General features: G+C 38.9%; 1 protein-coding gene across 9 annotated transcripts; it reads left to right on the top strand.

Annotated features, from left to right (window-relative positions):
• Window positions 1–7,220: 7,220 nt before the first annotated feature.
• Window positions 7,221–112,997, top strand: LOC128017684 (NACHT, LRR and PYD domains-containing protein 1a). 9 transcript variants are annotated; one of them, XM_052603118.1, is made up of 15 exons: window positions 7,221–7,444; window positions 7,934–8,019; window positions 8,327–8,443; window positions 8,640–8,699; window positions 8,776–10,569; window positions 13,197–13,370; window positions 25,143–25,316; window positions 59,144–59,317; window positions 83,224–83,397; window positions 84,171–84,344; window positions 90,484–90,657; window positions 94,886–95,059; window positions 99,928–101,721; window positions 101,897–102,067; window positions 111,715–112,997. In XM_052603118.1, exons 2-15 carry the CDS (start codon window positions 7,970–7,972, stop codon window positions 112,889–112,891), a joined length of 6,381 nt encoding a protein of 2,126 aa, XP_052459078.1. In that variant the 5' UTR covers window positions 7,221–7,444; window positions 7,934–7,969; the 3' UTR covers window positions 112,892–112,997. The 9 variants fall into 9 exon arrangements, with proteins under 9 accessions (XP_052459078.1, XP_052459082.1, XP_052459079.1 ...); XM_052603122.1 differs by having other exon boundaries at window positions 83,224–83,252; window positions 84,200–84,344; XM_052603119.1 differs by having other exon boundaries at window positions 7,948–8,019.
• Window positions 112,998–144,179: the final 31,182 nt, after the last annotated feature.

The raw sequence follows: 144,179 nt of genomic DNA on the forward strand, positions 1-144,179 counted from the left end.
TCCGGTTTTGGGACTGTCAGATTGACAAGCCGAAGGTCCAATCAGAGTCTTTCTGGGTCACAGCTCGAGTACACGGAAGCAAACACACAGAGATGGCACTGGGAGAGGCTATTTATCATCAGATCGCATAAATCAGTGGAAAATGAATAGAAATGATGATTCTGTCTGAAGAAATATGAAGTAAACATCAGTAAATATATCCATATATCTCCGCGGATATGCATCTTTGGTCTATAAATCCTTATTGACGCTGTTCAGTGAGTCTATGTAAACACAAATAAACCGCTGCTGGCGTGACTGAATATGAATGAGTGGTGAATTTCTATTCAAAATGTGGCATAATACGGATTTATTATTTTGCACTCCTGACATAAATCACTAAATATCTGTCACTGCAACAATGTTTTATAAAAATATTGGTCAAATATCGAAGCTTGAGTCTTTAAACTTCCAATTGATGCACAGTTTGTCCAGATCAAGTAAGAGAGTGATGTTTAACGTGCTGTGAAAGTGAAACAATAATAAACTGGGGCCGTCTGCAATGTTTGCCCGTAAAGGGGTTAAATTAGCAAATTTAGCCAATCTTGCATACTCACGCATTGCTAATTTTGCAATGCATCCAGCAGGCCGATCTACGATGTTACCCTTGTGATGGCAGACTCGCCTATTTCTTCTTCCTCAGAATCTCTCCAAAGGAACCTGTTAATGTGCACTTCTTGCTCTTCCAGTCACATGGATTTATACATTTTTTTAATGTCTCCAAGAGCAGCAAAAACTCCCTTCCTGAGTCAAAGCAAGACAGCCCTTATAGGGTTGAGCACATCTGGTCCCTTTAACAGAAGATCATTCATGCTCACTCCCTTGAATTTTTGGCTGCTATTCCAGACCAGTCACACTGAAGTGGTAGTTGAGTGGGGATTTGGTGCCACCAAGTAGCTGACATACCAAATTGGACCATTCCAACTATCAATCACTTTTCCCTCCTTCAATCATCTTGGCAATACTCAGGGCTTCAGCCTTCTCAAAGACTTCCTAGTACTTGACTGCTGCTGCCCTCATGGACAGAGCAAAATGCATCCTAGGCTCATATGCTGACATATCCACCATCTCAAACAGATCAGGGTGCACTCCAGCAACAGATTTCCCCAATGGGCTGTCCAACAGGACGAGATCTCCCACAATTTTCAATCTTTGAGGTGCGAGTCTACCCTCTCGATGACTGATAACAAGTTCAATCTTGTCTGGTCTTTTCAGTTCATCAAGGTCTGCTTCTGGAAATAATTTATTAAGTTGCTCTGGAGTTATATTTCTGTGCACTTTGACAATTTCGTCCAAACCATTGCAAATCAACTGGTGAGCTTTCTCTGTCCCCTTTGGAGTTTTGAATCTAATCCCGAGGAGGTATCTCTTTGTGCTCACTCTAATGGCCATCTTGCCAACTCCGTGAACCACCAGAGTAATTTTCTCTCCTCTCAGCTTGAGTCGATCAGCAGCTTTATGCGTGATATAATTTGTGTCTGAAGCCAGATCTATCAGGGTGCCAATTTTCTGCCCTGCATTTGTGGTTACCTCCATCAACATCATGATAACAGGGAATTAATTTAATCCACTTTCAACCAACAATCCACTCTTGTCTTTCTCTGAGCAGTTTACCATTTTAACTTTGTTGGTGAAAGCCTTTTTACATCTCTCTGCTAGTTCTGGTGAGAGTTCAGACACAAATTCCTCATGCTCATCTGCCAGCCAGTTTCCTCTCTTGAAGTCTTTGCTGATGGCTTTACCTTCACCTATGTCTTTGAGTTCCACAATTTACGTTGAGTTCTTTTACAGTCTTTGTTCCTGCAAAAATATTTTTTGCTGAATCTGTCACCATCGTCATGACACCCTAAGCACTTTCTACATGCACCCAGTTTTTACACAATGGACCTCTTCTCTGCCAGTCTTAGTTCTTTGAACTTTTTGCAAAAGAAAATCGCCTCTATGTTTTTCTGCTCCACACACAATGCATCCATTTTCTGTTTAAACTTTCTTTGGCGTCCTGGTGAAAGCATACCTCTCAGACTTCCTTTCAGGGACTTTCTTCTTTCTCTGAGATTTTTAGCTGGTCAAGCTTTTCAAGAGTATCTTCTTCTTTCTTTAAAGAACTTTAATCGTGTATCGAAGTGGTTCTCTGGTGTGATGCTATTGGCAGGATCTGTCATGTAGACTAACCATTCTCTTTTCACAAACTCTGGTAACTTGCTCTTAATGGACTTCGTTACAAATGGGTTCTTGAGTGCACTGATATTTCCAAGATCTGTGAGGTCCACCAGGGCTTTTTCCACTGTTTGGATTAATTCTATAACTCTCCTTGGCTGATTTCCTCTCACAGCAGGAATCTTCTCTAACTCCTCAGTAATTTCCATGGCAATTGTGATTTTATTACCATACGGATTCTCTAACACCCTGAAGATGTCAGCAGCAGTGTTGTAGGAAGATAGCCTGAGCTCTTTAGCAATCTTGTCATCAATGTTGTCCACCAGCTGAATATTTTTAACCTTAACTGACTCAGTGGGTTCCCCTTGTTTCTGGATATTTTCCCAGTCCCTTTTCTAGCAGTAAAAATCCCTCTTATTACTACTAAACTTGGGCAAGCTTGTAGGTTTGATTCTGTCTACTGGCATGATCTGTGCTGCAGATGCTGTCACATCCATTTTTTCTCCCATATTATTTCCTGATGCTTGTGCTTGCTCAGCAGCTCATCGAGCCCATGCAAATACAACTTTCCTTGCTTCAAGCTCAGTGCTAAACTCTTTCATCTTCCGTACATGACCCTCAAGCTCTGCTCTTTCAGTTGTTGGTGTCCATAAGCCGATGGCATCGACAGGTACGGTGGCTGTGTGTTCACAGGCTTTTTCTGCTGCGGAGACAGCAGCTATCACCTCTGTTTGTCCATATTTTTTCCAGAGATTAGCTTGCACTAGCTCATTAACTTCCTCAAACCCTGTGTCACATTCCTCCACAGCTTTCCTAAGATCAGCTTCTTGCTGTACTGAAAGCAATGCTTCTGCACCGTCTTTTCCAATTTCTTCCAATAACCCAGCCTTGTAATCATCATTTGTTTCAAAAACTTTCCTTGCTTCAGAGGAGAGATTTTGAATTCTTCTGTGAGCTCGGATTCTAACAATCTATGTGCTTCTCTACAAAGAAAGTTAGTTTGCTTGGTGAAGCTGCTTTTTGCATAAGTTCTCTCCTTTTTCAACTTATTAACTGTTTTGCCTAAAGTTTCCTCTGCCATTTTGCTTGGATGTTATTCTCTTAACTTGTGTCAGCAGCACTTTTATGGACTTTTCAGCTCTTGTATTTGGTAGTTTGGCAGGTTAGACAATAGTTTAAATTTGGCTCAAGTAGATTCAATTAGGTTGATAACCTTAAATGAAGAAAAACAACAACAAAAAAGAAAAGAATACACCATTACTTCTGATAAAATGTTAACAACTGTGAAAAAAATACAATTTAAATAAACTTTACAATTTACAATTGTCTCTGTTTGCTCATTTATACATTAAGCTAATCCTCTCTACTTATGCAAGCATAACAATTATAAAATTTACATTAACAGTTTAAGAAAACGTGAGATCTATGGCATTTTACTGCATTTGTGCACTTATGAATACACAAACGTTGTGCGTCATACCCTTATTAATAATTGCAGCATAATACAAATTACGGTTTTCCTTCATATTATACAATCGTTCATATTATGGCATTCTCAGCCATTCTTCTTCACATTCTGCCATTCTCCGTCACTCTTTGCTGTTCGGCATTCTCTGGCAGTCTCCTTTGTTTCATTTGTTTTCATTGACAGTGCAGAGATCACACATACATATCTGCTTTTTAGCTTCACAATAAGCCATTCTAAGTGCTTAGTAAAGCAACAATTTTGGATCCACTTATAATTAATTAATAATAATTATAATTCCTTACATTTATATAGCGCTTTTCTAGCACTCAAAGCGCTTTACATAGACAGGGGGTATCTCCTCATCCACCACCAGTGTGCAGCATCCACCTGGATGATGCGACGGCAGCCATAGTGCGCCAGAACGCCCACCACACACCAGCCTACTTGTGGAGAGGAGACGGAATGATGAAGCCAATCAGCAGATATGGGGACTGTTAGGAGGCCATGATGGTCAGAGGCTAATGGGCGAATTTAGCCAGGATGCCGAGGTCACACCTCTACTCTTTTCGAAAGACATCCTGGGATTTTTAATGACCACAGAGAGTCAGGACCTCGGTTTAATGCTTATGGCTTGGGACATTCACGATTTTGTTTTGGCCTGCTCGGTTTATGCCAGTGGTAAGACATCTAACTGCCCTCCAGATGGGTTACTTCAACCGCTGTCTGTCCCTTCGAGACCCTGCTCCCACATCACACTAAATTTTGTTACCGCCCTCCCACCCTCTAATGGCATGACAGTTGTTTTGACCGTAGTGGACCGATTCTCGAAGGTGGCACATTTCATTCCTTTGCCCAAATTACCTTCAGCCAAGGAGACAGTGGTTACTGTAATTGATTATGGCTTTTGGTTACATGGCCTCCTGATGGATGTAGTCTCTGACAGGGGTTCCCAATTTGTGTCCAAATTTTGGCAAGAAATTTGCAAATTATTGGGAGCTACGGTTAAACTGTCTTTGGGTAATCACCCCCAGAGCAACGGTCAGTCCAAGCGTGCCAACCAAGATTTGGAGAGAACGTTCCGATGCTTGGTCTCCAAGAATCCTTCATCCTGGAGCCAACAACTCTCTGTGGTTGAGTACGCACACAACTCATTACCAGTGACATCCACGGGCCTCTGCCTGTTTGAGTGCAGTATAGGTTACTAGTAGGGGTGGCATGGTTCAACTTTCTCATGGTTCGGTTTGTTTTACGGTTTTAGAGTCACGGTTTTTGTTATGGTTTGGCGTGTGCTATGTTTATGGAGAAACTATTCTTATTAAAAAAATCTATCTTACTATGAGCAACAGCACAAACAACACAACAGAGTAAAGATACAAATAAAATAAACATTGTTTTTCTGTTGTTTTTAGGGAGGTCTAGCATAAATTTTTAGGTACAGAAATTGAATAAAATAATAAAATGTAAAACAGCACCACATATTTGACTGTATAAATTAAAGATTACCACGACTCAATACCACGACTTAGGTGCCCTTGAGCAAGGCATCGAACCCCCAACTGCTCCCCGGGCGCCGCAGCATAAATGGCTGCCCACTGCTCCGGGTGTGTGCTCACAGTGTGTGTGTGTGTGTGTGTGTGTTCACTGCTCTGTGTGTGTGCATTTCGGATGGGTTAAATGCAGAGCACAAATTCTGAGTATGGGTCACCATACTTGGCTGAATGTCACTTCACTCACTTCACACTTCACTTGTTGCTGTTCGATTAATATAACGACTGTCACTTTAAGAGAATGAACTGATCTAGTTGGTCTACGTTCAGCCGGCAATGTCTGCAGTAGGATACTTACCAAGACGGGCATTTTAACATAATTTTTGTCAGAATTTGTCCATTTAAACACAATACTTCAGAGAGAGCTTATATTTGCATGCGTTCTGAGGCACAGGTTTGCGCACAACGCACAAATCTTCACAGTGCACGTGCAAACTCATGTCCTCTGGCTCTCAAATGTTTAAACTGACTTAAATGAGTTCAGGTCTCATTTGTGTGCGCATGCGCTATCGGCATTTGGGTGATGACGGAATAAATGACTGCTCATATTCCAGCATAAAAGGCATTCGCATTGAACAAGAGTGCATGGTTTTGTCTGGGAATTCAGAAAGCGCATCCGTCAACAAAAACATATATTAGCTGAACCCTATTTGTTTTATGTGCTATTTATAGCAAATCATATTACAGATGCTTTGTCAGATTTAAGTTGAACCACGGTCCCAGCGCGTGCCGAGTCATGTGTGGTGAACTGAATGGTTCAGGTTTTTTTTTTAAGCAAACCGTGCCATCCCTAGTTACCAGCCACCAGTTTTTCCTAGTCTGGAATCTGAAGTCGCGTTCCCCATCCGCTCACGCCTTTGTCCAGAGGTGCCACCGCACATGGACCAGAGCCCGTGAGATTCTGCAGGTGAGGGCGCGCACTAAGGCTAAGGGCGATTGCCACGGGTCAAAGCCTCCCGTACACGTTGTGGGTCAAAAAGTGTGGCTTTCTACCACCAACATTCCGCTTCGCTCCGTTTACAACAAGTTAGCTCCTAAATTTATTGACCCGTTCCCTGTCACCAAGATTATTAGTCCGTTGACAGTCTGCCTCAAACTTCCTCCGGCGTACAGGAGGATTCATCCCGACTTCCATGTTGCCAAAATTAAACCCGTGTTTTACTCCCATATTATTCCGCCTACCCCGGTTCCTCCCCCACCGCGACTCTTCTACAATTCTATTAATTGCATTCTGGACTCAAGATGGAGGGGACAAGGATTCCAGTACTTGGTTGACTGGGAAGGTTACGATTCGGAGGAGAGGAGTTGGGTACCTGCTAGGGACATACTGGATCACTCCCTTATTGATGATTACAATCGACAAGTAGGGTCATCAGGGAATGCCAGGAGACATTCCTAGAGGGGAGGGTACTGTCACGGTTGGTAAAACCGTCGTCTCTGCTATGTGGGTGGAGTTTTGTGTGTCTCTCATCAGCACTGATTGTTTCATGTGGTTCATCAGCCACAGCTGCCTCTCATTACCTGCTCCCTACAACATCGGATCGCTCATCTCGGTTCCAGCGTCACGCTCTCCTGCTGCCTCACCTCATCGCCACTTCGTGGACACCTGTGACATCATCTCTCTACATTTCGTTTGTCCCTGCTGTTCACTTGTGTGCCTCTTAATAAATCTACTATCATTTCTTGCAATTGCTTCCTCACCCTCATTGCCATTACAATTACCTTAGTGGTAGGCCTACTTGAGGAGATTCTTTTTTTCTTCATGATTTTTTTTTTTATGTCTACCAACACCAAGGATCTCTGGCCTTTGTGCATTTTACATTTTACAAAAAAACTTTTTACAAACCCACTTCAATTGTTTTATTGTTAATATTATTAATAATAAATTGTTTAATACATTAAATGCAACAAAAATAATAAAATAGTCAACTTTATTGCCATACTGTTTTGTCAATGAATGTTTCAGTTAAGATGTCATGTGACTGCAGTAAACCGAGAGTGAAAGTAAACATGCATTGTGCTTTATCTTCCTGTGCCATTTTACACCCGTGTTTAAGTTTCAACTTTAACTCATTAGAAATAGTCAGTATCCAAAACCAAGTGATTTATGTATGTGTATGTTATGTGGGAATTTACGTGATGTTGTTGAGAAAACTCAAGCTGTTTAGTAACCTTACATTTTGATCGAGTGTTAAAGTGAAGCGAGAAGAAAAGTTATTGACTTCCTCAATAAGTAAGTAACCATGAAATGTAACTTAAACATGAAGTATGTTATATGCATTTTTGATCTTATAAATGATGTCTTTATTATTAATTACCTTTGGACATAGGCCTATGTAGAACCTATGTTAAAATATTAATATTATATATATATATATATATATATATATATATATATATATATATATAGTCATGTAGGCCTGATCATAAAAGCCTGAGTTATAAATCACATCCTTGCAACTATCTTCGCTTTAACATCTTTATTTATTTTTTATTTAGCTGCGTGTCTCCAAATTTTAACTAAATTCAATATCTAATTAAAAAAGAATATCTTAAGATTCAGATGATTCCAGTTCTTAACATATACAATAATATTATGGAAAATATTCAAGCCAGAAGTGAAATCTTGATTACTGATTAGAAATCAGAAATCAGATCTTTTGTTTTCTATAAACACATACTTCATGTATTTTGTTGTATCTGAGTGTTTCTGTCTCATCAGATGTATCTGTGCAGCTTCGTGAAGACTGAATGAATCATGGAGGACACACAAGCATTGAGAGATGGAGATGTTTCTCCAGGAGGCGGGTATTTCAAAGTCTTCATATGATCTTAATGTTCAATAGAAGATACACTGTACACCACATAACCGGGGTCTTTAGGTCTTTAAATACCAACCCCAAAAAACTAAAGACAGCACAGACAGATAGACAGGTGGATGGATAGATGACATTATCCTTGGACAGTGTCATCACTTCAGCTTCATTTATTTATGGATATTTACTTTTTGGATAGACAACATCCTTGTGTTGTATTTATTTTCATGTAAAATCAACCAGTTGGATTCTTGTCTCTACTATATTATCTATTTTCCAATATCGCTATTCTGTTAAAGTAAATTTCAGGGGGACAGATCAAACTCATCAGAGCCCAGCTGTGTGTCCATGAAGAGTAATCGGTCTATGGATAAACCAGTAAAATTTGAGGGAAGACACACATCACCTGATCTGAGGTACAACATCTCTTTTTAAATAGATTAATGTGAGAATGTGAGAACAGATTATATAGACTGCTTTTGATTCTTCTGTATGAGAGGTTTGGGTTAGGTTAGGGCTATTTATAAGGTAATTCTGTGCCTTTTGAACAAAAACTGCTTTTCACTCCTCAATTGTATTGTCTCTTATATGTCCATATTTGTCCACAATTAGTGAGCAGTTAGCCGACACTCAAGGAATATTAAGGAGAAAACACATGCCATCTAATCTGAGGTAAAATATTTCTGTCTATGCTGTCAAGAGATTTTATTACTATCAGTTTTACTCATCTAATGTTTTATACTTTCAGTCATGACACTCAACTGTCATTCAGCAGATTCAAATCAAATCTGCTGAAGAAGTTTGAGCATCTGTATGAAGTAACAGTGACGCAGGGAAACCCAACTCTCCTGAAAAAGCTCTACACAGAGCTCTACATCACAGAGAGTGAGAGTGGAGAGATCAGTAGTGAGCATGAGGTGAGACAGATTGAGACACAGTCCAGGAGAGCAGCAACAGAGGACACAGCCATCAAATGCAATGACATCTTTAGACCTTTACCTGGACAAGACAAAGCCATCAGAACTGTGCTGACAAAAGGAGTCGCTGGCATTGGAAAAACAGTCTCTGTGCAGAAGTTGATCCTGGACTGGGCTGAAGGGAAAGAGAATCAGGACGTCCAGCTCATATTTCCACTTCCTTTCAGAGAAATCAATCTGATGAAGCACAAAACACTCAGTCTTTCAGATCTGCTTCATGTCTTTTTCCCTGAAACAAAAGAAATAGAAATATCTTGTGATGAATATAAAGTGCTGTTCATCTTTGATGGTCTTGATCAGTGTCGTCTGTCTTTGGACTTTAAGAGTAAAGTGAAACTGTATAATATATCTGAATCAGTCTCAGTGGACGTGCTGCTGGTGAACCTCATTGTGGGGAATCTGCTTCCTTCTGCTCTCATCTGGATCACCTCCAGACCAGCTGCAGCTGATCTTATCCCCTCTGAGTGTGTCCATCGAGTGACAGAAGTACGAGGCTTCAATGATCCAGAGAAGGAGAAATACTTCAGAAAGAGAATCCGTGATCAGAGTCTGGCCAATACAATCATCTCACACCTGAAGTCATCAAGGAGCCTCTACATCATGTGCCACATCCCAATGTTCTGCTGGATCTCAGCCGCTGTTCTGGAGAAGATTTTGAGTCAAGCAGAGAGTGGAGAGATTCCCAAAACTCTCACTCAAATGTACACACACTTCCTGATCCTTCAGACCAACATCAAACATCAGAAGGACTATGACAAGACAGTCAAAGATGAAGATATAATTGTCAAACTGGGGAAACTGGCTTTTAAACAGCTTGTGAAAGGTAACATAATCTTCTATGAGGAGGACCTGAGAGAGTGTGGCATTGATGAGACAGAAGCAGCAGTGTACTCAGGATTGTGCACTCAGATCTTCAGAGAAGAGTCAGGCTTGTATCAGGGGGAAGTCTTCTGCTTTGTTCATCTTAGCATCCAGGAACATCTAGCAGCCCTATATGCACATGTCTCCTTTACAAAGAACTGTATAAATGTGTTTGACCAAACTGATCATAGTCTCTTCACCAAAGTTTTAAACCAGAAGAAATATGTTTCATTATCTGAGCTGCATAAGAGAGCTGTAGATGAAGCTTTACAAAGTAAAAATGGACATCTGGATCTTTTCCTGCGTTTTCTTCTGGGTTTTTCATTGGAGTTCAATCAGACTCTCCTACGAGTACTACTGACACAGACAGGAAGCTGCTCCTACAACAAAGAGGAGACAGTCGAGTTAATCAAACAGAAGATCAGGGCGAATTACTCTTCAGAGAGATCCATCAATCTGTTCCACTGTCTGAATGAACTTGGAGATGATTCACTGATGCAAGAGATCCAGGGTTATCTGAGATCTGGACAAATAGCAGAAACCAAACTCTTCTCTTCACAGTGGTCAGCTCTGGTTTATGTGCTGCTGACATCAGAGCAGAAGATTGATGAATTTAATCTGGAACAGTTTACTGGAGCTCAAAATACAGCAGATGAAGTTCTTCAGAAGCTGCTGCCTGTGATTAAAGAATCCAGATCAGTTCAGTAAGTTACTCTGACAACAATCACTACACTGATAAAACATGATCACATTTAGCACTTTAGCATGTACTTTCTTATCAAAGCAGTAAAATGAGGATTTCCAGTGGCCGAGAGAGCTCAACGCGCTGCAATTTAAGAAAACACATGCAAATTGAAAAAACACCAGCAAATAATAAAAAAACATCTTCATCTTCAAACATCTTCTTTTGACAAAACAAGTGCTTCAAATCCTCACGAAACATGCATATAGGTAAACGCGCTGCAAAATCTCACAACACATGCATGTAACGAAACGCACTGCAAATCCTTTTAAACACATGCATATAACGAAAAGCGCTGCAAATCCTTCACAACACATGCACATTAAGAAATACTGCAAATCCTCACAGCACTTATGCAACAAAAAGCACTTATGCAATTAACAAAAGCGCTGCAAACTGACCACAATGGAAATGTTTCAAAGAGATCTCAAAAAGTGTCGGACCCGGGTTGAATTTGCTTATTGTGTAGTGGCTAGTTAGTGGAGTTGTTGGTGAACTGAAAGGTGAGGTTTTTTTTTTGTCATGGTATTTTTTTTTTTATGATATCACCATGATTCCTTTATCTTTTGGATATTATTAGCCTAAATAAGCTGAATAATTACATGATTAAATGTAAAACGTTACTTAAGATGGGTAACTTTAATATTCTCAGCTAAATATTTCAAGGTTAATGTTAATGAAAATAAATTTGCAATGCTTCATTAATTGTTTCTTAATGTTTATGTGCTGTGAGGATTTGCAGCGTTTCTTCATTTGCATGTGTTGTGAAGTATTAGCAGCGCGCTTCATTATATGCATGTGCTGTGAGGATTTGCAGCACGTTTCGTTATATGCATATGTCGTGATGATTTGCAGCACGTTTCGCTGTATGCATGTGTTGTGATAATTTGCAGCGCGTTTTGCTATATGCATGTGTTGTGATTATTTGCAGCGCATTTCATTATATACATGTGTTGTGATGATTTGCAACACTTGTGTTGTCAAACTGATGAAGATGTTTTCTTCACTTGCTGATGTTTTTTCAATTTGCATTTGTTTTCTTAAGTTGCAGCATGTAGAGCTCTCTCGGGCACCATATAATTAATATATATATATATTATATATATACAGTATCATATTCAGGGCTGGGGAGTGACAAAATACATGTTATGGTGTTACAGTAGGTATTTAAAATACAAAATATGAGTAACTGTATTTCATTATAATTACATTTTAAATAGGTGGTAATCAAATAGGCAACTGATTCTCCATTGAAACAACTGGTAGAGTATGTAGAGTATGCTCATCATCATCATGACAAAAAAAATGGAAGACACAACAGAAATCAAATCGCATGATGCATTTCTCTCATGGATATACAGACTATATTACTTATAAATCTGAAAAAGAAGGTAACATCTCAGTACAATGAAATGTCTACCCGCAACAGAACTTCTATCAGCATCAAAGGATTCAACGTCTAATCTGAAAAGTTAAAAGGTAGTTGTTATTGATCTTTTTTCTATTTTCTCATATTTTGAGTGCTGAATGGTAATCATTACATTTAATATTTGTAAGAATTTAATTGAAAAATGACAACAAATTCTCCTAGAATTCACATTTTGCATTAATTTAACAGAACCTTACGAATAGTGCATGAAATAAAAGTTTATAAAGTCAAACGATAGCTTTGTGTGCTTTACAGATGAAGTCTTTATTCATTCGAAATGTTCAAGAATAGATTATCTTTGGCGCAGTAATGCAGTAATGCAACTGATTCGTGAACAGTTGATTCTTTGATTCAATCTTTTAAATGAATAATTTATTTTGTTTAACAAAACCAGTGTGAATGGTGAACGGTCTGGGGTGTTTCCCAAAAGCTTTGTTACCGAACTGTGTTTGTTAAATTAGATTTAACTATAACAACATTAAGTTACTTTCGACCAAAGTTGCTTTGGGAAACAAATCCTGACAATTTTGACTCGGTGCTTCTTTTGTGCCGATTCTCAATCAGGAGGATTATCAGTGAAGTAATCAGTTTGGTCCATTAATTAAACAAATCTAATGTATAACTTGGAGAACTGTGCCAGTTTTTTTGATACTTTTATGATATGTTTGCTTTATTTGGATTGGTTTTGAAGCTTGGAATGCAGCATGAAAAAGCACGTAATCCCATTCATTGTATTCAAATTGAATTTATATTGATTGGTAGATTTAAATGACATAACATTTTTTGTTGTTCATATAAACGCTGTGGAAAACTGATGTTGTTGAAAATTAAATGCAAGGAAAATCCAGATCTTATGACTGGTAGATGTCACTTTTATTTAGAGTTGGAAAACATAAAAACATGACATTAATATGTTCTTTTTGGTGAATATCTTAAATATTTCAGAGTATTCTAAAGTTTATTAAAGTTTATCTAAAGTATTTAGATTAAGTCTCTATACTGGAGTAATCTAACAAAATACACTACAGATTACTTTTTAAAGCAGGTATTTTGTAATCAGTAGTAAAATACATTTTAAGAGTAACCTTCCCAGCCCTGTATATTATTTATACCAGTGTTTGTTGAACTGAGAGACTGAAGACTGTCTTTGTTCGCTACAGGTTGAGTGATTGTGGAGTCACAGATGAAGGTTGTGCTGCTCTGGCTTCAGCTCTGAGATCAAACCCTTCACACCTGAGAGAACTGCATCTGTCTGGAAATAAACTAGGAGTGTCAGGAGTGAATCTGCTCTCTGATCTACTGAAGGATCCTCGCTGTAAACTGGAAACACTGTGGTAAGGTTATATAAATGTGTCAACATCCTATCCCCTTTATGGTCAATAATGAACAAAATAAACACAAAAACTGAACTGTTGAAGATGATTTTGGTTAGTCTTCATTAGATTCATTCCAAAGTTTTTTACAGTTTTTTTAAATAAGTATTGTTCTCAATTTATGCAAAATAGATGATGTGCTCATGTGTGAATTGGATTTGTGTGTGTATTTTGAATCTTTCCTGGTCCTTCATAATCTTTAGCAAATGAGATTTGAGATCATCATTCAGCCAATCCTGAGAGGACTCAAGGAGCACAGCTTTGTGCACCTAATATACACTATGACTAAACACCTTCTCTTGCAGACTCTATTTTGGCCGAGAGGTACATAAATGACTTACTCAATCTGCTCCATTCCTTATTGGACATAAGGCCCATAAATAAATGACATACCCAAAATAAAAAGATTGTTGCTCATAAGTCATTCTGACTAGACACATAGCCAGCATAGTTGCTTTAGTTTTCCCCAGATTTATATTGCACATGACAAACACATAACAATGTTCCTCAGGCTATACAGTATGTTCTAATCATGCAAAGTTTAAATTACCACATGATCATATGGATAACTAAGCCAACAGCACTGAATATCTACATCAACTTTCCAAACTTTTAAATTTGAGTCTTACATAATGTACCTTCTCAATACCAAATGAGTTAATAAATGTGATCACACTGAAGAGCATGGAACCCTGGGAAAATAGGGCCCCTTTTTATGTGTTATTTACCTGCATATAAATCTGCTGAAAACACAGGAAGCCACTAATGTTCATCAGATCACATAATTCGGGGTAAAATAATAGTGATGATTCTGTCTACAGAAATATATGAAGTTGATGGTTAAATTAGGGCTGTCAGTCGATTACATTTTTTAAAAATATCATTAATTACATGATGTTTAGATTAATTAATCGCAGTTCATTTCAAAATAAATTTGACTGTGAAAATACCCACAAAAGGTTATCTAAATATATTTTTGTTAAATGAGAAGGTAGCAAGTAGACATTACAAATGGTAGCTTGAAAAATATTTTATTTGATTCAACAACAACAAAAAAAGGTATTACACAAACATTTAGGCTACAACAGCCTAACATAAACTATGAAATATTATAATAATTTAATAATTTGAGGAACATCTCAGTATTTTTTGTTCATACAGTGAAAGTCATTGGTAACCAAAACAGCTTTGTACCATCAGTCTTCAAAATACCGTCCTTTAAGTTCCGTGTTGTGGTTTTCCCTTGTTTGTTGTGTGTGTGGTAAGGAAGGAGACCAGGGTCGGCTCTCTAAGGCTCCTGAGGGTTTTAATTACAAAAAATAAACAAAACATTCGCGCCACCTGCGCCACTTTCATTTGCTATCCTGCAACATCGCTCTGACTTCCGGCTTCCACTCTTTCCATCTCTCACGAATCCTCAGCTCTCTCGCTCCTTGCCGGCATCCGACTGGCTTATAAAACATCTCCCCATGCTCATTACTGCAACGAGACCCAGGTGTTAGTACTTTGGCACTTGACTCACTTACCGCCGCTCGTCTCCCTACTTGTCTCTCCCGTCGCAGACCTCACTGAACCACGCCTCCCCCACCACATACCCCCACCACATACCCCCACCGCCCGACGCCCAAAGTCAGTCACGGCCACCTGCGGCCCCGGCCTGTGAATCACCTTGAACTTGAAGGGTAACTAAACCCCTGGTCAGAGCCTGACCCACTGACAATATTTGAAAAATGCTGAAAAGTAAGCAGAGCACAGCGGAGATAGAGGGGACAAGCCGAGTGCGGGGCTGAATGTGTGGGGCGTGAACCTGAGACCCGCAGTGACGGATTAATTGACAGCTGCTGTCAGAGTCGCTTAAATGGAGAGTGACTGAAGTGACACAAGTAGCTTTGCAACAGAGCATTCATTTGAAGTAGAGGACTTTTCTCCCCCGCCCTCATCTGAAGTGGAGGATGTCAAGGTGTCTGTGGCCTGAGCCATATCAATTCGAGCCGCTGGCTCAAACTGCGGTCTTAACTCCCCCACCGCGTCGCTTTTCAGCGCGAGCTATGTGGAGAAGCCCATTTCCACCTCCATTGCATTGGAGAAGCAATTCCGCATTAAATGCAGTTTGCACACTCCAGCTCTAGGCAGGAACTCGTGGTCTTCCAGGCCAAGTGCATGCAACCACTGGCACCTAATTTTAAAGTCTGCTGGAAAACTATGCAGTCCAGCAGCGCTGTCGCAACCAGCAACACCTAAACCTACTTACCATCCTGACCACTGTACTAAATACAGCTAAATCTACACCAACTTGAAGCTATCCTAACTGATGCAATACTATGCTACTAACTAACTAAGCTTCTAACAATACTAATGTTACATTAACAACTATGCCAATTAAGATGAGACACTGCAGTCAAAAACACTGTTTTTTCAAGCACCTGTCAATTTTGAGATTTTGGGTTTTTTGGTTTTTCATAAAGTGCTTTTTTAAACTAGTGGAAGGAAAACATCCAAAAGACACTGTTAAGTGTTTCTTTTATAGCACTTTATCTGTTTGTGTCAATAGATTTCAATTACAATACATATTTTTAAAGCCCGTTTTCTCAAAATGAGTTTTTTCTTCAACACTGACCCATAAATCTCCACTTCAGTAGCACTTACACACACCAAATTTGACATTTTTATTCCTGTCTATATTCTGAAGGTTTTTAAAGAGGGATTTGTTCATACATATTTTCCTTGATTATATACAACATTTTATTCCCCCCAAAATTGTGAAAATATATTGTTTTCTGGCTGTTCAAAGTATTTTCTGAATTATGTTAGTGACAAAAAAAGATAACCAGAATTAGAGCTGTAATCGGGCCTTAAAAGTTAGGCCCGACAGGACCCGAGCCCGACAGGTTTCAGCCCGAGCCCGACAAGTACATTTTGATTGACAGCTTTTTAAAAGCCCGAACCCGTTTACAGCCCGACATTATTCAAATGTGCGCATGCACACAGCTCTTTTGCCTTTTGTCAACAATGAGTCATTTATTCATATTTTAACATAATTTACTCATAAATAACATAGACTAGACCACTTAGAAAGTTGGAATAAAGAAATAAAATAAGTCCTTTGTGACATCGTAACATCTCAGCATTCTAGACATAGGCTCATTTAACCTATACATAGACCAACACACCAATAAAAACGATTCATTTAAACAAATTTTAATTAAGATAAATTTTAAATTAAGATGGGTATTTGGCGAAATTAAGATAAAGGCTCCGTCGGATTTGCTTCGCACTAGCAGATGATATTTAATTAAAGAATAATGCCAACATTAGTGTAAATACTCTGTCAACATTATGCATTTAAGACTCAATGAATATTTATCATTTGAAAAAACATTACTCACAGAGATTAGGTCTACATGTGTTTGTGGAGGAAAATGACTGAATCCACTGTAGATGTCTTCTGCGCGTTCCTGCGCTCACTGATGGTGCGTCATTATTCACTCGTTATTCTCATTATAAGCATGGTCAAAACTTTTCCACACCTCAGAGTTTGCTTTAGTTACTGGTGCAACCAAAACGTAGCCTAATCACCAGAGGCAAGCCTCCGTTAAACCTGCTCAGCATTCATTTTCGCATCTTTCTCGCGCTAATCGAAACACATCACATGACCGCTCGTTTACCTCGCAAACCTGAGCGCAAGCCCGAGCCCGGCCCGAGACCGCGTAAGATGATAGAAATTAAGCCCGAACCCGACCGAACCCGTCGGCTCCCGACGGGTCCCGTCGGGTTCGGGCAAAGATCTTCAGCTCTAACCAGAATTCCCTCTGTAAAAACATTTGACTCTAATATGTCAAAAAAAATTAAACAAACATTTTGAAACTGAGTTCATCTAGTGTTCAGATTTTTGTACTAGACATTTAAGCAAATTAGCACATATTTCATTAAATAATGCCTCATTTGCATATTTAAACATAACATTTTTGAAAACTTGTAATACAAAAAATGTTTGCAATAATCAATGTAATCAATCAACTGGGTAAGTAAGGTGATAACTATTAGTTATTTTTTTTTGCCCTATTCACCTGCAGTGTCTCGCCTTAACTACATAGGCTACACAAAATAATCTAAATAACAATATAAATGCTATGCTAAATAGATGCTATAATAGTCTATCCTGGTCGTTTTCAATACTTGCAATTCCAACTCCTGACTCACTACAGTAATTTTGACGGAACAAGATGGTTTTATACTGCCAAGGGCGTGGTAGCTCATACCAAGGGGCATGGTGACCTGGAAACTGCTTACGTCACCTGCCACCGCAAACATCTAACAGGAAAAATCAACTGCAGTAGCCACCATTCAACCGGAAGAGGGCAGCACTTATATGTTTTTATATCATATATTGTATTAGCTTAATTGGTAGAGCATTGCACTATCAAACGCAAGGTTGGGGGTTCAATTCCCCGGGAACACGCTATAGGTAAAAATTGACAGTCTGAATGTACTCTTAGTCATTTTGGATAAAAGTGTCTGCTAAAAGCAAAAAATTTATTTGATTTAATTTACAATTAAAACACTTTATACTCAAATGTCAAAAAAGTTCGAAGTACTCGAATCAATGAATAACACTAATAAAGCCCCATTCTTACAGATCATTAACTAAAAACAGTTGGCTTAATGGGTTTAACGTAGTCTCTCTCTTTGAGAGCTTATGGCTAATATACAGCACCGGGTGGTCCTCCCCCTCCACCTCCTGGGACAGGACAGCACCCAGCCCCCTGTCCAACGCATCAGTCTGCAACAGAAAAGCACTGTTGGCATGGCTCCGTCCACTGGACCATATCTGGCACGTCCTTTTTAGTGAGGTCAGTCAACAGGATAGTGAGGTCCAAATAACCAGGAATAAACATTCTTGTCAATTTGGGAACCTGCCCATGACCTGCCCCCAAATGGAAGCCAAGATTCCTTACCTCCACCCGCGCAACCACGCAATTCTTTGGAATGGCCATTAGCGCCACCTGTCTCAGAGCTCCCAGGACGGCCCTCGAATGCTCCATATTCATAGCGGCATAGGCAGCATGAGGCCGGAGAACTCTATCCATGAGGCGCTGAAACGTGGCTGGGGCCCCGAACAGCCCAAAAGGAAGCGTCACAAATTGGTGTAAACCAAACAACGTGTTGAAGGCTGTCTTTTCTTTGGACATGGGAGATAAGGGGATCTGCCAATATCCTTTCTTCTAAGTCCAATGTCGAATAAAAACAAGCCGTAACTAACCGATCAAGCAGCTCATCAATCCATGGCATTGGTTAAGCATCAAACTTTGACACTGCATTCACCCTGCGATAGTCTACTCAAAACCGCACCGAGCCGTCTGTCTTGGGAACCAAAACTATTGGGCTCGCCCAGTTACTGTGTGACTCCTCGATTACTCCCATCTCCAGCATTGCCTCTAATTCTGTCTGAACCACTTTTTTTGTGTTCAGGCAATCTATACGGCCGTCCGTGCACCACCACGCCCGGCTTAATATGGTGCTGAATCAGATTAGTATGACCAGGCAGGGGCGAAAACACATCTGGAAACTCAAATTGTAAGCATGTGAAGTCAGTAAGCTGTGAGGGTGAGAGGTGATCCCCACCAGGGGCCAGGGCGAGAATTTTTTTCTTTGATCACCTCCGGCCCAAGATCCTCCTCTTCACTCACTGCCGTCACCAGCAACACTGACTCCTCCTCTCTCCATTTTTAAGGAGGTTGAGGTGATAGATTTGCAGTGAATCACCTCTGTCCGTTCGTACTACTTCATAATTGAGGTCACACAGCGAATAGGAGATCTCAAAGGGTCTTTGCCACTTCGCTAACAATTTAGAGCTGGAGGTTGGTGGTAAAATGAGCACTTTATCTCCCAGTGCAAATTCTCGCAGGTTAGTTCCCCTGTTATACAGCCAGCTTTGCCTGCCCAGAGCCTGAAGCAAATTCTCCATAGAGAGCCGCCCCAGTGTATGGACTTTTGCTCTCAGGTCCATGACATACTGAATTTCGTTCTTACTATCGGAGTGTCTGTCCTACCAAGTCTCTTTCAGGATGTCTAACACCCTGTGGGGCTGGTGCCCATAAAGAAGCTCAAAGGGGGAAAACCCTGTGGAGGCTTGCAAGACCTCACGCACAGCGAATTAGAGAGGTTCCAACCACTAGTTCCATTTTTTTGCGTTGTCTTGTACGAACTTACGAATGTTTAAAACTTGCGATTGAACCGTCTGACCAGGCCATCCATTTGTAGGTGATAGACGGTGGTATGTACCGGTTTAATGCCCAATTATTCATACAATTCCTTTAACGTGCATGCCATAAACGCAGTGCCCTGATCCATGAGAATCTCTTTTGGGATTCCCACGAAACAGGGCATCCGCCACACTCTTAGCTGGTATGTTGCGGAGGGCGCAATGGAGCTTTTGGGGTGGCCGGTGAGTTTACCAACTGACATTCACGACATGACACACACCATCAGTGCAAGTTCTCATGGATACTCAGCCAAAAGAACCGGGTCATTAGACGGTTTAATGTCGTTGCAATCTCTAGATGACCTGCCATCAGATTTCCTGACGGCTCTGTGGTACTAATAATTGGGTTGTATCTTCCTTTGTCTGAGCATCTTGGGTCACTCAATACAACCTGTCTTTGATAATGGCAAAATAAGGATAGGAGAGTGTGCGGTCAGGTTGGAGGTTCTGCCTGTCGATGGAACAGACCTGTTCAAACACATTTTTCAGCATCTTGTCTTGGGACTGAGGCTTCTTACTAACAACCACAGTCTCCTTACATTCTTCACTTCCTGGAAGACATCAGATAGTTGCACCTCCATCTGCACCTCCATAATGAGGATATCCACACTAATCTACATTTCTCATCCAGGCTGCATCCAACTGTATACAAATTCAAAACGCTAAATAGACTTCAGCAGTAAATATGGTGGCTGCCGGGTCTATTTTGAACCGCTTCCGGAATTCAGTTCCTACAATCCACAGTCAAGAGCAGTCGCCACAGCATTATGAAATGTATCCCATAGTCATAACAGCCATCCTCGGGGGATTGAATAGTCCGAATCTGCTCATGCGCTCAGACCATGCAGTAGAAATTGAAACCATAAGCAAGGGATGATTATGTTTGGCAGTTATGCAATTCATGCATAGGCCCACTTAATCTACTCAACAATTCCTCCTCCGAGCAACTCCTATACCACAACTCCTTAATCTCGTAAACCGACTCTTCGTCTCGTTTCCCATTTCGGAAGTTAGACTTGGCTCCGGAATAAACATGCATCTCTCGCCAGTCACACCTGTCTCAAAGATTTCTTTCCCATCAACCGACCAGCCGTCCATCTACAACTTAACATCTTATGCTCATTCCATCCTCAGATCCCCATGTGCATTTAAACCTACTTGTGAGGGATCAACTATTCCGAAGAATAACCACTCGCTACAAATGACCAGCTTCTCTCATTTTCACACATTCGTACTTCTAAAGGCTTACGAAAACAAGAACCTGTGTTAACCATCTAACGCCTGAACTAATCAGTCTTTGCACACTCTCTGTATGATCAGGCATTCTGAGCTCACCCTTAACTCAACTCTTCCCAACTTTGGGAGTCCTCATTGTCTGGCCTAAATATATGCCATGAGTCTCTCTGAGTCATCAATTCAAGATGCCCGTATCAACCTGACCATCATCCCATTCCCTCGACCCCTTCATCCTCTTTCTATTCTTCCCCAGATTCTTAGCTTGTTTGTGGCATGGTCCTAGCTTGTGAAATGGAGTTAATTGGTATTAACTAAAGTTCGGGGCAGGGGCACACCCCAAAACAATCACCTGACTTCTAAAACCCTCCATATATAACGGGTCACGTCACACTGCATTGCTAGTCTCGTTCTCTCAAACCCATCCTTACCTTCATTTCTCATCCATTCAGCCAACCTTCTCCCACATTATATTTCTATCAGGTTGTATCGGGGGGTCCTCATTGTCTGGCCTAAATATATGCTAGAGACGGTACCACCACCCCGAGTCTCTCTGAGCCATCAATTCAAGATGCCCTGATCAACCTGACCATCATTCCATTCCCTCGACCCCTTCATCCCATTCCCTCAGCCCCATTCATCCTCTTTCTACTCTTCCTCAGTTTTTTAGCTTGTTTGTTGCGTGGTCCTAGCTTGTGAAAAAAGTATTAAGGTTTGACATGTTCAACATGACAGGTTTGACAAAATCAGCCATGTCTTGACATCATTATGACCAAGTTTGAAGAGTGTTGGATGAACAAAAGAGGATGATTTCAAAGCATTTTGTAAGTGACACTTAAAGGGATATTTTATACAAAAGAATTAATTCTGTCATCATTAGGGCTTGCATAGACTAGTCGAGTAGTCGAGTGACTGACTACTTCAACCACTAGTCGGCGCTGTAGGAAACAAAAGACTACTCGAGCATGCATTAACCATAATGCGTACAAAGAGTTTGCAAGTATGATGTTCATTTTAGGATTACAATATTGCGTGTAGCTGTTACTTTCTATGACCTTATCTATGTTGCATATAAAATTAAAATGTGTAAATAGTGGTGTGCATTAAGCCGAATACCTTATTCTGAATGGCACGGATAAAGGCTTCAAAAATGAATAACAGACAAGGAATAATTCTGCCTGAATACCTGGCTGAAGCTGGCACAGTCCGGAGTTTGCTAGATAATATGTGAGTCAGGGGATCAACGCAATATTATACAGAGGCCTCTAAAGTCACGAGTGTGAAGTGAATCAATGTAAACTTTATGAGTAAAAAAGAGCGCAAATCAAACACAGTGTTGCTGTTGCCTCTCAGTGCATCTCTCAGAAATCAGAGCTTGGCAAGAACAATATCACCTATAGTAATAAATCATACACGTTATATTATTTGTATACATTTAAAAGGCAATGCTTTAAATCTTAGGCTACGATATGATACAAATTAATGGATTAAGCATTAAGTTCGAGAGCAGGCTAATAATCAACTTAGATATGGATACATTTTCTACTTGTATCTTTAGCTGGTTTGCGTGGCACACGCACATTTGTTTAGTGAAGTTCACTAAATATTAAGACTTGCTTAAAGAGTTGATGTAATGAAAATGTGCGCATTGAATTGATTCAGTCGTGTTCAAATGATCACTAAGCGTTTATGACATTTCTCTGCTTGTATAATAAATATTATTTTAGAAATGAATAATTATTTTAGTTTAACACGGCATACTTGTTCAGTGAAAAAAAAAGATACACCATAACAGTCTTATCAAGTAACTGCACAACGTTGTGTCCGAATTTATATGTGACCAATCACGGAAAGTAGGGACACAAGTCGGTTCTGGGGCAGTTATTCACAAATTCTGAAAGCGTAGTCTCCAAGCTTTCCAACGATGTTTAACACATGGAAATCGGATAATATTTGGAGAAGTTGTGGCCATTTGCAGGTAGGCACTCAAAAAACCTCAAAAAGCAGAAAATAGCCTTTAAAGATTGTGCAGTTCTCACTGCTGTGAGTGACAATGGGGCTCATTTACATCTCATTTAGATAAGCCATACCCCTTCCATAGCAACGAGAGACACAATGGGAAAAATCGGACCGCATACTATTAATAATAAAGGAGAATGTGCATTGTAAATGTCAGTAATTTATCTTTTTTGACTTTTATAAAAATGATTTAGAGGCTGAAATATGTGAGTTTTATCTTTTTATAAAAAAAATCTTTAATCTTTAAAATGTGGCCATCATTTTTAATGTTATTATTTTAATGTTTATGTAAACAAAAAGTACATACTGATGCTAATTTTATTTGTTATTTTCTGGTTTTCTACATAAAAGTTGGTGAATTGATTTCATTGTGTAGCATTAGGACTTTTTTAACAGGATTTTGTGAGAACCGATGAGCTAGCTAATAACAATAGGTTGATATGGGAAGGTCTAAACATGCACTAAACATGAGATAATGTGTACGTGTTCTTAGAATGAACACAAAATGACAAACTTTGAGGTTTATGAAAACTCACCCCATAAGAAACAGAAAAGTATTCTTGCAGATCCGAAGTTTGTACTGTGCGTCTGTTTGCCTCTAAATGTTACGGATTTTCCCCATTTCTCTGTCTTTATCCCCATCAAATGTTACTATCGATATAGCCTCTGATAGCTTACAGTCCAATTCTTCTGACGCCAGTCCAATACATTCTTCCTCGTCGTCATCTTCGCTCAGTTGTAGATTAGGGATATTATACAGTCTTATTATGCCGCTTTCATCGTCACTCAGATCGTCTTCAGAATCAGTGAGCGCTTGTTTATAAGCATCCGGCTTGTTGAAGAAGTATTCAAAGCATATTCTGTGTAACGGCCACAGTTCAGCTCGTCTGCGTTCATCTATGCGGCGTACATCTTCACTGAATCTTATCCAGTATGGAAATACAGACAGACAATGAAACGCCCCAACTGCATGCTAGAATCTCCGACAAACTAGCAGATTTCAACCTAAAAATGTATGCTTTTAAATATACCAATACTGCTATCTCTAACACGGAGAGGCTTCTTTGTGATATCAACTAACAGATTCTGCAAAAAAAACCGAAAATCACCAATTTTGAAAAAAAAAACCCGCTTCTTTCTCATATTGCTCGAAAGTTGTGCTGCCGACTTGTGTCACTGGTTTCCGTGACGGGTCACATATTCTAAAAATGTTGTGATTGTTACAGACACAAATACAAATACTGGCTGTTAAATGAAAATTTAAATATATGATGTCGTAATAGTTTTGACAATTTATATATGTAATTGTTGCATAAGGCTATGAATTAATAAGCATTTATTGATTAAAAAAATATTAAAATTAATGTCTTTTAATTTACAGCAGCATGAACCATGAGTAGTCAAGTAACTAGAGTATTTTTTTTTTATATAAAAAAAATCGACTTAGAGGTAAGTAGCCATGCAACCCCTAGTCATCATTTACTCACTGTGTGTTTTATCAAATTTGTATGAGTTTCTTTTTTCTGTTGAACACAATGAAGATGGTAATGGTAACCAAATTGCTGGTAGCCATTGATTTCAATAGTATGGACAAAAATACTATACATGTCAATGACTACCAGAAATTGTTTGGTTACTAGCATTATTCAGACTATCTTCTTTTGTGTTCAACAGAAGAAACAACCTCATGTAGATTTGGAACAACCTGAGGTTACATAATTGCTGACAGAATTGTCATTTTTGGGTGAATTATCCCTTTAAACAGATCAAAAACACTGATGCAAAGTGGAGTCTGACTGCTAAATAAATGATAAAGGAGATGAAACATTGATTTAAATGGTAATCATCTTAAGTAAGCTCATAAAGTATATGAAATAAAACTAGCACAGCTGTATAAGAAATCTCTAGCCAGGGACAACAGTAATACAAGTGATACAAATAATAATCATTATCCATAATAGTTACTGATTCATATCTTAGAGCATTTTTCAGTGTGTTTTTATTTCTTATACAGATGCGTTGTTGACTTTGTGGTACTCACATAAAGATTACATTCTGACATTGATATTGAAATAAATCTCCTCAAGCACCTTTCACAAGTGTTTGTGAAAATGAGACTGGATCTGTTAATCAGTTTATCTTTCTGATTATGAAGTTGCTACTGATCTGAGCTGTAGATCCTGAACTGAGAGACTTAAGAGTGTCATTGCTCTCTACAGGTTGAGTGATTGTGAAGTCACAGAGGAAGGTTGTGGTGCTCTGGCTTCAGCTCTGAGATCAAACCCCTCACATCTGAGAGATCTGGATCTGTCTGTAAATAAATTAGGAGCGTCACGAGTGAATCTGCTCTCTGATCTACTGAAGGATCCTCGCTGTAAACTGGAAACACTGGGGTAAGATTATATAAATCTATCAAAATTTTTGTTGCTCCTTTGTTTATTATTAATGAAATGAAAACCAAAACTGTGTCATAAAGAAGGTTTCCTGTCAGTTCATTGAAAAGGATGCAGTTTTAATCTTCAAAAATAAACTTCAAAAATCTAAAATTACATTTTTGACACAAATTTAAAATAGTTATGATATTATATAGATTGAGTGGTTGATCTAAAAGCATCGGTTTTATATCATACAGATGTGTGTTGATGATTTGAGGTATTTACAAAATATTTAAACAGTTCTAACAATTTCTATGATATTGAAATGAAGCCCCTTAAAACACATGTAGAAGCAGGTCTGAACTGAGAGATTTTGCTGTGTTTGTCTGAGCAGTCATTGAGTACAGTAGGCGGCCATCTAAAACGGTGGTTCTACGTATGTACCGCCACCACCGCGTCTGCAAAGTGCTTTTGCAGCTCTTGGCCGCTGAATGGAGCTTTAATCACAAGTTTTTAAACAAGTGCATTATAGCACATTTTCGCAAATAGACGTCAGCTTTTGTGTTATATTTGACTGCAGTCAGGGAAAATGAAAGAAAAACACTGTAGGCTAGCTAAAATATTTAATATTCACAAATTAAAATTTTGCCCTTATGATGCTGTGTGTTTCTTAGAATGAATTCAAGCAGGATAAATGTCAAGGCTATGACCCTGTGCTTACATTTTCTCGAAACCATATTTTAGATTTGACATTTAAATAGTGTGCAGTATTATTTATATAATATAAATTATGTGTTATATTATTCAAAAGAAATTGTGGTTTACTTTGCATCGGAGCATTAAAAGTGGTAGTCTATTGTGAGCTTGGATTGCGTGCTTTATAAATTATTTTCTTTATTTTAGTATGAGGCAGTGTATAATTTCGCTCCCATTATTTATCCATAGAGGAAACAAATAAATTAAATCTGCACAATTTAGCTAAATCATTGAAACTCTAAAGAATGGACTGATTAATAAAAAGTTCTCTCATTATAATCAACAAAATGCACACGATGTAAAAGAGCTTCATTAATTGACAACTTCATTGATTTTAAATGGAGTCTTTACTTGCTTTCATATAATTTAAGTTAAAAAATAAAATAAATTGCAGCCGCATTTAAATGCAGGTTTGTATAATATTCCTTAAAATATCAGTGCAAGATTTGCTCAGCGTGCATGATGCTGAGTGCTCACTTAGCATTTATTCTTATTTATTCTTAATATTACAAACCTTGTTTGGTTTTACTTTGGATAATTGCATGTAAAAATACTTTGTAATGCATATGCAAAATGTGAATTATTACTATTCATATTCAAGTGCGAAAATTATTAATGTGCAAGGAGGCGTCCTACTGATCACGTGATTTTTTTCCTGATAAAGAAGTTACTGAAAATTGGGGTGTCTCACATACATGAGAAATATATCTACAGAAAGCTTGAAATTTCTGTTAAACGAATCAATTAAAAAAAAAGCATTATATAATCTGTGAAGGTTGCATTTCTATTTAAAGGCGCGTCCATGTGGAGAGAGTTAGCACTGTGAATTTCATCTTGCAGCCGACAAGAAAAGTTGTTTATTAAAAAATAATTAAAATGTCTCTTTTTTCACAATTATTAAATAAATTATTAAATGAATAATGCAATGAATAATGACAAATGAACGACTAGTAACTAGAAAAATCTTATGTGGGAGGCAGACCTATTAAGTACCCTCTAGACATTTTTAAAGCAAATTCTGCTTTCAGAACCTTTGAAACACAAAAACAAACATTTAAATAAAATTTATATTTTATGTTTTGAGAATGGCCTACCCTTCTCTGCAGATATTGTTGCTTCTGGTTTGTGCATTATAAATCCATCGAAGGAGGCAGGTTCTGTGCAGAGCGCGTGAAGTGAATGTGATGCAGATGCAAAAAAAAAAAAAAAAAAAAAAACCTAGAAAAAAACATACTAGATTAGGCCCAGACTCTGTTCCTGAGTAATGTAAATTTGTTAACCCACAGTAACATCTCTGCTAAGTATGGTAACCTTCATTCCCTGAAGGAGGTTCACGAGTTCACCCTTACATTTAGTCTGAAAGCGAATAGTAGGCATATTTTGATGTGCTGTCCTGGGGGAGGGGTCCGGTCCCGGAGCAAAGCCCAAACCAAAATAACTCCCCGTATCCCTAATTTGGGATAAATAGATCAGAAGTGAGGAGTTTGGGTGGATGAGGGATGCTGGTAGGAAGACTGGATATATATACACTTGTGTGCTAGTTACAATGATTAGCTAAATGAGATGCACCTGTGCCAAATTGGATGATTATCTGATCGTGCTCCTCCCGAACCTTGTTAATAAAACCCCATTTCACGAGTTCACCCTTACTAATAACCCTCTAATCTGAAAGCGAATAGTAGGCATATTTTGGCGTGCAGTCCTGGGGGAGGGGTCTGGGCCCGGAGCATAGCCCAAACCCAAATAACTCCCCAAAAGAAGCTTAAAGGCATAGGACAGCAGCCAGAGAGCTAAATTTAGTTGCCCCCCAGAATATGCGTATTGAGGAGAAAAGCGCAGAGCGACCGGGAGAGCCCTTGCAGTGTTCGATGAGAGCTGTGGCTCGCAACGTCTTACCGGCGAGCCCTCCGTGCCACTTATGAAAGTAGCACGATGCCGGATATCAAAAAATGAGGGACTCTTGCTGCCTTCAAAGGGCAAACTCTTGCACCGGAAGGGAGAGTCCCTCTTGCGGCTGAGTATGAGGCGCGGTTTGGTGCATCTGATGGAGGGCTCTCAATGCAACCGAAGGAAGCCAGCGGCTGTACCCAATCGGGAGGGAGATCCCTGGCCACCATCGAGTATGCAACATAACTCAGACAGGGGGTTCACATTGCAACCGAAGGGAGACCTGGATCTGCTGCACCGGAAGGGAGAGCCCTGTCAGATGCTGAATAAGCAATGAGATTCGAGCCGTGGTTTGGTGCATCGGATGAAGGGCTCCTAATGCAACCGAAGGGAGTCAACGGCTGTGCCCCATCGGAAGGGAGATCCTTAGCCACCATTGAGCATGCAACATAACTCAGACGGGGGGATTCACATTGTGACCGAAGGGAAGCGTGGGTCTGCTGCACTGGAAGAGGAGCCCTAGTCTGATGCTGAGAAGTCAAAGAGATGTGAAGGGAGCTGCGGCTCTGCTGCACTGAAAGGGGGAGTCCCCCATTGCGGGTTGATGTGAGGCATGGTTTTACGTCTCGGAGGGCTCTCCCAGCCTCCGTAGGGGGTCCGCGACTCTGCTGCATCCGGAGTGCTGCCTCAGAGGGGAGAGCCAGGGTTGACGCTAAATTGAATACGATTGTTGAATGAGTGGCTGGAAATTTTTTCTGCGGGAAAGCCTGATTGCGCAAGTATCAGCTTTAAGTGTTTTTGGAGCCAAAAACGTGTAACAGGATGGTTAGAGTCGTCGACAAAGTCCAGTGCAGATTTAGATTGGGCTTTCCTGAACTGGATATAAGAAATGAGAAACTGATAAGGTTGAATTGGAGATGGGAGATTGAAAATGTATATGTAGTGGCCTTTCCTTTCTTGGTCTGTCTTACTATGTTTAATAGAGTAAGCGATGGTTTTGTTATCCAGTATGCACAAATCAGAGATTGTCGGGTGGAGTTTGGGGTTGAATTTAGGGGTTAGAGAGCATCTCAGAAAACCGAAAAAAGCCAATAGGAACATGGCATCTAGGTTACGAGCAGTATGGATCGAATGATACCCTGTGCAGAGATTTTGGATTCAGTTTGTGAGGATGTCCAGAGTTATGGGTTGTCTGGAATCCAGGTTTGATGGGCGAGCTCTCTGAATTCCTTTGATTAGAAGAGAAGTTTGAGAATTATTTATCTTGGAGGAGGGGAAGCAGTGGATTAGTTTGTGTAAAAATTGAACACCACTTAAGTAACCTTTTATAGACACTGCTTGGAGGTTCTTCGCGGAACTGAGGAAGGAAATAAATGAAGTAATTGAGAGGAGAGAAAAATTGGGGAATGGCAGGAGATATCTGAGGTGAAAAGTTTTGAAGCATCTCCATGCTGTAAGATACGACTGGATAGTTCTGGGAAAAACTGCTTGTAGGATAGAGTCGATGGATGAAATCCAGATGAGATGTCTTAGAAGTGGCATGAGAGCGATGGAATGGGAACGGCCTTTATTTATACAATGCAGCTATGCGGTAGCTTTTTTATCACAGTATACTAAAATGCTGCTTGACATCCAATTTTTTCCCCATAGAAAGGCCGTGACTAAGGGGCAGAGTTCGAACAGCGTGGAGGATTGGGGAGACTCGAGCATCTGGGGGGGCCACGGAGATGCGAACCAACGGCCTTTATAAAATCACCCGAAACCGACGGATGGGGCTGCAACGGTAAACAATTGGATATCGTCGGGGAGAGACATCAGATTGCTGTAGAAAAATGTTAAGCCATTCCATTGTCCAAGGAAGGTGATCCATACTGAGTTCATTTCGACATGCATGGTGTATGATAATTTGATAATCTAAGGCATGCACAGAAGATGTGAGTGCGAGAAGATGAGAGATGAAGGGGCGGCCTTGCGGGATTATGCCCATTGTGAAGTTAAGATGCCCGAGCAAAGAAAGAGATTGCGCTTTGAACAACTTTGGCACTCTGCCAACGAAGGAGCCACTGAATTTGTTCTATCAATTTTTTCCTTTGGCAGAGAAGCCTGGAATTTGATTGAATCCAGGTCAGTGCCTAAGAATTCGATGAAATGGGTTGGTCCCAAAGATTTCTCGTGAGCAATGGGGATCCCTAGCTCTGAGAAAATCCTGTGGACAGTTGTGATATTTTCGGCCGGGATTGCATCGGGAGGTGACACGATAAAAAAAAGTTGTCGAGCAGATGGATTAGGTGAGGAATTGAATAGATATTGGAAAGAATCCAGATTGCCTCTGATATCATATTGAAAATTTTTGGGCTGCTTTTGCATCCGAAAGTAAGGCGTACTGAGAAATAAAATATCTCGCGGCAGAATATCCCGAAAAGATGCCTTGAATCTGGGTGGATAGACATCACTTTGAAAGCAGAAGTGATGTCTACTTTACCCAGCCATGCACCGCAAACTACATTTTTTTTATCATGTATCATGGTGATCGCTTGATCTGTCATGGTAATGCAGAGAATATTCTTCAAAGGGTATGAGGCATCGAAGGGCCTGATCATGAAGCCTGACTCGACTTGATCAATTTATCTACTGTATCTGGTTCTGCGAGTGCGGATTGAAGATTTTTGCAAATAATGTTCTGTGAGATTGGGCATGTAGTGCCGGGATTAAATCTCTGTTTGAGGCCAGACAAAAGAAAATAGGTACAATTTTTGTCTGGGTGATGTGAAAGTTCAGAGGAAAGATGAGAAACATTAATCAGAGTCAATAAGTAGTTTCTAGATTTTTTATTGGTAGCTTTCATGACTGGGCATACTGTACGAGCATGGGCTCCAACACAGTAATTCCAGACATGGAGAAACTTTAATTGCTGTCTCATGCAATTTCCTCTGTTGAAATTACAGAAGACCTGTTGGTTACCGGTGACTGAGAAGGATTCTCTCCTGAGATTTGATGATGGATAGGTGTTAGCTGAACGTGAAAGAAAGGGGGCGGGAAGAATTGGGAGTCAATTTTTTTTAAAGACACTGAGAAATCTTCACTATATATTTGTCGGAAGAATCGGTTGGAGGGAGCAGAGATAGTAGAGGAGAGAGATCAACATCTGCACCTGTGTGAATCTGCGATTTGATGGAACTGGGCATGCGGGTGGTTCCATAGCGGCAGCATTCGGTGGAGTATGTAGAGGGGTCGCTGTAAATAGAGTATACTATGGTTTAGCTTTGTAAGAAGAGTTGGAAGAAAGATGAGGAGGGGCCATAACCATTTGCGGAGGCATCCTCACACACAGATTATCCCCTGGAGCTAGGGTCGGCCCGTAGGGATAAGGATAGAGGGAGAAAGGCAGAAATGAGGGAGGGGTTGAACCTGTTTGCGGAGGCATCCTCATGCATTGATTGAACCCTGGTGCTTAGGAAGTCCGTAAGAAGAGGAAGATGGAAGTGAGGAAGGTGGCCAGCCTGCTTGGGTTGCTGGCTGAGTAGGGGCCGCCATCTGCAGTCGTGACCGAAACGTGTCAGGACTTCTTAGCCAAGGGCCTCCCAGCCTGAAGTACGGCCCTCAGATCTGCCTTAGGCTGTGAAAACCCTGGTTCAGAGCGTTGCTTCAGCCTCCAGTCCCGAAGTGGGGGAGCGTGGGCGGCAATGCTCTGACGATAGACTGAGAGGGCTGCTCCCGGCCAGCAGCCCCTCCAGTATATATATTTTCTCAGAGTCACCTTTATTTTATATAGTGCTTTAAACAAAATACATTGCATCAAAGCACTGAACAACATTCATTTGGAAAACAGTGTCTCAATAATGCAAAATGATAGTTAAAGGCAGTTCATTATTGAATTCAGTTATGTCATCTCTGTTCAGTTGAAATAGTGTCTGTTTTTATTTGCAATCAAGTCAATGATATCGCTGTAGATGAAGTGACCCCAACTTAGCAAGCCAGAGGCGACAGCGGCAAGGAACCGAAACTCCATCGGTGACAGAATGGAGAAAAAAACCTTGGGAGAAACCAGGCTCAGTTGGGGGGCCAGTTCTCCTCTGACCAGACGAATACAGTAGTTCAATTCCAGACTGCAGCAAAGTCAGATTGTGCAGAAGAATCATCTGTTTCCTGTGGTCTTGTCCTGGTGGTCCTCTGAGACAAGGTCTTTACAGGGGATCTGTATCTGGGGCTCTAGTTGTCCTGGTCTCCGCTGTCTTTCAGGGCAGTAGAGGTCCTTTCTAGGTGCTGATCCACCATCTGGTCTGGATACGTACTGGATCCAGTTGACTGCAGTGACCCTCTGATCTGGATACAGACTGGATCTGGTGGCCACGGTGACCTCGGAACAAGAGAGAAACAGACAAATATTAGCGTAGATGCCATTCTTCTAATGATGTAGAACGTACGGTGTTATGTGAAGTGTTTCCGGTTCCGGTTTACCTAATTAATGCAGCCTAAAAATCCTTTAACGGATTTGGATATTAAAAGCATATTAGAATGTTATGTGTATGCCAGGTTAAAGAGATGGGTCTTTAATCTAGATTTAAACTGCAAGAGTGTGTCTGCCTCCCGAACAATGTTAGGTAGGTTATTCCAGAGTTTAGGCGCCAAATAGGAAAAGGATCTGCCGCCCGCAGTTGATTTTGATATTCTAGGTATTATCAAATTGCCTGAGTTTTGAGAACGTAGCGGACGTAGAGGAGTATAATGTAAAAGGTGCTCATTCAAATACTGAGGTGCTAAACCATTCAGGGCTTTATAAGTAATAAGCAATATTTTAAAATCTATACGATGTTTGATAGGGAGCCAGTGCAGTGTGGACAGGACCTGGCTAATATGGTCATACTTCCTGGTTCTAGTAAGAACTCTTGCTGCTGCATTTTGGACTAGCTGTAGTTTGTTTACCAAGCGTGCAGAACAACCACCCAATAAAGCATTACAATAGTCTAACCTTGAAGTCATAAATGCATGGATTAACATTTCTGCATTTGACATTGAGAGCATAGGCCGTAATTTAGATATATTTTTGAGATGGAAAAATGCAGTTTTACAAAAGCTAGAAACGTGGCTTTCTAAGGAAAGATTGCGATCAAGTAGCACACCTAGGTTCCTAACTGATGACGAAGAATTGACAGAGCAACCATCAAGTCTTAGACAGTGTTCTAGGTTATTACAAGCAGAGTTTTTAGGCCATATGATTAACACCTCTGTTTTTTCAGAATTTAGCAGTAAGAAATTACTTGTCATCCAATTTTTTATATCGACTATGCATTCCATTAGTTTTTCAAATTGGTGTGTTTCACCGGGCTGCGAGGAAATATAGAGCTGCGTATCATCAGCATAACAGTGAAAGCTAACACCATGTTTCCTGATGATATCTCCCAAGGGTAACATATAAAGCGTGAAGAGTAGCGGCCCTAGTACTGAGCCTTGAGGTACTCCATACTGCACTTGTGATCGATATGATACATCTTCATTCACTGCTACGAACTGATGGCGGTCATATAAGTATGATTTAAACCATGCTAATGCACTTCCACTGATGCCAACAAAGTGTTCAAGTCTATGCAAAAGAATGTTGTGGACAATTGTGTCAAACGCAGCACTAAGATCCAATAAAACTAATAGAGAGATACACCCACGATCAGATGATAAGAGCAGATCATTTGTAACTCTAAGGAGAGCAGTTTCAGTACTATGATACGGTCTAAATCCTGACTGGAAATCCTCACATATACCATTTTTCTCTAAGAAGGAATATAATTGTGAGGATACCACCTTTTCTAGTATCTTGGACAGAAAGGGAGATTCGAGATTGGTCTATAATTAACAAGTTCTCTGGGGTCAAGTTGTGGCTTTTTTATGAGAGGCTTAATAACAGCCAGTTTGAAGGTTTTGGGGACATATCCTAATGACAATGAGGAATTAATAATAGTCAGAAGAGGACCTATGACTTCTGGAAGCACCTCTTTTAAGAGCTTAGATGGTATAGGGTCTAACATACATGTTGTTGGTTTAGATGATTTAACAAGTTTATACAATTCTTCCTCTCCTATAGTAGAGAATGAGTGGAACTGTTCCTCAGGGGGTCTATAGTCCACTGTCTGATGTGATACTGTAGCTTACGGCTGAATGGTTGCAATTTTATCTCTAATAGTATCGATTTTAGAAGTAAAGTAGTTCATAAAGTCATTACTGTTGTGGTGTTGGGAAATGTCAACATTTGTTGAGGCTTTATTTTTCGTTAATTTAGCCACTGTATTGAATAAATACCTGGGGTTATGTTTGTTTTCTTCTAAAAGAGAGGAAAAGTAATCATATCTAGCAGTTTTTAATGCTTTTCTATAGGATATGCTACTTTCCCGCCAAGCAATACGAAATACCTCTAGTTTTGTTTTCCTCCAGCTGCGCTCCATTTTTCGGGCTGCTCTCTTTAGGGTGCGAGTATGCTCATTATACCATGGTGTCAAACTGTTTTCCTTAACCTTCCTTAAGCGTAAAGGAGCAACTGTATTTAAAGTGCTAGAAAAAAAGAGAGTCCATAGTTTCTGTTACATCATCAAGTTGTTCTGAGGTTTTGGATATGCTAAGGAATTCGGATACATCAGGAAGATAACTTAAAAAGCAGTCTTTTGTGGTAGAAGTGATGGTTCTTCGATACTTGTAACAAGAAGTAGAATTTACAATTTTGGCTATATGAAGTTTACACAGAACTAAATAATGATCTGAGATATCATCACTTGGCTGAATAATTTCAACACTATCAACATCAATTCCATGTGACAGTATTAAATCTAGAGTATGATTTCGACAATGAGTAGGTCCTGAAACATGTTGTCTAACACCAATAGAGTTCAGAATGTCTATAAATGCTGATCCCAATGCATCTTTTTCATTATCGACATGGATATTAAAATCACCAACTATTAAGACTTTATCTGCAGCCAGAACTAACTCGGATGTAAAATCACCAAACTCTTTAATAAAGTCTGTATGGTGCCCTGGTGGCCTGTACACAGTAGCCAGTACAAACATAACAGGGGATTTATCATTAACATTGGTTTCTCTGGATAATGTTATATGAAGCACCATTACTTCAAACGAGTTATACTTGAAGCCTGCCCTATGAGAAATCCTGAAAACGTTGTTATAAATTGAAGCAACTCCTCCCCCTTTGCCTTTTAGACGCGGCTCGTGTTTAGAAATAATGTAATCATCAGGTTTTAGCCAAGTTTCTGTCAAACAGAGCACATCTATATTATGATCAGTTATCATATTATTTACAAAAAGTGTTTTCGTAGAAATGGATCTGATATTCAATAAGCCAATCTTTATCATTTGTTTATCCATATTGCATTTGTTTTTTATTTGTTGAACCTCAATTAAATTGTTAACCTTAACTTGGTTTGGACGTTTTTTGTATTTTCTAGTTCGGGGAACAGACACAGTCTCTATAGTGTGATATCTAGGTGAAAGAGTCTCTATGTGCTGAGAATTAACTGACCTCTGTAACGGGAGGCAGCTAGCAGACGGTCGGTTTAGCCAGTCTGTCTGCTTCCTGACCTGGGCCCCAGTTAGTCAAGTATAAACACTAAGACTATGTGCCATATTTCTAGAGAGAAGAGCAGCTCCACCCCAGGAGGGATGAAGACCATCTCTTTTAAACAGGTCAGGTCTGCCCCAAAAGCTCGTCCAATTGTCTATGAAGCCCATGTTATTCTGTGGGCACCACTTAGACATCCAGCCATTGAGTGATGACAATCTGCTATGCATCTCATCACCACGGTAAGCAGGGAGGGGACCAGAGCATATTACAGTGTCTGACATCGTGCTTGCAAGTTCACACACCTCTTCAAAGTTATTTTTAGTGATCTCCGACTGGCGAAGTCGAACATCATTAGCGCTGGCATGAATAACAATCTTACTGTATTTACGTTTAGCATTAGCCAGCACTTTTAAATTTGCCAAGATGTCAGGCGCTCTGGCTCCCGGTAAACATTTGACTATGGTGGCTGGTGTCTCTATATTCACGTTCCGTACAATAGAATCGCCAATAACTAGAGCACTTTCATCAGGTTTCTCAGTGGGTGCATCACTGAGTGGGAAGAACCTGTTTAATGTTTTGATCGGAACAGAAGAGCGGTGTTTTGACCCACGACTACGCTGCCTCACCGTCACCCAGTTGCCCTGCTGCAGGGGCTCTGCTGGAACCGGACAATGTACAGGAGTCCCTGAGCTAGACGCATCCAAAGCCGTATCTAGAGCCCTAACATTCTTACTGTCCTCAATTAAAGTTTGGATGCGTGTCTCTAATTCTGAAATCTTCTCTGTCAGCCTAACTATTTCCCTGCATTTATCACATGTGAATCCCTCATCAGCAACAGAGATAGATAAACTGTACATGTGGCAAGAGGTGCAAATAACAATTGCAGGAGAAGCCATTACTCACCGTGCTTGATGAAATATTCTTACTGCGGTTGTTTGATGAACTTGTGAAAAACTGCAGCGTGAGAGAGGAGAGGAGAAAAGAAAACGCTAATGACAAGCTAACGAGTGCTAACGCTTTGCAGGTGTACTGCAGTCACGGAAGAGTGAAGATCAAAGTTAATCTGATAAGATTGATCGGTAATATAAGAAATATGGTGTGAATTAAGTTATATTTTACAATTTAAAAAACAAACAAACAGACAGTGATAGTAAGAAAGATTATAGAGAAAAAATATAAAATAAAAACAGCTACACGGAGCTATGATTAGCTACAGAAGGCCAACAGGAAGTAGAGAAAACACTGTCCAACAGAGTGAGATAAATGTCTTTATGTTCCTCAGAATTTAATGCAAACAAACAATCAGACCAGTAAACACGGTCTGCCTTGTTGATATAATTCATATCTAACTTCTCATAGTCAGATAGATACTGAATTTAATTCCTCAGAATTAATGCAGTTAACTAAAGAGACGAGTAAAGACGGTCTAGTTTTGGTAAGATTCACATCTAAACTGAAAATGATGTAATACAAGCGTTGCCTCAGCAGCACGTGAATTGCTTAGTCAAACAAACAATATTAATCTCCTCGGAGATAAGTATCTGCAGCTGCGAGTTCACAGGGGGGAAGGAACCGATGCACGTGCTTCCGAACCTCGAGAATGAACTCTAGATCTAGGGAACACGGGTGGAGATAGGTAGAGCCGTCTTCAACCCGTCCCCAGAAATGTGAGAAGCAAAGTCAGCCCCCTTATTTTTCCCGAGAACTGACTGTGTTGGCTGCGCTCCTTATTAATGCTGCTCGTTATAAAGTTAGGCATAATATGCTTGTGAAACTGATGCTTGTGCAACTGTTGTCTGTGCAACTGATGTTTATGCAGTTTATGTTTGTACAGCTGTGAGCTCATCAACACCCTCCATTTCAATCTCCTCGGAGAAAGAAAGGCGGTGCATCACGGCCGTCACTCAGGGGGAAGGACCGCAACACTTGGGCTTCCGAATAGAGGTCGACCGATATATCGGTCGGCCGATATATCGGGCCGATATTTGTCATTTTTTGCCGATATCCGTGTTTAGTAGCGCCGATTTAAAGTCAGGCACGTCGGCGGGCAGCCCCGTGTTATTGGCGCGGTGGAAAGTGCTGCTGCTGCCACTGCATGTGAAGCACCCCAAGCCAAATCTTTTGGAAGATTCAACAACAGACCTGGGAGATAAAGGTAGTCAGAGAATTTCACTCTGTAAATGGAGTGGAGAAGTTGGCAGCTCTCACAAACACTGCAGCGTGATTGAGTGCTCCGTTACTCCGCCCCGCTCACAGACAGCACCGCGCTCGGAGAGACAGCTGTCCTGGAGCTGCCCAGAACGGTGAATAACATTTGTTCGGAAGCATGGTTTGATGCAGACAATAACCAGTTTTCCATCCAACTCATTTGTATTTAGGGATGTCAACATTTGATCATTTCCATGATCGATCGTCGTTTAAATTAACGATCAAGTGATAACCTTAATGCTGCAAAATGCGTCTGCAGCGGTATTATTATTATTATTATGTGCAAAAGCCACTTGGAAAAAAAGCTTTCTCACACGAATTAAAGGGGTTTTAGTCTGAATAAAATGCTAGTAGTAGGACTGTAAAATGAATAAATGTGATTATGATCATTTGATAAAATGAAGAGAGCGCGCCATACGTTTAAGATTATTTTACTTGACCGTTTCCCGTCAAGGAGACCGCTGAATGCGCCTATTTAAATGGTTTTGTGGTGCTCATTTTTCATGTATTTTAAAACGCAATGTTTTCAAATGACACTATAGTAGTGGTGCAACGGATCAAGATTGATCCGTGATCCGTTCACATCAATATCTTCGGTTCGGCACAAACGTGACCCGCGGATTGAATTATGAAAAAAAAAAGTTCCACTCAGTGATAATGCGGAGTGGAGGAGCTTGAACGCCCCGCGCATTTTGGCTTCCCTGTCAGATATAATGATGAAGGAAAGAGGTCAGAGTGAAAAGATTGTGCCAGATCTTTATAAACAGGAGAAGAAAAAAAGTTGTGGATGAACTATCCCGAGCATCCCCTGTTGCGCTCAGGGGATTGAGAGCTATGTGACGATAACTGCTCACTTCATCATAGCAGACTGAGAGATGAGGAGTCGGGGTATTATGTTATAAAGAAGATATTATGCCATGTGCACTAAGTTGATTTCATATATTTGAATTTAATAATTTAATGTTAATAAAGAAAAGACAAAACGTATGTTTATTTTTCTTGGCCTTTTTTGTTTTTGCTGATCCGAAAAATGATCCGAACCATACGAGGACGAGCGAGCACGGGTTTGACGAGATGTATTTGGAGGTTATTACTCACGTCTCGTTTTGCACATATCCAAAGGTTTCCATATTCGCAGTGTATCTGAATGTTAAACTATAATATATATATTATATATAAACTAGACGGAACAAATCATCCTCTTCACATGAGCAAAAACGTCCTTGGCATAACACCAGAGAGGACCGGTATACGGTGTAATTAAACTGACCAGTGTAACTTTTTAAATGTTTGGTTGACTGTACTGTTATTTTAATAATGAACAGACTGCGATGTAAGTTCGAAATTATAATGCACTTTAGATGTTCTGTGTCATTTATACCTAACACAAATGTTGCTAGTTGCTAGTGTGTTTGCAGCACTACTGTTATTTATTTTTTATATATTTATTTTTTTATATTTTTCAGTTTAATTGATTTTTATTTCTAAAATTGCATTTATTTAAATGTATATTTAAGTTTACATTTATGTTCCAACAAACTTTAAAATTTCTACTTGATAAATGTAAATGCTCTAAAACTTTTATGTAAATGATTGACCTATATACATATATGTATGTGTATGTGTGTATATATATATATATATATATATATATATATATATGTATGTGTGTGTGTGTGTGTGTGTGTATATATGTATATATGTGTGTGTGTGTGTGTGTATATATGTATATATGTGTGTGTGTGTGTGTGTGTGTGTGTGTGTGTGTATGTGTATATATATATATATATATATATATATATATTAGGGGTGTAACGGTTCACAAAATTCACGGTTCGGTTCGATACGATACACTGATGTCACGGTTCGGTTCGGTTCGGTTCGATACGTTTTAGATACAGCAAAATGTAAAAACATCTCAACTTTTCAGAATGCCGCAAGCGCACCGCGGGTCATGTGACAAGAACTAACAAATCAGCTTCATCCTTTCCCGTAACAACGTTGAGAGCTCAGCCAAGATGAAGGATCAGCTGATCATAGTTGTATATGGATTGCAATTTTGAAATAAATTTAGTAGCAGCGCTACTGCAAGCGATTTTTAGAGCTGCAAATCCATTTATCCTTCGCTGAAATTTCCGCGTCTCATGGAGAGAGCACGTCATTGTTGCTTAGCAAAGACAGACGCCTCATGAGCGCTTCTGCCCAAGCGCTTTGGAAAGGAGGAGAAAGACGCGCTTAGCGTTTTCCATGCGTTTTTAGGCACGATATGTGAACGGCCCCTAAGGCGCTCGCTCACTCAGCACGCGCTGAAGGCTCGTTGCAAAATGTCGAATGCCTTTAACAGACCAGAAATATAAGATCCTAAAATAACCAACAGGTCTGGTGTTTGGGTTGGATTCCCTGTAAGCTATAGTTTCTAAATGCTGCAGGGATAGTTTGCTGCGTGCATGTTTCTCCTTTTTTTCGTCTTTTCCCAGATAGTACTGACGCATATATCCCAGATATTCCCGCTGGTGTTTTTTTTTTTTTTTTTTTTATTCCCGCTGGTGTACCCTGTCATGTTGCAGATGCGACATACCGTTGTTTTTTTATCCACCACTCTCTTGCCATCACCATTATAGCTTAAAGGGAATCCAAAGTGCACCCAAACACCAGACCTGTTGGTTATTGGAGGATCTTCTCATTTCTAGTCTGTTAAACGCATTGGCTATTTTGCAACGAGCCTTCAGCGCGTACTGAGTGAGCGAGCGCCTGCTGAGTAGCCTAACATAAACATATAAGATGGTGTTTTTTTCTTCTTCGGGAGTGTCAGGGGCGTTGCCTGTTACGTTGTTTGGGTTATTGGGCTACCTTGTTGAACGCATATCATTATATTTCTCTCTCTCTCTCTTTTTTTTTTTTTCAAATATAATTAATTACTCCAACGAACCGTTCGGTATACATAATGCGTACCGCGTACCGAACCGAAAGCGTCGAACCGAACGGTTCAATACGAATACGCGTATCGTTACACCCCTAATATATATATATATATATATATATATATATATATATATATATATATATATATTACCTGTTTTATATATTTAATACTTGGTCAGTTTATTGATTTGTTTGGTTAACTTTGGATACATTTTTTATTTTAATACCGTGCAGTGCACTAAATTAAGATTCGAGAGATGGTTCAAGTCAGTGCTCAATAAATGATAGGTTTAGAAAGGTTGTGCCTCCACTTATTATTAGTGTGACATTTTAGCATGCAAATCAAGGGGAAAAATCCAAGATATCGGCCCTAAAAATCGGCAGCACATATCGGCCATCGGCTGACCATGACCTCTAAACATCGGCATCGGCATCGGCTATAGAAAAACCCATATCGGTCAACCTCTACTTCCGAACCCGGAGATCGGGCAGATCTGGCGGGTGAGGTAGGAGATAGGTATGCGCCCGTCTCCATACCCTCCAGCAAATCTTATCTGCAAACCCAGCGAATGCAGGCGCCCGTCTGCCTCGCCGAAAGCGGGACCAACACCACGAGGAATGCTGGCGAAGACTCCCTCTCAAGAAGAGTCCTCCAGGATCGAAGCGTCCACACTGGCTTGTACCAGTGCAGGCAGTTGGCTCCCTCAAGAGCCGAAACAGCGTGCCTCGATCCCAGGCAGACCGTGCACAGACCGTGTATCCCCACTCGTGATTTAGCAAGGAAAACACAATCTGAAACACGATCTGGATTCGCCTTTCAGATATATCGTCTTAGCTTTGCTCTTTGACTATTGTTTACTCTTTGAGGAGCTAATAGTGACAAATAACAATAAATAAGACTGACAAGACAGAATGACATCCACACACAGAGCGCTTGCTGAAATACCCGAAGCTGATGCCAGCTGCCCAGCTCATGCCTTTATAGCTTCCTGGTCATCTACGTTACCTCGCCTGTGACGTCATGCTCTTCTATAAGACAGATTAGATGTGATATTCAGAGTCGCTCACGCTAAACACATTCCCCAAAACGTTTAAACACAGCTCGAGTTCCTGAAGAGGAACCTAACTTCTGAATTTGACAGCACTTGTCTCAATCCTGTGACGGTGCATTTTCCAATGGGTGGGATGGATAGTGAAGCCGATGCATATTATGATGATGGTGATTGAATTGGCTGTCTCGATGGTGGAGGTGAACGGAGACTTCGGGGCTATGTGCGTAGTGGGCCTTTTTTGTCTTCGCCTGGGCGCTGAGGCCTGGGGCTTGGCACTGCATCCGGGCTGAGAAGGAGGTGCCTTCGGGCCAGCTGAGGAAGGTGCTTTAAAGCCGGTGGCTTGATGGGGAGCTTCTAGCTTGTTGTCCAAAAAAAGTTTAAGTTCCGACATCTGGCAGACAAGTGGATGCCGAAAAACTGTAGTGGGACAGGAGGCAGGAAGACTGGATATATATACGCTTGTGTGCTAGTTAAGATGATTCGCTAAATGAGATGCAACTGTGCCAAATTGGATGATTATCTGATCATGCTCCTCCTGGACTTTGTTAATAAAACCCCATGAATGGAGACACCACGTTGGTGACCAACGAGAATGGGATATAGCTTCAATAGATCAATCTACTTTGAGTGTAAACTAAATGAGCCAATGAACATTAGCATGCAATTATTGCATCCAACTGCCGCTGATCACAGCATCAGTATAAGAAGGCAGCAGGTGCAATGCATTCCAGGTTTTCGGTACATCAACCATGGTGACGAGACGGGATGTCCTTTAGGAAACGAGGGTTACCATACGTAACCAAGATGTTCCCTTTCAGTCGATCACTCTCGATGCCACGTTGGTGACCGAGGAGAATGAAATCCCTACCAAAGCGCCAGCGGTGCTGCCCCTTCCAGTACCCTGTACACCCCTATTAGGTGTAGGCTGGGGCTCGAAACAAGTAGTTCCACTCACCATTGTCAAAGCACTACCTCACTGGGTGAGATTGGATAACACTGAGAAAATGTACCCGTTCTGCTTGGAACAGGGACGCTGCGGAAGCCCCATCCTTCCCGAAGGCGGTCTCGGGAGCAAATACACATATAGCATCTGCTTAGGTGTATATGGAGATTTTATAGGTGATTTTAACCTTCTTAGGAAGGCAGAAGTTTGTCAGGGAAACACAGGCTCTAACGCTATACCGTGGACTATACACATACGAGTACCACTTAGGTATCAATATAGAACCCATCCTTCCATGGTTCTCATGGATTCATCATGAAGGCCTGGCCCCGGACGTTCCGCCACGTCCAGCTGCCTTGGGTGATGGAGGATCTCAACAGGGTCTACAGAATAGATACTCTGGAACAGTTTAACCTGTTAACCTGACCCACCATTATGGGACTCACAGCTAAAAGTGCTAAGTAATTTAGTCTACCTAAATTATAATTGTAACAGTTACTTACTTCAGTGTGTTCTTAAGATAAGAATGCTCAAAAATATTAAAAGTTATAGGTACTGAAGTGCCTTGAATTTTTTTTTACCACACTTAAATATTTTTTATTTGATATAAAAATACATGAAATCAGTCCTGGAGCAATCTAGAAAAGTAATGGGTTGAAAGTCACATGTCTCATGAGTTTCTATTTCAAATCTGAATAAAATATTATGAAAAATGAGACTCCTGCAAATATTTTTATGAGACTGTGTCTACACCCCCACCCCCCAAATAAAATAAAAAAATATTTACCAACTGTATTGAAGGCTTCTACAAAAGTAAGAGTAAGAAAAATAAAAATAAGAAGAAAAAAAAAGATTTAACTTTGTATGCCAATTATAGAAAATCCTGAGATTGCTAGAAATGCAGCATTTACAATGAGTTATGATGCAAATAAGTGCTGATGTCCACTTATACAGATGTTGATAACACAAATGTGCAATAAAGTAAATAATCCACTCTCTCTATTCATATAGACTATCACTTTGATAGCAGTGATCATACAGTAATAGCAAGCTGATTTGAGCTGATTTGCACTCAAACAGATGGTAATCATGCAGATACATTCACATTCAACATAAAACACACTCTCACATATATAAAAACTGTTGAAAAATAAAACGAACAAAGAAAAAGGCGATTGCCGTCTCCATCAGCTGACAGGTGCGTCAGAGCGCGTCACAAGCCGTCACGAGAGAGTGCCAGAATTCAAATATACAATCTTTTGCCTATCTTTCATTCATTCTTTTTTCCGGTGGATCATCTCATTCTGTTTTTGACACTGAACGCTGTAAAACCATGACATTTTTTTTACTACCAAGACGCAGTTTCTTAGTGTGAGTTATTCCATAATGGACACAGACAGTTCTGTCGCTGAAGAACTGAAACATAAACAAAGGAATTATGATCCATATTACAGTATTATTGATTCGTTGGACCAAACGTGCTCCATGAGATGTTGTTCAGTGGACCCTTACCTTCCTAGCTAAACTGGGATTTACAGCTGTGGATGTGTTTATGATTCATTATTACGACAGATCTGGTATACACAAATGTAGCAAATACAGTCTTTATAAGCTTTCCATTGAAAAACAGTGATCTGACGTCAATGCTTGAGGCTTATCTTTATAATGATATATAGTTTGTCAAGATTAAAGTTGTCACGTTTCATTTAATCTATTCGTAAACACTGACACGTGCGAGGTGAGGGGCGTTGAGGACGCCTGCATCAGGGTGCTGGCTAACAGGTTAAGCAAGCCAACACTAACCGGGGCCTCTCAGTGCCACTACCCGTTTGAGGTGAGAACACAGGAGGATACCAGCTCTACACGAAGGCTATAGAACCTAGCGAACGTGTTAGGGGTCGCCCAACTCGCAGCTCTACAAATATCTGTCAGCGAGGCACCACGAGCCAGCGCCCAGGAAGATGCAACATTTCTTGTTGGGTGAGCTTGTAACCTGAACGGGCAGGGCACACCCTGTGCCTGATAAGCCAGGGTTATGGCATCCACAATCCAGTGGGCCATCTTCTCCTTAGAGATGACATTCCCCTTCTTCCAGCCTCCGTAACAGACAAAGAGATGGTCTGAGGTCCTGAAGCTTTGTGTCCAGTCGACGTAGCATCTCAATGCTTGGACGGGACAGAGAAAAGCCAGGGCTTGTTCTGCCTCACCTTTGTTGGTCTTTGAAGGGTTTAGTGGGAACCTTGTGCATGTAGCCGGGCCGGGGCCTCATGATTACCTGGGAGTCAGCCAGCCCAAACTCTAGGCACAAATCATCGACCGAAAATGCTTGCATGTCCCCCACCCTCATGATGGAGGCCAGTGCAAGCAGGAGCAGAGTTTTCAGTGAAAGAAACTTTAGCTCAACTGAATGCAAAGGCTCAAATGCGCCCTTCTGTAGTGATTTAAGCACTAGAGTCAGGTCCCAAGAAGGTATAGATGGGGGCCGGGAAGGATTTAACCTCCTGGCCCCTCTAAGGAACCCGATGATGAGGTCATGCTTACCTAAAGACTTTCCATTCACGGGGTCATGATACTCAGTAATAGCGGCAACCTGGACTTTGAAGGTGGAGGGAGACAGCCTTCACTCCAGCCCTTGCTGCAGAAAGGAAAGCACGACAACAATTGGGCATCTACTGTGAGAAGAACACCACTCAACAAACAGGTTCCACTTCAATGCTTCCAAAAATTTGTGCCCGAACCTGAAAGAGACCCATGATGTACTACACCGAACCGACCCGGACCCGTCTATTATTTCAAAAGCTGGATCCTGACCTGTGTAGATCTGAGAAATGCCTACCCGGACCCGACCTGGACCTGTCTATTATTTGAAAGCTGGACCCGAACCCTCCGGGAAGACACAGACCCGACTGGACCCAATTGTCACATATTCCACCTTAAATTGCTTTTACAAGTCAATAAACCTGTTGCGAAAAATAAAACTTTTTGTTTTACCTTATTTAAAGAGCCATAGTCTCTCTTCCTTGTACCTACTTGACTGCCTGTGATGCATTACAGTTCTCCAGCAAGAAAGTTATCCATGTTATTCCTCTCATTATTCCAATTCCACGCTTAATCCACTCATTACTCCAGCTTCAAAAGTCCACTTGATGTCACGGTGATGGATGATAAATGCAACTAAGCACATGTAAATTCTGACTTAAGTTAACTTGCATAATAACTGCAGGTGTCACCGTTGGACAGTGTTTTCTCTACTTTCTCTTGGCCTGCTGGAATCTTTATCTTACTATCACTCTGTTTTTTTTAAAAGTGATAAAATATAACTTAATTCACACCATATTTCTGATATTATCGATCAGTCTTATCAAATAAATTTTGATTGTTCACTTTTATTTTATATCCGTGAGTGCAGTACACCTGCAAAGCGTTAGCACTCGTTAGCTTGTCATTAGCGTTTTCATTCGAACCTATCGCTGTTTTCTTTTCTTTTCTCCTCTCCTCTCTCTCGCTCCAGTTTTTCATAAGTTCATCAAACAGTTCATCTTCTGTTCCGATCAAAACATTAAACAGGTTCTCGCCACTCAGTGATGCACCCACTGAGAAACCTGATGAAAGTGCTCTAGTTATTGGTGATTCTAGTGTACGGAACGTGAATATAGAAACACCAGCCACCATAGTCAAATGTTTACCGGGAGCTAGAGCACCTGACATCTTGGCAAATTTAAAAGTGCTGGCTAATGCTAAACGTAAATACAGTAAGATTGTTATTCATGCCGGCGCTAATGATGTTCGACTTTGCCAGTCGGAGATCACTAAAAATAACATTAAAGAGGTGTGTGAACTTGCAAGCACGATGTCAGACTGTTATCTGCTCTGGTCCCCTGCCTGCTTACCGTGGTGATGAGATGCATAGCAGATTGTCTTCACTCAATGGCTGGATGTCTAAGTGGTGCCCACAGAATAAAATAGTTTTTATAGACAATTGGACGAGCTTTTTGGGGCAGACCTGACCTGTTGAAAAGAGATGGTCTTCATTCCTCCTGGGGTGGCGCCACTCTTCTCTCTAGAAATATGGCAAATAGTCTTAGTGTTTATACTTGACTAACTGGGGCCCAGGTCAGGAAGCAGACAGACTTGCTAAACCGACCATCTGCTAGCTGCCTCACGTCAAAGAGGTCTGCTAATTCTCAGCACATAGAGACACTTTCACCTAGATATCACACTATAGAGACTGTGTCTGTTCCCCGAACTACAAAATGCAAAAAAAATGTCCAAACCAAGTTAAGATTAACAATTTAATTGAGGTTCAACAAATAAAACACAGATGCAATACGGATAAACAAATGATAAAGCTTGGCTTATTGAAAATCAGATCCCTTTCTACGAAAACAATTTTTGTAAATAATATGATCACTGATCATAATCTATCTGTGCTCTGTTTAACAGCAACCTGGCTAAAACCTGATGATTACATTATTTTATACGAGTCCACCCCCCAAGATTACTGTTATAAACATGAGCCGCGTCTAAAAGGCAAAGGGGGAGGGGTTGCTTCAATTTATAACAACGTTTTCAGGATTTCTCAGAGGGCAGGCTTCAAGTATAACTCGTTTGAAGTAATGATGCTTCATATTACATTATCCAGAGAAACAAATGTTAATGATAAATCCCCTGTTATGTTTGTACTGGCTACTGTATACAGGCCACGAGGGCACCATACAGACTTTATTAAAGAGTTTGGTGATTTTACATCCGAGTTAGTTCTGGCTGCAAATAAAGTTTTAATAGTTGGTGATTTTAATATCCATGTTGATAATGAAAAAGATGCAATGGGATCAGCATGTATAGACATTCTGAACTCTATTGGGGTTAGAAAACACATTTCAGGACCTACTTATTGTTGAAATCATACTCTAGATTTAATACTGTCACGTGGAATTGATGTTGATAGTGTTGAAATTATGCAGCCAAGTGATGATATCTCAGATCAGATATTTAGTTTTTTTGCAAACTTCATATAGCCAAAATTGTAAATTCTACTTCTTGTTACAAGTAGGGAAGAACCATCACTTCAACCACAAAAGACTGCTTTTTAAGTTATGTTTCTGATTTATCCAAATTCCTTAGCATATCCAAAACCTTAGAACAACTTGATGATGTAACAGAAACTATGGACTCTCTCTTTTCTAGCATTTTAAATACAGTTGCTCCTTTACGCTTAAGGAAGGTTAAGGAAACCAGTATGACACCATGGTATAATGAGCATACTCGCACCCTAAAGAGAGCAGCCCGAAAAATGGAGCACAGCTGGAGGAAAACAAAACTAGAGGTATTTCGTATTGCTTGGCGGGAAAGTAACCTATCCTACAGAAAATCATTAAAAACTGCTAGATCTGATTACTTTTCTTTTCTTTTAGAAGAAAACAAACATAACCCCAGGTATTTATTCATTACAGTGGCTAAATTAACGAAAAATAAAGCCTCAACAAGTGTTGACATTTCGCAACATCACAGCAGTAATGACTTTATGAACTACTTTACTTCTAAAATCAATACTATTAGAGATCAAATTGTAACCATTCAGCCGTCAGCTACAGTATCGCATCAGACAGTGCACTATAGACCCCCTGAGGAACAGTTCCACTCATTATCTACTATAGGAGAGGAAGAATTGTATAGACTTAAATCATCTAAACCAACAACATGTATGTTAGACCCTATACAATCTTAGCTCCTAAAAGAGGTGCTTCCAGAAGTCATAGATCCTCTTCTGACTATTATTAATTCCTCATTGTCATTAGGATATGTGCCCAAAACCTTCAAACTGGCTGTTATTAAGCCTCTCATCAAAAACCACAACTTGACCCCAAATAACTAGTTAATTATAGACCAATCTCGAATTTCCCTTTTCTGTCCAAGATACTAGAAAAGGTGGTATCCTCACAATTATATTCCTTCATAGAGAAAAATGGTATACAGTATGTGAGTATTTCCAGTCAGGATTTAGACCGTATCATAGTACTGAGACTGCTCTCCTTAGAGTTACAAATGACCTGCTCTTATCATCTGATCGTGGTTGTATCTCTCTTTAAGTTTTATTTGATCTTAGTGCTGCGTTTGACAATTGACCACAACATTTTTTTGCATAGACTTGAACACTTTGTTGGCATTAATGGAAGTGCATTAGCATGATTTAAATCGTACTTATATGACCGCCATCAGTACGTAGCAGTGAATTAATTTGTATCATATCGATCACAAGTGCAGTATGGAGTACCTGAAGGCTCAGTACTAAGGCCGCTACTCTTCACGCTTTATATGTTGCCCTTGGGAGATAGCATCAGGAAACATGGTGTTAGCTTTAACTGTTATGCTGATGATACTCAGCTCTATATTTCTTCATGGCCCGGTGAAACACACCAATTTGAAAAACTAATGGAATGCATAGACGATATAAAAAACTGGATGACGAGTAATTTCTTACTGCTAAATTCTGAAAAAAAACCAGAGGTGTTAATTATAGGACCTAAAAACTCTGCATGTAATAATCTAGAACAATGTCTAAGACTTGATGGTTGCTCTGTCAATTCTTTGTCATCTGTTAGGAACCTAGGTGTGCTATTTGATCGCAATCTTTCCTTAGAAAGCCACATTTCTAGCATTTGTAAAACTGCATTTTTCCATCTCAAAAATATATCTAAATTACGGCCTATGCTCTCAATGTCAAATGCAAAAATGTTAATCCATGCATTTATGACCTCAAGTTTAGATTATTGTAATGCTTTTTTGGGTGGTTGTTCTGGACGCAGAACATGCAGCAGCAAGAGTTCTTGCTAGAACCAGGAAGTAAGACCATATTAGCCAGGTCCTGTCAACACTGCACTGGATCCCTATCAAACATTGTATATATTTTAAAATATTGCTTATTACTTATAAAGCCCTGAATGGTTTAGCACCTCAGTATTTGAATGAGCTCCTTTTACATTATAATCCTCTACGTCCGTTACGTTCTCAAAACTCAGGCAATTAACTCAGGAAAAACTCAGGAATCAACTGCGGGCAGCAGATCCTTTTCCTATTTGGCGCCTAAACTCTGGAATAACCTACCTAACATTGTTCGGGAGGCAGACACACTCTTGCAGTTTAAATCTAGATTAAAGACCCATCTCTTTAACCTGGCTTACACATAACATACTAATATGCTTTTAATATCCAAATCCGTTAAAGGATTTTTAGGCTGCATTAATTAGGTAAACCGGAACCGGGAACACTTCCCATAACACCCGATGTACTTGCTACATCATTAGAAGAATGGCATCTACGCTAATAATAGTCTGTGTCTCTCTTATTCCGAGGTCACTGTAGTCACCAGATCCAGTCTGTATCCAGATCAGAGAGTCACTGCAGTCACCCGGATCCAGTACGTATCCAGACAAGATGGTGGATCAGCACCTAGAAAGGACCTCTACATCCCTAAAGACAGCGGAGACCAGGAAAACTAGAGCCCCAGATACAGGTCTCCTTTAAAGACCTTGTCTCAGACTACCACCAGGACAAGACCACAGGAAACAGATGATTTTTCTGCACAATCTGACTTTGCTGCAGCCTTGAACTACTGGTTTTGTCTGGTCAGAGGAGAACTGGCCCCCCAACTGAGCCTGGTTTCTCCCAAGGTTTTTTTCTCCATTCTGTCACCGATGGAGTTTCAGTTCCTTGCTGCTTTCACCTCTGGCTTGGTTAGTTGGGGTCACGTCATTTACAGTGATATCATTGACTTGATTGCAAATAAATGAAGAGAGATGACATCACTGATTTCAATGATGAACTGCCTTTATCATTTTGCATTATTGACACACTGTATTCCTAATGAATGTTGTTCAGTTGCTTTGACGCAATGTATTTTGTTTAAAGCGCTATATGAATAATGGTGACTTGACTTGACTGTTTGCCCCGTTTTGAACTATAATAAAGACTGCTCGTTCAGTGCCATGGCTGCTGACTCTATTTGCTTTCATCTCTGTGCTCTCTGCTCTGCGTCAAGTCTGAATCTGGCCACTAAACTTTAAGATTAAACGGTTAATTTATATTCCTATAAAAATGGGAGAAAATGTAAATCATGGTTTGGCGGTCAAGGTCATTGTTTCCTTCATTGGTTGTTATAGAAGCATGACACGCGCTTGAGACTGCAAATGCGTGCTAGCTGGATGAACCTAAAATATGCTTTTTAACGTAATTTGAGCGTCATAGAAAACATTCATGTGACAGTTCACCTTAGATTTTGTTGCTGGTTTAAAATATATTAAATATGAGTCTGTCAAGTCTGCAGGCATTATTACTGTGCATGCACTTGCATTAACTCTGAGTCTGCATGCTCTGCTTCTGACGGCAGAGAGAGAGAGAGCCTCTACTCCTGGGGTAGGTCACCTAGAACCTCCGCGTCCCGTCCAGGGACCAGACATGGAGTTTCCAAAGGTCTGGACGGGGGTGCCAAACGGTGCCCCGTCTATGAGTCAGAATATCCTTCCTCAGAGGAATTGGCCAAGGAGGTGCTGTCGCGAGGAGCACTAGTTCGGGGAACCAGGTCCGAGTGGGCCAATACGGCGCAACTAGCAAGACTTGTTACTCATTTTCCCAGACTTTGCACAGTGTCTGTGCGAGAAGGCTCACTGGGTGAAACGCATATTTGCGTAGGCCCTGCGGCCAGCTGTGTGCCAGTGTGTCCGTGCTAAGAGTTCCCTCGGTCAGGGAGAAGAACAACTGGCAGTGAGTGGTCTCTGGAGAAGCAAACAGGTCTACCTGAGCGGCTCTGAACCATCTCCAAATCAGCTGGACTATCAGGGGATGGAATCGGCATTCTCCCGGGAGCATTGCTCGAGACAGCTCATCAGCTGTACCCCTGAGCAGGCCTGGAATGTGAACGGCGCAAAGTGACCTCAGAACCTTCCCGACTCCAAAGGAGAAGGTGGCGAGCGAGTTGCGACATGCGACAGGAGCATAAACTACCTTGTCAGTTGATGTACGCAAAGGTCGCTGTTTTGTCCGTTCGGATCAACACATGCTTGCCTCGTAAGTGACCTTTGAGACGGTTCAAGCCAAGGTGCAGTGCTAAAAACTCTAGGCAACTGATGTGCCATTGCAGCTGCGGCACCGTCCAAACCCCTGAGACTGCATGTCCATTCTACGTGTAAACTACAGCTGCCTGGAGATCTGCTCTAGGGGCACCCCTGCCTGGAGAAACGCAAGATCTGACCACGAGGTGAGGGTTTGGTGACAGGCCAGTGTAACTTGGACCCGTTGAGTGCCACGCTTCCACGCCCACCTCGGGACTCTGCCATAAAGCAAGTGCTGGAGTGGTCTCATATGTAACAGGCCGAGTGGTGTAAGTAACCTAGGAGCCTCAGAAAAAGTTTCAGTGGGACTGCTGTCCTGCCCTAGAACGTATTCAAGCAGGCTAGCACCGACCACTCATGATCCTCTGTGTAAAGGTCTTTCTTTTCATTTTTGATGAGTAGACTGTAGCATTGAAAACTTAGATGATGCATTCTTAACAAGACGAGAACAACAAGACTCTCCCATGTTTGAAATTAACTCACTGTAAATTTTCTAATGGTTTTTATGGATTTTACAATTTTATATTATAATGTTATTGTTGTTTTACTTCCTCCTTTCAACTCCATTAACAAACCAACATTTTACAATTACATTCAGTTCTCAATCCATCCCTTTGTGCCACCTGGCGGTACTTTCATGAATGATTTTAACATGCAACTGACTTGCAATTAATGCTGCGGCCCTGCAGCAACGGCAGTACGCGCAACAGTATTACCCATTCTGGTTGTCTACCTACTGTACTGTAGGTCTTCTGGGTCGCATCTTCCTCTTTTATGATGTGCCAAAAGTTTTCTATTGGTGAAAGATCTGGACTGCAGGCTTGCAGACTGCATTTTGAATTCTGAAAGACAATGCCACTATGAGAGGCTCTTTTTATTCAATTCAATTCAAGTTTATTTGTATAGCGCTTTTTACAAAATAAATCTTTACAAAGCAACTTTACAGAAAATTATGATTCTACAATATTTAGTAGTAGCTAGTAGTTTGTGCACATTTGACAGGATTTTTGAAAAAATAAAAATAATAATAATAATACAAGACGTAGTCAGCTAGACGATGAACTATCAATATTATTAATTAAGTTATTATATGATTCAGTCACACATTTAGCAATAATTGTTAGTTCTGTTTGTTGATTCAAGGTTAGCATCATCTGGGGTCCTCCGAGGGTCAGCATCATCTCTTCTCAGGTGTTCTGGATCCAGACTGGAGCTTGTGTAAATCCTAGTTACCACGGGATGTAAATCCCGTGGCGAAACATAGAAACAAAATAGAGACATCATTAGCATAGCTGCTGATCCAACAAAGTAAAATTAGTTTAACCCAAGCTAATGAATAAAAATGCACCTTTGAACAGATGCAACTACACTCACAATTAAAAAGATACATTATTCGAATGCTTGGCGAAAGAGATGTGTTTTTAATCTAGATTTAAACAGAGAGAGTGTGTCTGAACCCCGAACATTATCAGGAAGGCTATTCCAGAGTTTGGGAGCCAAATGAGAGAAAGCTCTACCTCCTTTAGTGGACTTTGCTATCCTAGGAACGACCAAAAGTCCAGCGTTTTGTGACCTTAGGGTGCGTGATGGGTTGTAACGTGGTAGAAGGCTAGTTAGGTACGCTGGAGCTAAACCATTTAGGGCCTTATAGGTAAGTAATGATAATTTGTAACTGATACGGAACTTAACCCTTAGGGGACTAAGCCCTTTTTGGTCCGTTTTCTCTATTTTTACATTTCGGCTTATAAACCATATGTAATGAGGATGGACCACCATGTATTTGGTATCAATGGATTCAGAAGACCCTAAGCTACCATAAGCATGCATGCAATATGTCTATAAAGGAAGTATGAGTGAAAAATTGTACAATAAACTAGAGAATTTCAAAGACAAAAATTAGATTTTTGTCATTTATTACTGAAAATCCTACCTCACACAACAATAGTTAAAAGTTTTTGACCCAAAAATATATTTTTCAAACTCTTTGCTTGACAGAAATGGGTTAATGTTCAATCAAATGTGTAAAGAACAATTAAATAATTAACTTTATTTACAAACAGTCCTAGGCGTTTTTATTTTATTTTTGGGACTAAGCCCTTTTTGGTCTGTTTTCTCTATTTTTATATTTGGGCTTATAAATCATATGTAAAGGAGATGAAACACCCTGTGTTTGGTATCTATGGATTCAGAAGACCCTAAGCTACTATAAGCATGCATGCAATATGTTTATATAAAGGAAGTATGAGTGAAAAATTTTACAATAAACTAGAGAATTTCAAAAACGAAAATTAGATTTTTGTCATTTATTACTGAAAAACACACAATATAGAACAGTTTTTGAACAAAGAAAATATATTTTTTCAAACTCTTTGCTTGACAGAAATGTGTTATTGTTTAATCAAATGTGTAAAGAACAATTCAATAATTAACTTTTTTAAAAAACAGTCCTAGGCATGCCAGTGAGCAAAGCAAGGCCTCTCCAGGCCTTTCCAGTAATTGTTCCAGAGTTTGTTCTGCCGTAAATCTTTTACTGCTTGCCATTTTGATAAAACAATTCTGTAATAATGCTGCATCTCTCTCGAATTTATCTCTTTGTGCTCGCTAATACTCCGATCGCGTTCTGCTTTCTCCACCCTGATGCTGATTCTCTGAACGCTTATTGATTACATGTCTTTTACTTTCGTCCAGCCAGCTTTTACAAGGCTACAGCAGAGCTACAGAGTCCTCTGAATCGCTAGAAGACATAACCTTCCTCTGATTGGGTTAGAAAAAGACTCCTCCCAGCGGCAATTTTTCCATTGGCTGTTGCTTGTTGAATCTGCCTAGCACAATCGTTTTCATTGGCCTGTTTACGCAGTGGTATTGCGCAATAAGGGAAGTGTTTAATATACAAACTGGACACCGCTGTTTTCAGCGGAATCTGAGGAAGACGGCAAAAAAAACCCGCATCTCTCTAGCATTAATAGTTTTTGAGATAACTACACATTTGTAAAAGTATGCCATTTTGGGCGGTACCGCCCAATCCGTCCCCAGAGGGTTAATAGGTAGCCAGTGCAGAGACTGTAAAATTGGGGTAATATGATCATATTTTCTTGACCTCGTAAGGACTCTAGCTGCTGCATTTTGGACTACCTGTAGCTTGTTTATTGAAGAAGCAGGACAACCACCTAGAAGTGCATTACAATAGTCCAGTCTAGAGGTCATGAATGCATGAACTAGCTTTCTGCATCAGAAACAGATAACATGTTTCGTAGCTTGGCAATGTTTCTAAGATGGAAGAATGCAGTTTTTGTAACATTGGAAATATGATTTTCAAAAGACAAATTGCTGTCTAATATAACACCCAGATTTCTGACTGTAGAGGAAGTAACAGTACATCCGTCTAGTTGCAGATTGTAATCTACAAGATTCTGTGTAGTGTTTTTTGGTCCAATAATTAGTATCTCTGTCTTATCCGAATTTAATTGGAGAAAATTGTGTGTCATCCAATCTTTTACATTTTTAACACACTCTGTTAGCTTAGATAATTGGGAAGTTTCATCTGGTCTCGTTGAGATATATAGCTGAGTATCATCAGCATAACAGTGGAAGCTAATTCTGTATTTTCTAATAATATTACCAAGGGGCAACGTATATATTGAAAATAGAAGAGGACCTAGGACGGATCCTTGTGGCACTCCATATTTTACTGATGATAAATGAGATGACTCCCCATTTAAGTAAACAAAATGGTAGCGATCGGGCAGGTAGGATCTAAACCATCTTAGAGCCTGCCCTTGAATACCTGTATAGTTTTGTAATCGATCTACGAGTATGTCATGATCTATGGTGTCGAACGCAGCACTAAGATCAAGTAAGACTGGAAATGAGATGCAGCCTTGGTCTGACGCAAGGAGCAGGTCATTTGTAATTTTAACAAGTGCAGTTTCTGTGCTATGGTGGGGCCTAAAACCTGACTGAAATTCTTCATACAGATCATTTTTATGCAGGAAGGTTCTCAATTGAGCAGACACAACTTTCTTTAAAATTTTAGACATAAATGGAAGATTTGAAATAGGCCTATAATTTGCCAGTACACTAGGATCTAGTTTTGGTTTCTTAATAAGAGGCTTGATAACCGCCAGCTTGAATGGTTTTGGGACGTGTCCTAAAGATAACAACGAGTTTATGATATTGAGAAGGTTGTAAAGCACTGCAGTTTATCTTTGGGTGCGATGGATGAAACTGAAGTGTTAGATGTTGTAGAATCTACATTCGCTATTGTATTTCTAATGTTATCTATTTTATCAGAGAAGAAATTCATAAAGTCATTACTATTTAACGTTGGTGGAATATTTGAATCAGGTGGCATCTGGTAATTTGTTAACTTAGCCACTGTGCTAAATAAAAACCTTGGATTGTTTTGGTTATTTTCAATGAGTTTGTGTATATGCTCTGCCCTAGCAGTTTTTAGAGCCTGTCTATAGCTGGACATACTGTTTTTCCATGCAATTCTAAAAACTTCTAAGTTAGTTTTTCTCCATTTGCGTTCAAGACTACGAGTTAATTTCTTGAGAGAGTGAGTATTACTGTTATACCATGGTACAGTACGTTTTTCTCTAACTTTTTTCAATTTGATTGGGGCAACAGCTTCTAATGTATTAGAGAAAATAGTGCCCATGTTGTCAGTAATTTCTTCTAATTCGTGTGTATTTTTGGGTACAATTATCAGTTGAGATAGATCAGGCAGGTTATTTGCGAATCTTTCTTTGGTGGCTGGAACAATAGTTCTGCCCAGATGGTATCGCTGCGACATATAGTTAATATCAGTTATACGCAGCATGCACGATACAAGGAAATGGTCTGTAATATCATCACTTTGAGGTACAATATCTATAGCAGTAAGATCGATTCCATGCGATATAATTAAATCTAGTGTATGATTAAAACGATGAGTGGGCCCGGTGACATTTTGCTTGACTCCAAAGGAGTTTATTAGGTCAGTAAACGCAAGTCCTAATGTATCATTTACATTATCAACGTGAATATTAAAATCTCCCATGATAAGCGCCTTATCAACTGTAACTAGAAGGTCTGAGAGGAAATCTTCAAATTCTTTTAGGAATTCTGTATACGGCCCTGGTGGTCTATACACAGTAGCCAGAGCAAGAGATACATTAGATTTCTTTTGCATGTCTGACAGAGTAACATTTAGCAGAAGTATTTCAAAAGAGTTAAACCTGTATCCTGTTTTCTGGGTAACATTGAGAATATCACTATATATTGTTGCAACACCCCCGCCACGACCAGTCTGACGGGGCTCATGCTTATAACAGTAGTTTGGTGGAGTAGACTCATTTAGACCAAAATAATCATTTGGTTTTAGCCAGGTTTCAGTCAAGCAGAGTAAATCAAAACTATTATCTGTGATCATTTCATTTACAATAACTGCTTTTGGTGCGAGTGATCTAATATTTATGAGCCCAAACTTTAAAAATTGTTTTTGTTCATTTACTTTAAATTTTTCTGGTTTAATTACGATAAGATTTTTTCTAGATCCTACATTATATTTATATTTATATTTTGACCTCACTATTCGGGGAACAGACACAGTCTTAATAGGTTTTACAGCGCAAGTACCTTTAGCATTTAAGCGGTTGGAACAAAACTCATCATAATGGTTATTTGAGAATTGTCTTACTAGTCACATGGAGCGAAGTCTCCTGGAGATGTTGTCTGAGAGAAGCTCAGCTCCAATTCTGCTGGGGTGTAATCCATCAGCGCGAAACAGTCTAGGACGCTCCCAGAAAAGATTCCAGTTATTAACAAATAGCAGTTTCTGTTTTTTACACCATGACAACAACCATTCATTTAAAGCAAAAAGTCTACTGAACCTTTCGTGTCCTCGTTGATACGTGGGCAGTGGTCCTGACACGACGATCGTCGCCGCGGGCGTCGTGCTGCGAACCGTCTCGATCAGGCTGCTGAAGTCCCTCTTCAGCGTCTCCGTCTGCCGCAGCGTGGTGTCATTAACCCCGGCGTGAAGCACGACCGCTCTGGGGCTCTCGCCGTCCTTCAGGATCGCGGGTACCTGCGCAGAAACATCGAGAACACGAGCACCAGGCAAACAATGAGTGTGCACTTTACCTTCGGCTAACGTAGCACTTACGTGTCGGACGATGGAGTCTCCGATGATCACAGCGTCGCGTCCTGTCTCGCGGAGGGAAGCGAATGGAGATCTCGAAGGCAGGAGGGGGAGAAGTAGTCGCCCGGGACCCAGCTCGCGTCCTCCGCTGTGGATGCACCCAGGGTCCGTGGTGTCCCGGCGTCGCAGTGAAGGACATCTTGTCGGAGTAGTCGTGGTGGGACTGTTAACAGCACGCTGTATACTTACCCCGGACTTGTGAGCGTCAGCCCGGGATGATTCCAGCGCGGCTCTCCGCTCTCTCAGCTGGGCCTGCCTATGTTCCAGGTCGCGAATCTGCTTCCCCACGGCCTCGAGTTCGAGCTGCACAGAGTGGAGACATTCATCCGCCATTAAAGCAAGTAACAGTGAGCACAGCAGTGGTAATGTGTGAGAATAGAGTATTAGCAATGTAAGCGCAGTTAGCAGCAACCACGCTTGCTGATGCTAACTGGCTAAAAGCTAATAGCGGACCCGGGAGATCAAAATAAAACTAGTGATAGCGAGGCGCTCTGATTGTTTTTGTTGTAGAATACAATAGAGGATATATTCACGCGTTATATAAACGGAAACAATGATGTATAAAATTGATTTTTAAGTTAAAAATAGTCAATGAAAAGAATATAGTGACGGAGCTCAAACGCAGTACAGCCGTCAACAACAAACAGGAAGTGACGTATCAACGTATTTTATTCCCAATCACATTGCCAATTGACCTAATAAGTTGCAAATTGGTCCTCCAGCTGTTCCTTATATGTATATTTAACTTATCTGCCCTCTTATTACTAACATTCCCAACTTTTTTGAAATGTGTAGCTCTTATGAAATCCAAAGTGAGCCAATAATTGGCCCCACAATTCAAAATGTCTCAGTTTAAACATTTGATATGTTATCTATATTCTATTGTGAATAAAATATAAGTTTATGAGATATGTAAATTATACCATTCCATTTTACTCTCAATTTGTACAGTGTCCCAACTTTTTTGGAATCGAGTTTGTACAATAGTAAGACTATAAATGCAGATGCAGTCAGTAAGTCACAATAGTGCTGCGCAGGAGAAAGTATATTTAGCCAAGGCATATGAATATTAATGCTGAAGATAAATGAGTTACAAACAATAAATAGATCTTCTACTGGAGATCCATGTGGACAAACCAGATTTATCACAAGAACTTATTGAGGAACGCTGTTCCTTTATTATTCTCACTGTATGACTGAAGAGTGTTATGGTTTTCTACAGGTTGAGGGATTGTGGAGTCGAAGATGAAGGTTGTGCTGCTCTGGCATCAGCTTTGAGATCAAACCCCTCACACCTGAGATATCTGGATTTGTCTGGAAATAATCTAAGAGCATCAGGAGTGAATCTGCTCTCTGATCTACTGAAGGATCCTCGCTGTAAACTGGAAACACTGTGGTAAGATTTTATAAATCTGTCAGCATCCTCCTAAATTTTGCTCCTTTGTTAATTATGAACAAAATGAAAACCAAAACTGTCATAAAGAAAGTTTCCTGTCAGTTACTTGAAAATATTGCTGTTTTAATATTCATTACATTCTTTCCAAAGTTTTTGACACAATTTTAAAATACTTATGATATTATTGGTTGAGTGGATGATCTAAAAACAGCGGTTTTATATCATACAGGTGATTTTAATGCACATAATAGTATTTGGGGTAGCAGAAACACAGATAAAAATGAAGTAATAGAATAATTGGTAGGATGTCAAGGCAAATTGAATGTATTACAAGTTTCTTTTCAATAAACAGCAATCAATTTTCATAAACATCATAGTGAATGGACTGATCTTGATAGTAGGTGACTAAAAACTGTAAATCAAATGCAAATCAAACCTGTGTTTTATAGGAATACAGACTAAACTAACCTTCCAATATTACGATGCATCTGTTTAAAAGATTAAAGATAAAATATTTTTTAAACACTTCACTGTCATTCATTTCATCATATATATATATATATATATATATATATATATATATATATATATATATATATATATATGTGTGTGTGTGTGTGTGGGTGTGTGTGTGTGTGTGTGTGTGTGCATCAATAAAATATATGTACAATCTGTAAAATATATATCTCTTATTACAAGACTGCAATCACTAGCAATCAGAAGAATACCAGTTAATCAAGTATCTAGAAAATATCTACTCTTTAAACAATGCATTAAATTACATTAAAGACAAAAATAAATTAAACAAGCAAATGAAATGATAACTCACATATATCTGGTCCACTGATGAAGTCATGTTTCAAGTCAAGTGAATTATTAATCATTTTCTAACAGGCGTCCAATACTGACTTCAGGAAAAGGGGAATAACCAATGACATTTGAGATAACAACTAAAACAGCAAGCCCCGGCCAATGACTGATAAAAATAAAATTGTTTGCGCGAGCAGAGGTGAGATGATCGAGCGCGAGGATGTGGGGAATGACCATGCGCGCGCGAGGGCTTGTATTGTGCGCAGAGTACATGTCACGCGCGCGAGTGTTTGAAATGAGCTTGCAGGCTCCCGTTACCTCGCGTCCAATTTAGGTTTACTCTCGAGTAAGCGATTTAGTGCACGCCAGCATCAGTTGTGCGATCGGATAATATTGTCATTGATTTGACGCCATACCAGTATCACAATTTAGCCCAAGCATGGCCGTCGCTAGTGGGGTGAAAGGTGGTGACGATTATAGGGGCCAACGGCTGGGGGAGGTCCCGCAGCAATCTCAACCGACTCCAGCCTAAAAGGATGCTCAGGACAGTTGATGGACTACTGCTGTGCGTCGTCACGAAAGCTTATCATTTTCACGTGTTATTAAGACTTACCACTTATCATTACTCGCGCTGTGTGGTGCGTACGATCGAGATCCGCGTATCACTGACAGTGACACTGAACCAAGCTCTCTTCTGTGAAGTTATCCTCGAAGTCCCTCCTGCACCTGAATGAACAAATACAAATAACAGTTTGAACAAAAAATATGCGAAATAGCCCAATTCAGTACAGCAGTGTTCTGGTGTTCAGGGCTCACGCAGAGAGAGGCGTCTCAAAATGCTTGAACACCGAGTTTGCTTCTTTTTGCTCTTGTGCCAATCTCTCTATCTATCTATCTATCTATCTATCTATCTATCTATCTATCTATCTATCTATCTATCTATCTATCTATCAAATTGGGACCAAAAATTATTCAGCACCTTATAAATCACCATGCATTGCTTTTTTTTTTTTTTTTTCTGAATTGCTAATGCAACTTTTCACACCACAGTCTGAACAAAATGAAGCATTGCTTGTACAAAGTATTGATAGTTGTGTAGATATTGTCATAATAACAGTTGTCTGTAGTTTTGGTTGATTGTAATCCATTAAATACATTTCTATCAAAGTTATGACATTATCAAGACGAATTTGTTCTGAAACAATAACTATAAGTTATTGTCATATTTTATAACCATTTTAGAAGCAATAGCAAATAAACTGTAATTATGTGAGAAATGTTGAAGGTGTCTGAATAAATTTTGGTTTGATTGTATATTTCTTGTATCTACAAACTTAAACAAACCTACAAAAAAAAAAAAATGAACGAACCTACAAATTAAACAATTTCAAACAGGGCCCACTGGTACAACCTTTAGTTGTTGTAAACCCCAGCTACGGCCCTGATCCCAAGTAATACAGGTAAAAGAAAAAATGTACCTTGGTGGTCAGAAATGCTCGAAAGCAGCAAAAAGGGAAAAATCTTTTAAATTTTTAAAAAGAACAGTCACCACAGAAGCAGTCATAGATTATCAAAAGAAAAGAGTTTTTGTTAAAAAGGTAATAAAGAATACAAAGAAAACAGCATGGCAAAGCTTCTGTAATACAATAGGGAGGGAAACCGAAATAAATGCAGTTTGCCATATGATAAAGAAGATGAATGAAATTGACAGCTACAGAAAGATACTTGTAAAGGAGGAAGGTGGGATGGAATCCATTTCAAATAAAGATAAGATCACAATGTTGGCTCAAACATTTGCTAAAGCTCATAGCATTGAAAACTTAGATGATGCATTATTAACAAGACAGGAACAAATTATGAGTATATATGGAAGTACTTGCAAGATGATGAGTTTAATTATTTAGAATTAAAATCAGTTACTAATAATTCAACAAATACAACACCAGGTAAAGATATGGTAAGTTATAAAATAGTAAGAAACTACCAGCTAAAGCATAAAAAGCATTATTGGAATTGTATAATTATATATGGAATTAGGATAGCCTTCCTAAGCAATGGAAGACTGCAATTGTGCTTACTCTAGCTATGCCTGGGAAAGACATAACAAAACCTTGTAGTTATAAACCCATCGCTCTCAACTATACACTATATAAAGTCATGGGGAAAAAAAATATTGTAAGGTGACTGAATTACATTTTTGAGAAAAGCGAAATGTTATCTACTTTTCAAAGTGGATTTAGGAAAAGTAGATCTACAGTAGATGCTTTGATACTTGAAATGAGTATCAAAGTTTAGTCAGAAATAAAAGCCCATATAATTAAATAATGCATGCTTGCAGTATTGTTTGACATAGAAAAGGCTTATGAACCAAATATTTAATAAAAAAAAATTAGATATCATATGATCCAGAGCATTAAGAATATGTTGTGGAGCAATTAAAACATCCCTTGGTCTCAAGACCGTATTTTAATGGTCTTGGTTTTGTCATGGATAAATTAAGTTGTTTTATGCATTTAAATTTAAACTAGACATGCTAAAAAACAGAATTAGGTAACAATAAAACATATGATCAAGATAAAATAAAACATTTTATAGGGCCCTAAACATGTATTTTTTGTAAAACTTGTAATACATTTTTGTGAAAATGTATGTGTTATGATTTAAATTAATTAAACATGCTTTTTAATTAATACAATTACATTTTACCATTAAAAAGGACTTGAGAAAACAAAATTAATCCAGAAAAATTTAAACAGAAAAAATGGAATTTGGAAAAAAATAAAATGGAATTTGGGGAAAAAATCGAACAGATTTCCCTATGATTGACATGTTCAATGATTGGTGATTTTCTTGTGACGTGATATGTTATTGTAACATGACTCAGGTCAGGATGCCTCATGGACTCAACACTAACTTTTTAAAACGTCTGTTACATCATCTGTTATTCAGTTTGCATATAAGAGCCACAAAGAGTTTGTGTGCAGTAAGACTCTAAAAAAAGAAACATTCTGTGATATGTGGCCTTATTAACCAAAACTGAATATTTTTTAAACCTATATTAAGTAAATAAAATACAGTGTACATGCCATGTTATATTTTATATACTGTTTGAGTATGGTACCAATTAAATTGTTTCCACCAAACATTTTACATATTCTTGAAGTTTTCTTAAGGTCTTATCTCAGACTCAACCCTCTCTGGTCTCAGTCTTGACTCGGACTCAACCCTTTCTGAACTCGGTCTTTACTCGAACTCGAATGAGCTAGTCTCGAATATAACACTGACAGTTGGTAGTGGTCATTTTCCTATCAGCAGCACAATTGGTTTAGATCTAAATGGAAAGAATGCCCAGGTAGAAATGTAAAACAGTGAACTGGGACAAATTTAAGGAATTATGACATGACAGATGGTCTGATTTTAGTAAGTCCATGGAAGATGTAGAGGTTTTTAATTATAAGCAATGTGAAATTTTTAAGAGTACTGCTGGAGAAGTTATAGGTAAGAAGAAGGCCAGTAACAGGAGGAAAGCCATCCCATGGTGGAATGAGGAGTGTTATGAGGCAATAAGAAAAAGGAATAAAGCACTTAACCCTTTACTTGTCATGCCCCATTTACAGCATGGAGACACAAATGACATACCCAAAATTAAAAGGTTGCTGCTTATGAGTCTTTCTTACTGTAACGAGGAGTCAGAGACATTCGGATCCATGTGCAATGTTTATTAAGAACTCTTAGTGATAACAGGCAGGGTTCAGACAACAGCATCAGCGATAAAGACAATCAAAGACAGGGCCGATTACCAGGCTTGAATCGGGGCGGGCGGCAGACAGTAGACAAGTCATGGGTAGAGCAAAGGGTCAGTAAGGCAGGCGGCAGAGAATCGTCAGGATCAGTAATGTAGTCCATAAGAATTTCAGTACTCTGGTGAAGGCCTGAGTGGCTCCATGGCTACCCCCTCTGCACTGATAATGTACCCCAGGAAGGAAATTTGTGTTTGATGAAACTCACATGTCTGTAGCTTGGCATAGAGTTGATGCTGAATGAGTCTCTGCAAGACCGCTTGATTTCGGAGTATATCAAGGTGTCGTCGATGTAGACGATCACACATTGGTTAATCATATCCTGGAAGACATCGTTAATGAGGGCCTGGAACACAGAAGGACTGTTGGCAAGCCCGAACAGCAAAACACGGTACTCGTAATGCCCGGATGTTGTAGAGAAGGCCATCTTCCACTCATCTCCCTTGCGAATGTGAATCAGGTTGTGCTCCTCCTCCTGGGGATGAGTGGACGGCAAACGTGTGAGGAGGCAGTGGTCTTGAAAGGATTGAGACCATTGAACGATGTCCTGGGTTGACCATGATATGCGTGGGTTATCTCTTTCCAGGCAGGGTAGACCTAGAATGATGGGATTCCGAGGTGAGTTAATGGCAAACAGTCGAATGGTTTCGGTGTGGAGAGCTCCAATTTGAAGCTTGATATCTGGTGTGATGTATTCAATTTTTCCTGAGCCCAGCTTACGACCATCAAGCGCTGCCACTGCCACCCGGGATTCACATGAAAGGAGAGGGATGTCATAAGTTTCAGCGAACGAGATGTCAATGAAATTTCCTGCATCCCCAGAGTCTATCATGGCATCAGTATCAACTCTCCTCAATGTTAATGACCACTGGTACCCCAAAAGAATGAAGGTGGGGGTCTGATGGGACAGGAGACTCTTAGATGACTGGCCTGCCTGCAGTACAGACACAGATGTTGGCAAATGCGTCTCTCTCGCTCCATAGAGGGTAGTTGGGTGGCACCGATCTGCATGGGCTGTGGCTCGGGGAGTCCTTGAGCGACCGGCCGGTCTGGTGAATGTCGACGAGTGCATCGGGAGCGTATCAGATTATCCAGACGAATAGCAAGATCCATTAATTGATCCAGAGTCCTTCCCTCCTCTCTGAAGGCTAGCTCTGATTGTAGATCATGGTTGAGCCCCTTGAGGTAGAAGAGCCGTAGCGGTTCTTCCTTCCAGCCCTTTTGAGCAGCGAGGGTGCGAAAGGCCAAGTTATATTCGGCAGTGGTGCTGCGACCCTGACGTAGCACAATTAACTCCTCTCCTGCGTCCTTTCCACTGGCTGAATGTTCAAACACATCCCGGAACTGGCGAATGAAACTGTCATAAGGGGGAAAAGACATGTGATTACCCTGCCACATCACTGTTGCCCATTCCAGTGCTTTCCCAGTCAGCAGTGAGCAGACATCACAATGTTGTGATGACGCAAACAGAATCCGCGACCTGCACGTGCACCTGCAAAGCGCAGACCACGAGCTCCACGCGACATTCACTTAACACCAGTGAGAACATTCTCTCTCTTCGTATTCCTTTATTCTCAGCACTAAAACGTCTCCTAACAAAGAGATTAAGACGGACCACGAAGTAAAAACAAAGAAAAGTACAGTCTTATAGAGTCTGTTAGCACACGTCTCACTGAGATCTTTTCGGATCCTCTGCACTTCATCGCGAATGTGCTTGATCCGCGTTATAAAGACCATTACTTGTATGCGGAAATAAGGCAGCGCGCACGAGAAATGATCCAGGCCGCGCTGGATGCGGAGAACCCGCGTGGAGACGGAGAAGCGCCAAGCGCAGGAGACAGATCAGAGCGCAGAAAAAAGACTGGTCTTTGCACCAGATGAGTGGCATGCACCATCGTTGTCTGATATGTTCAGTGGAATTCTGCAAGAAAGTGCCTCAAATAATAATAATACGTTGGCTATTTTGTTCTTAGGCTACTACACACACACACACACACACACACACACAAACATATATACATACATAATATCAGATTGTAGCCATATTTATGCTAGATTTTCTGCTAGATTTCTGCTTTAATTTGATAAAAAAAATTATTTATGCCCTGGCCCTATTTAAATACACTCTCTCAAATATGTCTCAAATGTCAGGCAGATGACAAGCTCAACTGCTCAACAGCTAGATGGTTATCTGTCTGAAGTCCCCATCCCCAGAAGTGATAACAGTCTTGCCAACTGGAGAAGTAATGCACTTTCTAGTCCTACATAGAAATATTTCAAATGCACTTCACCTAAATGCACTTTGTTTTTATGAGAGAACTGTTCATTTTAAAACCTTTCTGCAGGCCAGTAGGCCTGTACATTATTATTAAATATACACATGAGTGGTATACATTTTTTGTTTGAATTTTATTGTATACTGTGCATTGTTGCAATGTGCTTAATAAATATTTGCATCATTTGTAATTAAGTTTTTTTTTATGTTTTTTTTAAAATAAGTTATGTAATTGTAATTATCTTTGAAACTTTAATATTAATTTATGCAATTGCAATGTCTTAATTTTAGTAAAGTTAGTACACTGTCATAGCAATAAATGCAATGGTACTAATAATTGGCATAATTTCTTTCGGTGTTTCGGTTTCGGTTTTCGGCCTTGGTTTTCTCTTTTTCGGTTTTCGGTTTCGGCCAAGAATTTTCATTTCGGTGCATCCCTAGTATAATGTATAACAAATCTATTTCAACACCTGAGGCACTGTTACAATTAATGAGCTCTATGAACAATGCATGGGAAAAAAAAGACCCTGGACACAGATTTATGTATTTATATTTTTTGCCATAAGTCTTTTGTTACACCTTTGTTACACCTTTACTATAGTGATTATTTTGACTTTTGTCTGTTCTAGAGACGTTACAACTTTTTGATAAAGCTCAATTATTATTATTATTTTTTTTAAATAAGTTTCAAATTCATCCTTAATGCATTTATGACTGTAAAGCATATCTGTGTGTGTGAAAATTGTGATTAAAATTAAAATCGCAAAACTGATCAATTAAATCACAATAGGATTTTTTTTTTTTCATATCGCACAGCCCCAGTTCATTCAGTAAATATAGTTAACAATCTAGCTTCTGAGTGCTAAGTTATTAACCCAACAATAGCGGGGTCGGTAAATTTTTTTGCAGTGTGCCGCGCAAACATAAGTTTTTGTTTGTGTGGGCCGCGAGTTGAAAAAGGTTGGGAACCACTGTTTTAGAACATTTATCAAGCAGAATTTTTCAAGTTTGTTGGAACATAAATGTAAAGTTAAATATACATTTAAATTAAATAAATACAACCCCATAACTGTCACTGTCCCACCTATGGGACGCTTGGCACTATTTTTCTCTATACATTTTTTTAGTAATCATCATAAATCATATATAATTTGAAAGCTTAGAAGCCCAAGATTCATCCTGTGAAAAACATTTTGAAATCGGACATTGCTTTACTATGGAAATGGTACTTTAAAATCTAATGGCAGTCACCTCCCCCTTATCTTAAAAATTCAACTTCAAATCTGTAACATAACTTATTTAAACACAAGGCTTTAATTTTATACCAATTTAAGAGTAATACCTGTTATGTAAAATATTTATAATAAATAAAATAAAATTAATATAGTGCATATTATTTATAACTTTTTGACATTAATTTTTTGAAAAAATTCCACTTTTGCCAAAATCTCAAATCTCTTAAAAAAAAGAGACCAACGTTATTTTTATATTCAAAAGTGTTCATAAATTACAGCAATTTAAGCTTGGACAGTGCACTTTAATGCCTATTTAAAAAATGGGGGGTGATCAATTAAACTGAAAAATATAAACAATGAAATATATAAAAAATAAATAATAGTAGTGCTGCAAACACACTAGCAACGAGTAACATTTGTGGTATAAATGACACAGGACATCTAAAGTGCATTCTAATTTCAAACTTACATCGCAGTCTATTCATAATTAAAATAAAGTACAGTCAACCAAACATATAAAGGTTACACCGCCTGATAGCGACCTTTTTTTCAACCTCCATCAAAAACTTTTTAACACAACGCCTCCATTGTGGTGTATTCTACCAAACGTGTCCAGGATTTTACATCGGACACAAACGGTGTCACTCTTTGTGAAAATACTAAGACCTAATGCTTTTAATATAAAAATATTTTCTTGTATTCAGTGTGTGCAGACATGTGGTGGTTGCATGATCGTAAATAAAAAAGCTTAAATCAGTCATCCATTTGACAGTCTTTTATTTAAAAATATTCAAACAAAATTTGTACATTTAAAGAACATAAGGCATGCATATCATTTCACAGAGACATACATTTAAAAAATATGAAAATACAACGTTAAAATTCTAGCCACTGCTTTCGATCGAGCGTCTGTGATTTGAACATGGGTTCATCGGGTATTGTACAGGAAACTCTCTTTTTTTTGTTGTCTTTTTAGAAGGTCAGTCAGTCACAGGAGTGTGCACTCTGGGTTGTTTTTAAAGAGCTGATTGTACGTCTAACATGTTGATTAGGCACCTTGGTGAATGGTATGTTTAATTCATCAAACGCATGTAAAAACTCTGACCATCCTAGAGGTCTTCGATCATCCCGGACCTGGTGCCGTGACATTTTTTTTTACCAATCGAGCATGTGCGAACGCAGTACAGCTTTTCCCTTAAACACAAATTTGCAGTCCTTTAGCTTTATATATTTTGTATTTTTCACACTTCTCAATAGCACAGTTTTCAGAACATCGGCTACATTTTCTGAACTTCCATCATATCTGGATGTATCTATGCCACATTTGTCCTTAAGATCAGTGTCAGGGTGTGGTAATGATAGCCACTTAAAATGCCACTCTTGTGATCGCCTTGTTTAACAATTATTAAAAACCTGGTTGGGATGTTTGAGTAGAGTTTTTACAAAGGTCCAAATTGTTCCTGAGTAAAATATTTATTGTGGCCGTATCCAGATCATTCTCTACAACATGCTGTATGTTTTCACAACATTTTTAATTATTTCAGAAATCATATTTAAACCATTCTCCAGCAATTGCTTTACAAAATAGGTTTTTTGGCTGTTGCAGGGTCCAATGATCATACATGAGAATGGATTAATGAGTCTAAAGTCACAATTAGAAGTGTCCCGAACCCCTCTATGCATTCGTATCAGTAGCCATAAGGAAGAGTGGTGAAATTGGGTAAAAGCCTACGTTTATTATATACCACCTTGAACCTTTTGTCAACTGACTTGTGCAACGTGAAATTATTTTTATCCCTTAGGATGTTATCAGAAGGAGCTAGGATGTATTGTGTGTCGATGTGATACATCACATAGCTGTAAACCAGATCAATCAGGGTTTCTAAGCAGATAGCTTGGGAATTTTTAGCATTCAAATTTATACCCTTAGCCTTCATGCACATTTATCCTTTGGCAGTCTGGTACCCATACGATTTGGGTCCAGAAGATGCATATTCTACAATAAAATTCTTATCCCCGATTTCATCCATTAGCTTACCCAAATGATGTCCCAGAGGTGGTATCCAGTCACCGTCCCTAAACACAAATATAACATAGTCGGTGTTGTTATCCATCAGGTCGTACAACTCAAGCCGTGCATGAGTGGTTGTAAATGCTCCAATAAACACATTTATGTCTTGAGCCTTGCAATCGTTCCCTTCAGGACGACACGTCTGAATGAGTGCAACATCATCCAAGATAAATGGTAAATATTTCAAAATGTCAGTTTTACAGAAATTTATTTGGGTAAAATCTTTGGGGTGTGTGACGAGCTGGGTTTGTGGTAAATTTGATCTCATAGAAAATCTCCCCCATAACAAATTAAAATTAATTTGGTTATCAACCTCTGGGCTGGGTTGTGACTGATCTTTTCATGTCGATTGAGATCCCCTCTTTCTCATAATATTCCCTAATGTAATCTCTCTTTGTAACTCTTCTCATCCGTGACAATATCTAATGGGAAACCAGGCGCATGCCGCTTCAAATTTAAAAAATGTGGGATAGTCTCAGGCTTCAGTCTTCGCATTGTGACTGGGTGAAGAAGTACACGACACAAGGATCAAGGTGAGTTCCCCGAAGGGTGGGTTTTATTGACAACCGTGAAGGGGAAATAGCCAACGTGAGGGGTTTCCGGTGCTCAGTGCCTGGCCTTCTTCTCTCTTTCTCTCTCTCTCTCTGTGCGCAGTGCTGTGTGGGTCCGTGAAGTCCGTGTCTGGTGAGGGCTGGCGGTCACACGCTGCTGTCTGGAGGGAAACATAGAGATAAATAAGCAGTCTTTTGGAGACATCTCTCACCTCTGTATTCGTCGGGGCAGCTTATAAAGCCCGTCATTGATGGGCTGCAGGTGTGACCGCTCAGCCCGCAATAAGCAGTTCAATCAGGACCACTTCTGTCAAGTATATTTAATGACAATTCTAATTGCATACAGTTAGTGTTGGTGGTATGGTTATGTTCTGGGCAACACTCCACACGCCTGTCCATGCAGCCATGCTTGGACAGAGCGAGGAGAGCAGCAAGACGCTGGGGTACAGAACAGAACCATTATAAGCATACATAATTACAATTCACAATTGCATGAGTTGTAAACAAAATGCCACAGAGACTGCTTTCAATGAAGACACTGTAAAGAAAGAACAAGTTAGATCAGATTACAGGTTCAGTTGGTGGAGTTGGGGTTGGAGGAGGGAGTTAATTGCAAGCAGCAATGCGATGGAGAGACACTGAATAATGGGAATTTAAATAGACCGCAGGTGATAGGTGTCAAGACTGGATTGGTACACGTCAGGAACAGCTGACTGTCAGCTGATGCAAGCATGACCAACATGACCTGACTGAACAAACGCGATGCTCGATTTCAATCAGGACCACTTCCGTCAAGTATATTTAATGACAATTATAATTGCATACAGTTAGTGTTGGATGTATGGTTGTGTTCTGGGCAACACTCCACATGCCTGTCCATGCAGCCATGCTTGGACAGAGTGGAGAAAGCAGCAAGACAAACCCCCAAAACAACCATATGCCAAAACTCCAACACAACTGATGCAATTTGAATGGCCAGCAATGAGAAATGTTGCTTGATACTATATTTATGGGGGAAGCATCACCCAAACTCGGAGAGAAGCATACAACAAGCATGTTGCTTAGCTGCTTATGCAAAATATTTGAGTGAATAGTATGGAGGGGGGGGGGGCATACACCCCTAGCAGCAGCAGAAGCCTAATACGATGGAAGTTTATATATCATTCAATTTAGTCTAACATGCTGAAAAATCACATTAAGGTGGGGGGTGGGAGTGTCACCCAAAGTTAAGCAATAGAGGATGTGCAACAACAAGTATGTTCTTAAAATGCTTAAGCAACTGTGATTGTAAAGGGTGAAGCAGTCATTTACGCCCCTGGCAGCAGCAGTCTGATATGATGGCACTATTATCCAATTTTATGCATCTAGCATGCTGTAAAAATCACAAAGGGGGAAGCGTCACCCCAAGTTAAGCAACGGAGGATGTGCAACAAACATGTTTCTTAAAAATGCTTAAATCTCATGCCAATCCCGAGTACCCACAGAGCAGTTGTTGGGAACTCAGAAACGAAGACCAGGAGACTCTTGGGTAATCTTCAGCAGGATTCTTTTATTGAGAACGCTCTGCGTGGCGCTGTAGTCATCAATAGTCTAACTTGTCCTTAAGACATTGTAGATTTTATACATTCAAGTGGGAGGGATCCATACAGTAGAGGTGGAGACCATTTTAACAAAGCATGCAAAAGCAATCAGGAAGATTCCAGACACTGGCAACTTCCCAGCCTTGATCTTATCAGCATAACAGTGTCATTTAAATACAGAGGTGCCTGACAATATCAGAGACAAAAGGCACAGCTGTGTCTTGAGCTTAAAAAAAACAACTGGCAAGGAAGAGCACAAAGACAAAAGGACATTATCTCAGACACCTGATTTACCTCAAAATGTATATCAAAACGTTTTCAGTTCATATGCTATTACATTGGAACCTAGTTTTAACATTTTATAAATTTTTAATCCCACAGTCCTCCCCTTGAGAGTTCTAATAACTCTCACATAATACAAATTTAAACTTTCATAAGTCCATTCTATGGCCTATGTTTGTTAACATAAATCCCATCTTCGGTCATGTAACTTGAAAAGGTTACAGGCACGTTTAACTTATTCTGAGTCTTATACTAGATTTACTTAGGTGTATTTTTAGAACCATAACTGTTGACACATATGGCATGGATGGTAACACGTTGTACAAACTACATGATAACACAGAAAAAAATCATGTAGCATAAATCTGGAAGTCTTGAAGTCCATGGCGTCCGAATAGCTGTGAAGTCTGTTTTCTGTAGTCCATTTCGCATGTAGATTCACTGAGATGACTCTTTGTCCTCATGAAGCTTGTTCATGGATGTCTGAAGTGATGCTTTACACCAGGGTGTCACATATGGAAATGACTTCTCATGCACACATACCTGCAACACAAGAAAACAAAGAAACAGCAGACCAGCAGTATTCATCCATAGACATTTTTAGACTTCTGTTGATCGTATAGTGGTTTTAAGTCTGGTGATTGTATAGTGTTTTTCTCAAACTAGTTTTAAGTAATTTGACACCTATGGACCAGTGAGGTGGGGATAAAACTATGGATAGGGGAAACCTATGAGGAAGTCTTCACCACAGGGTTGGCCCCCGTGGCCTGTTGCACTTCGGTTCTTCCCTGGGCTCCTCACTGGTCTGTGTGTGTCCTAGTCTGTCCCTGTAGCTGTTGTGTGAACTTAACTGGGTGACATCTCCATCCTCTAATGAAATATCAGTCATAACAAGACATCATAACCCAAAAAAGAATAGGAGTGACTGGAGTGTGCTTTAGTATAGCTTTGAAGGCTGTGAGTGTACTTAACGTTCTTTCAATGAAAGGAAGTTAAGGTAAACATACTTACAAAGGATGTTTCATCTTTGTTGCACATTACTGGGGAAGTTAAGCACTCACAGCCCTTACAGTTAACACCTGAGCAAGCTGCTCCAACACAGTTAGGTGATGTGGGGAGGGGCAGATTCAGAGTGGTAAGTAGACTGAGTAGGAGCTGAGTAAAGCTGTTCATTTCTCTTAATGTCTTCTTGCTTTTTCTACACTCTTTCATCCAGTGTCCAGTTTTACCACAAAAATGACAACTACCCTCCTTCTTAGGACTTCTATGTTTCGGTCGGTTCTCTGTTTTGACCTGAAAAGATGCTGCTGCAATCTTTACTCTGGCTTTGACATCAGAGTTTCTTTCCCAAGTAGCTAAACTGTCTAGATTACTTCGGAGAGTTTTGTTAGACCAAGTTAGATCTAAGAATGGCAAAGCTTTTCTGTACTCAGCTACAAGGCCATCTGACCAGATGCGAACTAATGGTCCCTTGTCCTCTAACACACTTTCAGAATCATCAATTATTCCACTGTAAGTTACTGCTGACTGACAAAATCTTTCAGTGTATTCACTCACAGTTTCAGTCTCCTTCTGTACACAACTAGTGACCTTTGACCAATCCACTTTTGGTCCAACAATATTCTTTAACTCTCTCAGAACTCCCTCTCTCAATTCATCTTTACGTGCATGTTGTAGTTCAGAAGTAACAGCAGACTCAAAGCTGTTGAATTCAGATTCAGTTAGAATTTGTGACATCAGCTGTGTGACTTCTGCTAACGACATGTCATAGAGACGCATTTTGCTGATCAATGCTCTTCTGAATTCAGTAAAGTTTGTGTGTACAGAGGGTAAGCTCTGGGATAGTATCTCTATATCTTTAGGTCTTAGCCCTTTTGCAACAGTTTGTACTTGGACAACAGAAGAGTTGGCAGGAACACTTTCAGTTCCTTCAATCATCTGAGATCTTCTCCTCGCACCACATACCTTTACTGAATCTACAGTTACATCAGTTACTGACTGGATGGCTACATCTGTTTCAAAGAAAGCTTGTAAATCAGGATGATTGTTATCAGTCTGACTAACTTCTTCCACATCAGTTTTTGCTGCAGCTTTGTTGCGATTCAGTTTCTTAGTCAAAGAGGATACTCTGGCTCTGAGCTCTTTGATCTGTTCCTCTAGTTCTGAGGTACGCTGAGAGTGTTGCGTAGCTAGTGCTAAACCAAATTCTCTGTGGCAGCAGATAATGCCTTTCGCATTGTTTTTGCGAATACATGATCCTAGTACCTTTTTACATTCTTTAATTGACCATACTTTTTCTGGATCAATACCAAATTTCTTTATCAACTCCAATCTGACTGACTCTGTCACTATTGAGTCCATGTGCTGTCCTAACAATGATTTGAACTCACTGTCTGTCCATGAAGGAGTAGCTAGTCCACCTTTCTTAGTTGTTGGAATCAGATTAGGATTTCTTCTCAACATTTTGTAATGTCTTTCTGACACAAAAGGACACTTCTAACACAAACTATTAGCACTTAATGCTAAACTTCCCTGTCAGACACAGTGGGTAGCACAATATTAGCATGTGATGCTAAACTTTCCTGCCTAACAGAGGATTATTTTCATCTCTAAAATATCCTTTTTAGAGGGTAACTTAACACAAACTTCTAGCACTTTACGCTAAACTTCCCTGTCGAGACACAGAGGGTAGCAAAATATTAGCATGTGATGCTAATCTACCCTGGCTAAACAGAGGATTATTTTCATCTCTAAAGTATCCTTTTTAGAGGGTCACTTAGTTAACCAAACCCTACAGCTGTCTGTTAACTCTTCTCTGACGGCGCAGAGGCTAACACATTTGTTCTGGTCTTAAAAGGTTCTTTTGGATAGAGGTACACTCACCAATTATTGGTTGTAAAGAAAGATTCAGTCTGGAATGAAGTCTGATCTTTGTTGAGGTTGCAGTTTCAATCTGGATTCAGGTGAGAAGCTCTATCTGGGTCACGGCACCAAAAACTGTTGGGAACTCAGAAACGAAGACCAGGAGACTCTTGGGTAATCTTCAGCAGGATTCTTTATTGAGAACGCTCTGCGTGGCGCTGCAGTCATCAAGAGGTCTAACTTGTCCTTAAGACATTGTAGATTTTATACATTCAAGTGGGAGGGATCCATACAGTAGAGGTGGAGACCATTTTAACAAAGCATGCAAATGCAATCAGGAAGATTCCAGACACTGGCAACTTCCCAGCCTTGATCTTATCAGCATAACAGTGTCATTTAAATACAGAGGTGCCTGACAGTATCAGAGACAAAAGGCACAGCTGTGTCTTGAGCTTAAAAAAACCAACTGGCAAGGAAGAGCACAAAGACAAAAGGACATTATCTCAGACACCTGATTTTCCTGATTTACCTCAAAATGTATATCAAAACGTTTTCAGTTCATATGCTATTACATTGGAACCTAGTTTTAACATTTTATAAATTTTTAATCCCACAAGTACGAATCCCCATCTCCAAAAGTCCCCAGCCTGGTCATATCTGCAAAACAAAAATACAGCTTCCGATTCTCTCTGGAAAAACCAAGCTCCTGTAGGCATGTTGTGGACGGAGCTATAATACTGATTTGTGTTGTTTCCATAACATATATTCACTTATGTGCTGATTTCCAACAAAAGACAGAATCTGATGCAGTTGTACTTACCTGACTGGGGTCTTCCACCATGTTTTAATAGCAAACGATGTGCAAATCCAGCGTCAACCTGGTCTTGTTTATAAAACATTCATCACTGAAATGACGAAAACACTTGCTACACTCCATTGCTGCCCAAGAAAAGCAACTGCATCCACGGTCCATGTAACGCTAGTTTTTTTGAGAAGCTGAACGTGGTAAACTTTCCCCTCACATCCAAAACACACTTATTTGGAGACATTCTCCAAACAATCCTATGCAGCGCTGCCAACGATTTCCTGATGAAGCATGTTTACGGGTGAGGTCTCGCTCTCCTCTGGTCGAGATGTGCATGGGCGTGCTTTCCTAAGAGAAATGCTCATAAGGAGTTCCACCATCGTCTACATCACAGATCCATCATCGAAAAACTACAGAAACTTGTACCACCAGAAATAAAATTTCTCCACTCATCCGAATTGGCCATGTTGAGCATGAAAATCCATCTCTTTAACACTGTACAACTCTGAATCCATGAAACCGCATTGTAGCCCCCCTTTAAGCAAACGTGTGATACATATGACCCCTTGCTGCGGCATGAGGAAAACATAATATGCATTAATGCTGTAGATTGCATATGGAGGGTGGTAGTCCAGCAGGGGAAGCATGCACCCTTCGGAAACTTAGAATGGCGTCCAGTATGAAAGAAAATGCTCCATAGAAACACCTCCGTCAGAATAAAAATGCCTAAACTGAAATGGTAATCTGTTGAGAGGTGGAATAACCTTCTATAACCGAACTAAATTAAATCCTGCCATGTAAACATGTTAAACTGATTACTTGTACCCATGTAATCGCATCAATAGTCGGTCATCAGAATGGGAAAGTGATGTCGGCAACGCTGTGCATTCAGTGATTAGTAGAAACTGAGAAATCGTGGACAAAGATAATAAAACTCCAGTTATATAATAACACACAATAGAATGGAATCCCATCACCAGAGCAGAAAGCTGATGTAATAAGTGAAGCACAATTAACTGCTTTTCAGCTTAGAAACAACACTATGGCTTCATCTGAAAACTATGATTTTTAAGGCGACCGTTATTTAGAATGTCACTTTATGGTTTCCATGGTGACGCATCATTGCTTGTCACGTGACACACCGCAACAACAACAGAACTGAATGAATGATGATCTGCTTTTATGTCATTTTTCCTTTTTATTCAAAATATTCACAAATTTGTTAGATATGGCATGAAATATCTGATATTCCAATTGTCAAATACATGCAAGTGGAAGTGTTTTAAAACACCTTTATAACGATCGCGTTAGTTGAACTGTATGCGCGACGGCATCTTAGTTTGTGCCGCAGACGCAGTTCAGAGAATCAGATCTGTTGGATTTACAACATGTGAATTCATCCACTTCTCCCGAAATACATAAAAGTAAGTGGCTGGTGAACTGGGAGAAGAATAGAGTAAACTTTAAAGTTACTTACACAATGTGTATCTGATATGAATAAAACAACGTGTCTAATTATAATGGGAAGGATTATTATTGCCTCTTCCTTTGACATCAGTGTGTATTTTACAAACTCTAAATGTATTGTTGTTTTTAGTACTTATATGTCTGAAACCTAAAATAAACATTATGTGGTTGAAAACACTGAAAAGTTGTGATATATGACAGCTCTGAACCTTACTCTGAACGCGCCTCTCTCTGGCTCAGCGCCAGCCAACATGTGAAAGCACATTTGAATTTAGCAGTTGATCACGTCATGCACTGGGACCAGCTTAGACTGATCACACCGGTGTGATCGTACGTACGTGCGAAGGGGTCAATAATTATTTAGTTGTGCTCAAAACCTCCTTGTGCATAAACTTCTTAGGTTAATAAAAAACAGGAGGATTTAAAAAATGTTTTAATACGTTTATGTATTTATTTTTTTGCATCTGTCAGAGAGTGCTGTAATGTCTGCATTTTCCAACGGGGGTGCTGCCGCACATGCAGCACCCCTACTTCCCACAGCCATGAACACAGATGTATAAATGGTGCTGCAAATATGCTTAATATTCGTTCCTGCAACCGATGCAAAACCATGTTAACCACCAGGCAACATACACAGCCATATGGATTAAAAAGCATTCACTTATCTTAGATGCAGATTTCAGATGTTCTGAAACGAACTGCAACAGTTTGATTTGCAAGCAGCTATGTGATCAGTTAATTGCAAGCAGCAATGCGATGGAGAGACACTGAATAATGGGAATTTAAATAGACCGCAGGTGATAGGTGTCAAGACTGGATTGGTACACGTAAGGAACAGCTGACTGTCAGCTGATGCAGGCATGACTAACATGACCTGACTGAACTAACGCGATGCTCGATGTGCAGGTGTGCCTGCTCTGTTTCCAGGGTGACGCTGATGAGAGCTCGGGACATGCGTCACAGCATCAAAAATGAAAAGAAAGACCTTTACACAAAGGCTCTTATGCATGCTATTGTTAATATACAGTCATTACATTTTATATATATATATATATATATATATATATATATATATATATATATATATATATATATATATATTTCGGTTCATTCTTGGTAAAACAATAAATAAAAAAATCATCAGGTTCCATATGCAGAGTGAAATGATAATGGTCCAGCATTTACAAATAATTCTTATAAACTGTTATTTTTATTATTGTTATTATTCTTGATTTTTATAACTGCTGACAGTTTGCATTTTCAAATTATGACTTTACTGTGTGACCAAAAATTTAGTATTTTCTGTTTAACCTGTTTACTCTAGCTGTGCCTCATGCGCACATATTCAATAGAAATGGCACAGCCGGGCCACTTTGGCATATTTTTGCTCATTATGATTTTTTTTTTGTGTTGATACTGAAACACGTGTGAACTACAAAGCCTATTTTACCAAATTAATAATAGTTAAGCTTCAAATGGGCAACATCATAAATATGGAAACGTTTGGATTTCTACCAAATGAGAGAGCCCAACATTACCTTATGTTTCGCTTTAAATTATTATTTTTATTATTATTGTATTTTTTTTATAGCTAAGCCTATATTATTGTATACTGCAATTATATTTATCAATTAAAATTATAAATTTTTAATTATTGTTCTGTTCTGACAAATTTGTTAAATGTAAATAATTTGTTGTAAAGTGGAACTAAAAGGGAACTAAAATACCCTTTTGGTACATTAGCCTATAAAATTATAAGGCCTGCCATTGTTATTTCTTAATGTAATAAAATGCAACTTATACATTACATTTTTTTCCTTTCAAAAATTGAGAATTTGTTATTATTATGGTCTGGTGAAAATAATAATATGGGCTGCAAGAAAATAATGAATAAAAAGAGCACAGACAGCATATTTCAACTCAGTAGCACGACAAAACACCATTTCTCACAGCCAAAAAACAGACAGAATTCAGTTCAGCTGAAGGGGTTTGGGGTTTTAGGGGGTTGTTCTGTATAGCTTGTGGTGGTCGAAATATAGGTGTCAATTTTCTTGCTCTTTTATATGGACAGTGTCTTATGAGGGTTTCAAACTTGCAGAGCAGGTTTAGATAGGACAAATGCCTCGTCCTTTTGGTTTTAGGACAATTTGAAGAAAGGTTTTGATCCACTTCAAATGTTGACTACTGTATAGTGCAATACAGTTTATTAGTTATTGTAACCTAATTTCAGAGGAAGTTGCCTTAACTCAAAAAAAAAAAAAAAAAGATAAAAACTGTTGCGTTAATTTTATTTAGTTGCGTCCATACAATATATTTTGAAATATAAAGTGTGAAATATAAATTCTCACAGAATGTAGCCTATTCATTTCCAATATATTGAACCATCTCTTTGTGTTTTTCTAAATCCCAAACAGAGTCCAGACGTCAGTAAATTATCTGTCTATGAACATGTTTTATAGGCTATTTTAGATTTGGGAAATACACCTGTGTTACAGACGTAACAAAAACACCAGAGTTTTGGGAGACAATATATTTTGTAGACTTTCTGTGATTTACAATGCACAACCCAGAAGCAACAAGGGTTGAAGGGTTGGCCATTCTCAAAACATAAAATATCTTCTTTTTTTTTTCAATTTTAGTTTTGTGTTTCAGAGGAAAAATCTGTGTTAAGGTATCTCTCCATTACAGACCATTCTGAAAGCAGAATTTAAGCAAACGCCTATAAAATGCATAATTTTTTTTTTAACAGAGATGTCTAGAGAGTAATTAATAGTTCTGCCCCCACATACATTTTTTCTAGTTAGGTTAATAGTTGTTAATTTGTCATTATTCAACTAATCACAGGTTTATATAAAATGTACATTTATAATCCATAATGAGCCTTAATATTTTCCACGCTCAAGCACATGCATTAAGTTTGCCCCAAGACACGTGCAGAAGTAGAATAATTGTGAAAAGGGAGACATTTTAATTATTTATTAATTAACAGGAAGAGCTCCCAATCCCCTGTTAAGCACACAAGGGGCTCCAGATCTCCAGTCACACAAATATCATAATCCATCATGGCCTCCCGAGTCCGAGATCTACCCAGGGAGCTCTCCTTGTCTCCACCCTGTCCCAGTCCCGCCCCCCTCCCAGATGGTATTGTTACAGTGCAGGATGCACGATCCAGGAGGGGCGCGATCTGTCACATAATTTATTTTCCTATTTTCTATATTCCTATATTCATATTTTACTATTTCCTATTCATATTTTCCTTATTTTGTTCTCTCTGTTCCTGTCCTTGGTATGTGAATTTGGTTCCAGGTATGTATCATTAATTAATCGAGCTCAGCGTTAGTTCAGTCAGGCCACAGAGGCAAGGCTGTGAGCAGCTGATGCGGTCAGCTGTCAAATCGCTTCAATCACTACCACTCTCCTATTAGACACGGGACATATATATATATATATATATATATATATATATATATATATATATATATATATATATATATATATATGCGTGGCACTACTGCTCGGTAAGTAATGCTCAACGGCTCGCAACCCTCCCTCCCTCCCCAATATAAGCATGAGCACATTACTGCGCACCTTCTGGCTGTCGTCGTCTTTGTTTCTGATCACTAAGGCTTCCAAAATCTTAGCTGGTACGGACCTCACTGCTGAGAGACACCAATCTTCATAAACAGGCTACAGGATAGACGTACCACTGCCACATCCACATGATTATTATCACTGTTTGCTTTAAAGACTTATTAAAAGTCTTAATTGTTATGTATTTCTAAATTCATGGTTCCAGGGGGTTAATGGTAAAGCTCTTGTATGTTCAATTATTCTGGGAGCAAGAACCCCCATAAGGAACCATACCGCCAAAGATAAATTGTGTTCAATAAACTCAAGTGAACTTGCCAAAGTGGTTCCTGTCTGAACTTAGTTTGTTCCTAGATGTGTCCTATTGTGTCATGTGTTTAAATAGTGTTCCCTGTTTTGAGTTCTCGGTCTGCTGTTGAAGGTCTTGAATGTTTTACATGTTAAATGTCTTAGATGTCTTTCAGTTCCTGTGTATGCCCATTGATGATTAAATGCTATATCTTGAAGAATTCTCCTGCGTGTCCTCACTTCTTCCCGAGTGTATTGTGACAGATACACAGATCGTGACATTAAATAATAACTTATACAAGTTCAGTAAAGCAATAAATTACTTACATTTTAGACAAAATATTGCTTGTATTTGCTAAATTTTGCCAATGAAAATAGTTCAACCAAACAGATCACAGCACTGTTTTGCATCTCTGAGTAATGGACGGTGTTCACTTACTGATTGAATCAGCTTTTTGCATTAATCAGTTGAATAAATGATTCAGTGATTCACTCATTAACAAAGCCAAATGCTTTGTTTCTGAACAAATCAGCCGTTTGAATGAATAGATTGAATCTCAATTAATCACTCATTAACATTCACTTGTGGTCACCTACGGGCGGTTTAATTTAACATTTCAACTATTTTTTATGTTTTAAAATATTTAAAAAATCAAAGTTTTATGTAAAAAAAACAACAAAAACAAAAAATAGGCCTATTTATACACGTATATCTGCAGTTTAAATGCATACATGTCCCCTCTGAGATAGAAAAACTGTGTAAATACATGGTATTTCAGATGCAGATTCTAGAAATGTTTTCTTATGTCGGAATGAAAGACACTAGGTACAAGAAGAAAGTGCTTCTTAATCTTACCGAATAATACAAAATTGAAGAAATAGTTAAAACTGAACACAATCTTGCTACTTGTTCATACTTGCTGAGTATGAACACAAACACAAGCATAGCCCCATTTTGCCAAATCTTAGCTGTACGCAGATGGCGTATGCTCTTCTGTATCAGCTTCAGCAAATGGATACGTTTTTTACAGCTATTTACGCTTTGGCACTACGCAGATTTCGAGAGACACAGATGAGAGGAATTGTTGAATAAAGTTGTCATTATTTTTGCTTTTTTTCATCCAAAATATCTTAAATTGTGTTTGAAAGATGAACAAAGCTATTACAGGTTTGGAACAACATGGGGGTAAGTGATCAATGAATAATTTTTCATTTTTGGGTAGACTAACCCTTTAAGTACTTTAATATTTATTAAATACTTTTTGTACTTATGTACAATAAATATCACATATTTTAAGACTTTTACTCAAGTATTATTCTAAACGGTGACTCCAACGTCTACCAAAGTCATTTTCGTCATTTTGTCAAGATATCTGTAAATTTACTTGAGTATAACTTTCAGGTACGTCATACACAAGTAATAAGAGCTGCATACTCCTTACTGTAATCATTGTCTTGAGTTGTAACTGAGTCGTCTTTTACTTAATCATTAATTAAAATTCCTTGTTTAATTAAAAATCCTCAATTTTGACTATATGATTCACCAAACTATGACTAAATGTCATTTCAGAGGATAGTAAAATAGTAAGACTATTTAGATGCAGTCAGCATGTCACAACAGTGCTGTGCAGGAGAAAGTTGTTTCAGTTGATTGTTGTTTCATTTGAGACACAATCACAATTCAGTGCATCTGATTAACAATAACTGAGACTATCATCTTTCACCTAAATGCTAGTTTCTACTTACTTATAACGCTTTACAAAGATAAAATTTTAGTGTGCATATGGTGTTTTATAGTTTGTTGTTTATATAATATATGATTAACTATTTTTGCATTTACACGTAGTATCTTTATTTTCATTTATTTTTTGTCTTTAATATAAACAAATACATGAAAGTGACAGTCTTCCAAGTATAGTGACCCATACTCAGAATTCGTGCTCTGCATTTAACACATCCAAAGTGCACACACACAACAGTGAACAAACACAAACCACAGCAGTGAACACAACCCCACAGAAGTGGGCAGTCATTTATGCTGCGGTGCCCGGGGAGCAAATGGGTCTTCGGTGCCTTGCTGAGGGGCACCTAAGTCATGGTATTGCCAGCCCAAGATTCGAACCCACAATCCTAGGATTAGGAGTCATACTCTCTAACCACTAGGCCACAACTTCCTTAAAGTTGCCAAGGCTTCAGACTGGATCTGTTTATCAGTTACTCTTTTTGATTATGAAGTTGCTGTTGATCTGAGCTGTAGATCCTGGACTGAGAGAGTGTCATTGTTCTCTACAGGTTGATGAAGTGTGGAGTCACAGATGAAGGTTGTGGTGCTCTGGCTTCAGCTCTGAGATCAAACCCCTCACACCTGAGAGAACTGTATCTGACTGGAAATAAATTAAGAGCGTCAGGAGTGAATCTACTCTCTGATCTACTGAAGGATCCTCGCTGTAAACTGGAAACACTGTGGTAAGATTATATAAATCTATCAGCATCCTGCTAAATGTTTCTCTCCAGTTGATTATGGACAAAATGAAAACCATAACTTTGAAATAAAGAAAATGTTCTGTTAGTTTATTGAAAGGTATGCTTTTTTAATCATCATTATATTCTTTCCAAAGTTTCTGACACAATTTTAAAATACTTGTGATGTTATTGGTTACATGGATGATCTAAAAAAAGCTGTTTTCATGAGTTACAAACAATAGATAGACCTTCCAATGGAGATCCATGTGGACAAACCAGATTTACTGAGGAACGCTGTTCCTTTATTATTCTCACTGTATGACCAATTAGTTCCCAACTTTACATACACAGATCTTCTGTGACCCTTGTGTTCTGATTTCATATAGACCCAGTTCTGTTATTTCATTTCTCTACATCACTCTAGCAGGAGCGCGAGTGTGATGCCCAATATGATTGAATAAATAAGTCTACTCATGAGTGAGCAGGAAAGGAAGTGAATGGATAAGATATCATTCATAGTCTGTGTGTTTTGGATAACATAATAAAGTTTGAATGCATTTAAATGTGAAGTGTAAACACGAGCACACAATCAAATTTTGTGCTTCTGAAAAACAATAATATTGTACCTAAATCCTGGTTTATACTCACTTATTATGCTTTACAAAGAGACCATTTTGCTTGTGCATATGGGGTTTTTCCCAGTAAAATTATCAACAGTACTATATATTATGCATAGTTTGTTTTTTATATAATATGTGTGTCATTGTTCTCTACAGGTTGAAGTATTGTGGAGTCACAGATGAAGGTTGTGCTGCTCTGGCTTCAGCTCTGAGATCAAACCCCTCACATCTGAGAGAACTGAGTCTGTCTGGAAATAAACTAGGAGCATCAGGAGTGAAACTGCTCTCTGATGGACTGAAGGACCCTCACTGTCCACTGGAAACACTGGGGTAAGATTATATAAATCTGTCAGCACCCTCCTAATTTTGATCCTTTGTTGATTATTAACAAAATTAAACTGTGGCGTAAAGGTTTCCTGTCAGTTAATTGAAAACGATGCTGTTTTAATCTTCATTACATTACATTCCAATTTTTTGACACAAATTTAAAATAATTTTACTATATTATAAGTTGAGTTGATGATCTAAAAACAGCTGCTTTATATCATACAGATATGTGTTGATTATTTGAACTGATAGATTTTCCTGTGTTTGTATGAGCAGTCATTGAGTAGCTGTCAGTTTATTAGATTTCTCCATTACATTAAATAAATACATTTGACCAAAGTTTTGTTGCCAAACAAATTTATCGGTAAATTTAAAAGGGTTTCTGCAGGATTTAAGACTTTAAGTACAAATTAAATTAAATACCATATGAGCGGGGTAGAGCAATGTCTAGTAGTGCAAGTTTTTACAAAAAGAGGACGATATCCGCTTCATCATGCCTTGAGCTGATCCGTGCTGGTCGCTGATGAAATAAATAAACTTTGCACTGTGGATTGCCGGATCGGCTTTCACGGATCAAAATCCAAACTACTTCATAGAATCCGCTGGCCAACCCGTTCTCAAGCCACCCACCACTGCTCAATCAAGCTGGCCACGGCTCACTGTATGCCTCTGGCCTCCGCTCATTCAAGGCTGCAGTGTGTGACTGTTTATTTGACAAAGCAAAACTACTTTGTCTGGCCTTCCAAAATAGGACACTACTAGAAATCATGCTTATATCATGTTTATAATGGGTTTTATGTTTTGTTGCTCTGGCCGGACAAGACATCACAGTTTGTCAAAGGGTTAGTTCATCCAAAAAATATAATAAAAACATTATCAAATTAGTCCATGTGACATCAGATGGTCAGTTAGAATTTGTTAACCCTTATGCGTTGTTGGGGACGTTTTCATCCACTAGGGGGTAAAGTTGAGTCTTATTTTGGCCACAACTTTCTCTGTGTTTGAGCTAATGGAATGATTTTTGGTGACACATCTTATTTTGATCCATATTTTGGGAAAATGCTTTGAAATAAAAAAAAAACTCAACAGTACACTCTGGGCAAATTCACTACCCTTTAGTTATGTTCGTGGATGAAAACATCCACTAAATGAAACTGCTGTAAAAATTAGGGATGCACCGAATCCAGGATTCGGATTCGGATTCGGCCGAATACTGGGCTTTTTGACGGGGTTCGGTTTCGGCCGAACCTTAGGTTTTTTTTTTCACCGAACCGAACCCTAGGCTTGGGCTATGCTGGTCGATATCATGCGGCCGTTGATTGCGTGTTGGTGTTTATATGAGGAGGAACAAGGCCCAACAGTTCACTCTAAACTAAACTGTTCAGGAATCTTAAGCGACTGGGACGATTTAGGGGCCGTTCACATATTGCGCCTAAAAACGCGTGGAAAACGCGAGGCGCGCCGCTTTCTCCTCCTTTCCAAAGCGCTCGGGCAGTTGCGCCCCTGAGGCGTCTGCCTTTGCTAAGCAACCATGACCTGCTCTCTCCATGAAGACACAGAAATACAGAACCAGCCAGTCACATCGGGTGCTGACGTGGAGAAAAGCGTTTTTTTTCAGTGAGCCTTTGATTCATCTTAGAGAGGATACTCTTCAGTGGTGGAAGACAAACCAGCAATGATTTCCAATGCTGGCAAAAATGGCAAAAATCTGCCTCTGTGCCCAGTGAAAGACTTTTCAGTACTGCTGGGGACATCCATTCCCACACTTGCAACCGGCTGTTACCTGTTAATGCAGAGCGTCATGTTTTTTTTTTTTTTTTATTAAACAAAAAAGTTTTTCTCACTTGTCATCATGGCATAATCTTGCCTATTCTTTTTCTTTTTTTACAGTTAAAATAAAATTAAATGAAAAATACATTGCTGTGGACATTGTTTACTTCATTAATGTGTTTTACTGTGTTAATGGAATGAGGATGCGAGTAGGATTCGGTATTCGGTTTCGGATTTGGCCGAATCTTAAACAGTGGATTCGGTATTCGGCCGGACCCCAAAAATCTGGATTCAGTGCATCCCTAGTAAAAATGTATCAGATAAATATATATATTTTTTTTTTTGCATAAATCTATTAATCAACCTCAGTCCCGATCAAAACAACCAAATGTTTTTTAAAAATCCAAGAATTTACATATTTTCAATTTAAAAAGTGATTGTGGACTGGATATTTTTTACCTTTTATTACAGTCTTGGGCATGTCAAATATTAGTAACAATATTGGCTTTGAAGCATTGTTAGTTTTTGTGCAGCATTAGATTTTAATTTTTTCTCCCTAATGTGTTGTTGTTGGCTGTTTTTGCCCCATTGACTTCCATTATAATGACATTTTTTGTTTGCAAAGCCATGACACCATATGATCATGCATTCTTGATTGTTTATGGGGTTTTTTTCCTTTTGGGAAGTGGTAAAATTTATTATTTTATTTTTACAGTTGATCACTTGGTGAGACCATTAATCCTTTAGATAGGCCTGTGCAAAAAAAAGGCTTAGTTTCTGGCTTGTATATGGAGTATAACAGCAAATTATAGTGTTTGTGTGTGTGTGAGAGAGAGAGAAAGAGAGGGTGTGAGAGAGACCTTTGTGCACTTACCTTGATGTATCTTAAAAAAATCCAAATATGCACCTCAGCTCTCAAGAGTAAACAATAAAAAATGAAGTATGCACCTGTTTATGCACCTGCTGCCTTTTGACTGTGAAAAGTACGGATGGTCTATGTGTGAAATGCTCGCCTTTTCTTGATGGTAAAGCCAGTTTAAAACCTTAAAATCCTGTAATTTTTTTTTACTTTGCATCAAATTTATGAACATACTGTATTATGAACCAAAATGCAATACCAACTTATAAGCTGCAGCTCCCTGGAGGGGTCAAGCTGCATAATCATTTTTAAAACTTCAGTACAAGTCAAGCCCTTTCTCGTGTTGCTTGCTGCTCTTCTCACCATTAAATGACCAGCACAATGGCATGCAAGTTTTTAAATCCACATACTTTGCTTTTGTTTAGTCTATACTTATCACCACCATCAAAAGGCAGCAGGTGCATAAATACACTTCTGTTTACTCCATGTAGTTCTGAGAGCTGAGGTGTACATTTTGATTTTCTCAAATACGTCAAGGTAAGTGCACAAAAGGTCTCTCTCACACACTCTCTCTCTCTCTCTTTCTTACACACACATACACACACAATATAATATGCTGTTATACTCCATATAGCTTCATATACAAGTCAGAAAGTAAGCTTTTTTTGCACAAGCCTATCTAAAGGGTTAATGGCCACACCTAGTGATAAACTGTAAAAATAACAAATTTTACCTCTTCCCAAACTTTCCAAAACCACAAACAATCAAGAATGCATGATTACATGGTGTCATGGCTTTGCAATTAAAAAATTTCGTTATAATGGAAGTCAATGGGGCAAAAACAGCCACCAACAACAAATTAGGGAGAAAAAATGTAAACCTAATGGTGCACAAAAACTAAAAATGCATCAAAGCCAATCTTGTTACTAATCTTTGACATGCCCAAGACTGTTATAAAAAGTAAAAAAAAAAAAAAAAAAAAAAAATTCCAGCCACAATTACTTTTATATTGAAAATAAGTCATTTTGTGTGAGTCATATATATATATATATATATATAAATATATATATATGAATCTGACAAATTTTTACAGCAGTTTGATTGAGTGGATGTTTTCATCCACGAACATAACGAAAGGGTAGTGAATTTGAACAATGCACAAGGGTTAAAGCACTGAAAATACATTTTGGTCCAAAAATTACGACTTTGTTCAGCATTTTTCTCCATTCCGTCAAAGATGGAATTTTGGTTCCTTGCCACTGTCGCCTCTGGCTTGCTTAGTTGGGTTCACTTCATTTACACGTTATCATTGACTTGATTGCAAATGATTTCACAGACACTATTCAAACTGAACTGAGATGACATCACTGACTTCAATGATGAACTGCCTTTAACTGTCATTTTTCTATTATTGACACACTGTTTTCCTAATGAATGTTGTTCAGTTGCTTCGATGCAATGTATTTTGTTTAAAGCGCTATATAAATAAAAGTAACTTGACTTCTCTTCTCTTCCATGTCTGTTGTGAGCGCGTTCACAACACTGCAGTGGCGCTGTTGACGTATGACGCTGCTGACGTGTTATCTTTGTTACTGGGCGCACCAGAAAACATATCAGCAGCGTCATACATCAGCAGCATTGTGGACGCACTCACAACAGACCCGGAAGAGAATACAATGCTAAAGTCATCATTTTTGGACCAAAATGTATTTTTGATGCTTCAACAAATTCTAACTGACCCTTATGTCATTAATGACATAATTTTCATTTTTGGATTAACTAACCCTTTAAGGGGCATAACATATCCCTCACACGGCTGAGGTATTCGGCCAATCACAACGCACAGGATAGCTTGCCCATCAGAGCACACCTCGCTTTTCAGAGTGATGAGCCTTGTGAAAATCAATGTGTTTCAGAAGGCGGGGAATAGAGGAGAAACAGTAATGTACAGTATGTTGAAAATCATGTGTTTCTTTTTTTTTTATTGTGAAATTAAAACCACCAGCAGTTGGCAGAAAGTCACTATTAAAGGAATCATTACGACTGAACCAAATCATTTAAACGATTGATTAATTCAAGAACGAAACAGAGCACTAGTCTAACCTGCTAGACTTCTTCACCCAATGTATCCGTGCACTCTGTAGGTGTGTTTTGTGTTTGCTTTTTGCTATACAGTATAATCGATAATATAAAATCGCAAACCGTTAAATCAATTACGATATTATACAGTGGTCGTCTTGTAGGCAAGCATCAGTACCTTGAATTTGATCTGAAGGGTCTAATATCATAATGTTGTATAAGGCAAATCTGCAGGACCAGGTCATTGTAGCAGCATGGTCTGTTAGTTTATGATCCATCACAATTCCTAGGTTTCTGGCTGTCCTGAAAGGAGTAATGGTTGGCGAACCCAGCTGTATAGAGAAGTTCTGATGAAACAATGGGTTAGCTGGAACAACCAGCAGTTCTGTCTTAGTAAGGTTGAGCTGAAGGTGATAGTCATTCATACAGCTAGGAATGTCACTCAGACAGGCTGAAATGTGAGCAACTACCATCTGGCCAACTGGTTGGAATGAGAAGTAGAGTTGAGTGTCATCAGCATAGCAGTGATAGGCAAAGCCATGCTTCTGAATGACAGATCCTAATGACGTCATGTAGATGGAAAAGAGAAGTGGTACTGAGCCTTGAGGAACCCCAGTAGCAAGTTGTTGTGACTTAGAAACTTCACCCCTCCAAGACACCCTGAAGGATTTATCGGAGAGGTAGGACTTAAACCACAGGAAAGCAGTTCCAGAGATGCCCATCTTTCTGAGGGTGGACAGGAGAATCTTGTGATTAATGGTGTCAAAAGCAGCAGACAGATCCAGCAAGATGAGTACTGAGGCTTTTGAAGCTGCTTTTGCCAGTCCCAGGGCTTAATTAACTGAGACCAGGGCAGTCTCAGTTGAGTGGGCTCTTTTGAAGCCAGATTGCTGTCCAGGAGGTTGTTCTGTACAAAAAACATAGAGAGCTGGTTGAACACAGCTCGCTCAAGTGTCTTTGCAATCATTGGAAGAAGGGATACCAGTCTGTAGTTTTCTAGAAGTGCTGGATTTAGAGATAATTTCTTAAGCAGTGGGCTTACCCGAGCCTGCTTAAATGATGAGGGAAATGTTCCAGAGTGAAGAGAAGAGTTGATAATGTGAGTAAGTGAAGGTATGACTTAAGAAGAAAACGCTTGAAGGAGGTGAGTGGTGATCGGATCAAGTGGACAAGTAGTAGGAAGAATTTACATCTGTACATTTTTTTTTAACAAAGCATGAACACATGTTAGACTGCACCACATAAACAAAATCTAACCTATACATTTTTGTATTATTATTTCAACCATCCCTTTAATTTAAAGTTAATATAAAGACAAGGTTTTAGACTGGATATGCTAAACATGTTGTGGTCTCTTTCTGATTGTGAAGTTGCTGCTGATCTGAGCTGTAGATTCTGAACTGAGAGACTGAAGAGTGTCATTGTTCTCTACAGGTTGAAGGATTGTGGAGTCACAGATGAAGGTTGTGCTGCTTTGGCTTCAGCTCTGAGATCAAACCCCTCACACCTGAGATATCTGGATCTATCTAGAAACAAACTAGGAGCATCAGGAGTGAACCTGCTCTCTGATCTACTGAAGGATCCTCGCTGTAAACTGAAGATACTCTGGTAAATTATCTCTCTGGATCAAACACACACACTCTGGTACTCACAAATACATATTTACAAATAGTTTACATTGTAGTTCTTATGTAGAATCATCTGTAGAGTTTTATCCACGTCAGAAAATTAACACGAAGTGTGAACAGAGATACAACTTAAGCATATGTTTGTTAATGTTTTGATTTATAAGTTTTGATTAGTAAATACCTGAACACATCATAAAAAAAATCTGACGGGACATACAGCCAAGTATGGTGACCCATACCCAGAATTTGTGCTCTGCATCCAAAGTGCACACATACAGCAGTGAACACACACCCGGAGCAGTGGCCAGCCATTTATGGCTTTGTTATCATTAGTTCATAATAAAGATCGTAACACTTTATAATAACATTCAGTTATAAGGCATTTACAGTTGAAACCAGATATTTACATACACTTCAGAACAAAACACAAAAACTTTTATGTCTTTACTGTCATACATTAAATCAGAGTTAACTTATTCTGTTTTTGATCAATACATATTAACATATTTTTTTGCATTTGTTAAATGTCAGAATCGAGCGAGGGATAATTTGTATGTATTTTTTTTTATCAAATATACATACACTTACTTAGTATTTGGTAGAATTGCCCCGAAACTGTTTGACTTGGGCCAAACGTTTTGGGTATCCTTCCACAAGCTTCCTTCCAATAGTTTGCTGGAATTTTGGCCCACTCCTCTTGACAGAACTGGTGCAACTGGGTCAGGTTAGTAGGCCTTCTTGCTCGCACTTGCCTTTTCAGTGCCGCCCACAAATTTTCTATGGGATTGAGATCAGGGCTTTGTGATGGCCATTTCAATACCTTGACTTTGTTGTCCTTGAGCCACTTGGATGGCTATGCTTGGGGTCATTGTCCATTTGGAAGACCCATTTGCACCCAAGCTTTAACTTCCTTGCTGATGTCTTCAGATGTTGCTTCGATATATCCACAAAAATTTATTTTCTCATGATGCCATCTATTTTGTGAAGTGCACCAGTCCCTTCTGCAGCAAAGCATCCCCACAACATTATACTACCACCCCCATACTTCACGGTTGGGATGGTGTTCTGAGGCTCCAAAGCTTCGCCCTTTTTCCTCCAAATATACCGTTTATCATTATGGCCGAACAGTTCAATTTTTGTTTCGTCAGACCACAGGACGTTTCTCCAGAAATTAAGATTTTTTTCCCCATGTGCAGTGGCAAACTGTAGTCTGGCTTTTTTATGGTGGTTTTGAAGTAATGGTTTTCTCCTCTCAGAGTAACCTTTTAGCTCATGGTGGTACAGGACTCGTTTTACTGTGGATAATGACACAGTCTTACCAGTTTCAGCTATCATCTTTACAAGGTCTTTTGCTGTTGTCCTGGGGTTGATTCGCACAGTTCGCACCAAAAAACGTTCCTCTCTGGGACTCAGAATCCGTCTCCTTCCTGAGCGATATGATGGTTGTACATTTCCATGTTTTTTATACTTGCGTATTATTGTCTGAACAGATGAACGTGGGACCTTCAGGCATCTGGAAATTGCACCTAAGGATGAGCCACACTTGTGGAGGTCCACAATTCTTTTCCTGATGTCTTGGTTGATTTCTCTTGATTTTGCCATGATGTCAAAGAAAGAGGCTCTGTGTTTAAGGTGTGCCTTTATATGCATCCACAGGTGTGCCACCAATTAACTCAAATGGAATCAATTAACCTATCAGAAGGTTCTTAAGCTCATAATGGAGATCATCTGGAGTTTTCTTTTTTGCTTAAAGACACATTAAACTTAGTGTATGTATACTTCTGATTTTGATGAAAGTGATAAAAAAATACATAAAAGTACTCCCTCGCTCAATTCTGACATTTAACAAATGCAAAAAATATGTTAATATTTATTGATCTAAAACAGAAAAAGTTTACTCTGATTTAATGTATGACAGTAAAGAAATAAAAGTTTTTGTGTTTTTTTTCGTAAGTGTATGTAAATATCTGGTTTCAACTGTAAAAGTGATTAGTTAATGTTGAACTACTCATTTACAAAACATAACTAAGTGTTCATAAATGATTAATAAGTGATTTGTTAATGTTTATCTTTGTTTTGTAGATTGAGTAATAAATAATTTACAAGTGATTAGATGATGGTTAACTAATCATTTACAAAAATGACTAAAATTCACAAATGATTAAGTAATGTGCTAACAATTTACCAATCTGTCATGTTATCTTAAAAAATAGCATATTATGAAATAATCAAACATATACTTGGTAAATGGTTAAAGCTGCGGTAGGGAACTTTCGACGCTCTAGCGGTTAATAAACAGAACTGCTTACGTCTTGCGGAAGAACATTGTAGCCGGAACTATTTCTCTCTGTTTATGTCTATGAAGAATCACAAAGGTACTGGGTTACTCCACCGTGGTACCCCCGAAGCAATCTAAAATAGTCCGAATATAAACACTTATTATAAGTGCACCCTAGTGATTTAGGACAAGCCAAAAACACGGTTTGGAAAATGGATTCATGGTGTACTCGCATATCATATACATTTTTCTACATTTTGAACACAAACAAAGTTACGGACCGCAGCTCTGATTGGTTATGTTTTACCGGGAACGATGGAGTTTCTGCAAATGGCAATAGGACCACTGGGAGGAGCCAGAGGAGCTTGATTTTTTTTTACAGATTATATGTCTCATATTCTACTGTCAGGACATAATGACAGGTTTAATAAATATGTAAAAAATATTTTTTTACAGAAGTTCCCTACAGCACCTTTAATAAGTTACTAGTTAATATATTATTAACCAATTATAAATCATTGAAATGTCAACACTATACTATTATCTCACAGTGTTGAAATACTTATAAATCACTTATAAATGACGCTTAGTTGACAACTGAACGTTATTATAAAGTGTTACCCTTTTGGTTCTTATTGTTTTTATTGCTACTTATTACACATTGCAAATTTTCTGGAGTGACAACCATATTTAAATCATATTTATACTTTAAATCTAAATCAGAAATTTGGATTGCCACAGTGATAACCATAGCAATGGATGGGACAAATAATAATAATAATGATAATGATAATGATAATGATAATGATAATGAAAATGATAATAATAAAATCTGATGTCAATAGATCTTGGAGTGTAAATGCTGATTAATAGACTTATAATTTGTTCTATATGAGGTTTCATTTGATCTTTTTAAAACAATGTTACTTAAGTGAAAAATATTTGAAGGCTACATACTGTTTTAAATTATTAATATTCAGCATCACGCTAGTTCAGGCAGACCACGTTAGTCAAGCTTGCATCAGCTGACAGCCTGACGTGTACCAATCCAGTGTGTACCAGTTCCCATTCTTCAGCATCTCTTCCATCGCATCGCTGCTTGCAATTAACTCCCTCTTCCAACTCTAACTTCACCAACTGAACCTGTAATCCGATCTAACTTTTGTTTCTTTCTTTACAGTCACTTAATTGGAAGCATTCTCTTTAACGTTTAATTTACAACTCATGTAATTGTTAATTGTAATTATGTATGCATATAATAGATCTGTTCTTGCTGCTCTCCTCGATCGGACAGGCATATAGAGTGTTGCCCAGAACATAACCATACCGCCAACACTAACGTTATGCAATATAATTGTCATAAATATATTTGATGGAAATGGTCCTGATTGAATAATAATCATTAGCTTAATTATACTAATTTAATGTACTTAATACTTTTATTTTCAAATGTGGAATTTGTCAACATCTGAAATGACTTATTTGTAGTAATATGAGAGAGTCGAATAGTGATTTCAAAAATTGTGAATTGAACCTTAATAGTTACACCCTTAATCTTTTTTCCTTTAATATACATAAAAATACATTTTTCTAACATTATATGAGGACAGGAGAAGGCTCATATTCACAAGAAAAGGGATATGCTCGTCTGTGGCCCTATACTTGAACACTGAACAGAAATGATAAAGGCTCACACTCAGCTGTAGAAAATATGTTTCCATGTTTCAGTATGTTTTCACATCATACAGAAGTGTTGTAAATTGTAGGGTTATCATGTAAAGAAAAACACAACACTTTATTTAGGGTATTGAAATGAACTCTGTCTGAACTGGATCTGTTAATCAGTTTCTCTTTCTGATTGTGAAGTTGCTGCTGATCTGAGCTGTAGATCCTGAACTGAGAGACTGAAGAGTGTCATTGTTCTCTACAGGTTGAGTGATTGTGGAGTCACAGATGAAGGTTGTTCTGCTCTGACTTCAGCTCTGAGATCAAACCCCTCACACCTGAGAGAACTGGATCTGTCTGGAAATAAACTAAGAGACTCAAATGTGAATCTGCTCTCTGATCTGAAGGAGGATCCACATTGTAAACTGGAGAAGCTTAAGTGAGTAGTGATGATTAAAAATGGTTGACTTTTAATTTAAAGGTTAATTTAGTTTCTTATTCTTAGGTTTCATATATATATATATATATATATATATATATATATATATATATATATATATATATATATATATATATATATATATATATATAAACATATTCAAACAGTGGTATAAAAGAATGTGATGCTGGTCCTTGCTGGTTGAGTCACACTCAACTTATCTGTCCATAAAGCCTATAAAAAATAGTCTTCATGTATTTCAAAACACTTCAGCATGTGATTCTTATTAAGTGAGGGTCATTTTTTTTTTTTTTTTTTGACCCAAGCAAAGTCTCTGAGTACCTGACAGCTTGTAATTCTGAAGTCTCCAGGATGGCTGCAGTTCTGGAAAATGCGGGCGCTGGAGACTAAATGTTTCCTGATAGTTTCACATCTAATTCTTCACATTAATTCTTAATTATTTTGCTGTTAATGCGTCTTTTCTTCTCCAACTGTTTTTTTCTGACCCCGCTGACTCAGTGAGAATTTCATTGTCCAATGGTCATGTCCAGGGAAGGACTGGGAGTGAAAAACGGCCCTGGGCCCCCCAAAAAACCCACCACAACTACAAACAGTCGCTTCTATCTCACAATGTTAGAGCATTCCTGTCACATTTATGGCAAATAAGATCACAAAACCCATGGTGACCCTGCTGACAAAAACAATAGAAACCATCACAGAAATTTGAATGATTTCCACAACAAATACAACTACAAACCATCAACTTTTAACCAAATAATGTTATCGTGTAGTGTGTTTTAGGACATATTACATTAGGATTTAGTGATTTTAACAAAAGTCACCAACAGAAGGCGACCAATTAACAGTAGAGACCAAAAGGCACCATTACAGTTTCCATTAAAACCAATACAATTATAAACAGTAAAACCATTACAAATTATGTGATGGTTTCTCTTTTTTTCCAGTAGGGGGTTGAAATAAATGTATTATTGTACGAAAATACTTAACCTATAGAAAATGAGCAGAACACAAAATGTATAATATGACAATCATAAGTATAAACCTGGAATCTACAGTACAAACCTGAAACAAAATAATTCTTCAGTTTGAGTATTCACATCTCTCTCTCTCTGTTTATGTGTGTGTGTGTGTGTGTGTCACGTTAATCAGACCTTATCACCTTATAGGCAATTTAATTTTCTCTATTTTCTAACTCAATATCTCTCAAATGTAACCCATTGTAGAATCGCTGCTTTCTCTGTATTATCCATGTCAGAAAATGCAAAGTAATAAATAACAGTGAACTTCGGACTAGGGGTGGGATTTTAATATAGTGCTCATAGGCTATGTGCTCTATAGCAGGGATGCTATAGAGATGAGGTCCAGCATTTTTTCCCTTTATACCAAGGGGCCAGATTACTAATCCATGTTCACACACCTTTTACAGTACATCGTCTCACTCAATTTACTTTTTATTGACAGAAATTAAGCATAACAGATTTTTTTTTTTTTTTTTTTTTTTACATTTTATTAACTATCAAACTTGTGCAGTTAAACTTATTCAGAATTAAAACTTTGTTGTCAGTTGACAGCAATATCACCACAACAAATAAACATCTCAATTGCATTGTCTATAAATTTGCAACAAACAAATGTACAGAGATCCTATTTTTTATTAGAGGCCTACAGAACATTCTCAAAGCAACATAAGAGGACAGTTAAAAAGGGCTTATTAAAAATAAATAAATAAATAAATAAATAAATAAATAAGTAAATAATTATTCCAAACGGTACCATAAAATAAACAGGTAACTGCAGATTTTTTAAATTAAATTTGAGAGCTATAAAGACCGCACATCACATTTCAGCCTTTAAGCAATTTTTTAAGAAAAGGGAAGAGTCAAAAGTATCAATTATTATGTTAATTCAAACAATTATTATTAATCAATTATTATATAAAATTACATAAATACTGTATATCTTAATGTCTTAATTGTTTATATCTTTATAATGTATAAGCTTTTTGTCGATCCACTGGTTTATATTTTAAAATGTTTAAATGTAGCAAAAATATAGACAGGTTTATTGAAAAAGCAAATTCGTTCTCTGCAGAAGGTTTCACTTTTGGATCTAGCAGACAATTGCCCTGGTAACAACAGAACAAAACAGTGTGCTTGACTGCATGTGAAACGCAGTTCTCAAGTTTATTCAGTGAAGTCATAGCCTTTTAAAGTTTAATCTACATATTGCAATTGTTGTCTTTCTGTCCCCAAATTTAAGACCTCTTAAAATTAAAACTTTCTGTACCATTTTTAAGGACCCGCGGAAACCTTAAAAACATAGTTCAGTTCAAAAATTTCTGTCATGCATTTCGCAAAAAGCTTTTGTTGACATTGCATTTTAACTTTTAAATTTGAGGCAAGTGCAACTCTGGTGTCCCCGTTTCTGTCTGTGCGAAATGGTGTAATGACGATTTAAAGCTGCAGTAGGTAACTTTTGTAAAAATATATTTTTTACATATTTGTTAAATCTGTCATTATGTCCTGACAGTAGAATATGAGGCAGATAATCTGTGAAAAAATCAAGCTCCTCTGGCTCCTCCCAGTGGTCCTATTGCCATTTGCAGAAACTCCATCGCTCCCGGTAAAAAATAACCAATCAGAGCTGCGGTCCGTAACTTTGTTTATGTTCAAAATGTAGAAAAATGTATATAATAAGCGAGTACACTATGAATCCATTTTCCAAACCGTGTTTTTGGCTTGTCCTGAATCACTAGGGTGCACCTATAATAAGTGTTTATATTTCAGATTGCTTCGGGGGTACCGCGGCGGAGTAACCCAGTACCTTTGTGATTCTTCATAGACATAAACAGAGAGAAGTAGTTCCGGCTACAATGTTCTTCCGCAAGACGCAAGCAGTTCTGTTTATTAACCGCTAGAGCGTCAAAAGTTACCTACCGCAGCTTTAAATAACAGATTTCCAAACACCTCAAACATATAAGTATACCCTTGAACTCGTAAAAAAAAAATATATAAAAATGGAAAATGCTGTTTTCATGGTTTCCTTTTTTTTCAGTTTTTCAGCTTCAGTTTTTCCAGTTATTTGCTAATGTTAGCAAATGTTTACTGCGTTGAAATTAATATGGGGAGCGGCTGGGAACTATAGCGACCTCTCCTGGTTGGAGATAGTATTAACATTATAAACTGAAAGCAATCTTTAACTTACATTTCAAATATTTTTAAATTGATCATCCGAGTCTAAAATGATCCAGCAGGCCATATTAAAAGACAATGTGGGCTGTATATGGCAGTTTCGGTTTCTCCTTCTCCAGAACGTCCAGATGGCCAGTCTGCCCCTGCTGATTAATAACTTGAATGTGCTCCACCGGTGTAGATTAGGTTAAGTATCTGACACACTTCTCCCAAACCTTGTTAATAAACATAATTTGGGGTGAATTCGGACCACTTGGGGGGCCTGAGTGACCTCAGAAAATTACCATTAAAAATGATTTTAATATCTTAAAAACCCAAGCAGCAGAAACTATTTTTTTACAGCACAAATGATGGAGACTATTTGGCCTAAGTTTTGCGTTGGGTGGGGGTCAACTTCACACCTTTATTTATATAGCGCTTTAAACAAAATACATTGCGTCAAAGCAACTGAGCAACATTCATTAGGAAAACAGTGTGTCAATAATGCAAAATGACTGTTAAACGCAGTTCATCATTGAATTCAGTGATGTCATCTCTGTTCAGTTTAAATAGTGTCTGTGCATTCATTTACAATCAAGTTTATCGCTGTAAATGAAGTGACCCCACCTAAGCAAGCGAAAGGCGACAGCGGCAAGGAACCAAAACTACATCGGTGACAGAATGGAGAAAAAGCTTGGGAGAAACCAGGCTCAGTTGGGGGGCCAGTTCTCCTATGACCAGACGAAACCAGCAGTTCAATTCCAGGCTTATCTTGGTGGTTGTCTGAGACAAGGTCTTTACAGGGGATCTGTATCTGGGGCTCTAGTTGTCCTGGTCTCCGCTGTCTTTCAGGGATGTAGAGGTCCTTTCTAGGTGCTGATCCACCATCCGGTCAAGATACGTACAGGGATCCGGGTGACTGCAGTGACCCTCTGATCTGGAAACAGACTGGATCTGGTTGCTATGGTGACCTCGGAATAAGAGAGAAACAGACTAATATTAGCGTAGATGCCATTCTTCTAATGATGTAGCAAGTACATCGGGTGTTATGGGAATGTTGCTTTTGTTTTCATTAGTTTCTTTCCAAAGTGTCTTACATAATTTAACTTATGACATTTTTAATTAATATATATATATATATATATATATATTGGAAAAGATGAAAATGTTTCAAATGTGTTCATAAAAATTTGAGGATTTTAAAGATCTCATAAAAATAAATTATAGAATATTTGTCTGAATATTTAAATGAGCACACATCAGCTGCTCTGAGGTACAACAGTTTTGTTCAGATAGATCGATATATAAAAAAATGCAAATTTGTTCCATAATGAAACATCTGTGTTTTGCTCTGAGATGCTCAAATTATAATTTTTGTTGTGGCCCGATGCTGTTTTCATTAGCAAAGTAAAAAGAAAGAAAGTAATTGGCAATGTTGCCTCTAAAATGTGTTATTGAACTATTGAATCAGACTCACAATCAGGCTGTTGATCTGCATATCAGCACAACTTTGATCACCAGCAGCCTTGTGCTACAGACAAATCACTGCCATGATGATATTTGAACAGTACTCTTGGTCAGATGATATTGCTTAATTATTTGATAAACATGTGTTCATTTATTTTATTACCATTTTCCCTCTTTATTTATGTTGTACTTTGTTTTTTAATATTTCAGTCATAACTTTCAACTGATCCAAAAAATGCTTAAATCAAAACTGAGGAAGAAGAATCAGTGTCTGTATGAAAAAACAGCGATACAGGGAAACCCAACTCTCCTGAATGAGATCTACACAGAGCTCTACATCACAGAGAGTGAGAGTGGAGAGATCAGTAGTGAGCATGAGGTGAGACAGATTGAGACACAATCCAGGAGAACAGCAACAGAGGACACAGCCATCAAATGCAATGACATCTTTAGACCTTTACCTGGACAAGACAAAGCCATCAGAACTGTGCTGACAAAAGGAGTTGCTGGCATTGGAAAAACAGTCTCTGTGCAGAAGTTGATCATGGACTGGGCTGAAGGGAAAGAAAATCAGGACGTCCAGCTCATATTTCCACTTCCTTTCAGAGAAATCAACCTAATGAAAGACAAAACACTCAGTCTTTCAGATCTGCTTCATGTCTTTTTCCCTGAAACAAAAGAAATTGAAATATCCTGTGATGAATCTAAAGTGCTGTTCATCTTTGATGGTCTGGATGAGTGCCGTCTGACTTTGGACTTTAAGAGTAAAGTGAAACTGTATAATATATCTGAATCAGTCTCAGTGGACGTGCTGCTGATGAACCTCATTGTGGGGAATCTGCTTCCTTCTGCTCTCATCTGGATCACCTCCAGACCAGCTGCAGCTGATCTTATCCCCTCGGAGTGTGTCCATCGAGTGACAGAAGTACGAGGCTTCAATGATCCAGAGAAGGAGAAATACTTCAGAAAGAGAATCCGTGATCAGAGTCTGGCCAATACAATCATCTCGCACCTGAAGTCATCAAGGAGCCTCTACATCATGTGCAACATCCCAGTGTTCTGCTGGATCTCAGCCGCTGTTCTGGAGAAGATTTTGAGTCAAGCAGAGAGTGGAGAGATTCCCAAAACTCTCACTCAAATGTACACACACTTCCTGATCCTTCAGACCAACTTCAAACATCAGAAGGACAATGACAAGACAGTCAAATATGAAGATATGATTGTCAAACTGGGAAAACTGGCTTTTAAACACCTTGTGAAAGGTAACATAATCTTCTATGAGGAGGACCTTAGAGAGTGTGGCATTGATGAGACAGAAGCAGCAGTGTACTCAGGATTGTGCACTCAGATCTTCAGAGAAGAGTCAGGCTTGTATCATGGGAAAGTCTTCTGTTTTGTTCATCTTAGCATCCAGGAACATCTAGCTGCTCTATATGCACATGTCTCCTTTACAAAAAACTACATAAATGTGTTTGACCAAACTGAACAAAGCCTCTTCACCAAAGTTTTAAATACGAAGAAATATAATTCCATATCTCATTTGCATCAGAGAGCTGTGGATGAAGCTTTACTGAGTAAAAATGGACATCTGGACCTTTTCCTGCATTTTCTTCTGGGTCTTTCATTGGAGTCCAATCAGACTCTCTTACCAGTACTACTGAAACAGACAGGAAGCTTTTCCTTCAGCAAAGAGGAAACAGTTGAGTTCATCAAACAGAAGATCAGGGCGAATCACTCTTCAGAGAGATCCATAAATCTGTTCCACTGTCTGATTGAACTGGGAGATGATTCACTGATGCAGGAGATCCAGGGTTATCTAAGATCTGAAAAAATAGAAGAAACCAAACTCTCCTCTTCACAGTGGTCAGCTCTGGTTTATGTACTGCTGAAATCAGAGCAGAAGATGGATACGTTTAATCTGAAACAGTTTATTGGAGCCCAAAATCCAGCAGATGAAGTACTTCAGAAGCTGCTGCCTGTGATTAAAGAATCCAGATCAGTTCAGTAAGTTACTCTGACAACAGTCACTACACTGATAAAATATGATCACATTTAGCACTTTAGCATGTACATTCTTTCCAAAGCAGTAAAAGGAGGTATTCATATATATCATATATCATTTTTTTTTTATCAGTGTTTCCTAAGCTGAGTGACTGAAGAGTGTCATTGTTCTCTACAGGTTGAGTGATTGTGAAGTCAAAGATGAAGGTTATGCTGCGCTGGCTTCAGCTCTGAGATCAAACCCCTCACACCTGAGACAACTGTATCTGACTAGAAATAAACTAGGAGCATCAGTGAATCTACTCTCTGATGTTCTACATAATCCACACTGTAAACTGGAGAAACAGAGGTAAGATATATGAGACACTGTAAAGTATACTGTATGTGAAGTGCAAAATAAATGAAAATAAAAAATTACAAATACAAAAACAAAACAACAAATTATATAATGGCATATCAGACAAAACAGAAAAGCTACACTCTTAGATGACATTAAACCTTTAGAGTTAAAAAAATAACTTTAAAGTGCAAATACGAACTTTTAGCTATCAAGTTGAATTTAAAGGTTCTATAATGATCCACTGGTTATTTGGCAGTTCTTCTTAGAACCTTTGTTGTGGTCAAATGTTTATATTAGAACCTAGCATATTTAAGGTTCTTTCATTAACCTTTTCTAAGATGTACTGTAAAGGCTAAACTGAGCACAGTTAGATCAATATTTGCTTGTTACATTGGTAAATTATTCATTCACATACTCCACATTAATGTATTTACTCTTATTCAGTTACTAATTGTGATGTCAGGTGCAGTTGTGGCCTCCATCAGTTTAACCAAAATAACTGAAAATGTTGGCCTTGAGTTGATACAATGTGTTTCATCTGTACTCATGACCACCTCACCTTTAAGGACACTATATTATTGTCAATTTTTAGAACACAAATTAAACATCACAAAAATCTAAGATAGGTTTTAGCTAGTATAGTTTAGTTTAAGTTATTCTTTGTTAAACTGAGAGGGTTTAAATTATTACCCCTACAAATAGACTTTGTTCACTAGGCTATCTTCATATTACAGCTGTACATCCTTTAAATTTTCCCCATACCACATTCAGCTTTCACATCTATTATAATATTTCAGCTCAGGACATGACAACTGACAAAAGCTAATTATTTTATAATGAATCTGGTTGTCAAAACACCTTTTAGACCGGCTGGGCACATTTTTATATTATGAGGGAACTGTCGTCACTCCAGTTTTATATCACTCCATCTCTTCCGTGGGACTTAAGACCAGTGGGTCGAGCAGGTGTCGCTCATTTCCAGTCACACCGGCCTCGCTCCTGTTCTCATATCTCTCGGCCCCGCCCCACTCGTCACAGTTACATAATGAATGACGGGCCACAGAATAGTAAAAAATTTAAGCACACACAATATGAATGTGGCCACAATATTAAGTCTGTTTACTGGTCCAGAGTTCCGCGTATACCATGGTTACTACACCTCACGATGTTTTATTTTAAGATATTTTTTTATGAAGTTTAGTCTGCTGGTTTCAAGAGCACTCGTGTTTTGAATATTTGCCCCAACAGAGGGCGCTGCAAGCTTCATTGATTGCTTGGTCATATGCCATTCACGTTATTGCATTCCTGAAGAACTGAACCTGGACGACAACAGAGCACTATTATTATCAATTCTTAATAATAATAATAATAATTATTATTATTATCAATTCTCAAAAAAGACACCATTGTCCCTATATAGGTTTTATGTGGAATTAAAATAATACTGTTTGTATGTACTTTATAACTGCCTTTATAACTCTAACTTTATAATTAAAAATGTATGACTTAAATTCCCTTTAATTGGGTCATATACTTTTAATTACAATTTGTTATATTTATAATAAAATTTTTCTCACTGATGTTTAGTAAGGTAAATATTAGTGAGGGACAACCAAAACACTCATAATTTAATTTTTGATGACTACTTGCCTCTCTATTATCTTTAAACTGCCTCATCTTTCTTTTCAAAGCCTCTATTACATTGTAACAGGTTCAAAAAAGTCAAAGATTACTGACTCATATTTTTTTATCTTAATTTTTAAATAAAAATAATAAATTCCATGTTAACTACGAAATATTGTTATAGTATATCATTATTTACTCCTTATTTAGGAACTACATACGCCCAACCCTGTGCTGTTGGACATGGCTTGGATACAGAGTCTCTTTTAGAAATAATGATGGAAGGGGAGGAGTAGATGATGTGAACACAGCTCTACACTTTGAATATGCTTCAAAGTTGAGAGACAATCTAACATACATTGAAAATTTTTTAATGTACCAAAAACCAATACGCCACCCACAATGGCCAGTTATTATTATTATTATTATTATTATTATTATTATTATTATTATTATTATTATTAATAATAATAATAATAATAATAATAATAATAATAATAATAAAGGAATTTATTTGTGTTTGCTAGTTTGTTTGTACAGTAATACATATTTAGGTATTAAACAGCTTATGGACAATAATGGTGTTCTGTCTATATCATGCTGTCTATATCATGAAATTATATTAGTAATGTATAATAATAATAATACAAATAATAAAAATAACAACTACAACAATAATAATGTTACTGCTATCTAGAAAAAGGTTCAAAGAGGAACTGATGAGGATCATTATTGCACCTTTATGTGAAGGCTCCAATTAGAACCTTTTCAAAAAAGTTAAAAAATTAACCTAATGTTCCCCACAGTTGAAATCAGGGGCCGTACATCGTACATTGCTAACTCATTTAGGTGGATTTGATTGTTGATGATTTGGCATGAACCTGGAGTTGCTGTCATAGCAAGAGGTCCATGAGCTCAAACCTGCTCGGGAGCGGCTTATTTAATGTGAACAGGGTTAGATTGCATCTTTTTAAGCAGAACTGATCTTACAAACAGCGTCAAATAGGTCAGATATCAACACAGGTTTATAGTCAAAAGTTGCATATACACGGAGATATATGGATATGTTTACTGATGTTTACTTCATATTTATTCAGACAGAATTATAATTTCTATTCATTTTTACACTGAATTACGCGATGTGATGATAATGATCCGCTCCCAGTGCTGTCTCTGTGTGTTTAGTGAACCGCGTGTGCGTCTGCCACTGACAGAGACCTGATTCGTCCATGTCTTGTCCATCATAACTGTGCATCATATCCCACCCCGTCCTACCCGTGATGCATTTCCTGTACACTTCTGTGTTGATATCTGACAACAACAACACAGAGAAACCTCTGCATCCACGAATTATCCAAATAATAAACACACGATTACATTAGTAAATGGTTGGTATGGGATTTTCTTGTGATTTGGGGCATGTGTATAACAATATTGAAAATGTACATCTGAAATGCAAACTTGTGCGGCCATAAAAATTGCATATTTTTAGTGAAGTGACATTCAGCCAAGTATGGTGACCCATACTCAGAATTTGTGCTCTGCATTTAACCCATCCGAAATGCACACACACAGAGCAGTGAACACACACTGTGAGCACACACCCGGAGCAGTGGGCAGCCATTTATGCTGCGGCGCCCGGGGAGCAGTTGGGGGTTCGATGCCTTGCTCAAGGGCACCTAAGTCGTGGTATTGAAGTTGGAGAGAGAACTGTACATCCACTCCCCCCACCCACAATTCCATCCGGCCCGAGACTAGAACCCACAACCCTTCGATTGGGAGTCCAACCTTCTAACCATTAGGCCAAGACTTCCCCCACTTTTTTACACCAGTAAACAACACTATTCCACATCTGATCACTAAAGTACGTAATTACAGACACTCGATCAGGGTTTAAATTGAGTTTTGAGTAAAAGTGTACAAAAAATGTCATAAATAGCCTTATGTAGCTTGATGCTAACCCTAGCTCTAATGCAGGTTAGGGTTAGGGGATAATAGCACAAAGAAGAGCTTACAGAGGTCATAAATCAATTTTATTAGCCTTGTATGAGCCTTCTGTAAAAACACACAAGACATGGTCTTAGAAAATGTTAAAATTCACAGTTTGTGAGATTATATGCTGAAATTTCAAAATGAAGTATTTGTAGACTTGTGGCTTTTGTTTCATTATGTATCTAAACTAATATCCTACATCAACTTTTTTTTAATACATTTAAAGAATGTGTTTTTAACATTTTTATTTTTGTTTTCATGTCACATCAAACTAATCTTGCCCATGTTAGAGCGCAACAAATATTTAGAAGTACAAAGAAACAAAGCACATAGCACACAAATCAATTTGCAGGCAGAAATATAGACAAAAACTCTGTTTACGGCAGAAAAGCTAATTTCACTACAAAGAGCTTGATTCACTACAGAGGAGTTCTATGGAGCCAAAAGAGTCTCAATAAAGATAAATGCACACACTACATTCACATATGCACACACAGGATTCATACATGCACACACATGATTCATAAATACACACACAGGATACACAAATGTGCACAAAATTTACAAATGCACACACAAAATGTAAAAAGCACAGAAGATTCACAGATGCATACAAAATTCAGAAATGCACACAAAATTCAGAAATACACACACAATTCAGAAATGCAAACAACATTTACAAATGCACAGAACAAGATTCAGAAATGTATTTCTGATGCACACACACATACGTCTTGATTTACAAACTGCTTGCGGTCTGTGAACTTCACTGCATTTGTGTGTGAATTTTGAGACTCCTCTGACTTGGCTCTACACACAAATGCCTTTTTTTAAACAGGGAATGATCTGCAACCAATCAGATGTCTCCCTTCTTTTAGCCAATCACAAGAACGCACTCCACGTGGTTGTTTACTTATAAGCCAATCACATGAGTATGCCTGTGGTGTGACATATTATAGCCTACTTATTTATGAAATTGTCTGGAAATACAGATGTTTAGATTACAATTCAGGTTTATTTTTTATTATTTTTTTTACAAAATATAAATGTAAAAATGTCTCAATACATATAGCCCAGACTGTGACTGCAGAAAAAAAGTTAACCATGGATTCATAAATTTGCAATAGGCAATTATTTCATTTTATTGAAATATTTTAATGAAAGTAAAAAAAAATTTTTTACACCTTTTTGAATATTTTAAATATATCTAAATATTATTTTGGATGCAATATAGAAGTCACTTTAATTATAATATTCGGTCCCTACATGAAGAGAGAGTCAGTGGTCCGCTGAGAGAGGAAAGTGACTCTTCAGCTGCGCAAAGTGAGTCGCCGGCTGCGTGAGGAAAGGGAATCATTCGCTCAACTTCGCTGGGTGAGGAAAGTGAATCGTTCGCTGAGGAAAGTGAGTCGCTCGCTGCGTGACTCGTGAGGAAAGTGAGTCGTTCGCTGCGTGAGGAAAGTGAGTCGTTCGCTGCGAGAGGAAATTGAGTCTCCGGCTGCGGAAAGTGAGTCTCCTGCTGCGCAAAGTGTGTGTCCGGCTGCGCAAAGTGAGTCGCCGGCTGCGTGAGTCGTTCGCTAAGGAAAGCGAGTCGTTCGCTGCGTGAGGAAAGTGAATCGTTCGCTGAGGAATGTGAGTCGTTCGCTGATTGAGGAAAGTGAGTTGTTCTCTGAGGAAAGTGAGTCAGAACCATTATAAGCATACATAATTACAATTCACAATTACATGAGTTGTAAAAAAAAGTGATCGAGAATGCTTCCAATGAAGACACTGTAAAGAAAGAACAAGTTAGATCAGATTACAGGTTCAGCTGGGGGAGTTGGGGTTGGAGGAGGGAGGTAATTGCAAGCAGCAATGCGATGGAGAGACACTGAATAATGGGAATTTAAATAGACCGCAGGTGATAGGTGTCGAGACTGGATTGGTACACGTCAGGAACAGCTAACTGTCAGCTGATGCAAGCATGACTAACATGACCTGACTGAACTAACGTGATGCTCGATATAATGAAGCACAACAAACGACACGTGCTCAATACACCAACGTGCACAGATCAATGAAAACAAAATACACATGGAGCGTAATAAATCCCCCCTTAAGAACCAACTATATGGAATAGATCAAACATATAGTTGTTCAAACAGTTATCAAATCCCGCAATAAGCAACTCTTAATAGTGCATCATCTTTCACATTTTCGATGCCTTTCTTATGTTTGATTACCAGATTATAACCCTGTACAATCAGGGACCAGCGCATCAATCGTTGATTCAGATTATACATATTGGAGGGCCATTAAAAGTGCAAGTGCCTCCTTCTCAATCGTCGAAAAATTCACTGATGTCTGTTGAACTTCCGTGAGAAATAACAGATATGATGAACAATACCATCTTTACCTTCCTGAATTAACACCGCTCCAGCACCAATGGCACTCGCGTCCAAATCGAGTCTAAAAGCAGAATCACAGTCTGGTGTGGCTAAAACAGGTGCATTACACAGAAGACCTTTGATCGAGATGAAAGCATGCCGACATTCATCAGACCATAAAAACGTTCATGATGGACTAAGAAGTGAAGTCAGCTGGTGCGCAATCGTCTAAAAGTTTTTACAGAAACCACGATAATAGCCAGCCATCCCTAAAAATCGACGTAGTTCACATCGGGTGGTGGGAGCAGGGAACTCTACTATAGCGGTAACTTTGGCTTCTAATTGGCGCACTTGAACTTGAACGACTTCCCTCCCAAGATATGTGATAGTGGCCTGCCCAAATTCACATTTAGCTAGATTTAAGGTAAGCAACGCTTTCTCAAGACGCTCAAAAACAGACAACAGATTCTCCTTGAGCATTTTCAAGGGTCCTCTGACAGTGTGTCGGAATACTAATTCAGCAGGACTGAATACAAGTCTTTCCTGAACTGCTTCTCTAATCGCAAACAAAATTAATGCTACACCCTCGTCCCATTCCTTACCCGTATCCATAAAGTACTTTCTGAGCATTGCCTTCAGCATTTGGTGGAACGCTCAAGCGCCCCCTGGCTATCAGCATGATAGGCACTTGCGACCGTGTGGGAAATATTTTAACTGGACAACACTTGAGAAAAGATCTTTGAAGGAAAACTAGTGCCTTGATCTGTCTGCACAATTTTTGATAAACCAAACCTAGAAAAAAACTTCGCCAGTGCTCTAGTTACAACAGGCGCTGTAATCTTCCTCAATGGAATTACCTCCGGGAATCTGGTCACAGTACACATTACAGTCAATAAAAACTGGTTACCGGTCTTAGACTTAGGCAAAGGGCCGGTTTTGATTCGGTTTGCCCGTGATCTGACAGGTGTGGCAAGTGCGACAAAATTGTGTGACATCAGTTTTTAATCTCCAAAAGAAATGTCTCAAAATTCGCTGATAAGTTTTCTTAATTCCTAGATACCCCCGCCAAATTGTGATCATGAGCTAAAGATAGAACTTGCTGTTGGTAACAGGAAGGAATCAAAATCTGATACACACTACCCCATTCAAAATAATCTGCAATATCACGGCACCATTTAAGTCGTTCTCCACATAATATATAGCTTTTATCTCTTGAGCAGTCTTTGAAGAAACAGCAGCAACAAAACACTTTTGAAGGCTTTTATCCTCCTTTTGGGAAGAAATAATTATCTTGCACGTCAAACACAGATTTATAATCAAGGAACTCTGAACAAGTGATTTTTCTACAGTTTTACTCTCATCAGCTGTTCACTGATAAAAACAGGTGCCATAAAGGATGTAGCCAAATCATCCACGGTATTTTTCTTAGAAGCCTGAGCCCGCGTAACCACACAAACTGGAAAAGTCTCAGGATAAAACCTCAACAGTTCATCAGGCTGATCTGATGCAACTAGATTATCAAAAACTTCCAACAAAGGCATGTTTTCCCACCGGCTAAATCATTGCCAAGGATGAATTCTACCCTATTCACAGGCAATCGTTCACGAACGGCTACTTTCACAAAGCCTGTACACAGCTCTGATTCTAGGTGAATCTGATGAAACGGAACTTTAATGAGACCCATCTCTATGCCCTGTACTAGTACATTACTGTCACAGAAAGTATGTTTAGAAAATGGCAGTACTTCTGCACTAATAAAAGGCTGCTTTGCCCCAGTATCACGCAGCATTTTAACTCTTATCTGTTCCGAAGAATTCCCAGTAACGAAAATTAACCCTTCCATCAGAAGAGGTGCATAGCTAGAATCAGGCTTATCACTATGTTTGACTTTAACAGAATCCACCAGTTTCACAAATCCAGCACTTCTGTGGTAGGTACATAACTCAACTGTTTTCATTTCAACAGAAAACAATCAGCAATTAAATGCCCCAGGTTTGTTGCAATAAAAACATTCTCGATCTTCCTTTGACTTTAAGTTAACTGATTTCAGTCATGACAAACTACTCAAATTCACTTGAAGAGACACAGCTTTCTCAGAACGTGCAGGAATGAACCATTTTTATGTGTCAATGTGAATTCATCTGCCAGGACAGAAGCTTGAGACAAAGAAGTTACTTTCTGCTCATTTAAATAAACGACAACCCGCTCAGGTATACAGTTTTTAAATTCTTCTAAAATAATTAATTCTCGCATGGTTCTTAAATCATCTGCCTTACTCGAAGTACACCACTTGTCAAATAAAATGCCTTTCTCCCGCGCAAATTCAACAAATGTCTGTCTGGAATTTTTCTTATGGCTTCTAAACCGTTGCCTATATGCTTCTGGCACCAATTCATATGCACGCAAAATTGCAGCTTTCACTACCTCATAATTTCACGCTATCCTCTATGGACAACGTAGCGCAAACATCTTGAGCCTGACCGGTTAACTTGCACTTTAGCAGCAAAGACCAAACCACTTTAGGCCAATGAAGTGTGGATGCAATCCGTACAAACACACTAAAATAGGAGTCAACTTCTGTTTCCCGAAACTGCGGCCCAAGAGAAAATGTCTACTGACCTCAAAGTTGGTCCCCACCGAGCCAGCCCCCGCCGAAGCAACAGCAGGCTGTAAAGATTGCACAATTGGAACAGGTGTCACCTTAGTTGCACTCAATTCAAGTTCACGCAGTTTAACCTGCTTCTCCACCTCGATTTCGAGTCAGCGGACTTCAAGTCGAAACTCCATATCAGCCCGACGGTCTTCTTCCAGTTCACGCGTCTCCATTTGGACTCGCGCTAAGCAGACTTTAAGCCGCACAACACCTCCTCTAGACTCAGTTCCACAGGCCTATTTCCACCAACCTTTGGGACACAGTAGACTTAATCTCTCTTTTTAGCCGCTGCCTTGAAACAGCAATCTAATAATGAGCAGCGATACGCAGCAACTCATCTTTTCTACATTTATTTAACTGCTCAACCATAGGTGCACTGACAAAGGTGTCTAAATCAAAATCAGCCATACTTACTCCTGAAGCTAACGTTTTAGACCCCACACACTAGTTACTGCCTCGCACAACACTAACTCTTCAAATGAAAAACTGAACATGGATATTCCACCATCCACACCAGCAGTAATTAATATCTCAGGAAAATATTTTATAGAATTTAAATATCCCGGACGAGCCCCCATTTGATGTTACGAACTTAAAAGGGTCTACGGCATGCACCGCAAAATTTATATATTAAGGTACTGCTGAAGGTGGGGATTTGGTTGAAGAGCACATGACAGACTCTTTCAAAGGGAAAAATAAACTGGCCTTTATTCACAACAAGCCAAAATGCCACTGGACCCAGACTAAACAACAATAATGTGCGCTTGGTACAATGTGATATTATAAACAAACAAACAATAAATGGGGGAAAAAAAACAAAAAAAAAAACAAAAGTGGCGCCAAAGAAAAGAACAAAATATAACAAAACAATCCTTAATCTAAACCTAATCTTTGGTTATTGTTATTGAAATTTACAGATGCAAGTATATAAAATATAAAGTTTAATGTGTAGCTGAAAAAGTGAGATCATCTTATCGCTGTGTATGTTTATCTTTTATTCATTTATCATCTCTGTTCTCTAGGCTGGACATCTCTGAACCGTCTGAACTGAATCTTCACCCACTCCCAGTCTGTCAGTCTTGTGTTCACATTGGTGATTCTGATCAGTGGGTTCAGGTGGAGCCATCAGTCTGTACAGATGAAGGAGGCTCAAAGTTCTGGATCAGCACTCCAGCGGGCCGATTTGAGTGCAGGAGAACCAGAATGCGATGGGTCTGTGCTGGTGATGTCACTCTCCGGTACCATGCAGTGGATGGACATTTCCTCAGTGCAGAGCTGGAGAGGCTTCAGTGTGAGAGAATTGGACCTGTGATTGATGTGACCGTGATCTCAGGGAAACTGGAGGAGGCCCATCTGCCTCATTACATCTGTTTAGCAGAGTCAGATCCCTCTCTTAAAGATGATATAAAGGTCCTCAGTGTTGAAGAAGATGGAATATCCTTAGAATCAGTGGAGTTGACTCGTTTCCATGCTAAAATACTCCAACCATATTTTTCTCCCAAAACAGTGTTAATGAAACTAGGGATAGCAGTGAAAGTGCACTGTGATCTACTGATATTCATGACAAACAAAGACCCCATCATCCTTCATCTGTATTTTTTCCCAATAGATTCAGTTTTTGAAAAAAAAATTAAAAGAGAGAAAAAAACGAGTAATCAAATCAGTCTTTCAAGACCTGAAACCCCATTACAGATGAATAAGCAACACAGTCTTGAGGTTCCTGGTGCTTTTGTCCAGCCCAAAGAGATCAAGATAAAAGGAGACATCAAGCCAAACTTTTTTGAGGTCATACTTTCTGTGGCCGATGACATCAATATGACTCTTAGCCGAGTGGATGATCAGAAATCAGTCTGGACTGCAAAAATTTGCAAAGCTTTGTTTCAAACTGGACAAAAGCATAAGTCACCACAAGTAGCTGTCAACTTTGATAAAGTCCAGTTTTTTAATGAAAATTGGTGTGACTTTATTAAAAACATTAAGAATGTGAATGCCATTGCAGACAAACTGCGTCAGAAACAAATAATTCATGAAGAATTATATACTGAAATCACACTTCCGACATCAACCAGTGAAGCCAGCATGAGGAAGATCTGTAGCGTAGTGCGTAAAGGTAGTGACACTGTAAAAAAAAAATTCATCTCCATTCTTCTGGCTGAAGAACCCAACCTTTTAAGTCACCTGCCTTCACCTGATTCTTAACCTTTATGCTTGATGATTCTACGTTGTGTTTTACATTATAACTGTAAACTACAGGCGACCAATGCACTCAAAAGCCCTACTACAGTATGTGAAAACAGAATAATGTTTTATTTCTATACATTTGTTGTAAACTTTAAATCTTTTTAATTTTTTTTGGTCATGACTATAGTTAACTGGAAGGTAACTAGTCGTAGTAACAATGTTGTTTAAATAAATACAAATACACCTGCAGTTTTCTATCTAAAGATGAGTCATTGCAGCGATTATGATAAAAGCATTACATCCTAAACTAAAACGACCTTTAAAATCCTTGCAAATGCAAACCTAGAAAGAGTTTAAATCTTATATAAAAAAAAAAAAAATTATGTTATTTACAAAGGCTTTTTTTTTTTTTTGCCCCTAGATTTGCTTAGTACAGTTGTACACAAAATGCCATATATAATCATGTAGCAGACAGGACACAGTCCCGACCATCATTGTGTTTGTATTACCAACGTGAGGTTTGCAACACGTGTGTATCAGAAAGAGCTCATTTCTGAATATGGTGTTCAGAAGAGTGTATGTTTGTTCAGTGGCAGGAGGCAACGTGACTCTGCTCATCCATCCTCTGCCTGTGAGCAAAATTATTCAAAAGTGGCCCTCCCAGACAAATAGCAATGATATTGTGGTCAATAAAACAAAATGCATTTGAATTATAATTAATAATAATAATAATAATAATAATAATAATTAATGTATATAGCGCTTTTCTAGGCACTCAAAGTGCTTTACATTGTCAGAGGGTATCTCCTCATCCACCACCAGTGTGCAGCATCCACCTGGATGATGCGACGGCAGCCATAACGCGCCAGAACACCCACCACACACAAGCTTACTGGTGGAGAGGAGACAGCGTGATGAAGCCAACCAGCAGATATTAACATGACAATGTGTACAGGAACTATTTTTACATATTTGTCAATCTAAGGCATTGCTGTGCCTGTTTTATGCTTGACTGACTGATATCAAAGTATTTTTAAAAGGGAGTTAGGCGACGGAAGGGGAAAAAAATGCTTTTTTAAACTTTTATTTTCATCAATAAACAAACATATTGTGTTGATGTAATTAAAAATCCATATATTATACATTTTAGAATGTTACATAATTCATAAATGTCCGTTTGTCATGTATAATTCTCCAACCAATCATGATATGGCTCAAGAAGTTCAAATTTCATTGGACAATAATGTGAAGTGGAGCAGTCATTTTCCATTCTTGTTCATAAATCAGTTGAAAATAACACTAACAGTCAGACGAGCATTTGTGGAGTGATCTGGATCTGCAGTTTGTCTCATTTTCTAAATTATATTACATCGCTGAGAAAATTGATGCTAAATGACTACAAAAGCACTGTACAAAACCATGCAGTGCCAAAAGTTGCAATAATGGTAATCCAGACATTCCACCCTGCAAAAACTCATTTCAGGGACGTAGTACCACCCCCAACAGGTTTCTAATAGATGATATCATGAAATGTTTTGCTCTTTTGTTAACTGTGAAGCAGTGTTAATTTTGACAGCAAATTCGGATTTAGTCTTAGTCTTTTGAATAACACACCATTTAGTTTTAGTCACATTTTAGTCATCTGAAATGTTTTAGTCTTAGTCTAGTTTTAGTCGACTAAATATCATAAGAGTTTTAGTCTTAGTCTAGTCTTAAGTCTTTTAGTCTTAGTCTAGTTTTTTTTTAGTAGAACAAAGTCAACTTAGTTGACTTGACTAAATGTTTCCATCAGTCTGTTATGGAATGGTATTTATAAAATAAACATAAGGCCTGCTCTCAATGAAAAATATACATGCTCTCTGAAAAAGATATGCATTCGTCCTGAATGATATGCAATGCATATGACATTCTTTCAAGATGAAGTACAGTATTATTGAAATAGACAACCACCTATATTATATTTGTATTGTATGTTCATTCTATTTCTTTATTTGTGCTATTTACACAAAGTTTACATTTTTTTAAGTTTGTTTTTGTTCATTTAAAATAGCACTGCATAGTCTTCACTGTAAAATAAAATACACAATCAAACCAAAATGTATTCAGACACCTTCAACGTTTCTTACAATATCACAGTTTATTTGCTGTAGTTTAGAAATTGGTAATAAAATATGACAATAACTCAGGGTTAAACTGTGTCAGAACAACAAATTCATCTTGATAATGTCTGATGCAATGCTAAATTTGGTTCAGTCTGTGGTGTGAAAAGGTTGCATTAGAAATTAAAGAAATTAACACTTAAGCAAAACATGCTCAGGTCCCTAATACTTTTTTTTTTTAGTCACTAGTAAAACAATATAATCTATTCTATCTGATTTTCGGATTGACTTTGGATAAATTCTTGTTAAAACTACAAAGTAATTCAATCAAGAGCAGTGAGTGATTTACTTTCATTTTCATACATTAAAGACACTGACAGCAGAGCTAGTAAATTAGGCGCGGTCACTTTAAGAGACAAAAGCATCCATTATAAAGATACGCATGCGATTTCTTTCCAACGCTTTACTTTCACTGAAGACATAACTACCGACTTTGTCGAACACACTTTCCAAGACGGGTATTTCGACATATTTAGTATGTATTTGTTGTCGGTACAAAAGCAAGAAGACTTTGAGACGCGTCTCTGCTTGCTCCCTGAACACCAGAACACCACGCTGCTGAATTGAGCTCTTTCACTTTTCGCTCTTTTTCTTATGTTTATTTAAAATGCGACTTGTATTTGTTCGTTCAGGGTGCAGGAGGACGCAAACGTCCTGAAAGAGAGCTCGGTTCAGTGTTACGCGAGTAACCAGCTGCTCTGCTCAGTTCAACTTTCCCGCATCGCGGGGCTGAAGCCAACTTGATGTGTTGAATGCTTGGAGCACGTTATAAAACGTATTCTTAAAATACACATTTCTGTTTTAATAAATGCTCATATTAAAACATAGCATTACACATAAGTAGGTACAAAAATAATCAGTGATACATTTACGGCCCCATAAAAATTTGGGTCGCAATGGCATTTCAAAAGGTTGCAGTGTAGTTCCCTGTGTAAACAACTTAACTGTTATGAAAACGTCCTCGAAACTGTGCGAATTTCTGCAAACTCATCTTTGTTCTCTTTTCTGTGTAACTGCTGCTTTGTTTAGCTGTTGCGCTTGCATTTGCCGCGGCTTTTTAAAATGGCTCGGCTGCTTCTGCATAGATCAACCTACACTCAAAGATTCGCTCTGATTGGATCTCTTCTCCATTCGTCCCTCCCATATATTTTCGTCTCATTTTTATTCGTTGACTAAAGTGTCAGTTATATTTTGTCACGTTTTTCGTCATCATATCTGACTTTTTATTTAGTTTTTATTTAGTTTTCGTCCGTGAAAAAGGTTAGTTGACGAATATTTTTCGTCATAGTCTTCGTCAACGAAATTAACACTGACTGTGAGTTTAAGTGCCGGCGATGCTGTGTTGCCAGATATTGCTATTTAAACAAATAAACAAATATTTAGCAAATAAGATAAAGATATCACTGACCCTAAATTGCAACTTCTCACTCTTGAGGGCACTGCTCGGGCCCTAAAGACTCGTTACTCCACCAGTGTCTCACATTATTATTTTCATACCACAGACACTAAACATTCTTGATAACTGTCTAAACTAAATTATACATGCAGGTACTCATATGGTGATCTCATAGAGGACTACGGTTATATATCACTACATGTGTCTCTCTCTTGCTTAATTGGTGCTCTTTCCCCTTGCTCGTCCTCTCCCATGCCCCAGAGGCGAACCAAGGTGAAGTGGATGCCCCTGGAAAAATAAAAGATGAGGCTCATTCAGAGAATTCCATTTCTCTTTTTAAATTACAGTAAAAGCAATGTTTGTGGGTGTTCTTGCATGGCTTTGACTAACAGATTTCGCTAGCGTGCCATAACTCTTGTGTTGTCCATGTGCCAAGTCTTTTTTTTTTTTTTTTGTGGATTAAATCATTATTACAAGAAAGTTTCTCATAAATAAAAGTAAAAAAATAATGTTTTCTCATAGAATCGGCTTAAAACACTCTTCCATCTTTATTTGACCCTCTAACTTTATGACTCAATATTCTAATTCTATTCTTAAAAAATCTAACTACCTTTCTAATATTTTTGTATTCTATTTTTCTTTTCATTTATTATGCAATTATATATATATATGTGTATGTGTAAAGACCTCTAACTAGCTTGCTCTATTCTTTTTTTTATTCTATCTGTTTTCTTTGTATTTATTATATTATGTAAAATCCCATGCTATGTGTACTGTGTTAACCTAACTGAGACTTGTTATAGCACTTATATATCATTGCTCTTTTTGTTGTTTTTGATTGCGTCCACTGTCTTCATCTGTAAGTCGCTTTGGATAAAAGCATCTGTTAAATGAATGAATAAATGTAAATAACGAGACACTAAGTCATAAACATGAGAAGGTTTTTCATTATTATGACTTACAGAATCGTATTTTTCTCAACAGTAGCGGAAACGGTCTTCCATACTCTGATGATGCAGTAATACCGCAGGTGAGAAAAACAATAAAAAAAATTTTTTAAAACTTTGGTCTGTCCAATGATTATAAACAGTCATTATGTTCACCAGACGTAAGATATTTTAGTGATAATGTGAAATTTGGTTTTAATAATTAAACAAAAATAAAATGGAATTAACAAAACCATTTATTTGTCATTATCTTTTAGTCAGTCTTATCTCCATCATTTGCCGCTGATGTTACCACCTCTTTTACTTTTTTTTCCGCTTCTGGCTGTCAGAAGAAGTCCTCTTCATGTTTAAATTAGCATATGCACTAGTAAGTGTCACAGGTCGGAGCGTACCACAGATGTCGTGAGTCACGCCCCTTCCGCGGTTTCCGCGGTTTCTGTATCCTGAGTGACGGGTCGACGGGACTTCACTTGGGCATACAGGCGAGTGTCCAACGCAATATGCTGGCTTTAGCTTTGGGCATCAGGTAAGTACATCAAATGTAACTGGGGCTTCACGTGGGCATACAGGTGAGTGTACAACACAATATGCTGGCTTTAGCTTTGGGCATAAGGTAAGTACATCAAAGGTAACTGGGACTTCACTTGGGCATACAGGCAAGTTGCAACACAATATGCTGGCTTTAGCTTTGGGCATAGGGTAAGTACATCAAAGGTAACTGGGACTTCACTTGGGCATACAGGCAAGTTGCAACACAATATGCTGGCTTTAGCTTTGGGCATAAGGTAAGTACATCAAAGGTAACTGGGACTTTACTTGGGCATACAGGCGAGTGTACAACACAATATGCTGGCTTTAGCTTTGGGCATAAGGTAAGTACATCAAAGGTAACTGGGACTTCACTTGGGCATACAGGCGAGTGTACAACACAATATGCTGGCTTTAGCTTTGGGCAATAGCTTACGGTGAATATACAGGGAAACAGGAAGTGATGTAACTCACAGACCTTTGAGGAAATAGACATCAGGCATTCCTTTTCTGAGGCTTCAACCAACTGCTGATAGAGATGCGGATCGAAAGCTGCTGTTGAGTTGGGCCGAACACGGCCTCCGCTGGTGTCACACACAGGTAAGTTGTTTCACCCGAGGTGTGCTACACTGGGTGGGTCGAACACTTCCCTCTTTCTTCCAACCAACAGGGCAAGAGACCTAGACAGGGGCGAACTTTTGAAGAACTCCACAGCAGGTAATAATACACGCACAGCTGATTTCCTCCTACAGCAGCCAACTCCTCACCGTTAATACTTCCCACTGTATCCACACTGTTCTTACTTGAAATTGTTTCCCGCCACCGTCACGTGGGGAAGAAGGGTCAGGATGTCATCGACGGCATATAATTGGAGATGTTTTCTTCGCCCGCCTCAGTACTCACTTCCTTCGCAGGATTTCGTCGGGCCTGAAAGGTGGTTGTTGACGACACAAACACAGCACAACACTGAAATTTTCAAGTGTATACACTCACAGCACAGGACAAAGACTCACCCACTGCACTCCGCACACTCTTGGTGAATTTAGGGTCAAAACCCCGTCTGACCAAAGACTCGTCCTGGAAATCGTGGAGACACTGATGCAACGAATATTCTGATTTAAACGTCGCCGCCACGACACCCCAACGTCTTCTCTCGCTCACTGGTCCCGGCTCACCCACAATCCTCCTCCACGGTGGGGCCGCTCACATACTATGCCACAAACTCACAAAAAGGCTCACAGATAGTTCACTCTAGAGGATTATGATGCTGTACGATGGTTTAGGGTACACACACCGTTACTAACACGAGGTCTCTTTTCCCTCTTCTTTCCAGCTCCTGGATACTTCTCCTGCTGCCACGTGACCTGTCAATCAATCAATCACCTTTATTTATATAGTGCTTTAAACAAAATACATTGCGTCAAAGCACTGAACAACATTCATTTGGAAAACAGTGTCTCAATAATGCAAAATGATAGTTAAAGGCAGTTCATCATTGAATTCAGTTATGTCATCTCCGTTCAGTTTAAATAGTGTCTGTGCATTTATTTGCAATCAAGTCAATGATATCGCTGTCGAAAGGGCCTCCTTCGGCGATACTTCCGGTGAGTCTTCCTGTTTTCAACCACTCAGAATTTGTTACACATGTCCATAGAGCATTTCACAGTTAGGTAGACATCCCAATATACTCAGCCCGGTTTCTGTTTCTGCCAAACCCTTGTCTCCGTCTTCGCCCAGCCAACAATATCCTCCGCCTTCTTTCCGCTGCACTCGCCCAAACACTCCAACTCACTCGCCGTATCGGCTAGAATAAAAAAAACTCCCCCTCTGCAGTTTCTGAGGCCCTCTTTATACTCCTCCTTCTCTTCACACTGCCCAATCCGCGATCGCCCCGCTCATCTATCCACCTGCGATCAATGAAACCCTTGCTGAGTCCCAATTCGCATACTATCCGTCCTAAATAGTATGCGAAACTAGAATTAGTACGTCCCAAATCGTAGTATGTTGAAAAGAGTATTCCAAAGATACCCGGATGGTCTACTATTTCCGGTTAGAATTCGAAGTGCAGATCAGTGCACACTCTAAGTGCTAATATTGCCCACAACCCATTGCATGCGGGAGGGAGGAGCTTTGTGATGGCTTTGTGGTGATGTAAACATCCCTTGTCAAAAAATCCTGTTGGAATTTCACTTTGTCCTATTGGATTCTACTGGATGCTTAAAATCCTATTGGACATTCTGATTGATTTTAATGGAATTTCACTTTGTCCTATTGGATCCTACTGGATTCTTAAAATCCTTTTGGACATTCTGATTCATTTTAATGGAATTTCACTTTGTCCTGTAGGATTTTATTTGATGTTTAGAATCTTATTGGATATTGGGTTTAATTTAATGGGATTTAATTTTTTCATGTGATCTTTTATTGATTTGTATTGGACATTGTGATTTTCAAATGGAAATTCACTTTGTCCTGTAGGATCTTATTTGATTCTGTTAATTACTTTTTAAGAGTAACTTAACTTTTTTAGAGTAGCACTGTGTATGTGTGTGTGTGTATTTGTAACCATAAAAATGCAGCCTACATATACACAAATATATATATATATATATATATATATATATATATATATATATATACACATATATATATATATATATATATATATATATATATATATATATATATATATATATATATATAAATCAAAATACAGTAAGGAAAATATTTTAATTGATATAATATCCGAATAAGTTAAAATGTATTACATGTGACTAAGAATTCATAAAAAACACAAACATCTATAATGGTATTGTCGTGACGCTTCCCCTTTAAGAAATCCGAACGTAGTAGTGCGCGTGACACTGTAGCGTGCATAATTTGAACAGTAACGGTCAGGTGAGGAAGCTGAGAAATCGAGTGATTAACGTTGTTAAACTTGTTAAAAATGTATTGAAAGAAGGAATAAATAATGATACTTATCTGAGCTGCATCCCAAACTAACCATTTTGGGTGAAGTAATTATATCTGTTGCTGAGTTGTTGATCTAGTTACTGTATCTGCTGTTTACCATTAACTTTAGATAGCAAAAGCTAATTTAACAACTGATATTAATGAAATAATAATGTATGCCATTTATAATAAAATGTAATTGTATAAAACACTGAAGTAGCGAGTACAAAATGCCTGTTCTGCCAACATTTTGAGCGTTTTGAATTTAATTCAGTTTATTTGCCAGACTCATGTCCAAAAGCCACGCAAGACAGGACAGGTAAAAACAAACAAACAACAGTCAGTAAGAAAAAAAAAAAAAAATAGCAAATACAATAATTAAAATACATGCAGACATTTCAGCCAATGCACTCTCAGTCTGGATGTGTACCTGTAGCAACTCACTAAGGGATTTGAGAGTGCCACCATGAAACTGTTAGTAGACTCATCCAGACGTTGCATAAATTTAAATATCAAATGTCTTAAAAGTGCTTTCAGTGTGGTTACTCCTACAGATACAAACATCTGACTAGCACTCCCTCCTCTGGGAACTTTGAGTAAAATTCTCATTGCATCATTGTAGGCAACTTGTAACTTCTGCATGGTAGATTTTTTGTAGGAAGACCACAGATGGGCTGTATAGAGAGGTGTACAGTAAGCTTTGAACAGAGCCACTTTAACCCGAGTAGAACAGTAACCAAACTTACGTGCTATGGTGTTTGCCTGTGCATATAACTTATAACACTGTCTGTATATGTCATCATCATCATTCATATCATCTGCAATACAATGACCAAGGTATTTAATCTTTTTGCAGACCTCAAGACAATTATTGGCTAGCATGAACACAGGAAAATTAAGCAATTTATCCTGTTTCGTTCTGCATATTAACACAGCACTTTTGCTGGAATTGTATTTTATATCAAATTCCACACCATAATCAGAGCATATATTAAGAAGCTCCTGCTGCCCAGCACTACTCGGACTAAAAGTAACAAGGTCATCTGCATACATAAGATGATTCACCAGCATGCCACCAATCATACAGCCAGTGTTGCAACCATTAAGTCTCCTTGACAGTTGTAAGGGAAACAGGTCAATTTAGCTCAAAGGGAATCATTTAAGATTTTAAAGGGAATTTGAACAGAATCACTGTTTCACGGCTGTTCACGGAGACGCGCCTGCGGTTCAGTGAACGAGCCGTTTAACATAAAATCTGCGCTGGATACTAATATCCAAACTATAGTGAAAACACTATCAATTAGCACAGTAACAAGATCGACAGTTTAAGACATTAACTTGTAAGCACAAAACACAAGATACTTCTCTTTTCAATATGAATAAGGCTTTATTAGATAAATCTAAGACATATAAACTAATCTAACATATAAACGCACGCACGCACACATTCACACAAGTTGCAGGAAGGTCGAAAGTTAGGGAAAGATGAGTTTAAGAGAATGGAAATATGGAATCCCAAGTTAACAGCAATACGTTAAATTGCATAGACATGAACAACCATCAATCACGTAATTAGCGCTCGCATTGAGTTCCTCAATGGGGTTAAAATTATATTAGATACACCAGCACAACAAATATCTGGGAGTACGTTGCCTTCGTTTGCTGTGAAAGGGACTCCAGTTGAAAGGGGTATCCCGGTGTCGCTGATTGGCTGGAAGTTCAGTAGTGAAGTGACGTCTTGGGAAGCCCGTGGTTGTTGGGCGTTGGCTGAAAGTGCAGAGTCGTGTTCGCTGGTTGAAGTTGAATGGACGTTACAAAACTTAACTAAGAACACGAAACTCTCAAACGGAAAAGAAAAGAAATAAAGTTTGACGAGACTAGGTTGTGTTCCTTTTCATCGTGGTATCGTAGCAGCAGGCAGGCACGCTGGAACCGCGCTCAAAGAACCATGATGACTAACCGCATGGCTAGATGCTACAAGCTAAAGCTAGGTAGCAAAGCTAAAAGCTAAGAGCAGGCATGACTGATAGCACGAGCAAGGCTGGAGCTAAAAGCAGACTAAAAGCCGACATGGCTAATAGCAGCAGGCAGACTAGAACTAAAAGCAGACTAAAAGCAAGGCATGACTAAAAAGCGAAATTACATCGTGTCCAAAGTATTTAAAACTTCCTGTTGGCCACCCCTCAAATGTTGCCTTGACCAATCAGATATGTTCTTGAGTCTTGGGTATCATAAATCATTTGTTTATCTTACCAAGCATGTGGTTCTTGCCTCACAGGGTCTAATTTTGGACATGATTCCTATAACATGATTATGATATATTTTACAAATAAATGATTGTCAGGGCAATATCAAGCAAGAAAATTCAATCACACACATATCAAACACGACTATGTACCCTTCAGCTATACCATAGTCATTTAAAGAAAACATACACGATAAGTGATTATAACATGATAGTCAAATGTGTGGGTTACACGTAAATGAATATGGAGTTAAGCAATAGAATGATTCATTCATAAGTCTTTTTTGAGTTCATTCTGGTCCATATATAATGTATATAAAGGGTTTCTTTGCCATTCTCTGGCAAAGGACTTTTCTGTGAAGACAAAGGTTTAAAGCCCTTCCCCCTTAGGAATTTCAGTCTGGTTTCACTGGCTGGGGGGGGGAAGTCAATGCAAGTATTTAACTTGATCTCCTGGGTTTACATGTGATGTCCAGCGTTGCATTCCAATCACGAACAATAAATTTGACAATCTCTTCTTTGAATTAAAATTGTCAATAATTGTTCTATTGGTGTTAATGTTGAAAGCTGTTGTGTGAACAAGTTGGTTGGTTGGTTATCTTGTTTGGTTCCTGTGGCACTAGAACTGATTTATGACTTCCTGAGGAATTCAGCTCATGTTTCAATGCACACAGCTCTGATAGACTCTTTGATTTGTCTGATTTGACTCATTTCTGCTACATATATCCCCCTTTCGATCGGCGAGGTGTTTAGGTGAAGACATCGTCGATCGCTGGAGAAACAAAGGCAGAAGAAGCAGACAAACACAGCAAACAGCAAGACAACACCTCCATGACAGTTACTGTACTGGTGCAGGCATCAGGTTATTTAGGTACACGTGGTTAAGTTCAATTAGTCAATGTAGTTTAGCACATTGAGGATAGTTTAGATGGTCTTGGAAATTGTTTTTATTTTGATTCATCAATCAAATTTGTGGTTAACTTTGTTTGGTTCTTCTAGGTTGTCTTACTTTACATGTTTACCATTAGTTTTCTAGTAATTTCATTTTCAATTCAATGGATTGACCTATCATGCATGGAGCTCTCTGGCTTCCATTCAGTTTAGAGTGGCTGGCGGATATTAGGTGTTGTGAGTCAATCCTAATATCAGACCTTCAACCCTCGCAGGGTGTCTAGGCATTTCACCTACTCAGGAAAGAGGGGAAGGAGAAGGATAGGTAAAAGAAGAACAAAACAAAACAAGGCTGCTGTGGGTTTTCCTAGCATGTGTTACAACTACTATTGAGCTAGGATGTCAGGTGCAGCTAGTGTCGTGAACCTTAACTTAGTGTCAGGTGTTCTACCTATTGTGAGGATGGCTGCACGTTTCTTCATGGTGGGTATGTGTAACTTTGTTACGCTAAAAGTTGGATATTCTACCTGTGGGAAGAATATGTTTGTTGACTGTGTTATCAGTAGATGTGTTTACCTCTGGGTGTAGGTAATGTTGTGTATTACTGGTGTAGTGCATGTGTGGTCAGATCTGTTCAAGTCTGTGTTGTCTCCCCCTTTTTCTAGCATGTCACTGAAGACTGGCTCTCTGCATCTTTGGCTTGGATGAGGGCGTGTCCATGGTCTAATGAGGGGTCAGTCCAGCAAGGCAGGAAGTTCTTTAGCACGCCGTCGGAGGCAGTTTGGCATGGCTGTGTGAAGCTGAGTTGCAAAACTTGTCTCCTATGTTGCATTCTTCTTGTGATGCCTTCTGGCTGTAGCAGACTTTCTGACCTTCTGTGCTCTGGTGGTTGCTGTTGCACAGACAGGGAATGTGGTACTTGGAGTTGGAGTTCATTTGACAGTTTGTTAGTGACTGAGGTGATGTCCTTTAGTACCTCAGATTTTTCATCAACAGTTGGCCGTGAAAGACTTGTTCATTCTGGGTTGTTGTTGAACAGGTGCTTGTCATCTCTGATGCGGTGCACCAGGTGATCACCGGCCTTCCGTTCTGTCGCTGGTCACAGCGAGCATGACTCAACTTTGTGGTCATATGCATGTAAATTGTCTTGAAGGAACTCTCTTAGTTGTTCCATGACTTGTTCTGTGTCTTCTAATGGTAAGCGGTTATGTTCTTGTGCATACTCAGCACTGTGCATGTCTGAGTGGTGCTGAGGTGGGTTTTGTTGTCGCTTACCCACACGAGTTGCTCTTGGATGAGTCAGGTGATTACCTTTGGATCTCTGGTTAGGTTTCCAGATGTTATCCTTTTGGTTTCTTGAGAAGCGTGGCTGGTCCCATGGATTTTTCCAGCAGTTGGGCTGAAAGCGGTCGTGGATATGGGCGTCACGTTCTCTGTGCTCTTGATGGAAGACTCTGGTGTTGTGATGCCACTGGGTGTCGTCCAGTGCAAGGCTTGAGTCTTTGTTGACAGAGTTCAAGAGTGTGGAGGTTTTGCTACCTTTCTTTGAGGCCACCTTCTGCTTGTTATAGGCCTTCTGTGTTAGGTCACGCAACTGTTGGATGGTCATGGAGTTCGGACAGGCCATGACACCTAGATGGTGACTGACTCCAGGGTGCAGATTTCTTAGGAAGAGGCTTTTGAAGTTCACATCCTCTTCAAGGTCAGGGCTGTTGTGTGCACCAAAGTAGGCTTGTCGGAGTCGGTTGTAATAAGCTTGTGGAGTCTCTTGACGACCTTGTTTGGTTTCCAAGGCAGTTAACAGTCCATGTTCAGACTCTGGGTCTGTAAACTCTTTAATCAGGACCTCACGAAGTCGCTGGTAGTTTGACTTGGTTTGACTGGGCTGTCGATCTAGAAAGTTTCGTACCTCGGAACTGGACGTGGCTCTAAGGAGGTATAACCAGTCTCTGTCAGTCACATGAGGTCTCACTTCCAGGTGAAATTCGATATCTCGCAGGTAAGCTTGGATGTCGGGGCTCTCTGTGGAGTCCGGGTTGAACCTGCTGATGTTTTCAGACAGCTTGTTGAGGTCTTTGATTGTCATCCCGTGTGCAGCTTCAAGGTCTTGGACGGGAGGTTTTCTTTCGTTGGCAGGAAAGGGTTGTGTGGCGAAGGCAGGTGAGGTTTTGGGTTGTGGCCCTTCGCTCCTTTCGTCATATGCCAGTTCTTGGACGTGGGACTCTGCTCTGCTCAGCAGTGATGAGGCTAAGAGATGTTTCTCTTTTCTTGGCTCTAGTTTGTGCTTGTAAGCATTTTGGAGTTCTTTTCTGACCATGTAGAGCTCATCGTTGGTATCATCTAGTTGTTGGGTCAGATTGTCCATTTCAGTTCTGTACCTTTCAAGGTGGTCTTTCAAAGCACTGATTTCAGAGTTCTTGTTTCTGATGTCTAGCTTGGCTTTCTCTAGTAGCTGTTCGGCATACTGGAGTCTGTTTACCAGGTCTTTCTGAGCAGCCGTTGTATGTTGCTGGTCGAGCTGAGCTGCTGCCAGGGCTGCTAGGAGCTTCATAACTTGTTCTGTTGTATCCTGCTCCCTCTCGCTGGGTGCTTTGAGTTGATTTTGAACTTTCACTTCCAGCTTGTCTATGCGATGTTGAGCACGTGTCAGCTCCTCTTGAAGGTGGGTGATGTGCTTGTCGCTCAGTTTCAGCTGGGTGGTGAAGGCATAGCTTAGTGAGCTCGTGATCTTGACTAGCTCCTCGTGGTTGTTGTTCTGGCTTGAATCTTGTGTCAGGAATCTTCTCAGGATTAGGATTATTATTAAAAATAATAACAGTTCAAATGTCTTTGGAGTGAGGCTGTCTGTTATGCCTCTCAGCCAAATGTTCACATCTTCCCCATGGGCAATGGGGTCTGCAGTCTGCGGCATGTTGGCACGCTGGGGAGAAGAGAGACTGACACAGATCTGTGTGGAGTAAAAGCCTATGTGTGGTGGGACAACTAAGTGTTGTATCAGTGATTGTGAACCACTAGTGAAATGTGGTGATGACTGTGTTGGTCTCAGGGTGTCTAAGTAGACTAGAGATGCGAAGACTTTGTCACTCTAATGAGGAAGAGGAAAAGAGAGACAGAGGTGAAAAACAAATTCAAATGACAAGCAAAATTTCTGTTTTTCAAATGAGGAAAATTATTTTTTCCAATTAAATGTTATCAAAAACATAAACAATATTATTATATTTCTTGCTTTGGACAAAAGAATACAATAATAATTCTGATATCTCTTTTCTTAGTCTGACAGGATTGACACCGTACACCTTTCAGTTGGACCGCTCACCAGGAAGTCAGCGAAGGCGACAGTTGCTCAACACGTATCTCTATTAAATTGATCTCAACGATGGATGAGATGCTAAAACTTGGATTGCGTTTCCAAATGTAGGGAGGTTAGGAAGAACAAATGAGAGGATGATTACAATCAAATTCATAAGGATGATTCGTCGTCTTTGGCACGATTGTGTATTTACTTCACTTAGAATTGATTGATGGTTCTTACATGTCCTACAAATGTAAAAAGAGAAGAGGAAAGTAAAGGAGAGAGAGGACGGAGATGGTAAGTCTCAGTAGCGGTTATCTCAACTACAAGCAGAGCGTTGTGTTAGTTGCTGCACAACTAATCAAACAAAATAAACTTTAAGTGAAAGAGGGTTGTCTTTCTAATTTATTTGAACTCGTAGTGAGGGATAACAATGTCTCCTTTTAGGGCTCAGGTTTGTCGTTCCCAGGCTAGGATACACAAAGTAAAGAAATGGTAAGAAAAAGTAAAATAAAAAAAATTAATAAATGGGCAAAATATGCAAAAATTAAAAAGAGGAAATTAATAAGTAAAACAATAGTGGTTAAGTGTATAACCAAAATAGGAAGAGGGGTAAAACGCATTCAAATAAGTAAAGGTCTGAATAGCATATATTCAGATGGGTAATAAATAAATTAGGAAGAATAAGTTTACTTAACTTCCAAAGTTCAAGGCTTATTCATTCCTAAAATAATTAAGACCAAAAGAGAATACTAGAAATAAAAGATCATATGAAATGATCTGAGAGGGAAATTTTAAATGATTCAAAATAAATTGAATGTTTCAATTAAATTTCAATTTGACAATTAATAATTGTGAGTCAGTATTTCCCTTTCTAGTAAAATGAAAATAAGTGGTCTAGTGAGAAAAGAGAGCGATAAAAAGAAAGAGACTAACAAGTGTTAGTTAAGATGTTTAAAATGGTTAAATCACGTCAGCGTTGCCCAAACACACATTATTCTACCACTGGATGGTAATGCTAACGGCTAACCTTTGAGGCTAGTGGCTTTAGTATAGACTTCAATGTAAATGCAATGGTTTCGTAAGCTTAGCGACACCTCGGAGTTTGTGCGCTGCGCTTGCACAGTTCAGAGTTGCTCCGGAAGTACGTTAGGCTTCCGGGTCACGGTCGTCACTATGGCAACCAAAACACATTCTAGTGGATTAGCACATGAATCGTTGCATTGTTGCAAATACAGTTAAGGCTCATTTCAACACTGTACAAATAACAACACCGCCTTTCAGTTGGTTTTGCGATGTGGCACTTAAACTCTCAGTTTGTATAGAGTTAAATTTATCTTAATTCAAATAGCAGCTTCCTGCTGTAGTTATTATATCAATCTCAGCAATTTGATTCTCCGTGCCAGTTTTTCTGGACACAAACATAAAAGTTTTCCTTCGCTGTTGGTACACAGTTAAAATTTACTTGATCAAGCTTTTAAAACACTCCCATTCAAATTACTATCGGACACACGCAGTGTTACGCGAGATTGCATTCACTTTGTGAACGGATACAAATGGGCAAACATTGTTCTCTAATGTTTAACGTTAACTTAGGGGAGTCGAATATCAAATTTGATTCGGCAGTGGAACACGCACTGGCAATCAAACTATATGAAATATGAATACGGGGACTTTGATAAATAGATTGAGGAACCCGCTCAAAACTATTCTTTATTCACCGATTTATATCCCTTTTGAAACACTAACAGTTTAGCTCCGTTCAGCAAACAGTGACTGAGATAGCGTTTGAGACACTGGAACACGCAGTGAAATCAAATCAGCTATAAAACAAGGCATTACACAAATGAGGAACACGCTCAATTTCTACCTTATTGTACGATCTCAGATGTTTACTTTTAAGTTCACTTACTGCTGTTAACAAAGGGGAGACGGACTCGAGTTAAAGTCTCCTCTAGCTCCTTTCATTCAAGCGGGAGGGCGCGCGCTGCTTACGTCACGCGTCACACACACATACTCAGGTCTCGCATGCTTCTCATCTTTCATTCCTTTAGCAAAATCAAAGATTAAATAACTTGGTTTATGCTCACAATTTAGATTAAACTGCCCGCAATCATTCTCCACCATTATAAATGTAAGGGAAACAGGTCAATTTAGCTCAAAGGGAATCATTTAAGATTTTAAAGGGAATTTGAACAGAATCACTGTTTCACGGCTGTTCACGGAGACGCGCCTGCGGTTCAGTGAACGAGCCGTTTAACATAAAATCTGCGCTGGATACTAATATCCAAACTATAGTGAAAACACTATCAATTAGCACAGTAACAAGATCGACAGTTTAAGACATTAACTTGTAAGCACAAAACACAAGATACTTCTCTTTTCAATATGAATAAGGCTTTATTAGATAAATCTAAGACATATAAACTAATCTAACATATAAACGCACGCACGCACACATTCACACAAGTTGCAGGAAGGTCGAAAGTTAGGGAAAGATGAGTTTAAGAGAATGGAAATATGGAATCCCAAGTTAACAGCAATACGTTAAATTGCATAGACATGAACAACCATCAATCACGTAATTAGCGCTCGCATTGAGTTCCTCAATGGGGTTAAAATTATATTAGATACACCAGCACAACAAATATCTGGGAGTACGTTGCCTTCGTTTGCTGTGAAAGGGACTCCAGTTGAAAGGGGTATCCCGGTGTCGCTGATTGGCTGGAAGTTCAGTAGTGAAGTGACGTCTTGGGAAGCCCGTGGTTGTTGGGCGTTGGCTGAAAGTGCAGAGTCGTGTTCGCTGGTTGAAGTTGAATGGACGTTACAAAACTTAACTCAGAACACGAAACTCTCAAACGGAAAAGAAAAGAAATAAAGTTTGACGAGACTAGGTTGTGTTCCTTTTCATCGTGGTATCGTAGCAGCAGGCAGGCACGCTGGAACCGCGCTCAAAGAACCATGATGACTAACCGCATGGCTAGATGCTACAAGCTAAAGCTAGGTAGCAAAGCTAAAAGCTAAGAGCAGGCATGACTGATAGCACGAGCAAGGCTGGAGCTAAAAGCAGACTAAAAGCCGACATGGCTAATAGCAGCAGGCAGACTAGAACTAAAAGCAGACTAAAAGCAAGGCATGACTAAAAAGCGAAATTACATCGTGTCCAAAGTATTTAAAACTTCCTGTTGGCCACCCCTCAAATGTTGCCTTGACCAATCAGATATGTTCTTGAGTCTTGGGTATCATAAATCATTTGTTTATCTTACCAAGCATGTGGTTCTTGCCTCACAGGGTCTAATTTTGGACATGATTCCTATAACATGATTATGATATATTTTACAAATAAATGATTGTCAGGGCAATATCAAGCAAGAAAATTCAATCACACACATATCAAACACGACTATGTACCCTTCAGCTATACCATAGTCATTTAAAGAAAACATACACGATAAGTGATTATAACATGATAGTCAAATGTGTGGGTTACACGTAAATGAATATGGAGTTAAGCAATAGAATGATTCATTCATAAGTCTTTTTTGAGTTCATTCTGGTCCATATATAATGTATATAAAGGGTTTCTTTGCCATTCTCTGGCAAAGGACTTTTCTGTGAAGACAAAGGTTTAAAGCCCTTCCCCCTTAGGAATTTCAGTCTGGTTTCACTGGCTGGGGGGGGGAAGTCAATGCAAGTATTTAACTTGATCTCCTGGGTTTACATGTGATGTCCAGCGTTGCATTCCAATCACGAACAATAAATTTGACAATCTCTTCTTTGAATTAAAATTGTCAATAATTGTTCTATTGGTGTTAATGTTGAAAGCTGTTGTGTGAACAAGTTGGTTGGTTGGTTATCTTGTTTGGTTCCTGTGGCACTAGAACTGATTTATGACTTCCTGAGGAATTCAGCTCATGTTTCAATGCACACAGCTCTGATAGACTCTTTGATTTGTCTGATTTGACTCATTTCTGCTACACAGTTCATCCATATATAAATTAAATAAGACAGGGGACAAGATTCCTCCCTGCCTAACACCATTGGACACTCTAAAGGGGGTGGATATGCTACCCCCCCATTTGATATGCATCTGCTGGTGGGCATACCAATAGGCAAGAACCCTCACAATATACCCAGGGACTACCCTTTGCTTTAGCTTAATAAAAAGCTGTTTGTGATTCACGCGATCAAATGCTTTGGAGGCATCAATAAAACACATGAGAATAGTGGAATTTTTAGACTTATACAAATTCACTATTTCCTTAAGAGCATAAATACACATGTCTGTGCCATGGTTTGGCTTAAATCCAAACTGATTATCCAGGGAAGAGATATACCCACTCACTCTATCAAGGAGGATTCTTTCCATTACCTTGGATAAAATACTGGCCAATGCTATAGGTCTATAACTATCCAGGCAGCCAACTTTTCCAGCTTTGTCCTTAATAACTGGGACAAGCAGAATAGATAACATTGAATCTGGAAGTATGCCATGGATCAACAAACCAGTAAAGTTGATTGCTAAGAGGGAAGCAAGCCTAAGACTGGCATTTTTCAGATGCTCTGCAGTTATTGAATCCATACCACATGCTTTATTGTTAGGTAAATTCCATATGGCACCAAATACCTCATGTGTCAGAATACTTATTGATTCATTACTGATAGCAGAGTCATCCACGTGTGGATCATGTTTTAAACAATTAAAGAGGAAACTATAGTGCTGTCTCCATATTTCAACAACATTATCTTCTCCGGAGACTCCTTCAACAGTACAAGGAAGGGAAGATTTACAGTTATTGAGGGATCTCACCTCCTTCCAAAAGTCAGTAATATTGTTGCTCATCATTTTGCTGGCCATAGAGTCAGCCCTCATGGCTTGCTCATTTCTAGATATAAAACGAACAGCATACTTATATCTGGCATTGGCAAGCTTTTTATTCTCAAGCTCAGGGCCCTGCCTAGGTCTCCCAGCCAGGGCCCAAAGCTTGTAAGCTTCCCAAGCTTCAGTGTGATATGGTGCTACATGCTCATTCCATCCTGGTCTAATATTATAGGCCCTGTTTCTCCTGTGTTTTTGAAGAGGTTTACCACCCTCCAACAGAGCAGCCACAACATCATCATACATGACACATAGATTACTCTTGTGCTCCTCAATCTGACAGTTGACATCCTTACACATAATAGCTTCTCTGGGCAGATAAACATTACTTAGATAATGGTCTGTATTAGAATAATAAGCCAAAAGATCCTCTTCAGAAAGAGTTGACCAGTCTAATTTAGTACTCACATTACCACTAATAGCATTGTTGTTGCTGACTGTAGATGGTAATTCTTCAATGTTAATTGTGAGGGCCAAAGGTATATGATCCGTTATTGTGACCCCATACTTAATACCCATATTCTCTATGGCTGCATGCCCATCAGCTGTACTAAAACAATGGTCAAGCCATGATGTTGAGTGCCAGGCTTCACTTATGTATGTATAACTGTCTGCAGGCAACAGTACTCTACTTGATAAAGTGAAGTTATTATCTTCACTGAAGCAGATCAGATGCTTAGCAAATAATGAGTTACTGTCATTGATATCAGCATTCATATCCCCAACAACATATACACTGCAGATGCTATTGTCTTGAATAAAAGCATTTATAAAAGCCAGTCTATTTAAATATTCAACCTCATTCTCACTAGAATCATATGGAGTATAAACATTTAAAATAACAAAATTGTTACATTTATAAGTATATTGTATGCCAATACACCAGTCAACATCAAGCCTGATCGGTTTTATCACAGCATTGAGCTTTTTATCCCAGAGCACAGCCACCCCACCTGGGATTCTGCCTCTGACTATAGCCTTACTAAGATCAGTCGTTGACTCCCCCACTCCAAGAAAGTTTTCATTAAGAGTGTTCAGTTTCTCTAAATCTTGTTTAGCAATAAAAGTCTCTTGCAAACATAAGATGTCACATTCGGCAAGCAAATTGTCCACCACAGAACGTCGAGCTTTATCCCCTGCACTCTGTCCCAGGCGCAGGCCACGGCAGTTGTAAGACAGTACCCGAATTGACATTTTCATGCCGACGGGTCAACACCAGAGTGCCCATTTACCTCCCTTTCGGACGGCACACGACAATATTGTGCTTTACGGTTTTGTGTACCGCTTTATTTGTATTGATGGATTAATATGTTCTGTAGTGCAGGTTAGGTTTTATGTTCCAGTTAAAAAGTTTAACTTGATACAGTTGTAAGGGAAACAGGTCAATTTAGCTCAAAGGGAATCATTTAAGATTTTAAAGGGAATTTGAACAGAATCACTGTTTCACGGCTGGTCACGGAGACGCCCTGCGATTCAGTGAACTAGCCGTTTAACATCAAATCTGCGCTGGATACTAATATCCAAACTATAGTGAAACCACTATCAATTAGCACAGTAACAAGATCGGTAGTTTAAGACATTAACTTGTAAACACAAAACACAAGATACTTCTCTTTTCAATATGAATAAGGCTTTATTAGATAAATCTAAGACATATAAACTAATCTAACACATAAACGCACGCACACACACATTCACACAAGTTGTAGGAAGGTCGAAAGTTAAGGAAAGATGAGTTTAAGAGAATGGAAATATGGAATCCCAAGTTTACAGCAATACGTTAAATTGCATAGACATGAACAACCATCAATCACGTAATTAACCCTTGCATTGAGTTCCTCAATGTGACTAAAATTATATTAGATACACCAGCACAACAAATATCTGGGGATACGTTGCCTTAGTTTCCTGTGAAAGGGACTCCCGTTGAAAGGGGTATCCCGGTGTCGCTGATCGGCTGGAAGTTCAGTAGTGAAGTGACGTCTTGGGAAGCCCGTGGTTGTTGGGCGTTGGCTCAAAGTGCAGAGTCGTGTGCGCTGGTCGAAGTTGAACGGGCATCCGAGGTCAGGCGTCGGAGACTCGACGTTACAAAACTTAACTCAGAACACGAAACTCTCAAACGGAAAAGAAAAGAAATAAAGTTTGACGAGACTAGGTTGTGTTCCTTTTCATTGTGGCATAGTAGCAGCAGGCAGGCACGCTGGAACCGCGCTCAAAGAACAATGATGACTAACCGCATGGCTAGATGCTACAAGCTAAAGCTAGGTAGCAAAGCTACAAGCTAAGAGCAGGCATGACTGATAGCACGAGCAAGGCTGGAACTAAAAGCAGACTAAAAGCCGACATGGCTAATAGCAGCAGCTAGCGACTAAAAGCAGACTAAAAGCAGAATTTCATGGGGTCCAAAGTATTTAAAACTTCCTTGTTGGCCACCCCTCAAATGTTGCCTTGACCAATCAGATATGGTCTTGGGGTGGGTATCATAAATCATTTGTTTATCTTACCAAACATGTGGTTCTTGCCTCACAGGGTCTAATTTTGGACATGATTCCTATAACATGATTATGATATATTTTACAAATAAATGATTGTCAGGACAATATCAAGCAAGAAAATTCGATTATGTCAATACTAGACATGACTATGTATCCTATAGTTATCAAAAGACATACACAATAAGTGATTATACATGATAGTCAAATGTGTGGGTTACACATAAATGAATATGGAGTTAAGCAATGGAACGATTCATTTACAAGTCTTTTTGAGTTCATTCTGGTCCATATATAATGTATAAAAAGCAGTTTCTTTGCCATTCTCTGGCAAAGGGACTTTTCTGTGAAGACAAAGGTTTAAAGCCCTTCCCCCTTAGGAATTTCAGTCTGGTTTCACTGGCTGGGGGGGAAGTCAATGCAAGTATTTAACTTGATCTCCTGGGTTTACATGTGATGTCCAGCGTTGCATTCCAATCACGAACAATAAATTTGACAATCTCTTCTTCGAATTAAAATTGTCAATAATTGTTCTATTGGTGTTAATGTTGAAAGCTGTTGTGTGAACAAGTTGGTTGGTTGGTTATCTTGCTTGGTTCTTGTGGCACTAGAACTGATTTATGACTTCCTGAGGAGTTCAGCTCATGTTTCAATGCACACAGCTCTGACAGACTCTTTGATTTGTCTGATTCGACTCATTTCTGCTACACAGTTCTCCCGTGATATTTGTGTGTACATGAAGACACGCATGACAAGAGAATAGATGGCGTCTTCCGTTATTACTGTCAATCGAAGCAATGAGTCCAGAAAAATTTAGCAGATTTACCGGCGTAATATTTAACACTCGCGTTTGTCATTTCTGAAATGGTAAATGTGGACGTCTTGGTCCTCTTAGATTAACAAAGATTTTCTTCAAATTGTGAATAGATTTTGTAGAGAAGCTGAGAAAAGTGCTATCCCCTTAAAGCACAGTACGACTCGAAATGACTGAGCTGGCTTATCTAAAACCAGGAAGTAATCGTGCATATGTTCATTTGACAGAGCATTAGTGATTGCTTTGGAATATATTTGATACAATATTTTTCAGTTTTTTTTTCTCTGTTTTTACATTACACACAAATAGTCCTGTATTAAATTAAATGAACAGTTTAAGTTCCCTTTGAGGTGTATTATACTGAGTTACAATATCATATTCTACATATTGTTTGATGTTTTATTGTTCTGTGTTGTGATGTGATTGTATTTGCTATTATTATTATTATTATTATTGTTGTTACAGTAAAGTGTTATTTTTATATTCAACTTCTGGTCTCCTGTATACGCTTTATATGTTCCTCCTCACTCTAGATATGTTCCTCCCTTTGGGTCTAGAACTGGTTTAGTGTGAATAATTTACATTGGAAGCACAAGTGCTACATATTGTGTGTGCGTGTGATCAATTCATTACCAGTCCCTTAGAAATTTTGGCACTAATGCTGTATTGCTGCACAAATCACCTCTTATGTTTTTTACAATGTTACTGAAGGTCGTGGAACGTACAATGAACAATGTCTACATCAGGGTGAGTTTAGGTAAACTGCAAGTACTATTTGTTCATAAAACAAATACAATGGAAAAGTGTACCTTTAGAATAAAAAAAAAATCCCATATAAACAGTCACCCAACTGGATCCCATTAAAATCCTATAGGAATGATCCTACAGGATATTTATGTCTTGTCCTACAAGACTATTCCTATCAGAATCCTGTAGGAACGGTTCCAAAATATGATAGAAAATCCAATTAGAATCCTGTACAGTTTTCTTATTGGAATCCTTTAGGATTTTTTGACAAGGGCCGCTTCCATCAGCTGACAGGTGCGTCACATGGTCCCAGGAGGGAGTGCCAAATTCAAATAAACTATCTTCCGCCTATTTTTCATTCATTCTTTTTTCCGGTGGATCGCTTCATTCTGTTTGTGACACTGTACGCTGCAAAACCATGCCATGTTGTTACTAACAAGACGCAGTTTCCGACCGTGAGTTATTCCATAACGGACGCAAACAATTCTGTCGCTGAAGAAATGAAATGTAAACAAAGGAATTATGATCCATATTACAACGTTATTGCTTCGTTGGACTAAACGTGCTTCATGAAATGTCGTTCAGTGGACCCTTACCTTCCTAACTGAACCGGGATTTACAGCTGTGGATGTGTTTATGACTCGTTATTACGACAGATCTGGTATGTACAGAGTTTTCTTTGCTTATTTTTTTATGTGTACTGCTTACACAAATGTAGCAAATACAGTCTTTATAAGCTTTCCATTGAAAAACAGCGATCTGACGTCTATGCTTGAGGCTTAGATCTTTATAATGATAGATCGTTTGTCAAGATTGAATTTGTCCTGTTTCATTTAATCTATTCATAATCACTGACACGTGCGAGTGGTGAGGCTTTGAGGACGAGGGCGTCGGGGTGCAGGTTACAGGTTAAAAATACCTCCATGTCCACTCAGAGGATGTGAATGGTAATGTTGAAGAATTTCAGGAATGAGGCTTTTAGGTAAGTACATTCTGTACTGAACTTGTCCTTTGCCTAGTTGTGTCTTGAGAGACAACTTGTCTTCAACAATCTCAAATTGTTCAGGGGTAGCCTGCTTGTTCTCTGCTATTCCTTTGAAAATCTTTTGAATTTCAGGATCCTTATGTTGTTATTCCCATAGGTCCCTAGCAGTAATAGGAAAGTGTACTTCGTTGTTCAGGCATGTGAACAAGGTGCATGCAGGTAAGTTGGTCGCTCTGGAAAGGGCATGTTATGAGCCAAAGTCATTTGTTGGTTGTTTCCATTCTGCCCTCTTGTGTTCTCTGTGCATGTTTGTTTCAGATGGGCGGTTCCTGGAGATAATTTATTGGAGGCGATTGGTTCTCCTCTTCACCTGATCCAGATATAAGGACTGCCCCAAACACTCAATCAAGGCCATAATTGTGCCATCGCGTGTGACTCCACAGTTTGCTGTTTGCTTTGTTGTTGTTTGTTTGAATTTTTGAGTGTCTTACCAGAGAGATAGTGTGTTGGTGTATAAGATTGCGATTGTGTTCTGTGATAATTATATTGTATTGTTTTTTCTTTGCCTAAATTATGATATTCCCGGTTAACTTGACCTAAGCCTGATTGACTACGATTTTGGATTCTGATTGTAAATTGTTTGCTGTTAACTTTTGTGTGTGTGTGTGTATATATATATATATATATATATATCTTGTAAACATTTTGTAAACATTTTGTTAATCTTAGTTTTTGTTAAGTTGAGGGACGTAGGGGGTTAGACGCCATTTTATTTTGATATCACTTTTCACATTGTTTTGGGTTTAGGGAGTCAGGTAAGTTGAATCTGTATTTTATTTCTTTTGGTTTCTTTAATTTTGATTTAGGAAGTGTAGAGGGTTAACAGAGGATTTTTTTGTTTGTTATTTTGGCCTTGTCTGCCCCTGATGAGAAGTCCCAAATTGTAAATAAATTATTGTTTAGTCAACCTCTCTCTGGTTCTGAGACTCTCTTCCTTTTCCTGTTGCGTCTGACCGCCAGCGGTCGTGACATAAATTGGGGGCTCGTCTTAAAAAGGAGTTTTTCCCCACAAACCAATTGGAGTTTTGCGGTCGCGTGTTTGTGATAAAACAAATTCATGAAATTTGCTTTGTTTTTTGTTTGGCTAGTGGTTTTCACTTTAAGGGGGAGGGAATTCGGTATGTCCTCTAAATTTGAATTGGAAACGTTTGCAATTCAGCCTACTGCTGAACAATTGGATATTTGTTGCAAAGATGATCGGTTTTCAGTTGCTGATTTATATCAAATTAAAGTTCCTCGTGGTGCAGTGAAGCGTGAGATCAGGGATGTGATCTATAAGCATTTGGTGGAAAATGGAGTTTTGCCAGTTTTGAAGCGGGTGTTGCAGATCAGTTGCCAATTTCCGTGGGTAAGGGGGCGGAGCATAATTAAACTGCACATTAAAATGGCCACGTAATGTTTGGCCACTGTTGTTGCAGTGTAAACTCATTGGTAAAGCCCAAGAAGTCCGCTCCGCGTTAACACTTGAGCAGAGCTTGGATTATGATGTAATGAAGAAATCCGTTTTTTCTGGTGCTGTATTTAGTTTTCCTTTTCTGTATTTGATGACAAAGTCAAACTTTTGTAAACGCAGGGCCCATTGGATGAGACGACCAGTAGTTTTAGTAGAGGACATTACCCACTGAAGGGCAGAGTGATCAGTCACAACTGTGAACATTCTGTACTCCAGGTAGTGTTGCCACTTCTCTAACGCCCAGATGACTGCTAAACACTCTTGGTGACGGAGTAGTTTGTTTCTGCTGGGTTTAAGCTTCGGCTTGCATAAGCTATAACTTCTTCCATTCCTTGCTCTTTTCTTTGGGTTAACACAGCTTCTAAACCCGTGCCACTAGCGTCTGTCTATACTGTGAAAGGATGTTGCAGATTTGGATGACTAAGAATGGGGGGTGAAGACAAACATGTCTTGAGCTGCTCAAATGCCTGCTGACACTTATCGGACCAATGAAATGTTTTCCCTTTCTTTTTCAGAGCATTTATGAGTTCTGCAATTTTTGAAAAATTCGGCACAAATCGATGGTATCATCCGGCTAGTCCAAGAAACTGCTGTACCTCATTAAGGTTGGTGGGTACTGGATAAGACTGAATGGCCTCAACTTTGCTAGGGTCTGCCATAATACCTTTAGTGTTCAAATCATTCAATTCAATTCAATTCAAGTTTATTTGTATAGCGCTTTTTACAAAACAAATCGTTACAAAGCAACTTTACAGAAAATTATGTTTCTACAATATTTAGTAGTAGCTAGTAGTTTGTGCACATTTGACAGGATTTTAGAAAAAATAAAAATAATAATAATACAAGACGTAGTCAGCTAGACGATGAACTATCAATATTATTAATTAAGTTATTATATGATTCAGTCACACATTTAGCAATAATTGTTAGTTCTGTTTGTTGATTCAGGGTCAGCATCATCTGAGGTCATCTGAGGGTCAGCATCATCTCTTCTCAGGTGTTCTGGATCCAGACTGGAGCTTGTGTAAATCCTAGTTACCACGGGATGTAAATCCCGTGGCGAAATATAGAAACAAAATACAGACATCATTAGCATAGCTGCTGATCCAACAAAGTAAAATTAGTTTAACCCAAGCTAATGAATAAAAAAGCACCTTTGATCAGATGCAACTACACTCACAATTTAAAAGATACATTATTCGAATGCTTGGCGAAAGAGATGTGTTTTTAATCTAGATTTAAACAGAGAGAGTGTGTCTGAACCCCGAACATTATCAGGAAGGCTATTCCAGAGTTTGGGAGCCAAATGTGAGAAAGCTCTACCTCCTTTAGAGGACTTCGCTATCCTAGGAACGACCAAAAGTCCAGCGTTTTGTGACCTTAGGGTGCGTGATGGGTTGTAACGTGGTAGAAGGCTAGTTAGGTACGCTGGAGCTAAACCATTTAGGGCCTTATAGGTAAGTAATGATAATTTGTAACTGATACGGAACTTAATAGGTAGCCAGTGCAGAGACTGTAAAATTGGGGTAATATGATCATATTTTCTTGACCTGGTAAGGACTCTAGCTGCTGCATTTTGGACTACCTGTAGCTTGTTTATTGAAGAAGCAGGACAACCACTTAGAAGAGCATTACAATAGTCCAGTCTAGAGGTCATGAATGCATGAACTAGCTTTTCTGCATCAGAAACAGATAACATGTTTCGTAGCTTGGCAATGTTTCTAAGATGGAAGAATGCAGTTTTTGTAACATTGGAAATATGATTTTCAAAAGACAAATTGCTGTCTAATATAACACCCAGATTTCTGACTGTAGAGGAAGTAACAGTACATCCGTCTAGTTGCAGATTGTAATCTACAAGATTCTGTGTAGTGTTTTTTGGTCCAATAATTAGTATCTCTGTCTTATCCGAATTTAATTGGAGAAAATTATTTGTCATCCAATCTTTTACATTTTTAACACACTCTGTTAGCTTAGATAATTGGGAAGTTTCATCTGGTCTCGTTGAGATATATAGCTGAGTATCATCAGCATAACAGTGGAAGCTAATTCCGTATTTTCTAATAATATTACCAAGGGGCAACATGTATATTGAAAATAGAAGGGGACCTAGGACGGATCCTTGTGGCACTCCATATTTTACTGATGATAAATGAGATGACTCCCCATTTAAGTAAACAAAATGGTAGCGATCGGACAGGTAGGATCTAAACCATCTTAGAGCCTGCCCTTGAATACCTGTATAGTTTTGTAATCGATCTATGAGTATGTCATGATCTATGGTGTCGAATGCAGCACTAAGATCAAGTAAGACTAGAAATGAGATGCAGCCTTGGTCTGACGCAAGGAGCAGGTCATTTGTAATTTTAACAAGTGCAGTTTCTGTGCTATGGTGGGGCCTAAAACCTGACTGAAATTCTTCATACAGATCATTTTTATGTAGGAAGGTGCTCAATTGAGCAGACACAACTTTTTCTAAAATTTTAGACATAAATGGAAGATTTGAAATAGGCCTATAATTTGCCAGTACACTAGGATCTAGTTTTGGTTTCTTAATAAGAGGCTTGATAACCGCCAGCTTGAATGGTTTTGGGACTTGTCCTAAAGATAACGACGAGTTTATGATATTGAGAAGCGGTTCTTCGGCTACAGGTAACAGCTCTTTCAGTAATTTAGTGGGTACAGGATCTAATAAACATGTTGTTGGTTTAGATACAGTGATAAGTTTATTTAGCTCTTCCTGTCCTATGGTTGTAAAGCACTGCAGTTTATCTTTGGGTGCGATTGATGAAACTGAAGTGTTAGATGCTGTAGAATCTACATTCGCTATTGTATTTCTAATGTTATCTATTTTATCAGTGAAGAAATTCATAAAGTCATTACTATTTAACGTTGGTGGAATATTTGAATCAGGTGGCGTCTGGTAATTTGTTAACTTAGCCACTGTGCTAAATAAAAACCTTGGATTGTTTTGGTTATTTTCAATGAGTTTGTGTATATGCTCTGCCCTAGCAGTTTTTAGAGCTTGTCTATAGCTGGACATACTGTTTTTCCATGCAATCCTAAAAACTTCTGAGTTAGTTTTTCTCCATTTGCGTTCAAGACTACGAGTTACTTTCTTGAGAGAGTGAGTATTACTGTTATACCATGGTACAGTACGTTTTTCTCTAACTTTTTTCAATTTGATCGGGGCAACAGCTTCTAATGTATTAGAGAAAATAGTGCCCATGTTGTCAGTAATTTCGTCTAATTCATGTGTATTTTTGGGTACAAATAGCAGTTGAGATAGATCAGGCAGGTTATTTGCGAATCTTTCTTTGGTGGCTGGAACAATAGTTCTGCCCAGACGGTATCGCTGCGACATATAGTTAATATCAGTTATACGCAGCATGCACGATACAAGGAAATGGTCTGTAATATCATCACTTTGAGGTACAATATCTATAGCAGTAAGATCGATTCCATGCGATATAATTAAATCTAGTGTATGATTAAAACGATGAGTGGGCCCGGTGACATTTTGCTAGACTCCAAAGGAGTGTATTAGGTCAGTAAACGCAAGTCCTAATGTATCATTTGCATTATCAACGTGAATATTAAAATCTCCCATGATTAGCGCCTTATCAACTGTAACTAGAAGGTCTGAGAGGAAATCTGCTAATTCTTTTAGGAATTCTGTATAAGGCCCTGGTGGTCTATACACAGTAGCCAGAGCAAGAGATACATTAGATTTATTTTGCATGTCTGACAGAGTAACATTTAGCAGAAGTATTTCAAAAGAGTTAAACCTGTATCCTGTTTTCTGGGTAACATTGAGAATATCACTATATATTGTTGCAACACCTCTGCAACACCTCCGCCACGACCAGTCTGACGGGGCTCATGCTTATAACAGTAGTTTGGTGGAGTAGACTCATTTAGACCAAAATAATCATTTGGTTTTAGCCAGGTTTCAGTCAAGCAGAGTAAATCAAAACTATTATCTGTGATCATTTCATTTACAATAACTGCTTTTGGTGTGAGTGATCTAATATTTATGAGCCCAAACTTTAAAAATTGTTTTTGTTCATTTACTTTACATTTTTCTGGTTTAATTACGATAAGATTTTTTCTAGATCCTACATTATATTTATATTTATATTTTGACCTCACTATTCGGGGAACAGACACAGTCTTAATAGGTTTTACAGTGCAAGTACTTTTAGCATTTAAGCGGGTGGAACAAAACTCATCATAATGGTTATTTGAGAATTGTCTTACTAGTCACATGGAGCGAAGTGTCCTGGATCATGGCCAAGGAATGAAATTTCTTGGAGGCAGAATTTACTTTATTTCAAGTTGATGGTCAAATCTGCTTCTTGTAGCTTATGGAAGACAGTCTGAATGTCTTGTAGATGCTGATTTAGGTCTGATGAATAGATGATTATATCACCTATGTAAACAAAACACCGTTCTCCTCGCAATTTCCCCAATACCGTCTCCATTAACCTTTGGAAGGTCACAGGGGCATTCCTAAGCCCAAAAGGCATAACGTTAAATTGGAAAAGTCCTGAAGGAGTGATAAAGGCAGTTTTTGGTTTACTTGAGGGGTCTATGGCCACTTGCCAATAACCACTGTTGAGATCTATTGTGGAAAAAATTGCTGCCCCTGAAAGGGATTCGAGAATCTCTGTAATGTTCGGCAACGGGTAAGCATCTGTTTTGGTTATGGCATTTAACTTCCTGTAATCCATGCAGAATCTCATGCTGCCATCTTTCTTGGGGACAAAAACAACTGGAGAAGCCCAACCCGAGTATGATGGTTCCACAATTCCTGTCTTAAGCATCTCTTCCAGTTGTTCATTTACCAGAGCTTGCTTGAGAGGAGACATGCAGTAAGGTTTCTGTTTAATGGGTACTTGCTGACTTGTGTAGATGCAATGTTTCAGAACATCAGTATGACCAAGTTGAAGTGTGCATATTTGAGTGTTCCTCTCTAGAAGTTGCTTTTTACCATCAGGAGGTAAGTGGGCATCATTCACAGCCTTTTCAGTCAGAGTTAAGTCGGTAATCTCAGGAAATGGTAACATGAGTGTGGATTGAGGAGGTATAGAACTTAGTAAGGACAGACTCTGCAGCTTTCTTTCATTTCTTTGTCGTTGGGATTTGCAATTTGCAGGCACATTAGCATTTCCTGGTTGAAACAAATGTTGTCCCTTACGAAAATTAACCATGGTTTTACTACAAATAAAACCAAAAAACCATGGTTACTGTAGTTAAACCATGGTAACCACAAATTAACCATGGTTTTGCTATATTAACCATAGTTTAACCATGGTTTTTGTAGTAAATCTGTGGTTTTACAAATGGCAGTCAATACGCCAAAAAACTATGGGTTACTACAGTTTTAGTATAATAAAACCATGGTTATTTTTCGTAAGGGGTTCTCCTGGATTTGACTTGAAGAAGTATGGTCGGTCAATGACG

This window comes from Carassius gibelio, chromosome A7 (assembly GCF_023724105.1).
Source record: "Carassius gibelio isolate Cgi1373 ecotype wild population from Czech Republic chromosome A7, carGib1.2-hapl.c, whole genome shotgun sequence".
NCBI classification, from domain to species: Eukaryota; Metazoa; Chordata; class Actinopteri; order Cypriniformes; family Cyprinidae; genus Carassius; species Carassius gibelio.

Bases quoted from the DNA above. Each gene is read 5' to 3' on its own strand.
- LOC128017684 (XM_052603118.1), top strand. From the start codon at position 7,970: ATGGAGGACACACAAGCATTGAGAGATGGAGATGTTTCTCCAGGAGGC. The intron at 8,444-8,639 runs GTACAACATCTC...GTCCACAATTAG, and splicing joins CACACATCACCTGATCTGAG to TGAGCAGTTAGCCGACACTC. The intron at 84,345-90,483 runs GTAAGATTATAT...TGTTCTCTACAG, and splicing joins TGTCCACTGGAAACACTGGG to GTTGAAGGATTGTGGAGTCA.